The sequence below is a fragment of the Schistocerca nitens genome, chromosome 6 (assembly GCF_023898315.1).
Source record: "Schistocerca nitens isolate TAMUIC-IGC-003100 chromosome 6, iqSchNite1.1, whole genome shotgun sequence".
In the NCBI taxonomy this organism is placed as follows: domain Eukaryota; kingdom Metazoa; phylum Arthropoda; class Insecta; order Orthoptera; family Acrididae; genus Schistocerca; species Schistocerca nitens.
Window position 1 is genome coordinate 663,892,779 of NC_064619.1, and position 144,179 is coordinate 664,036,957.

Below are 144,179 nucleotides of genomic sequence, written 5' to 3' on the forward strand. Positions count from 1 at the left end.
CTTTCACAGTACTCCTGCCGGGAGCTCCTCGAGAATGCCGATGTTTTTCGCCTGTTGACGAGGCATTTGGCTACCTTAAGAGAGTCATAGTTACTCCTGCCAGTTGCACCTCGTTTTACCACAGTCGCATCTACAAGCTTACTCTGGCTAGTTCACCAGAGCCGAGACGCCATTATTTGTTGATCTTAAGACTTTCACAGTACTCCTTCCGGGAGCTCCTCGGGTTTGCCGATGTAATTCGCCTTTTGACGAGTCATTTGTCTACCTTAAGAGAGTCATTGTTACACCTGCTAAATGCTCGCTGTTAACCACAGCCACATTTTCAAGCTTCCTCTGGCCCAGTTCACCTGAAGCGGTACGTCATGATTTGTCGGCCTTGAGACTTTCACAGTACTCCTGCCGGGAGCTCCTCGAGTTTGCCGTTGGAATTCGCCTGTTGACGAGGCATTTGGCTACCTTAAGAGAGTTATAGTTAGTCCTGCCAGTTTCTCCCCGTTTCACAATAGTCACATGTACAAGCTTGCTCTGGCCAGTTCACCAGAAGCGATACGCCATTATTTGTTGATCTTAAGACTTTCACAGTACTCCTTCCGGGAGCTCCTCGGGTTTGCCGATGTAATTCGCCTTTTGACGAGTCATTTGGCTACCTTAAGAGAGTCATAGTTACTCCTGCCAGTTGCACCCCGTTTCACAAAGTCACATCTACAAGCTTACTCTGGCCAGTTCACCAGGAGCGATACGCCATTATTTGTTGACCTTAAGACTTTCACAGTACTCCTTCCGGGAGCTCCTCGAGTTTGCCGTTGGAATTCGCCTGTTGACGAGGCATTTGGCTACCTTAAGAGAGTCATAGTTACTCCTGCCACTTGCTTCTCGTTTTACCACAGTCGCATCTACAAGCTTACTCTGGCCAGTTCACCAGAAGCGATACGCCATTATTTGTTGACCTTAAGACTTTCACAGTACTCCTGCCGGGAGCTCCTCGAGTTTGCCGTTGGAATTCGCCTGTTGACGAGGCATTTGGCTACCTTAAGAGAGTTATAGTTAGTCCTGCCAGTTTCTCCCCGTTTCACAATAGTCACATGTACAAGCTTGCTCTGGCCAGTTAACCAGAAGCGATACACCATTATTTGTTGACCTTAAGACTTTCACAGTACACCTGCCGGGAGCTCCTCGAGAATGCGGATGTTTTTCGCCTGTTGACGAGGCATTTGGCTACCTTAAGAGAGTCATAGTTACTCCTGCCAGTTACACCTCGTTTTACCACAGTCGCATCTACAAGCTTACTCTGGCTAGTTCACCAGAAGCGATACGCCATTATTTGTTGATCTTAAGACTTTCACAGTACTCCTTCCGGGAGCTCCTCGGGTTTGCCGATGTAATTCGCCTTTTGACGAGTCATTTGGCTACCTTAAGAGAGTCATTGTGCACCTGCCAAATGCTCGCTGTTAACCACAGCCACATTTTCAAGCTTCCTCTGGCCCAGTTCACCTGAAGCGGTACGTCATTATTTGTCGGCCTTGAGACTTTCACAGTACTCCTGCCGGGAGCTCCTCGAGTTTGCCGTTGGAATTCGCCTGTTGACGAGGCATTTGGCTACCTTAAGAGAGTTATAGTTAGTCCTGCCAGTTTCTCCCCGTTTCACAATAGTCACATGTACAAGTTTGCTCTGGCCAGTTCACCAGAAGCGATACGCCATTATTTGTTGATCTTAAGACTTTCACAGTACTCCTTCCGGGAGCTCCTCGGGTTTGCCGATGTAATTCGCCTTTTGACGAGTCATTTGGCTACCTTAAGAGAGTCATAGTTACTCCTGCCAGTTGCACCCCGTTTCACACAGTCACATCTACAAGCTTACTCTGGCCAGTTCACCAGGAGCGATACGCCATTATTTGTTGACCTTAAGACTTTCACAGTACTCCTGCCGGGAGCTCCTCGAGTTTGCCGTTGGAATTCGCCTGTTGACGAGGCATTTGGCTACCTTAAGAGAGTTATAGTTAGTCCTGCCAGTTTCTTCCCGTTTCACAATTGTCACATGTACAAGCTTGCTCTGGCCAGTTAACCAGAAGCGATACACCATTATTTGTTGACCTTAAGACTTTCACAGTACTCCTGCCGGGAGCTCCTCGAGAATGCCGATGTTTTTCGCCTGTTGACGAGGCATTTGGCTACCTTAAGAGAGTCATAGTTACTCCTGCCAGTTGCACCTCGTTTTACCACAGTCGCATCTACAAGCTTACTCTGGCTAGTTCACCAGAAGCGATACGCCATTATTTGTTGATCTTAAGACTTTCACAGTACTCCTTCCGGGAGCTCCTCGGGTTTGCCGATGTAATTCGCCTTTTGACGAGTCATTTGGCTACCTTAAGAGAGTCATTGTTACACCTGCCAAATGCTCGCTGTTAACCACAGCCACATTTTCAAGCTTCCTCTGGCCCAGTTCACCTGAAGCGGTACGTCATTATTTGTCGGCCTTGAGACTTTCACAGTACTCCTGCCGGGAGCTCCTCGAGTTTGCCGTTGGAATTCGCCTGTTGACGAGGCATTTGGCTACCTTAAGAGAGTCATAGTTACTCCTGCCACTTGCTTCTCGTTTTACCACAGTCGCATCTACAAGCTTACTCTGGCCAGTTCACCAGGAGCGATACGCCATTATTTGTTGACCTTAAGGCTTTCACAGTACTCCTTCCGGGAGCTCCTCGAGTTTGCCGTTGGAATTCGCCTGTTGACGAGGCATTTGGCTACCTTAAGAGAGTCATAGTTACTCCTGCCACTTGCTCCTCGTTTTACCACAGTCGCATCTACAAGCTTACTCTGGCTAGTTCACCAGAAGCGATACGCCATTATTTGTTGATCTTAAGACTTTCACAGTACTCCTTCCGGGAGCTCCTCGGGTTTGCCGATGTAATTCGCCTTTTGACGAGTCATTTGTCTACCTTAAGAGAGTCATTGTTACACCTGCTAAATGCTCGCTGTTAACCACAGCCATATTTTCAAGCTTCCTCTGGCCCAGTTCACCTGAAGCGGTACGTCATTATTTGTCGGCCTTGAGACTTTCACAGTACTCCTGCCGGGAGCTCCTCGAGTTTGCCGTTGGAATTCGCCTGTTGACGAGGCATTTGGCTACCTTAAGAGAGTTATAGTTAGTCCTGCCAGTTTCTCCCCGTTTCACAATAGTCACATGTACAAGCTTGATCTGGCCAGTTAACCAGAAGCGATACACCATTATTTGTTGACCTTAAGACTTTCACAGTACTCCTGCCGGGAGCTCCTCGAGAGTGCCGATGTTTTTCGCCTGTTGACGAGGCATTTGGCTACCTTAAGAGAGTCATAGTTACTCCTGCCAGTTGCACCTCGTTTTACCACAGTCGCATCTACAAGCTTACTCTGGCTAGTTCACCAGAAGCGATACGCCATTATTTGTTGATCTTAAGACATTCACATTACTCCTTCCGGGAGCTCCTCGGGTTTGCCGATGTAATTCGCCTTTTGACGAGTCATTTGGCTACCTTAAGAGAGTCATTGTGCACCTGCCAAATGCTCGCTGTTAACCACAGCCACATTTTCAAGCTTCCTCTGGCCCAGTTCACCTGAAGCGGTACGTCATTATTTGTCGGCCTTGAGACTTTCACAGTACTCCTGCCGGGAGCTCCTCGAGTTTGCCGTTGGAATTCGCCTGTTGACGAGGCATTTGGCTACCTTAAGAGAGTTATAGTTAGTCCTGCCAGTTTCTCCCCGTTTCACAATAGTCACATGTACAAGTTTGCTCTGGCCAGTTCACCAGAAGCGATACGCCATTATTTGTTGATCTTAAGACTTTCACAGTACTCCTTCCGGGAGCTCCTCGGGTTTGCCGATGTAATTCGCCTTTTGACGAGTCATTTGGCTACCTTAAGAGAGTCATAGTTACTCCTGCCAGTTGCACCCCGTTTCACACAGTCACATCTACAAGCTTACTCTGGCCAGTTCACCAGGAGCGATACGCCATTATTTGTTGACCTTAAGACTTTCACAGTACTCCTGCTGGGAGCTCCTCGAGTTTGCCGTTGGAATTCGTCTGTTGACGAGGCATTTGGCTACCTTAAGAGAGTTATAGTTAGTCCTGCCAGTTTCTCCCCGTTTCACAATAGTCACATGTACAAGCTTGCTCTGGCCAGTTAACCAGAAGCGATACACCATTATTTGTTGACCTTAAGACTTTCACAGTACTCCTGCCGGGAGCTCCTCGAGAATGCCGATGTTTTTCGCCTGTTGACGAGGCATTTGGCTACCTTAAGAGAGTCATAGTTACTCCTGCCAGTTGCACCTCGTTTTACCACAGTCGCATCTACAAGCTTACTCTGGCTAGTTCACCAGAAGCGATACGCCATTATTTGTTGATCTTAAGACTTTCACAGTACTCCTTCCGGGAGCTCCTCGGGTTTGCCGATGTAATTCGCCTTTTGACGAGTCATTTGGCTACCTTAAGAGAGTCATTGTTACACCTGCCAAATGCTCGCTGTTAACCACAGCCACATTTTCAAGCTTCCTCTGGCCCAGTTCACCTGAAGCGGTACGTCATTATTTGTCGGCCTTGAGACTTTCACAGTACTCCTGCCGGGAGCTCCTCGAGTTTGCCGTTGGAATTCGCCTGTTGACGAGGCATTTGGCTACCTTAAGAGAGTCATAGTTACTCCTGCCACTTGCTTCTCGTTTTACCACAGTCGCATCTACAAGCTTACTCTGGCCAGTTCACCAGGAGCGATACGCCATTATTTGTTGACCTTAAGGCTTTCACAGTACTCCTTCCGGGAGCTCCTCGAGTTTGCCGTTGGAATTCGCCTGTTGACGAGGCATTTGGCTACCTTAAGAGAGTCATAGTTACTCCTGCCACTTGCTCCTCGTTTTACCACAGTCGCATCTACAAGCTTACTCTGGCTAGTTCACCAGAAGCGATACGCCATTATTTGTTGATCTTAAGACTTTCACAGTACTCCTTCCGGGAGCTCCTCGGGTTTGCCGATGTAATTCGCCTTTTGACGAGTCATTTGGCTACCTTAAGAGAGTCATAGTTACTCCTGCCAGTTGCACCCCGTTTCACACAGTCACATCTACAAGCTTACTCTGGCCAGTACACCAGGAGCGATAAGCCATTATTTGTTGACCTTAAGACTTTCACAGTACTCCTGCCGGGAGCTCCTCGAGTTTGCCGTTGGAATTCGCCTGTTGACGAGGCATTTGGCTACCTTAAGAGAGTTATAGTTAGTCCTGCCAGTTTCTCCCCGTTTCACAATAGTCACATGTACAAGCTTCCTCTGGCCAGTTAACCAGAAGCGATACACCATTATTTGTTGACCTTAAGACTTTCACAGTACTCCTGCCGGGAGCTCCTCGAGAATGCCGATGTTTTTCGCCTGTTGACGAGGCATTTGGCTACCTTAAGAGAGTCATAGTTACTCCTGCCAGTTGCACCTCGTTTTACCACAGTCGCATCTACAAGCTTACTCTGGCTAGTTCACCAGAAGCGATACGCCATTATTTGTTGATCTTAAGACTTTCACAGTACTCCTTCCGGGAGCTCCTCGGGTTTGCCGATGTAATTCGCCTTTTGACGAGTCATTTGGCTACCTTAAGAGAGTCATTGTGCACCTGCCAAATGCTCGCTGTTAACCACAGCCACATTTTCAAGCTTCCTCTGGCCCAGTTCACCTGAAGCGGTACGTCACTATTTGTCGGCCTTGAGACTTTCACAGTACTCCTGCCGGGAGCTCCTCGAGTTTGCCGTTGGAATTCGCCTGTTGACGAGGCATTTGGCTACCTTAAGAGAGTTATAGTTAGTCCTGCCAGTTTCTCCCCGTTTCACAATAGTCACATGTACAAGCTTGCTCTGGCCAGTTCACCAGAAGCGATACGCCATTATTTGTTGATCTTAAGACTTTCACAGTACTCCTTCCGGGAGCTCCTCGGGTTTGCCGATGTAATTCGCCTTTTGACGAGTCATTTGGCTTCCTTAAGAGAGTCATAGTTACTCCTGCCAGTTGCACCCCGTTTCACACAGTCACATCTACAAGCTTACTCTGGCCAGTTCACCAGGAGCGATACGCCATTATTTGTTGACCTTAAGACTTTCACAGTACACCTTCCGGGAGCTCCTCGAGTTTGCCGTTGGAATTCGCCTGTTGACGAGGCATTTGGCTACCTTAAGAGAGTCATAGTTACTCCTGCCACTTGCTTCTCATTTTACCACAGTCGCATCTACAAGCTTACTCTGGCCAGTTCACCAGAAGCGATACGCCATTATTTGTTGACCTTAAGACTTTCACAGTACTCCTGCCGGGAGCTCCTCGAGTTTGCCGTTGGAATTCGCCTGTTGACGAGGCATTTGGCTACCTTAAGAGAGTTATAGTTAGTCCTGCCAGTTTCTCCCCGTTTCACAATAGTCACATGTACAAGCTTGCTCTGGCCAGTTAACCAGAAGCGATTCACCATTATTTGTTGACCTTAAGACTTTCACAGTACTCCTGCCGGGAGCTCCTCGAGAATGCGGATGTTTTTCGCCTGTTGACGAGGCATTTGGCTACCTTAAGAGAGTCATAGTTACTCCTGCCAGTTGCACCTCGTTTTACCACAGTCGCATCTACAAGCTTACTCTGGGTAGTTCACCAGAAGCGATACGCCATTATTTGTTGATCTTAAGACTTTCACAGTACTCCTTCCGGGAGCTCCTCGGGTTTGCCGATGTAATTCGCCTTTTGACGAGTCATTTGTCTACCTTAAGAGAGTCATTGTTACACCTGCTAAATGCTCGCTGTTAACCACAGCCACATTTTCAAGCTTCCTCTGGCCCAGTTCACCTGAAGCGGTACGTCATTATTTGTCGGCCTTGAGACTTTCACAGTACTCCTGCCGGGAGCTCCTCGAGTTTGCCGTTGGAATTCGCCTGTTGACGAGGCATTTGGCTACCTTAAGAGAGTTATAGTTAGTCCTGCCAGTTTCTCCCCGTTTCACAATAGTCACATGTACAAGCTTGCTCTGGCCAGTTCACCAGAAGCGATACGCCATTATTTGTTGATCTTAAGACTTTCACAGTACTCCTTCCTGGAGCTCCTCGGGTTTGCCGATGTAATTCGCCTTTTGACGAGTCATTTGGCTACCTTAAGTGAGTCATAGTTACTCCTGCCAGTTGCACCCCGTTTCACACAGTCACATCTACAAGCTTACTCTGGCCAGTTCACCAGGAGCGATACGCCATTATTTGTTGACCTTAAGACTTTCGCAGTACTCCTTCCGGGAGCTCCTCGAGTTTGCCGTTGGAATTCGCCTGTTGACGAGGCATTTGGCTACCTTAAGAGAGTCATAGTTACTCCTGCCACTTGCTTCTCGTTTTACCACAGTCGCATCTACAAGCTTACTCTGGCCAGTTCACCAGAAGCGATACGCCATTATTTGTTGACCTTAAGACTTTCACAGTACTCCTGCCGGGAGCTCCTCGAGTTTGCCGTTGGAATTCGCCTGTTGACGAGGCATTTGGCTACCTTAAGAGAGTTATAGTTAGTCCTGCCAGTTTCTCCCCGTTTCACAATAGTCACATGTACAAGCTTGCTCTGGCCAGTTAACCAGAAGCGATACACCATTATTTGTTGACCTTAAGACTTTCACAGTACTCCTGCCGGGAGCTCCTCGAGAATGCGGATGTTTTTCGCCTGTTGACGAGGCATTTGGCTACCTTAAGAGAGTCATAGTTACTCCTGCCAGTTGCACCTCGTTTTACCACAGTCGCATCTACAAGCTTACTCTGGCTAGTTCACCAGAAGCGATACGCCATTATTTGTTGATCTTAAGACTTTCACAGTACTCCTTCCGGGAGCTCCTCGGGTTTGCCGATGTAATTCGCCTTTTGACGAGTCATTTGTCTACCTTAAGAGAGTCATTGTTACACCTGCTAAATGCTCGCTGTTAACCACAGCCACATTTTCAAGCTTCCTCTGGCCCAGTTCACCTGAAGCGGTACGTCATTATTTGTCGGCCTTGAGACTTTCACAGTACTCCTGCCGGGAGCTCCTCGAGTTTGCCGTTGGAATTCGCCTGTTGACGAGGCATTTGGCTACCTTAAGAGAGTTATAGTTAGTCCTGCCAGTTTCTCCCCGTTTCACAATAGTCACATGTACAAGCTTGCTCTGGCCAGTTCACCAGAAGCGATACGCCATTATTTGTTGATCTTAAGACTTTCACAGTACTCCTTCCGGGAGCTCCTCTGGTTTGCCGATGTAATTCGCCTTTTGACGAGTCATTTGGCTACCTTAAGAGAGTCATAGTTACTCCTGCCAGTTGCACCCCGTTTCACAAAGTCACATCTACAAGCTTACTCTGGCCAGTTCACCAGGAGCGATACGCCATTATTTGTTGACCTTAAGACTTTCACAGTACTCCTTCCGGGAGCTCCTCGAGTTTGCCGTTGGAATTCGCCTGTTGACGAGGCATTTGGCTACCTTAAGAGAGTCATAGTTACTCCTGCCACTTGCTTCTCGTTTTACCACAGTCGCATCTACAAGCTTACTCTGGCCAGTTCACCAGAAGCGATACGCCATTATTTGTTGACCTTAAGACTTTCACAGTACTCCTGCCGGGAGCTCCTCGAGTTTGCCGTTGGAATTCGCTTGTTGACGAGGCATTTGGCTACCTTAAGAGAGTTATAGTTAGTCCTGCCAGTTTCTCCCCGTTTCACAATAGTCACATGTACAAGCTTGCTCTGGCCAGTTAACCAGAAGCGATACACCATTATTTGTTGACCTTAAGACTTTCACAGTACTCCTGCCGGGAGCTCCTCGAGAATGCGGATGTTTTTCGCCTGTTGACGAGGCATTTGGCTACCTTAAGAGAGTCATAGTTACTCCTGCCAGTTGCACCTCGTTTTACCACAGTCGCATCTACAAGCTTACTCTGGCTAGTTCACCAGAAGCGATACGCCATTATTTGTTGATCTTAAGACTTTCACAGTACTCCTTCCGGGAGCTCCTCGGGTTTGCCGATGTAATTCGCCTTTTGACGAGTCATTTGGCTACCTTAAGAGAGTCATTGTGCACCTGCCAAATGCTCGCTGTTAACCACAGCCACATTTTCAAGCTTCCTCTGGCCCAGTTCACCTGAAGCAGTACGTCATTATTTGTCGGCCTTGAGACTTTCACAGTACTCCTGCCGGGAGCTCCTCGAGTTTGCCGTTGGAATTCGCCTGTTGACGAGGCATTTGGCTACCTTAAGAGAGTTATAGTTAGTCCTGCCAGTTTCTCCCCTTTTCACAATAGTCACATGTACAAGTTTGCTCTGGCCAGTTCACCAGAAGCGATACGCCATTATTTGTTGATCTTAAGACTTTCACAGTACTCCTTCCGGGAGCTCCTCGGGTTTGCCGATGTAATTCGCCTTTTGACGAGTCATTTGGCTACCTTAAGAGAGTCATAGTTACTCCTGCCAGTTGCACCCCGTTTCACACAGTCACATCTACAAGCTTACTCTGGCCAGTTCACCAGGAGCGATACGCCATTATTTGTTGACCTTAAGACTTTCACAGTACTCCTGCCGGGAGCTCCTCGAGTTTGCCGTTGGAATTCGCCTGTTGACGAGGCATTTGGCTACCTTAAGAGAGTTATAGTTAGTCCTGCCAGTTTCTCCCCGTTTCACAATAGTCACATGTACAAGCCTGCTCTGGCCAGTTAACCAGAAGCGATACACCATTATTTGTTGACCTTAAGACTTTCACAGTACTCCTGCCGGGAGCTCCTCGAGAATGCCGATGTTTTTCGCCTGTTGACGAGGCATTTGGCTACCTTAAGAGAGTCATAGTTACTCCTGCCAGTTGCACCTCGTTTTACCACAGTCGCATCTACAAGCTTACTCTGGCTAGTTCACCAGAAGCGATACGCCATTATTTGTTGATCTTAAGACTTTCACAGTACTCCTTCCGGGAGCTCCTCGGGTTTGCCGATGTAATTCGCCTTTTGACGAGTCATTTGGCTACCTTAAGAGAGTCATTGTTACACCTGCCAAATGCTCGCTGTTAACCACAGCCACATTTTCAAGCTTCCTCAGGCCCAGTTCACCTGAAGCGGTACGTCATTATTTGTCGGCCTTGAGACTTTCACAGTACTCCTGCCGGGAGCTCCTCGAGTTTGCCGTTGGAATTCGCCTGTTGACGAGGCATTTGGCTACCTTAAGAGAGTCATAGTTACTCCTGCCACTTGCTTCTCGTTTTACCACAGTCGCATCTACAAGCTTACTCTGGCCAGTTCAGCAGAAGCGATACGCCATTATTTGTTGACCTTAAGACTTTCACAGTACTCCTGCCGGGAGCTCCTCGAGTTTGCCGTTGTAATTCGCCTGTTGACGAGGCATTTGGCTACCTTAAGAGAGTTATAGTTACTCCTGCCAGTTGCACCTCGTTTTACCACAGTCGCATCTACAAGCTTACTCTGGCTAGTTCACCAGAAGCGATACGCCATTATTTGTTGATCTTAAGACTTTCACAGTACTCCTTCCGGGAGCTCCTCGGGTTTGCCGATGTAATTCGCCTTTTGACGAGTCATTTGGCTACCTTAAGAGAGTCATTGTTACACCTGCTAAATGCTTGCTGTTAACCACAGCCACATTTTCAAGCTTCCTCTGGCCCAGTTCACCTGAAGCGGTACGTCATTATTTGTCGGCCTTGAGACTTTCACAGTACTCCTGCCGGGAGCTCCTCGAGTTTGCCGTTGGAATTCGCCTGTTGACGAGGCATTTGGCTACCTTAAGAGAGTTATAGTTAGTCCTGCCTGTTTCTCCCCGTTTCACAATAGTCACATGTACAAGCTTGCTCTGGCCAGTTCACCAGAAGCGATACGCCATTATTTGTTGATCTTAAGACTTTCACAGTACTCCTTCCGGGAGCTCCTCGGGTTTGCCGATGTAATTCGCCTTTTGACGAGTCATTTGGCTATTTCAGCCGTCTTTATTCACGTCTTAGGTGAACATACAAACAGAAAAGATACCCACAGAGTGGGTTTACAAATGACATAAACAAACACAAACATTAGACATACAGGAAGAGACGTGAATATAGATGGTGTTGTGCCTGAGGATAGACGCCAGGCAGCAGCGTAGAAACATAAAATTGGGCCATCACCCGACACCAGTCCGGTGCATCGTGCCTCGTACGGCAGTCATGGTGTCAAACCGCCGCGCCGCCATCACAGTCCCGATGAGTGCTCTTGTAGACATCGTCGCGAGGTCGTAGTTCTTAAACCCAAGCTGCCGCAGGTCCTGTGCAGATGCAGGTGACCACACCCCCCTCCATGAGATGGTAGCTGAAGAGGTGTTGATGTTTTTGGCTGCTGGGACCTGGTTCCTAACTGCCTGGTGGACGGCTTCCCTATCGTAGACCGCGACCTTCTGCTGGTGACACTCATCGACGTCAAGGTTGACGCCAACAACCTGGGCATCGATGATATGGGCTGCATCGCCACGAACTGCCACGATGTCCGGCTTCTTCAGCCCCTCGGATGTCCTGAGGTGGGGCTCCAGATGAATGTCGAAGCCCCTGCGACGAAGTCCCTGCGCGATATACGACGCCAGGGCGTTGTGTCGCTTCACACGTGCGTTATGGCTTCTGAAGCAATGCTGGACAACGTGATTCGCAGTTTCCTTAGCGATGCAGCCAGCCCGGCAGTTAGTGTCACCAGCACGACCTCGCTGCAACCGTGCCCGGGTTGGAAGGGCATTGATCCTAGTTCGGATGCAGGAGATGAAGTCGCGGCCTGTGATAGCTAGTCGTGGGTTATCGACCCAGCTATGCTGCCCTGGTGTTCGGGCACACTTCTTAAGGGCGGCGCCGTCCACCGACAGATGCAGCCGTTCAGCCCACATCCGGCCCATTTGGTTTGTAGTTCGTATTACCATGTTGTTACCCCGTAGGTGCTGCTCAAGCCTCCCAATCTCACGCCCCAGAACGTCATCTGCTGCCCCGTCAGACAGGACACCCAGTGCCCGCATCTTCGCGAGCCGGTTCCGCCGCAGGAGAGGCCCAAGCCAGCGGGCTGATGGCACTCCCAGTCCCCCAGATGAAACAGGGGCATGGAAGTAGCCAACAGGGACGTCCGCTGGCAGGCACAGCCAAGATCTAATCGCTGTGCGGATGGTGGTGTCCATTGCTGACAGGGCTCCTAGGCGGGTCCTCGAAAGGGCCAAGCCATGGTGGATTCCTGGCAGAATGACCGTTCTGAGGGCATGAAGACGCTGTTGTGGTTTGAGTGGTGCCTTGGACAGGACGCTCAACTGTCGCTCGACCTCCCGCCTCGGATGGAAGAGGCTGCATCCACTCGTGGAGAACTCCAGACCAAGATACCGGAAAGTGCTCTCGATCGCCAGGGCTGGGAGGATGGTGTACCCAGCCCTGAAGGTCGCGGTGTCATCGACCTTGATCTTCTTCTCGCGGCCAGACGCAGCGAGGGCGAAAGTGAAGCACTTTCCGGGATTAAGTTGGAGACCGAGGTCCCCAAGGGCAGATGTTGCTGCATCGATAAGGTCCTGGAGCCCTCCTGGAGTTTCAGCGAACAGCAGGAGGTCATCAGCAAAAGCCGCAGCGTTGAGGCGTCGTCCCATCACGTTGGCACCAATGTATTCTGGGAGGCGAGCAAGCACGAGGTCCAAGGAAAGGTTAAAAAGGATGGGAGAGAGTGGATCACCCTGCCTAACACCTCTTGAAGGCCGCACTGGGCCCAGCGACTTCCCAGGACCAGAGATCATCGTCACCCCATCCTCGTAGCATCCCAGGATGTATCCAATGAACTCGTCATAGTTACTCCTGCCAGTTGCACCCCGTTTCACAAAGTCACATCTACAAGCTTACTCTGGCCAGTTCACCAGGAGCGATACGCCATTATTTGTTGACCTTAAGACTTTCACAGTACTCCTTCCGGGAGCTCCTCGAGTTTGCCGTTGGAATTCGCCTGTTGACGAGGCATTTGGCTACCTTAAGAGAGTCATAGCTACTCCTGCCACTTGCTTCTCGTTTTACCACAGTCGCATCTACAAGCTTACTCTGGCCAGTTCACCAGAAGCGATACGCCATTATTTGTTGACCTTAAGACTTTCACAGTACTCCTGCCGGGAGCTCCTCGAGTTTGCCGTTGGAATTCGTCTGTTGACGAGGCTTTTGGCTACCTTAAGAGAGTTAGTCCTGCCAGTTTCTCCCCGTTTCACAATAGTCACATGTACAAGCTTGCTCTGGCCAGTTAACCAGAAGCGATACACCATTATTTGTTGACCTTAAGACTTTCACAGTACTCCTGCCGGGAGCTCCTCGAGAATGCCGATGTTTTTCGCCTGTTGACGAGGCATTTGGCTACCTTAAGAGAGTCATAGTTACTCCTGCCAGTTGCACCTCGTTTTACCACAGTCGCTTCTACAAGCTTACTCTGGGTAGTTCACCAGAAGCGATACGCCATTATTTGTAGATCTTAAGACTTTCACAGTACTCCTTCCGGGAGCTCCTCGGGTTTGCCGATGTAATTCGCCTTTTGACGAGTCATTTGGCTACCTTAAGAGAGTCATTGTGCACCTGCCAAATGCTCGCTGTTAACCACAGCCACATTTTCAAGCTTCCTCTGGCCCAGTTCACCTGAAGCAGTACGTCATTATTTGTCGGCCTTGAGACTTTCACAGTACTCCTGCCGGGAGCTCCTCGAGTTTGCCGTTGGAATTCGCCTGTTGACGAGGCATTTGGCTACCTTAAGAGAGTTATAGTTAGTCCTGCCAGTTTCTCCCCGTTTCACAATAGTCACATGTACAAGTTTGCTCTGGCCAGTTCACCAGAAGCGATACGCCATTATATGTTGATCTTAAGACTTTCACAGTAATCCTTCCGGGAGCTCCTCGGGTTTGCCGATGTAATTCGCCTTTTGACGAGTCATTTGGCTACCTTAAGAGAGTCATAGTTACTCCTGCCAGTTGCACCCCGTTTCACACAGTCACATCTACAAGCTTACTCTGGCCAGTTCACCAGGAGCGATACGCCATTATTTGTTGACCTTAAGACTTTCACAGTACTCCTGCCGGGAGCTCCTCGAGTTTGCCGTTGGAATTCGCCTGTTGACGAGGCATTTGGCTACCTTAAGAGAGTTATAGTTAGTCCTGCCAGTTTCTCCCCGTTTCACAATAGTCACATGTACAAGCTTGCTCTGGCCAGTTAACCAGAAGCGATACACCATTATTTGTTGACCTTAAGACTTTCACAGTACTCCTGCCGGGAGCTCCTCGAGTTTGCCGTTGGAATTCGCCTGTTGACGAGGCATTTGGCTACCTTAAGAGAGTCATAGTTACTCCTGCCAGTTGCACCTCGTTTTACCACAGTCGCATCTACAAGCTTACTCTGGCTAGTTCACCAGAAGCGATACGCCATTATTTGTTGATCTTAAGACTTTCACAGTACTCCTTCCGGGAGCTCCTCGGGTTTGCCGATGTAATTCGCCTTTTGACGAGTCATTTGGCTACCTTAAGAGAGTCATTGTTACACCTGCCAAATGCTCGCTGTTAACCACAGCCACATTTTCAAGCTTCCTCTGGCCCAGTTCACCTGAAGCGGTACGTCATTATTTGTCGGCCTTGAGACTTTCACAGTACTCCTGCCGGGAGCTCCTCGAGTTTGCCGTTGGAATCCGCCTGTTGACGAGGCATTTGGCTACCTTAAGAGAGTCATAGTTACTCCTGCCACTTGCTTCTCGTTTTACCACAGTCGCATCTACAAGCTTACTCTGGCCAGTTCACCAGAAGCGATACGCCATTATTTGTTGACCTTAAGACTTTCACAGTACTCCTGCCGGGAGCTCCTCGAGTTTGCCGTTGGAATTCGCCTGTTGACGAGGCATTTGGCTACCTTAAGAGAGTTATAGTTAGTCCTGCCAGTTTCTCCCCGTTTCACAATAGTCACATGTACAAGCTTGCTCTGGCCAGTTAACCAGAAGCGATACACCATTATTTGTTGACCTTAAGACTTTCACAGTACTCCTGCCGGGAGCTCCTCGAGAATGCGGATGTTTTTCGCCTGTTGACGAGGCATTTGGCTACCTTAAGAGAGTCATAGTTACTCCTGCCAGTTGCACCTCGTTTTACCACAGTCGCATCTACAAGCTTACTCTGGCTAGTTCACCAGAAGCGATACGCCATTATTTGTTGATCTTAAGACTTTCACAGTACTCCTTCCGGGAGCTCCTCGGGTTTGCCGATGTAATTCGCCTTTTGACGAGTCATTTGTCTAACTTAAGAGAGTCATTGTTACACCTGCTAAATGCTCGCTGTTAACCACAGCCACATTTTCAAGCTTCCTCTGGCCCAGTTCACCTGAAGCGGTACGTCATTATTTGTCGGCCTTGAGACTTTCACAGTACTCCTGCCGGGAGCTCCTCGAGTTTGCCGTTGGAATTCGCCTGTTGACGAGGCATTTGGCTACCTTAAGAGAGTTATAGTTAGTCCTGCCAGTTTCTCCCCGTTTCACGATAGTCACATGTACAAGCTTGCTCTGGCCAGTTCACCAGAAGCGATACGCCATTATTTGTTGATCTTAAGACTTTCACAGTACTCCTTCCGGGAGCTCATCGGGTTTGCCGATGTAATTCGCCTTTTGACGAGTCATTTGGCTACCTTAAGAGAGTCATAGTTACTCCTGCCAGTTGCACCCCGTTTCACAAAGTCACATCTACAAGCTTACTCTGGCCAGTTCACCAGGAGCGATACGCCATTATTTGTTGACCTTAAGACCTTCACAGTACTCCTTCCGGGAGCTCCTCGAGTTTGCCGTTGGAATTCGCCTGTTGACGAGGCATTTGGCTACCTTAAGAGAGTTATAGTTAGTCCTGCCAGTTTCTCCCCGTTTCACAATAGTCACATGTACAAGCTTGCTCTGGCCAGTTAACCAGAAGCGATACACCATTATTTGTTGACCTTAAGACTTTCACAGTACTCCTGCCGGGAGCTCCTCGAGAATGCCGATGTTTTTCGCCTGTTGACGAGGCATTTGGCTACCTTAAGAGAGTCATAGTTACTCCTGCCAGTTGCACCTCGTTTTACCACAGTCGCATCTACAAGCTTACTCTGGCTAGTTCACCAGAAGCGATACGCCATTATTTGTTGATCTTAAGACTTTCACAGTATTCCTTCCGGGAGCTCCTCGGGTTTGCCGATGTAATTCGCCTTTTGACGAGTCATTTGGCTACCTTAAGAGAGTCATTGTTCCACCTGCCAAATGCTCGCTGTTAACCACAGCCACATTTTCAAGCTTCCTCTGGCCCAGTTCACCTGAAGCGGTACGTCATTATTTGTCGGCCTTGAGACTTTCACAGTACTCCTGCCGGGAGCTCCTCGAGTTTGCCGTTGGAATTCGCCTGTTGACGAGGCATTTGGCTACCTTAAGAGAGTCATAGTTACTCCTGCCACTTGCTTCTCGTTTTACCACAGTCGCATCTACAAGCTTACTCTGGCCAGTTCACCAGAAGCGATACGCCATTATTTGTTGACCTTAAGACTTTCACAGTACTCCTGCCGGGAGCTCCTCGAGTTTGCCGTTGGAATTCGCCTGTTGACGAGGCATTTGGCTACCTTAAGAGAGTTATAGTTAGTCCTGCCAGTTTCTCCCCGTTTCACAATAGTCACATGTACAAGCTTGCTCTGGCCAGTTAACCAGAAGCGATACACCATTATTTGTTGACCTTAAGACTTTCACAGTACTCCTGCCGGGAGCTCCTCGAGAATGCCGATGTTTTTCGCCTGTTGACGAGGCATTTGGCTACCTTAAGAGAGTCATAGTTACTCCTGCCAGTTGCACCTCGTTTTACCACAGTCGCATCTACAAGCTTACTCTGGGTAGTTCACCAGAAGCGATACGCCATTATTTGTAGATCTTAAGACTTTCACAGTACTCCTTCCGGGAGCTCCTCGGGTTTGCCGATGTAATTCGCCTTTTGACGAGTCATTTGGCTACCTTAAGAGAGTCATTGTGCACCTGCCAAATGCTCGCTGTTAACCACAGCCACATTTTCAAGCTTCCTCTGGCCCAGTTCACCTGAAGCAGTACGTCATTATTTGTCGGCCTTGAGACTTTCACAGTACTCCTGCCGGGAGCTCCTCGAGTTTGCCGTTGGAATTCGCCTGTTGACGAGGCATTTGGCTACCTTAAGAGAGTTATAGTTAGTCCTGCCAGTTTCTCCCCGTTTCACAATAGTCACATGTACAAGTTTGCTCTGGCCAGTTCACCAGAAGCGATACGCCATTATATGTTGATCTTAAGACTTTCACAGTAATCCTTCCGGGAGCTCCTCGGGTTTGCCGATGTAATTCGCCTTTTGACGAGTCATTTGGCTACCTTAAGAGAGTCATAGTTACTCCTGCCAGTTGCACCCCGTTTCACACAGTCACATCTACAAGCTTACTCTGGCCAGTTCACCAGGAGCGATACGCCATTATTTGTTGACCTTAAGACTTTCACAGTACTCCTGCCGGGAGCTCCTCGAGTTTGCCGTTGGAATTCGCCTGTTGACGAGGCATTTGGCTACCTTAAGAGAGTTATAGTTAGTCCTGCCAGTTTCTCCCCGTTTCACAATAGTCACATGTACAAGCTTGCTCTGGCCAGTTAACCAGAAGCGATACACCATTATTTGTTGACCTTAAGACTTTCACAGTACTCCTGCCGGGAGCTCCTCGAGAATGCCGATGTTTTTCGCCTGTTGACGAGGCATTTGGCTACCTTAAGAGAGTCATAGTTACTCCTGCCAGTTGCACCTCGTTTTACCACAGTCGTATCTACAAGCTTACTCTGGCTAGTTCACCAGAAGCGATACGCCATTATTTGTTGATCTTAAGACTTTCACAGTACTCCTTCCGGGAGCTCCTCGGGTTTGCCGATGTAATTCGCCTTTTGACGAGTCATTTGGCTACCTTAAGAGAGTCATTGTTACACCTGCCAAATGCTCGCTGTTAACCACAGCCACATTTTCAAGCTTCCTCTGGCCCAGTTCACCTGAAGCGGTACGTCATTATTTGTCGGCCTTGAGACTTTCACAGTACTCCTGCCGGGAGCTCCTCGAGTTTGCCGTTGGAATTCGCCTGTTGACGAGGCATTTGGCTACCTTAAGAGAGTCATAGTTACTCCTGCCACTTGCTTCTCGTTTTACCACAGTCGCATCTACAAGCTTACTCTGGCCAGTTCACCAGAAGCGATACGCCATTATTTGTTGACCTTAAGACTTTCACAGTACTCCTGCCGGGAGCTCCTCGAGTTTGCCGTTGGAATTCGCCTGTTGACGAGGCATTTGGCTACCTTAAGAGAGTTATAGTTAGTCCTGCCAGTTTCTCCCCGTTTCACAATAGTCACATGTACAAGCTTGCTCTGGCCAGTTAACCAGAAGCGATACACCATTATTTGTTGACCTTAAGACTTTCACAGTACTCCTGCCGGGAGCTCCTCGAGAATGCGGATGTTTTTCGCCTGTTGACGAGGCATTTGGCTACCTTAAGAGAGTCATAGTTACTCCTGCCAGTTGCACCTCGTTTTACCACAGTCGCATCTACAAGCTTACTCTGGCTAGTTCACCAGAAGCGATACGCCATTATTTGTTGATCTTAAGACTTTCACAGTACTCCTTCCGGGAGCTCCTCGGGTTTGCTGATGTAATTCGCCTTTTGACGAGTCATTTGTCTAACTTAAGAGAGTCATTGTTACACCTGCTAAATGCTCGCTGTTAACCACAGCCACATTTTCAAGCTTCCTCTGGCCCAGTTCACCTGAAGCGGTACGTCATTATTTGTCGGCCTTGAGACTTTCACAGTACTCCTGCCGGGAGCTCCTCGAGTTTGCCGTTGGAATTCGCCTGTTGACGAGGCATTTGGCTACCTTAAGAGAGTTATAGTTAGTCCTGCCAGTTTCTCCCCGTTTCACGATAGTCACATGTACAAGCTTGCTCTGGCCAGTTCACCAGAAGCGATACGCCATTATTTGTTGATCTTAAGACTTTCACAGTACTCCTTCCGGGAGCTCATCGGGTTTGCCGATGTAATTCGCCTTTTGACGAGTCATTTGGCTACCTTAAGAGAGTCATAGTTACTCCTGCCAGTTGCACCCCGTTTCACAAAGTCACATCTACAAGCTTACTCTGGCCAGTTCACCAGGAGCGATACGCCATTATTTGTTGACCTTAAGACTTTCACAGTACTCCTTCCGGGAGCTCCTCGAGTTTGCCGTTGGAATTCGCCTGTTGACGAGGCATTTGGCTACCTTAAGAGAGTTATAGTTAGTCCTGCCAGTTTCTCCCCGTTTCACAATAGTCACATGTACAAGTTTGCTCTGGCCAGTTCACCAGAAGCGATACGCCATTATATGTTGATCTTAAGACTTTCACAGTAATCCTTCCGGGAGCTCCTCGGGTTTGCCGATGTAATTCGCCTTTTGACGAGTCATTTGGCTACCTTAAGAGAGTCATAGTTACTCCTGCCAGTTGCACCCCGTTTCACACAGTCACATCTACAAGCTTACTCTGGCCAGTTCACCAGGAGCGATACGCCATTATTTGTTGACCTTAAGACTTTCACAGTACTCCTGCCGGGAGCTCCTCGAGTTTGCCGTTGGAATTCGCCTGTTGACGAGGCATTTGGCTACCTTAAGAGAGTTATAGTTAGTCCTGCCAGTTTCTCCCCGTTTCACAATAGTCACATGTACAAGCTTGCTCTGGCCAGTTAACCAGAAGCGATACACCATTATTTGTTGACCTTAAGACTTTCACAGTACTCCTGCCGGGAGCTCCTCGAGAATGCCGATGCTTTTCGCCTGTTGACGAGGCATTTGGCTACCTTAAGAGAGTCATAGTTACTCCTGCCAGTTGCACCTCGTTTTACCACAGTCGCATCTACAAGCTTACTCTGGCTAGTTCACCAGAAGCGATACGCCATTATTTGTTGATCTTAAGACTTTCACAGTACTCCTTCCGGGAGCTCCTCGGGTTTGCCGATGTAATTCGCCTTTTGACGAGTCATTTGGCTACCTTAAGAGAGTCATTGTTACACCTGCCAAATGCTCGCTGTTAACCACAGCCACATTTTCAAGCTTCCTCTGGCCCAGTTCACCTGAAGCGGTACGTCATTATTTGTCGGCCTTGAGACTTTCACAGTACTCCTGCCGGGAGCTCCTCGAGTTTGCCGTTGGAATTCGCCTGTTGACGAGGCATTTGGCTACCTTAAGAGAGTCATAGTTACTCCTGCCACTTGCTTCTCGTTTTACCACAGTCGCATCTACAAGCTTACTCTGGCTAGTTCACCAGAAGCGATACGCCATTATTTGTTGACCTTAAGACTTTCACAGTACTCCTGCCGGGAGCTCCTCGAGTTTGCCGTTGGAATTCGCCTGTTGACGAGGCATTTGGCTACCTTAAGAGAGTTATAGTTAGTCCTGCCAGTTTCTCCCCGTTTCACAATAGTCACATGTACAAGCTTGCTCTGGCCAGTTAACCAGAAGCGATACACCATTATTTGTTGACCTTAAGACTTTCACAGTACTCCTGCCGGGAGCTCCTCGAGAATGCGGATGTTTTTCGCCTGTTGACGAGGCATTTGGCTACCTTAAGAGAGTCATAGTTACTCCTGCCAGTTGCACCTCGTTTTACCACAGTCGCATCTACAAGCTTACTCTGGCTAGTTCACCAGAAGCGATACGCCATTATTTGTTGATCTTAAGACTTTCACAGTACTCCTTCCGGGAGCTCCTCGGGTTTGCCGATGTAATTCGCCTTTTGACGAGTCATTTGTCTAACTTAAGAGAGTCATTGTTACACCTGCTAAATGCTCGCTGTTAACCACAGCCACATTTTCAAGCTTCCTCTGGCCCAGTTCACCTGAAGCGGTACGTCATTATTTGTCGGCCTTGAGACTTTCACAGTACTCCTGCCGGGAGCTCCTCGAGTTTGCCGTTGGAATTCGCCTGTTGACGAGGCATTTGGCTACCTTAAGAGAGTTATAGTTAGTCCTGCCAGTTTCTCCCCGTTTCACGATAGTCACATGTACAAGCTTGCTCTGGCCAGTTCACCAGAAGCGATACGCCATTATTTGTTGATCTTAAGACTTTCACAGTACTCCTTCCGGGAGCTCATCGGGTTTGCCGATGTAATTCGCCTTTTGACGAGTCATTTGGCTACCTTAAGAGAGTCATAGTTACTCCTGCCAGTTGCACCCCGTTTCACAAAGTCACATCTACAAGCTTACTCTGGCCAGTTCACCAGGAGCGATACGCCATTATTTGTTGACCTTAAGACTTTCACAGTACTCCTTCCGGGAGCTCCTCGAGTTTGCCGTTGGAATTCGCCTGTTGACGAGGCATTTGGCTACCTTAAGAGAGTTACAGTTAGTCCTGCCAGTTTCTCCCCGTTTCACAATAGTCACATGTACAAGCTTGCTCTGGCCAGTTAACCAGAAGCGATACACCATTATTTGTTGACCTTAAGACTTTCACAGTACTCCTGCCGGGAGCTCCTCGAGAATGCCGATGTTTTTCACCTGTTGACGAGGCATTTGGCTACCTTAAGAGAGTCATAGTTACTCCTGCCAGTTGCACCTCGTTTTACCACAGTCGCATCTACAAGCTTACTCTGGCTAGTTCACCAGAAGCGATACGCCATTATTTGTTGATCTTAAGACTTTCACAGTACTCCTTCCGGGAGCTCCTCGGGTTTGCCGATGTAATTCGCCTTTTGACGAGTCATTTGGCTACCTTAAGAGAGTCATTGTTACACCTGCCAAATGCTCGCTGTTAACCACAGCCACATTTTCAAGCTTCCTCTGGCCCAGTTCACCTGAAGCGGTACGTCATTATTTGTCGGCCTTGAGACTTTCACAGTACTCCTGCCGGGAGCTCCTCGAGTTTGCCGTTGGAATTCGCCTGTTGACGAGGCATTTGGCTACCTTAAGAGAGTCATAGTTACTCCTGCCAGTTGCACCTCGTTTTACCACAGTCGCATCTACAAGCTTACTCTGGGTAGTTCACCAGAAGCGATACGCCATTATTTGTTGATCTTAAGACTTTCACAGTACTCCTTCCGGGAGCTCCTCGGGTTTGCCGATGTAATTCGCCTTTTGACGAGTCATTTGGCTACCTTAAGAGAGTCATAGTTACTCCTGCCAGTTGCACCCCGTTTCACACAGTCACATCTACAAGCTTACTCTGGCCAGTTCACCAGGAGCGATACGCCATTATTTGTTGACCTTAAGACTTTCACAGTACTCCTTCCGGGAGCTCCTCGAGTTTGCCGTTGGAATTCGCCCGTTGACGAGGCATTTGGCTACCTTAAGAGAGTCATAGTTACTCCTGCCACTTGCTTCTCGTTTTACCACAGTCGCATCTACAAGCTTACTCTGGCCAGTTCACCAGAAGCGATACGCCATTATTTGTTGACCTTAAGACTTTCACAGTACTCCTGCCGGGAGCTCCTCGAGTTTGCCGTTGGAATTCGCCTGTTGACGAGGCATTTGGCTACATTAAGAGAGTTATAGTTAGTCCTGCCAGTTTCTCCCCGTTTCACAATAGTCACATGTACAAGCTTGCTCTGGCCAGTTAACCAGAAGCAATTCACCATTATTTGTTGACCTTAAGACTTTCACAGTACTCCTGCCGGGAGCTCCTCGAGAATGCCGATGTTTTTCGCCTGTTGACGAGGCATTTGGCTACCTTAAGAGAGTCATAGTTACTCCTGCCAGTTGCACCTCGTTTTACCACAGTCGCATCTACAAGCTTACTCTGGGTAGTTCACCAGAAGCGATACGCCATTATTTGTTGATCTTAAGACTTTCACAGTACTCCTTCCGGGAGCTCCTCGGGTTTGCCGATGTAATTCGCCTTTTGACGAGTCATTTGTCTACCTTAAGAGAGTCATTGTTACACCTGCTAAATGCTCGCTGTTAACCACAGCCACATTTTCAAGCTTCCTCCGGCCCAGTTCACCTGTAGCGGTACGTCATTATTTGTCGGCCTTGAGACTTTCACAGTACTCCTGCCGGGAGCTCCTCGAGTTTGCCGTTGGAATTCGCCTGTTGACGAGGCATTTGACTACCTTAAGAGAGTTATAGTTAGTTCTGCCAGTTTCTCCCCGTTTCACAATAGTCACATGTACAAGCTTGCTCTGGCCAGTTCACCAGAAGCGATACGCCATTATTTGTTGATCTTAAGACTTTCACAGTACTCCTTCCGGGAGCTCCTCGGGTTTGCCGATGTAATTCGCCTTTTGACGAGTCATTTGGCTACCTTAAGAGAGTCATTGTTACTCCTGCCGGTTGCACCCCGTTTCACAAAATCACATCTACAAGCTTACTCTGGCCAGTTCACCAGGAGCGATACGCCATTATTTGTTGACCTTAAGACTTTCACAGTACTCCTTCCGGGAGCTCCTCGAGTTTGCCGTTGGAATTCGCCTGTTGACGAGGCATTTGGCTACCTTAAGAGAGTCATAGTTACTCCTGCCACTTGCTTCTCGTTTTACCACAGTCGCATCTACAAGCTTACTCTGGCCAGTTCACCAGAAGCGATACGCCATTATTTGTTGACCTTAAGACTTTCACAGTACTCCTGCCGGGAGCTCCTCGAGTTTGCCGTTGGAATTCGCCTGTTGACGAGGCATTTGGCTACCTTAAGAGAGTTATAGTTAGTCCTGCCAGTTTCTCCCCGTTTCACAATAGTCACATGTACAAGCTTGCTCTGGCCAGTTAACCAGAAGCGATACACCATTATTTGTTGACCTTAAGACTTTCACAGTACTCCTGCCGGGAGCTCCTCGAGAATGCGGATGTTTTTCGCCTGTTGACGAGGCATTTGGCTACCTTAAGAGAGTCATAGTTACTCCTGCCAGTTGCACCTCGTTTTACCACAGTCGCATCTACAAGCTTACTCTGGCTAGTTCACCAGAAGCGATACGCCATTATTTGTTGATCTTAAGACTTTCACAGTACTCCTTCCGGGAGCTCCTCGGGTTTGCCGATGTAATTCGCCTTTTGACGAGTCATTTGTCTAACTTAAGAGAGTCATTGTTACACCTGCTAAATGCTCGCTGTTAACCACAGCCACATTTTCAAGCTTCCTCTGGCCCAGTTCACCTGAAGCGGTACGTCATTATTTGTCGGCCTTGAGACTTTCACAGTACTCCTGCCGGGAGCTCCTCGAGTTTGCCGTTGGAATTCGCCTGTTGACGAGGCATTTGGCTACCTTAAGAGAGTTATAGTTAGTCCTGCCAGTTTCTCCCCGTTTCACGATAGTCACATGTACAAGCTTGCTCTGGCCAGTTCACCAGAAGCGATACGCCATTATTTGTTGATCTTAGGACTTTCACAGTACTCCTTCCGGGAGCTCATCGGGTTTGCCGATGTAATTCGCCTTTTGACGAGTCATTTGGCTACCTTAAGAGAGTCATAGTTACTCCTGCCAGTTGCACCCCGTTTCACAAAGTCACATCTACAAGCTTACTCTGGCCAGTTCACCAGGAGCGATACGCCATTATTTGTTGACCTTAAGACTTTCACAGTACTCCTTCCGGGAGCTCCTCGAGTTTGCCGTTGGAATTCGCCTGTTGACGAGGCATTTGGCTACCTTAAGAGAGTTATAGTTAGTCCTGCCAGTTTCTCCCCGTTTCACAATAGTCACATGTACAAGCTTGCTCTGGCCAGTTAACCAGAAGCGATACACCATTATTTGTTGACCTTAAGACTTTCACAGTACTCCTGCCGGGAGCTCCTCGAGAATGCCGATGTTTTTCGCCTGTTGACGAGGCATTTGGCTACCTTAAGAGAGTCATAGTTACTCCTGCCAGTTGCACCTCGTTTTACCACAGTCGCATCTACAAGCTTACTCTGGCTAGTTCACCAGAAGCGATACGCCATTATTTGTTGATCTTAAGACTTTCACAGTACTCCTTCCGGGAGCTCCTTGGGTTTGCCGATGTAATTCGCCTTTTGACGAGTCATTTGGCTACCTTAAGAGAGTCATTGTTACACCTGCCAAATGCTCGCTGTTAACCACAGCCACATTTTCAAGCTTCCTCTGGCCCAGTTCACCTGAAGCGGTACGTCATTATTTGTCGGCCTTGAGACTTTCACAGTACTCCTGCCGGGAGCTCCTCGAGTTTGCCGTTGGAATTCGCCTGTTGACGAGGCATTTGGCTACCTTAAGAGAGTCATAGTTACTCCTGCCAGTTGCACCTCGTTTTACCACAGTCGCATCTACAAGCTTACTCTGGGTAGTTCACCAGAAGCGATACGCCATTATTTGTTGATCTTAAGACTTTCACAGTACTCCTTCCGGGAGCTCCTCGGGTTTGCCGATGTAATTCGCCTTTTGACGAGTCATTTGGCTACCTTAAGAGAGTCATAGTTACTCCTGCCAGTTGCACCCCGTTTCACACAGTCACATCTACAAGCTTACTCTGGCCAGTTCACCAGGAGCGATACGCCATTATTTGTTGACCTTAAGACTTTCACAGTACTCCTTCCGGGAGCTCCTCGAGTTTGCCGTTGGAATTCGCCCGTTGACGAGGCATTTGGCTACCTTAAGAGAGTCATAGTTACTCCTGCCACTTGCTTCTCGTTTTACCACAGTCGCATCTACAAGCTTACTCTGGCCAGTTCACCAGAAGCGATACGCCATTATTTGTTGACCTTAAGACTTTCACAGTACTCCTGCCGGGAGCTCCTCGAGTTTGCCGTTGGAATTCGCCTGTTGACGAGGCATTTGGCTACATTAAGAGAGTTATAGTTAGTCCTGCCAGTTTCTCCCCGTTTCACAATAGTCACATGTACAAGCTTGCTCTGGCCAGTTAACCAGAAGCAATTCACCATTATTTGTTGACCTTAAGACTTTCACAGTACTCCTGCCGGGAGCTCCTCGAGAATGCCGATGTTTTTCGCCTGTTGACGAGGCATTTGGCTACCTTAAGAGAGTCATAGTTACTCCTGCCAGTTGCACCTCGTTTTACCACAGTCGCATCTACAAGCTTACTCTGGGTAGTTCACCAGAAGCGATACGCCATTATTTGTTGATCTTAAGACTTTCACAGTACTCCTTCCGGGAGCTCCTCGGGTTTGCCGATGTAATTCGCCTTTTGACGAGTCATTTGTCTACCTTAAGAGAGTCATTGTTACACCTGCTAAATGCTCGCTGTTAACCACAGCCACATTTTCAAGCTTCCTCCGGCCCAGTTCACCTGTAGCGGTACGTCATTATTTGTCGGCCTTGAGACTTTCACAGTACTCCTGCCGGGAGCTCCTCGAGTTTGCCGTTGGAATTCGCCTGTTGACGAGGCATTTGACTACCTTAAGAGAGTTATAGTTAGTTCTGCCAGTTTCTCCCCGTTTCACAATAGTCACATGTACAAGCTTGCTCTGGCCAGTTCACCAGAAGCGATACGCCATTATTTGTTGATCTTAAGACTTTCACAGTACTCCTTCCGGGAGCTCCTCGGGTTTGCCGATGTAATTCGCCTTTTGACGAGTCATTTGGCTACCTTAAGAGAGTCATTGTTACTCCTGCCGGTTGCACCCCGTTTCACAAAATCACATCTACAAGCTTACTCTGGCCAGTTCACCAGGAGCGATACGCCATTATTTGTTGACCTTAAGACTTTCACAGTACTCCTTCCGGGAGCTCCTCGAGTTTGCCGTTGGAATTCGCCTGTTGACGAGGCATTTGGCTACCTTAAGAGAGTCATAGTTACTCCTGCCACTTGCTTCTCGTTTTACCACAGTCGCATCTACAAGCTTACTCTGGCCAGTTCACCAGAAGCGATACGCCATTATTTGTTGACCTTAAGACTTTCACAGTACTCCTGCCGGGAGCTCCTCGAGTTTGCCGTTGGAATTCGCCTGTTGACGAGGCATTTGGCTACCTTAAGAGAGTTATAGTTAGTCCTGCCAGTTTCTCCCCGTTTCACAATAGTCACATGTACAAGCTTGCTCTGGCCAGTTAACCAGAAGCGATACACCATTATTTGTTGACCTTAAGACTTTCACAGTACTCCTGCCGGGAGCTCCTCGAGAATGCGGATGTTTTTCGCCTGTTGACGAGGCATTTGGCTACCTTAAGAGAGTCATAGTTACTCCTGCCAGTTGCACCTCGTTTTACCACAGTCGCATCTACAAGCTTACTCTGGCTAGTTCACCAGAAGCGATACGCCATTATTTGTTGATCTTAAGACTTTCACAGTACTCCTTCCGGGAGCTCCTCGGGTTTGCCGATGTAATTCGCCTTTTGACGAGTCATTTGGCTACCTTAAGAGAGTCATTGTGCACCTGCCAAATGCTCGCTGTTAACCACAGCCACATTTTCAAGCTTCCTCTGGCCCAGTTCACCTGAAGCGGTACGTCATTATTTGTCGGCCTTGAGACTTTCACAGTACTCCTGCCGGGAGCTCCTCGAGTTTGCCGTTGGAATTCGCCTGTTGACGAGGCATTTGGCTACCTTAAGAGAGTTATAGTTAGTCCTGCCAGTTTCTCCCCGTTTCACAATAGTCACATGTACAAGTTTGCTCTGGCCAGTTCACCAGAAGCGATACGCCATTATTTGTTGATCTTAAGACTTTCACAGTACTCCTTCCGGGAGCTCCTCGGGTTTGCCGATGTAATTCGCCTTTTGACGAGTCATTTGGCTACCTTAAGAGAGTCATAGTTACTCCTGCCAGTTGCACCCCGTTTCACACAGTCACATCTACAAGCTTACTCTGGCCAGTTCACCAGGAGCGATACGCCATTATTTGTTGACCTTAAGACTTTCACAGTACTCCTGCCGGGAGCTCCTCGAGTTTGCCGTTGGAATTCGCCTGTTGACGAGGCATTTGGCTACCTTAAGAGAGTTATAGTTAGTCCTGCCAGTTTCTCCTCGTTTCACAATAGTCACATGTACAAGGTTGCTCTGGCCAGTTAACCAGAAGCGATACACCATTATTTGTTGACCTTAAGACTTTCACAGTACTCCTGCCGGGAGATCCTCGAGAATGCCGATGTTTTTCGCCTGTTGACGAGGCATTTGGCTACCTTAAGAGAGTCATAGTTACTCCTGCCAGTTGCACCTTGTTTTACCACAGTCGCATCTACAAGCTTACTCTGGCTAGTTCACCAGAAGCGATACGCCATTATTTGTTGATCTTAAGACTTTCACTGTACTCCTTCCGGGAGCTCCTCGGGTTTGCCGATGTAATTCGCCTTTTGACGAGTCATTTGGCTACCTTAAGAGAGTCATTGTTACACCTGCCAAATGCTCGCTGTTAACCACAGCCACATTTTCAAGCTTCCTCTGGCCCAGTTCACCTGAAGCGGTACGTCATTATTTGTCGGCCTTGAGACTTTCACAGTACTCCTGCCGGGAGCTCCTCGAGTTTGCCGTTGGAATTCGCCTGTTGACGAGGCATTTGGCTACCTTAAGAGAGTCATAGTTACTCCTGCCACTTGCTTCTCGTTTTACCACAGTCGCATCTACAAGCTTACTCTGGCCAGTTCACCAGGAGCGATACGCCATTATTTGTTGACCTTAAGGCTTTCACAGTACTCCTTCCGGGAGCTCCTCGAGTTTGCCGTTGGAATTCGCCTGTTGACGAGGCATTTGGCTACCTTAAGAGAGTCATAGTTACTCCTGCCACTTGCTCCTCGTTTTACCACAGTCGCATCTACAAGCTTACTCTGGCTAGTTCACCAGAAGCGATACGCCATTATTTGTTGATCTTAAGACTTTCACAGTACTCCTTCCGGGAGCTCCTCGGGTTTGCCGATGTAATTCGCCTTTTGACGAGTCATTTGTCTACCTTAAGAGAGTCATTGTTACACCTGCTAAATGCTCGCTGTTAACCACAGCCATATTTTCAAGCTTCCTCTGGCCCAGTTCACCTGAAGCGGTACGTCATTATTTGTCGGCCTTGAGACTTTCACAGTACTCCTGCCGGGAGCTCCTCGAGTTTGCCGTTGGAATTCGCCTGTTGACGAGGCATTTGGCTACCTTAAGAGAGTTATAGTTACTCCTGCCAGTTGCACCCCGTTTCACACAGTCACATCTACAAGCTTACTCTGGCCAGTTCACCAGGAGCGATACGCCATTATTTGTTGACCTTAAGACTTTCACAGTACTCCTGCCGGGAGCTCCTCGAGTTTGCCGTTGGAATTCGCCTGTTGACGAGGCATTTGGCTACCTTAAGAGAGTTATAGTTAGTCCTGCCAGTTTCTCCCCGTTTCACAATAGTCACATGAACAAGTTTGCTCTGGCCAGTTCACCAGGAGCGATACGCCATTATTTGTTGAACTTAAGACTTTCACAGTACTCCTTCCGGGAGCTCCTCGAGTTTGCCGTTGGAATTCGCCTGTTGACGAGGCATTTGGCTACCTTAAGAGAGTCATAGTTACTCCTGCCACTTGCTTCTCGTTTTACCACAGTCGCATCTACAAGCTTACTCTGGCCAGTTCACCAGAAGCGATACGCCATTATTTGTTGACCTTAAGACTTTCACAGTACTCCTGCCGGGAGCTCCTCGAGTTTGCCGTTGGAATTCGCCTGTTGACGAGGCATTTGGCTACCTTAAGAGAGTTATAGTTAGTCCTGCCAGTTTCTCCCCGTTTCACAATAGTCACATGTACAAGCTTGCTCTGGCCAGTTAACCAGAAGCGATACACCATTATTTGTTGACCTTAAGACTTTCACAGTACTCCTGCCGGGAGCTCCTCGAGATTGCGGATGTTTTTCGCCTGTTGACGAGGCATTTGGCTACCTTAAGAGAGTCATAGTTACTCCTGCCAGTTGCACCTCGTTTTACCACAGTCGCATCTACAAGCTTACTCTGGCTAGTTCACCAGAAGCGATACGCCATTATTTGTTGATCTTAAGACTTTCACAGTACTCCTTCCGGGAGCTCCTCGGGTTTGCCGATGTAATTCGCCTTTTGACGAGTCATTTGGCTACCTTAAGAGAGTCATTGTGCACCTGCCAAATGCTCGCTGTTAACCACAGCCACATTTTCAAGCTTCCTCTGGCCCAGTTCACCTGAAGCAGTACGTCATTATTTGTCGGCCTTGAGACTTTCACAGTACTCCTGCCGGGAGCTCCTCGAGTTTGCCGTTGGAATTCGCCTGTTGACGAGGCATTTGGCTACCTTAAGAGAGTTATAGTTAGTCCTGCCAGTTTCTCCCCGTTTCACAATAGTCACATGTACAAGTTTGCTCTGGCCAGTTCACCAGAAGCGATACGCCATTATTTGTTGATCTTAAGACTTTCACAGTACTCCTTCCGGGAGCTCCTCGGGTTTGCCGATGTAATTCGCCTTTTGACGAGTCATTTGGCTACCTTAAGAGAGTCATAGTTACTCCTGCCAGTTGCACCCCGTTTCACACAGTCACATCTACAAGCTTACTCTGGCCAGTTCACCAGGAGCGATACGCCATTATTTGTTGACCTTAAGACTTTCACAGTACTCCTGCCGGGAGCTCCTCGAGTTTGCCGTTGGAATTCGCCTGTTGACGAGGCATTTGGCTACCTTAAGAGAGTTATAGTTAGTCCTGCCAGTTTCTCCCCGTTTCACAATAGTCACATGTACAAGCTTGCTCTGGCCAGTTAACCAGAAGCGATACACCATTATTTGTTGACCTTAAGACTTTCACAGTACTCCTGCCGGGAGCTCCTCGAGAATGCGGATGTTTTTCGCCTGTTGACGAGGCATTTGGCTACCTTAAGAGAGTCATAGTTACTCCTGCCAGTTGCACCTCGTTTTACCACAGTCGCATCTACAAGCTTACTCTGGGTAGTTCACCAGAAGCGATACGCCATTATTTGTTGATCTTAAGACTTTCACAGTACTCCTTCCGGGAGCTCCTCGGGTTTGCCGATGTAATTCGCCTTTTGACGAGTCATTTGGCTACCTTAAGAGAGTCATTGTTACACCTGCCAAATGCTCGCTGTTAACCACAGCCACATTTTCAAGCTTCCTCTGGCCCAGTTCACCTGAAGCGGTACGTCATTATTTGTCGGCCTTGAGACTTTCACAGTACTCCTGCCGGGAGCTCCTCGAGTTTGCCGTTGGAATTCGCCTGTTGACGAGGCATTTGGCTACCTTAAGAGAGTCATAGTTACTCCTGCCACTTGCTTCTCGTTTTACCACAGTCGCATCTACAAGCTTACTCTGGCCAGTTCACCAGAAGCGATACGCCATTATTTGTTGACCTTAAGACTTTCACAGTACTCCTGCCGGGAGCTCCTCGAGTTTGCCGTTGTAATTCGCCTGTTGACGAGGCATTTGGCTACCTTAAGAGAGTTATAGTTAGTCCTGCCAGTTTCTCCCCGTTTCACAATAGTCACATGTACAAGCTTGCTCTGGCCAGTTAACCAGAAGCGATACACCATTATTTGTTGACCTTAAGACTTTCACAGTACTCCTGCCGGGAGCTCCTTGAGAATGCGGATGTTTTTCGCCTGTTGACGAGGCATTTGGCTACCTTAAGAGAGTCATAGTTACTCCTGCCAGTTGCACCTCGTTTTACCACAGTCGCATCTACAAGCTTACTCTGGCTAGTTCACCAGAAGCGATACGCCATTATTTGTTGATCTTAAGACTTTCACAGTACTCCTTCCGGGAGCTCCTCGGGTTTGCCGATGTAATTCGCCTTTTGACGAGTCATTTGGCTACCTTAAGAGAGTCATTGTTACACCTGCTAAATGCTTGCTGTTAACCACAGCCACATTTTCAAGCTTCCTCTGGCCCAGTTCACCTGAAGCGGTACGTCGTTATTTGTCGGCCTTGAGACTTTCACAGTACTCCTGCCGGGAGCTCCTCGAGTTTGCCGTTGGAATTCGCCTGTTGACGAGGCATTTGGCTACCTTAAGAGAGTTATAGTTAGTCCTGCCAGTTTCTCCCCGTTTCACAATAGTCACATGTACAAGCTTGCTCTGGCTAGTTCACCAGAAGCGATACGCCATTATTTGTTGATCTTAAGACTTTCACAGTACTCCTTCCGGGAGCTCCTCGGGTTTGCCGATGTAATTCGCCTTTTGACGAGTCATTTGGCTATTTCAGCCGTCTTTATTCACGTCTTAGGTGAACATACAAACAGAAAAGATACCCACAGATTGGGTTTACAAATGACATAAACAAACACAAACATTAGACATACAGGAAGAGACGTGAATATAGATGGTGTTGTGCCTGAGGATAGACGCCAGGCAGCAGCGTAGAAACATAAAATTGGGCCATCACCCGACACCAGTCCGGTGCATCGTGCCTCGTACGGCAGTCATGGTGTCAAACCGCCGCGCCGCCATCACAGTCCCGATGAGTGCTCTTGTAGACATCGTCGCGAGGTCGTAGTTCTTAAACCCAAGCTGCCGCAGGTCCTGTGCAGATGCAGGTGACCACACCCCCCTCCATGAGATGGTAGCTGAAGAGGTGTTGATGTTTTTGGCTGCTGGGACCTGGTTCCTAACTGCCTGGTGGACGGCTTCCCTATCGTAGACCGCGACCTTCTGCTGGTGACACTCATCGACGTCAAGGTTGACGCCAACAACCTGGGCATCGATGATATGGGCTGCATCGCCACGAACTGCCACGATGTCCGGCTTCTTCAGCCCCTCGGATGTCCTGAGGTGGGGCTCCAGATGAACGTCGAAGCCCCTGCGACGAAGTCCCTGCGCGATATAGGACGCCAGGGCGTTGTGTCGCTTCACACGTGCGTTATGGCTTCTGAAGCAATGCTGGACAACGTGATTCGCAGTTTCCTTAGCGATGCAGCCAGCCCGGCAGTTAGTGTCACCAGCACGACCTCGCTGCAACCGTGCCCGGGTTGGAAGGGCATTGATCCTAGTTCGGATGCAGGAGATGAAGTCGCGGCCTGTGATAGCTAGTCGTGGGTTATCGACCCAGCTATGCTGCCCTGGTGTTCGGGCACACTTCTTAAGGGCGGCGCCGTCCACCGACAGATGCAGCCGTTCAGCCCACATCCGGCCCATTTGGTTTGTAGTTCGTATTACCATGTTGTTACCCCGTAGGTGCTGCTCAAGCCTCCCAATCTCACGCCCCAGAACGTCATCTGCTGCCCCGTCAGACAGGACACCCAGTGCCCGCATCTTCGCGAGCCGGTTCCGCCGCAGGAGAGGCCCAAGCCAGCGGGCTGATGGCACTCCCAGTCCCCCAGATGAAACAGGGGCATGGAAGTAGCCAACAGGGACGTCCGCTGGCAGGCACAGCCAAGATCTAATCGCTGTGCGGATGGTGGTGTCCATTGCTGACAGGGCTCCTAGGCGGGTCCTCGAAAGGGCCAAGCCATGGTGGATTCCTGGCAGAATGACCGTTCTGAGGGCATGAAGACGCTGTTGTGGTTTGAGTGGTGCCTTGGACAGGACGCTCAACTGTCGCTCGACCTCCCGCCTCGGATGGAAGAGGCTGCATCCACTCGTGGAGAACTCCAGACCAAGATACCGGAAAGTGCTCTCGATCGCCAGGGCTGGGAGGATGGTGTACCCAGCCCTGAAGGTCGCGGTGTCATCGACCTTGATCTTCTTCTCGCGGCCAGACGCAGCGAGGGCGAAAGTGAAGCACTTTCCGGGATTAAGTTGGAGACCGAGGTCCCCAAGGGCAGATGTTGCTGCATCGATAAGGTCCTGGAGCCCTCCTGGAGTTTCAGCGAACAGCAGGAGGTCATCAGCAAAAGCCGCAGCGTTGAGGCGTCGTCCCATCACGTTGGCACCAATGTATTCTGGGAGGCGAGCAAGCACGAGGTCCAAGGAAAGGTTAAAAAGGATGGGAGAGAGTGGATCACCCTGCCTAACACCTCTTGAAGGCCGCACTGGGCCCAGCGACTTCCCAGGACCAGAGATCATCGTCACCCCATCCTCGTAGCATCCCAGGATGTATCCAATGAACTCGTCATAGTTACTCCTGCCAGTTGCACCCCGTTTCACAAAGTCACATCTACAAGCTTACTCTGGCCAGTTCACCAGGAGCGATACGCCATTATTTGTTGACCTTAAGACTTTCACAGTACTCCTTCCGGGAGCTCCTCGAGTTTGCCGTTGGAATTCGCCTGTTGACGAGGCATTTGGCTACCTTAAGAGAGTCATAGTTACTCCTGCCACTTGCTTCTCGTTTTACCACAGTCGCATCTACAAGCTTACTCTGGCCAGTTCACCAGAAGCGATACGCCATTATTTGTTGACCTTAAGACTTTCACAGTACTCCTGCCGGGAGCTCCTCGAGTTTGCCGTTGGAATTCGCCTGTTGACGAGGCATTTGGCTACCTTAAGAGAGTTATAGTTAGTCCTGCCAGTTTCTCCCCGTTTCACAATAGTCACATGTACAAGCTTGCTCTGGCCAGTTAACCAGAAGCGATACACCATTATTTGTTGACCTTAAGACTTTCACAGTACTCCTGCCGGGAGCTCCTCGAGAATGCCGATGTTTTTCGCCTGTTGACGAGGCATTTGGCTACCTTAAGAGAGTCATAGTTACTCCTGCCAGTTGCACCTCGTTTTACCACAGTCGCATCTACAAGCTTACTCTGGCTGGTTCACCAGAAGCGATACGCCATTATTTGTAGATCTTAAGACTTTCACAGTACTCCTTCCGGGAGCTCCTCGGGTTTGCCGATGTAATTCGCCTTTTGACGAGTCATTTGGCAACCTTAAGAGAGTCATTGTGCACCTGCCAAATGCTCGCTGTTAACCACAGCCACATTTTCAAGCTTCCTCTGGCCCAGTTCACCTGAAGCAGTACGTCATTATTTGTCGGCCTTGAGACTTTCACAGTACTCCTGCCGGGAGCTCCTCGAGTTTGCCGTTGGAATTCGCCTGTTGACGAGGCATTTGGCTACCTTAAGAGAGTTATAGTTAGTCCTGCCAGTTTCTCCCCGTTTCACAATAGTCACATGTACAAGTTTGCTCTGGCCAGTTCACCAGAAGCGATACGCCATTATATGTTGATCTTAAGACTTTCACAGTACTCCTTCCGGGAGCTCCTCGGGTTTGCCGATGTAATTCGCCTTTTGACGAGTCATTTGGCTACCTTAAGAGAGTCATAGTTACTCCTGCCAGTTGCACCCCGTTTCACACAGTCACATCTACAAGCTTACTCTGGCCAGTTCACCAGGAGCGATACGCCATTATTTGTTGACCTTAAGACTTTCACAGTACTCCTGCCGGGAGCTCCTCGAGTTTGCCGTTGGAATTCGCCTGTTGACGAGGCATTTGGCTACCTTAAGAGAGTTATAGTTACTCCTGCCAGTTTCTCCCCGTTTCACAATAGTCACATGTACAAGCTTGCTCTGGCCAGTTAACCAGAAGCGATACACCATTATTTGTTGACCTTAAGACTTTCACAGTACTCCTGCCGGGAGCTCCTCGAGAATGCCGATGTTTTTCGCCTGTTGACGAGGCATTTGGCTACCTTAAGAGAGTCATAGTTACTCCTGCCAGTTGCACCTCGTTTTACCACAGTCGCATCTACAAGCTTACTCTGGCTAGTTCACCAGAAGCGATACGCCATTATTTGTTGATCTTAAAACTTTCACAGTACTCCTTCCGGGAGCTCCTCGGGTTTGCCGATGTAATTCGCCTTTTGACGAGTCATTTGGCTACCTTAAGAGAGTCATTGTTACACCTGCCAAATGCTCGCTGTTAACCACAGCCACATTTTCAAGCTTCCTCTGGCCCAGTTCACCTGAAGCGGTACGTCATTATTTGTCGGCCTTGAGACTTTCACAGTACTCCTGCCGGGAGCTCCCCGAGTTTGCCGTTGGAATTCGCCTGTTGACGAGGCATTTGGCTACCTTAAGAGAGTCATAGTTACTCCTGCCAGTTGCACCTCGTTTTACCACAGTCGCATCTACAAGCTTACTCTGGGTAGTTCACCAGAAGCGATACGCCATTATTTGTTGATCTTAAGACTTTCACAGTACTCCTTCCGGGAGCTCCTCGGGTTTGCCGATGTAATTCGCCTTTTGACGAGTCATTTGTCTACCTTAAGAGAGTCATTGTTACACCTGCTAAATGCTCGCTGTTAACCACAGCCACATTTTCAAGCTTCCTCTGGCCCAGTTCACCTGTAGCGGTACGTCATTATTTGTCGGCCTTGAGACTTTCACAGTACTCCTGCCGGGAGCTCCTCGAGTTTGCCGTTGGAATTCGCCTGTTGACGAGGCATTTGATTACCTTAAGAGAGTTATAGTTAGTTCTGCCAGTTTCTCCCCGTTTCACAATAGTCACATGTACAAGCTTGCTCTGGCCAGTTCACCAGAAGCGATACGCCATTATTTGTTGATCTTAAGACTTTCACAGTACTCCTTCCGGGAGCTCCTCGGGTTTGCCGATGTAATTCGCCTTTTGACGAGTCATTTGGCTACCTTAAGAGAGTCATAGTTACTCCTGCCGGTTGCACCCCGTTTCACAAAATCACATCTACAAGCTTACTCTGGCCAGTTCACCAGGAGCGATACGCCATTATTTGTTGACCTTAAGACTTTCACAGTACTCCTTCCGGGAGCTCCTCGAGTTTGCCGTTGGAATTCGCCTGTTGACGAGGCATTTGGCTACCTTAAGAGAGTCATAGTTACTCCTGCCACTTGCTTCTCGTTTTACCACAGTCGCATCTACAAGCTTACTCTGGCCAGTTCACCAGAAGCGATACGCCATTATTTGTTGACCTTAAGACTTTCACAGTACTCCTGCCGGGAGCTCCTCGAGTTTGCCGTTGGAATTCGCCTGTTGACGAGGCATTTGGCTACCTTAAGAGAGTTATAGTTAGTCCTGCCAGTTTCTCCCCGTTTCACAATAGTCACATGTACAAGCTTGCTCTGGCCAGTTAACCAGAAGCGATACGCCATTATTTGTTGACCTTAAGACTTTCACAGTACTCCTGCCGGGAGCTCCTCGAGAATGCGGATGTTTTTCGCCTGTTGACGAGGCATTTGGCTACCTTAAGAGAGTCATAGTTACTCCTGCCAGTTGCACCTCGTTTTACCACAGTCGCATCTACAAGCTTACTCTGGCTAGTTCACCAGAAGCGATACGCCATTATTTGTTGATCTTAAGACTTTCACAGTACTCCTTCCGGGAGCTCCTCGGGTTTGCCGATGTAATTCGCCTTTTGACGAGTCATTTGGCTACCTTAAGAGAGTCATTGTGCACCTGCCAAATGCTCGCTGTTAACCACAGCCACATTTTCAAGCTTCCTCTGGCCCAGTTCACCTGAAGCGGTACGTCATTATTTGTCGGCCTTGAGACTTTCACAGTACTCCTGCCGGGAGCTCCTCGAGTTTGCCGTTGAAATTCGCCTGTTGACGAGGCATTTGGCTACATTAAGAGAGTTATAGTTAGTCCTGCCAGTTTCTCCCCGTTTCACAATAGTCACATGTACAAGTTTGCTCTGGCCAGTTCACCAGAAGCGATACGCCATTATTTGTTGATCTTAAGACTTTCACAGTACTCCTTCCGGGAGCTCCTCGGGTTTGCCGATGTAATTCGCCTTTTGACGAGTCATTTGGCTACCTTAAGAGAGTCATAGTTACTCCTGCCAGTTGCACCCCGTTTCACACAGTCACATCTACAAGCTTACTCTGGCCAGTTCACCAGGAGCGATACGCCATTATTTGTTGACCTTAAGACTTTCACAGTACTCCTGCCGGGAGCTCCTCGAGTTTGCCGTTGGAATTCGCCTGTTGACGAGGCATTTGGCTACCTTAAGAGAGTTATAGTTAGTGCTGCCAGTTTCTCCTCGTTTCACAATAGTCACATGTACAAGCTTGCTCTGGCCAGTTAACCAGAAGCGATACACCATTATTTGTTGACCTTAAGACTTTCACAGTACTCCTGCCGGGAGATCCTCGAGAATGCCGATGTTTTTCGCCTGTTGACGAGGCATTTGGCTACCTTAAGAGAGTCATAGTTACTCCTGCCAGTTGCACCTTGTTTTACCACAGTCGCATCTACAAGCTTACTCTGGCTAGTTCACCAGAAGCGATACGCCATTATTTGTTGATCTTAAGACTTTCACAGTACTCCTTCCGGGAGCTCCTCGGGTTTGCCGATGTAATTCGCCTTTTGACGAGTCATTTGGCTACCTTAAGAGAGTCATTGTTACACCTGCCAAATGCTCGCTGTTAACCACAGCCACATTTTCAAGCTTCCTCTGGCCCAGTTCACCTGAAGCGGTACGTCATTATTTGTCGGCCTTGAGACTTTCACAGTACTCCTGCCGGGAGCTCCTCGAGTTTGCCGTTGGAATTCGCCTGTTGACGAGGCATTTGGCTACCTTAAGAGAGTCATAGTTACTCCTGCCACTTGCTTCTCGTTTTACCACAGTCGCATCTACAAGCTTACTCTGGCCAGTTCACCAGGAGCGATACGCCATTATTTGTTGACCTTAAGGCTTTCACAGTACTCCTTCCGGGAGCTCCTCGAGTTTGCCGTTGGAATTCGCCCGTTGACGAGGCATTTGGCTACCTTAAGAGAGTCATAGTTACTCCTGCCACTTGCTCCTCGTTTTACCACAGTCGCATCTACAAGCTTACTCTGGCTAGTTCACCAGAAGCGATACGCCATTATTTGTTGATCTTAAGACTTTCACAGTACTCCTTCCGGGAGCTCCTCGGGTTTGCCGATGTAATTCGCCTTTTGACGTGTCATTTGTCTACCTTAAGAGAGTCATTGTTACACCTGCTAAATGCTCGCTGTTAACCACAGCCATATTTTCAAGCTTCCTCTGGCCCAGTTCACCTGAAGCGGTACGTCATTATTTGTCGGCCTTGAGACTTTCACAGTACTCCTGCCGGGAGCTCCTCGAGTTTTCCGTTGGAATTCGCCTGTTGACGAGGCATTTGGCTACCTTAAGAGAGTTATAGTTAGTCCTGCCAGTTTCTCCCCGTTTCACAATAGTCACATGTACAAGCTTGCTCTGGCCAGTTAACCAGAAGCGATACACCATTATTTGTTGACCTTAAGACTTTCACAGTACTCCTGCCGGGAGCTCCTCGAGAATGCCGATGTTTTTCGCCTGTTGACGAGGCATTTGGCTACCTTAAGAGAGTCATAGTTACTCCTGCCAGTTGCACCTCGTTTTACCACAGTCGCATCTACAAGCTTACTCTGGCTAGTTCACCAGAAGCGATACGCCATTATTTGTTGATCTTAAGACATTCACATTACTCCTTCCGGGAGCTCCTCGGGTTTGCCGATGTAATTCGCCTTTTGACGAGTCATTTGGCTACCTTAAGAGAGTCATTGTGCACCTGCCAAATGCTCGCTGTTAACCACAGCCACATTTTCAAGCTTCCTCTGGCCCAGTTCACCTGAAGCGGTACGTCATTATTTGTCGGCCTTGAGACTTTCACAGTACTCCTGCCGGGAGCTCCTCGAGTTTGCCGTTGGAATTCGCCTGTTGACGAGGCATTTGGCTACCTTAAGAGAGTTATAGTTAGTCCTGCCAGTTTCTCCCCGTTTCACAATAGTCACATGAACAAGTTTGCTCTGGCCAGTTCACCAGAAGCGATACGCCATTATTTGTTGATCTTAAGACTTTCACAGTACTCCTTCCGGGAGCTCCTCGGGTTTGCCGATGTAATTCGCCTTTTGACGAGTCATTTGGCTACCTTAAGAGAGTCATAGTTACTCCTGCCAGTTGCACCCCGTTCCACACAGTCACATCTACAAGCTTACTCTGGCCAGTTCACCAGGAGCGATACGCCATTATTTGTTGACCTTAAGACTTTCACAGTAACCCTGCCGGGAGCTCCTCGAGTTTGCCGTTGGAATTCGCCTGTTGACGAGGTATTCGGCTACCTTAAGAGAGTTATAGTTAGTCCTGCCAGTTTCTCCCCGTTTCACAATAGTCACATGTAAAAGCTTGCTCTGGCCAGTTAACCAGAAGCGATACACCATTATTTGTTGACCTTAAGAGTTTCACAGTACTCCTGCCGGGAGCTCCTCGAGAATGCCGATGTTTTTCGCCTGTTGACGAGGCATTTGGCTACCTTAAGAGAGTCATAGTTACTCCTGCCAGTTGCACCTCGTTTTACCACAGTCGCATCTACTAGCTTACTCTGGCTAGTTCACCAGAAGCGATACGCCATTATTTGTTGATCTTAAGACTTTCACAGTACTCCTTCCGGGAGCTCCTCGGGTTTGCCGATGTAATTCGCCTTTTGACGAGTCATTTGGCTACCTTAAGAGAGTCATTGTTACACCTGCCAAATGCTCGCTGTTAACCACAGCCACATTTTCAAGCTTCCTCTGGCCCAGTTCACCTGAAGCGGTACGTCACTATTTGTCGGCCTTGAGACTTTCACAGTACTCCTGCCGGGAGCTCCTCGAGTTTGCCGTTGGAATTCGCCTGTTGACGAGGCATTTGGCTACCTTAAGAGAGTCATAGTTACTCCTGCCACTTGCTTCTCGTTTTACCACAGTCGCATCTACAAGCTTACTCTGGCCAGTTCACCAGAAGCGATACGCCATTATTTGTTGACCTTAAGGCTTTCACAGTACTCCTTCCGGGAGCTCCTCGAGTTTGCCGTTGGAATTCGCCTGTTGACGAGGCATTTGGCTACCTTAAGAGAGTCATAGTTACTCCTGCCACTTGCTTCTCGTTTTACCACAGTCGCATCTACAAGCTTACTCTGGCCAGTTCACCAGAAGAGATACGCCATTATTTGTTGACCTTAAGTCTTTCACAGTACTCCTGCCGGGAGCTCCTCGAGTTATCCGATGGAATTCGCCTGTTGACGAAGCATTTGGCTACCTTAAGAGAGTTATAGTTAGTCCTGCCAGTTTCTCCCCGTTTCACAATAGTCACATGTACAAGTTTGCTCTGGCCAGTTCACCAGAAGCGATACGCCATTATTTGTTGATCTTAAGACTTTCACAGTACTCCTTCCGGGAGCTCCTCGGGTTTGCCGATGTAATTCGCCTTTTGATGAGTCATTTGGCTACCTTAAGAGAGTCATAGTTACTCCTGCCAGTTGCACCCCGTTTCACACAGTCACATCTACAAGCTTACTCTGGCCAGTTCACCAGGAGCGATACGCCATTATTTGTTGACCTTAAGACTTTCACAGTACTCCTGCCGGGAGCTCCTCGAGTTTGCCGTTGGAATTCGACTGTTGACGAGGCATTTGGCTACCTTAAGAGAGTTATAGTTACTCCTGCCAGTTTCTCCCCGTTTCACAATAGTCACATGTACAAGCTTGCTCTGGCCAGTTAACCAGAAGCGATACACCATTATTTGTTGACCTTAAGACTTTCACAGTACTCCTGCCGGGAGCTCCTCGAGAATGCCGATGTTTTTCGCCTGTTGACGAGGCATTTGCCTACCTTAAGAGAGTCATAGTTACTCCTGCCAGTTGCACCTCGTTTTACCACAGTCGCATCTACAAGCTTACTCTGGCTAGTTCACCAGAAGCGATACGCCATTATTTGTTGATCTTAAGACTTTCACAGTACTCCTTCCGGGAGCTCCTCGGGTTTGCCGATGTAATTCGCCTTTTGACGAGTCATTTGGCTACCTTAAGAGAGTCATTGTTACACCTGCCAAATGCTCGCTGTTAACCACAGCCACATTTTCAAGCTTCCTCTGGCCCAGTTCACCTGAAGCGGTACGTCATTATTTGTCGGCCTTGAGACTTTCACAGTACTCCTGCCGGGAGCTCCTCGAGTTTGCCGTTGGAATTCGCCTGTTGACTAGGCATTTGGCTACCTTAAGAGAGTTATAGTTAGTCCTGCCAGTGTCTCCCCGTTTCACAATAGTCACATGTACAAGTTTGCTCTGGCCAGTTCACCAGAAGCGATACGCCATTATTTGTTGATCTTAAGACTTTCACAGTACTCCTTCCGGGAGCTCCTCGGGTTTGCCGATGTAATTCGCCTTTTGACGAGTCATTTGGCTACCTTAAGAGAGTCATAGTTACTCCTGCCAGTTGCACCCCGTTTCACACAGTCACATCTACAAGCTTACTCTGGCCAGTTCACCAGGAGCGATACGCCATTATTTGTTGACCTTAAGACTTTCACAGTACTCCTGCCGGGAGCTCCTCGAGTTTGCCGTTGGAATTCGCCTGTTGACGAGGCATTTGGCTACCTTAAGAGAGTCATAGTTACTCCTGCCACTTGCTTCTCGTTTTACCACAGTCGCATCTACAAGCTTACTCTGGCCAGTTCACCAGGAGCGATACGCCATTATTTGTTGACCTTAAGGCTTTCACAGTACTCCTTCCGGGAGCTCCTCGAGTTTGCCGTTGGAATTCGCCTGTTGACGAGGCATTTGGCTACATTAAGAGAGTTATAGTTAGTCCTGCCAGTTTCTCCCCGTTTCACAATAGTCACATGTACAAGTTTGCTCTGGCCAGTTCACCAGAAGCGATACGCCATTATTTGTTGATCTTAAGACTTTCACAGTACTCCTTCCGGGAGCTCCTCGGGTTTGCCGATGTAATTCGCCTTTTGACGAGTCATTTGGCTACCTTAAGAGAGTCATAGTTACTCCTGCCAGTTGCACCCCGTTTCACACAGTCACATCTACAAGCTTACTCTGGCCAGTTCACCAGGAGCGATACGCCATTATTTGTTGACCTTAAGACTTTCACAGTACTCCTGCCGGGAGCTCCTCGAGTTTGCCGTTGGAATTCGCCTGTTGACGAGGCATTTGGCTACCTTAAGAGAGTTATAGTTAGTCCTGCCAGTTTCTCCTCGTTTCACAATAGTCACATGTACAAGCTTGCTCTGGCCAGTTAACCAGAAGCGATACACCATTATTTGTTGACCTTAAGACTTTCACAGTACTCCTGCCGGGAGATCCTCGAGAATGCCGATGTTTTTCGCCTGTTGACGAGGCATTTGGCTACCTTAAGAGAGTCATAGTTACTCCTGCCAGTTGCACCTTGTTTTACCACAGTCGCATCTACAAGCTTACTCTGGCTAGTTCACCAGAAGCGATACGCCATTATTTGTTGATCTTAAGACTTTCACAGTACTCCTTCCGGGAGCTCCTCGGGTTTGCCGATGTAATTCGCCTTTTGACGAGTCATTTGGCTACCTTAAGAGAGTCATTGTTACACCTGCCAAATGCTCGCTGTTAACCACAGCCACATTTTCAAGCTTCCTCTGGCCCAGTTCACCTGAAGCGGTACGTCATTATTTGTCGGCCTTGAGACTTTCACAGTACTCCTGCCGGGAGCTCCTCGAGTTTGCCGTTGGAATTCGCCTGTTGACGAGGCATTTGGCTACCTTAAGAGAGTCATAGTTACTCCTGCCACTTGCTTCTCGTTTTACCACAGTCGCATCTACAAGCTTACTCTGGCCAGTTCACCAGGAGCGATACGCCATTATTTGTTGACCTTAAGGCTTTCACAGTACTCCTTCCGGGAGCTCCTCGAGTTTGCCGTTGGAATTCGCCCGTTGACGAGGCATTTGGCTACCTTAAGAGAGTCATAGTTACTCCTGCCACTTGCTCCTCGTTTTACCACAGTCGCATCTACAAGCTTACTCTGGCTAGTTCACCAGAAGCGATACGCCATTATTTGTTGATCTTAAGACTTTCACAGTACTCCTTCCGGGAGCTCCTCGGGTTTGCCGATGTAATTCGCCTTTTGACGTGTCATTTGTCTACCTTAAGAGAGTCATTGTTACACCTGCTAAATGCTCGCTGTTAACCACAGCCATATTTTCAAGCTTCCTCTGGCCCAGTTCACCTGAAGCGGTACGTCATTATTTGTCGGCCTTGAGACTTTCACAGTACTCCTGCCGGGAGCTCCTCGAGTTTGCCGTTGGAATTCGCCTGTTGACGAGGCATTTGGCTACCTTAAGAGAGTTATAGTTAGTCCTGCCAGTTTCTCCCCGTTTCACAATAGTCACATGTACAAGCTTGCTCTGGCCAGTTAACCAGAAGCGATACACCATTATTTGTTGACCTTAAGACTTTCACAGTACTCCTGCCGGGAGCTCCTCGAGAATGCCGATGTTTTTCGCCTGTTGACGAGGCATTTGGCTACCTTAAGAGAGTCATAGTTACTCCTGCCAGTTGCACCTCGTTTTACCACAGTCGCATCTACAAGCTTACTCTGGCTAGTTCACCAGAAGCGATACGCCATTATTTGTTGATCTTAAGACATTCACATTACTCCTTCCGGGAGCTCCTCGGGTTTGCCGATGTAATTCGCCTTTTGACGAGTCATTTGGCTACCTTAAGAGAGTCATTGTGCACCTGCCAAATGCTCGCTGTTAACCACAGCCACATTTTCAAGCTTCCTCTGGCCCAGTTCACCTGAAGCGGTACGTCATTATTTGTCGGCCTTGAGACTTTCACAGTACTCCTGCCGGGAGCTCCTCGAGTTTGCCGTTGGAATTCGCCTGTTGACGAGGCATTTGGCTACCTTAAGAGAGTTATAGTTAGTCCTGCCAGTTTCTCCCCGTTTCACAATAGTCACATGAACAAGTTTGCTCTGGCCAGTTCACCAGAAGCGATACGCCATTATTTGTTGATCTTAAGACTTTCACAGTACTCCTTCCGGGAGCTCCTCGGGTTTGCCGATGTAATTCGCCTTTTGACGAGTCATTTGGCTACCTTAAGAGAGTCATAGTTACTCCTGCCAGTTGCACCCCGTTCCACACAGTCACATCTACAAGCTTACTCTGGCCAGTTCACCAGGAGCGATACGCCATTATTTGTTGACCTTAAGACTTTCACAGTAACCCTGCCGGGAGCTCCTCGAGTTTGCCGTTGGAATTCGCCTGTTGACGAGGTATTCGGCTACCTTAAGAGAGTTATAGTTAGTCCTGCCAGTTTCTCCCCGTTTCACAATAGTCACATGTAAAAGCTTGCTCTGGCCAGTTAACCAGAAGCGATACACCATTATTTGTTGACCTTAAGAGTTTCACAGTACTCCTGCCGGGAGCTCCTCGAGAATGCCGATGTTTTTCGCCTGTTGACGAGGCATTTGGCTACCTTAAGAGAGTCATAGTTACTCCTGCCAGTTGCACCTCGTTTTACCACAGTCGCATCTACTAGCTTACTCTGGCTAGTTCACCAGAAGCGATACGCCATTATTTGTTGATCTTAAGACTTTCACAGTACTTCTTCCGGGAGCTCCTCGGGTTTGCCGATGTAATTCGCCTTTTGACGAGTCATTTGGCTACCTTAAGAGAGTCATTGTTACACCTGCCAAATGCTCGCTGTTAACCACAGCCACATTTTCAAGCTTCCTCTGGCCCAGTTCACCTGAAGCGGTACGTCACTATTTGTCGGCCTTGAGACTTTCACAGTACTCCTGCCGGGAGCTCCTCGAGTTTGCCGTTGGAATTCGCCTGTTGACGAGGCATTTGGCTACCTTAAGAGAGTCATAGTTACTCCTGCCACTTGCTTCTCGTTTTACCACAGTCGCATCTACAAGCTTACTCTGGCCAGTTCACCAGAAGCGATACGCCATTATTTGTTGACCTTAAGGCTTTCACAGTACTCCTTCCGGGAGCTCCTCGAGTTTGCCGTTGGAATTCGCCTGTTGACGAGGCATTTGGCTACCTTAAGAGAGTCATAGTTACTCCTGCCACTTGCTTCTCGTTTTACCACAGTCGCATCTACAAGCTTACTCTGGCCAGTTCACCAGAAGAGATACGCCATTATTTGTTGACCTTAAGTCTTTCACAGTACTCCTGCCGGGAGCTCCTCGAGTTATCCGATGGAATTCGCCTGTTGACGAAGCATTTGGCTACCTTAAGAGAGTTATAGTTAGTCCTGCCAGTTTCTCCCCGTTTCACAATAGTCACATGTACAAGTTTGCTCTGGCCAGTTCACCAGAAGCGATACGCCATTATTTGTTGATCTTAAGACTTTCACAGTACTCCTTCCGGGAGCTCCTCGGGTTTGCCGATGTAATTCGCCTTTTGACGAGTCATTTGGCTACCTTAAGAGAGTCATAGTTACTCCTGCCAGTTGCACCCCGTTTCACACAGTCACATCTACAAGCTTACTCTGGCCAGTTCACCAGGAGCGATACGCCATTATTTGTTGACCTTAAGACTTTCACAGTACTCCTGCCGGGAGCTCCTCGAGTTTGCCGTTGGAATTCGACTGTTGACGAGGCATTTGGCTACCTTAAGAGAGTTATAGTTACTCCTGCCAGTTTCTCCCCGTTTCACAATAGTCACATGTACAAGCTTGCTCTGGCCAGTTAACCAGAAGCGATACACCATTATTTGTTGACCTTAAGACTTTCACAGTACTCCTGCCGGGAGCTCCTCGAGAATGCCGATGTTTTTCGCCTGTTGACGAGGCATTTGCCTACCTTAAGAGAGTCATAGTTACTCCTGCCAGTTGCACCTCGTTTTACCACAGTCGCATCTACAAGCTTACTCTGGCTAGTTCACCAGAAGCGATACGCCATTATTTGTTGATCTTAAGACTTTCACAGTACTCCTTCCGGGAGCTCCTCGGGTTTGCCGATGTAATTCGCCTTTTGACGAGTCATTTGGCTACCTTAAGAGAGTCATTGTTACACCTGCCAAATGCTCGCTGTTAACCACAGCCACATTTTCAAGCTTCCTCTGGCCCAGTTCACCTGAAGCGGTACGTCATTATTTGTCGGCCTTGAGACTTTCACAGTACTCCTGCCGGGAGCTCCTCGAGTTTGCCGTTGGAATTCGCCTGTTGACTAGGCTTTTGGCTACCTTAAGAGAGTTATAGTTAGTCCTGCCAGTTTCTCCCCGTTTCACAATAGTCACATGTACAAGTTTGCTCTGGCCAGTTCACCAGAAGCGATACGCCATTATTTGTTGATCTTAAGACTTTCACAGTACTCCTTCCGGGAGCTCCTCGGGTTTGCCGATGTAATTCGCCTTTTGACGAGTCATTTGGCTACCTTAAGAGAGTCATAGTTACTCCTGCCAGTTGCACCCCGTTTCACACAGTCACATCTACAAGCTTACTCTGGCCAGTTCACCAGGAGCGATACGCCATTATTTGTTGACCTTAAGACTTTCACAGTACTCCTGCCGGGAGCTCCTCGAGTTTGCCGTTGGAATTCGCCTGTTGACGAGGCATTTGGCTACCTTAAGAGAGTCATAGTTACTCCTGCCACTTGCTTCTCGTTTTACCACAGTCGCATCTACAAGCTTACTCTGGCCAGTTCACCAGAAGCGATACGCCATTATTTGTTGACCTTAAGGCTTTCACAGTACTCCTTCCGGGAGCTCCTCGAGTTTGCCGTTGGAATACGCCTGTTGACGAGGCATTTGGCTACCTTAAGAGAGTCATAGTTACTCCTGCCACTAGCTTCTCGTTTTACCACAGTCGCATCTACAAGCTTACTCTGGCCAGTTCACCAGAAGCGATACGCCATTATTTGTTGACCTTAAGACTTTCACAGTACTCCTGCCGGGAGCTCCTCGAGTTTGCCGTTGGAATTCGCCTGTTGACGAGGCATTTGGCTACCTTAAGAGAGTTATAGTTAGTCCTGCCAGTTTCTCCCCGTTTCACAATAGTCACATGTACAAGCTTGCTCTGGCCAGTTAACCAGAAGCGATACACCATTATTTGTTGACCTTAAGACTTTCACAGTACTCCTTCCGGGAGCTCCTCGAGAATGCCGATGTTTTTCGCCTTTTGACCAGGCATTTGGCTACCTTAAGAGAGTCATAGTTACTCCTGCCAGTTGCACCTCGTTTTACCACAGTCGCATCTACAAGCCTACTCTGGGTAGTTCACCAGAAGCGATACGCCATTATTTGTTGATCTTAAGACTTTCACAGTACTCCTTCCGGGAGCTCCTCGGGTTTGCCGATGTAATTCGCCTTTTGACGAGTCATTTGGCTACCTTAAGAGAGTCATAGTTACTCCTGCCAGTTGCACCCCGTTTCACACAGTCACATCTACAAGCTTACTCTGGCCAGTTCACCAGGAGCGATACGCCATTATTTGTTGACTTTAAGGCTTTCACGGTACTCCTTCCGGGAGCTCCTCGAGTTTGCCGTTGGAATTAGCCTGTTGACGAGGCATTTGGCTACCTTAAGAGAGTCATAGTTATTCCTGCCACTTGCTCCTCGTTTTACCACAGTCGCATCTACAAGCTTACTCTGGCTAGTTCACCAGAAGCGATACGCCATTATTTGTTGATCTTAAGACTTTCACAGTACTCCTTCCGGGAGCTCCTCGGGTTTGCCGATGTAATTCGCCTTTTGACGAGTCATTTGTCTACCTTAAGAGAGTCATTGTTACACCTGCTAAATGCTCGCTGTTAACCACAGCCACATTTTCAAGCTTCCTCTAGCCCAGTTCACCTGAAGCGGTACGTCATTATTTGTCGGCCTTGAGACTTTCACAGTACTCCTGCCGGGAGCTCCTCGAGTTTGCCGTTGGAATTCGCCTGTTGACTAGGCATTTGGCTACCTTAAGAGAGTTATAGTTAGTCCTGCCAGTTTCTCCCCGTTTCACAATAGTCACATGTACAAGTTTGCTCTGGCCAGTTCACCAGAAGCGATACGCCATTATTTGTTGATCTTAAGACTTTCACAGTACTCCTTCCGGGAGCTCCTCGGGTTTGCCGATGTAATTCGCCTTTTGACGAGTCATTTGGCTACCTTAAGAGAGTCATAGTTACTCCTGCCAGTTGCACCCCGTTTCACACAGTCACATCTACAAGCTTACTCTGGCCAGTTCACCAGGAGCGATACGCCATTATTTGTTGACCTTAAGACTTTCACAGTACTCCTGCCGGGAGCTCCTCGAGTTTGCCGTTGGAATTCGCCTGTTGACGAGGCATTTGGCTACCTTAAGAGAGTTATAGTTAGTCCTGCCAGTTTCTCCCCGTTTCACAATAGTCACATGTACAAGCTTGCTCTGGCCAGTTAACCAGAAGCGATACACCATTATTTGTTGACCTTAAGACTTTCACAGTACTCCTTCCGGGAGCTCCTCGAGAATGCCGATGTTTTTCGCCTTTTGACGAGGCATTTGGCTACCTTAAGAGAGTCATAGTTACTCCTGCCAGTTGCACCTCGTTTTACCACAGTCGCATCTACAAGCTTACTCTGGGTAGTTCACCAGAAGCGATACGCCATTATTTGTTGATCTTAAGACTTTCACAGTACTCCTTCCGGGAGCTCCTCGGGTTTGCCGATGTAATTCGCCTTTTGACGAGTCATTTGGCTACCTTAAGTGAGTCATAGTTACTCCTGCCAGTTGCACCCCGTTTCACACAGTCACATCTACAAGCTTACTCTGGCCAGTTCACCAGGAGCGATACGCCATTATTTGTTGACCTTAAGACTTTCACAGTACTCCTGCCGGGAGCTCCTCGAGTTTGCCGTTGGAATTCGCCTGTTGACGAGGCATTTGGCTACCTTAAGAGAGTTATAGTTAGTCCTGCCAGTTTCTCCCCGTATTACAATAGTCACATGTACAAGTTTGCTCTGGCCAGTTCACCAGAAGCGATACGCCATTATTTGTTGACCTTACGGCTTTCACAGTACTCCTTCCGGGAGCTCCTCGAGTTTGCCGTTGGAATTCGCCTGTTGACGAGGCATTTGGCTACCTTAAGAGAGTCATTGTTACACCTGCCAAATGCTCGCTGTTAACCACAGCCACATTTTCAAGCTTCCTCTGGCCCAGTTCACCTGAAGCGGTACGTCATTATTTGTCGGCCTTGAGACTTTCACAGTATTCCTGCCGGAAGCTCCTCGAGTTTGCCGTTGGAATTCGCCTGTTGACGAGGCATTTGGCTACCTTAAGAGAGTTATAGTTAGTCCTGCCAGTTTCTCCCCGTTTCACAATAGTCACATGTACAAGCTTGCTCTGGCCAGTTAACCAGAAGCGATACACCATTATTTGTTGACCTTAAGACTTTCACAGTACTCCTGCCGGGAGCTCCTCGAGAATGCCGATGTTTTTCGCCTGTTGACGAGGCATTTGGCTACCTTAAGAGAGTCATAGTTACTCCTGTCAGTTGCACCTCGTTTTACCACAGTCGCATCTACAAGCATACTCGGCCTAGTTCACCAGAAGCGATACGCCATTATTTGTTGATCTTAAGACTTTCACAGTACTCCTTCCGGGAGCTCCTCGGGTTTGCCGATGTAATTCGCCTTTTGACGAGTCATTTGGCTACCTTAAGAGAGTCATAGTTACTCCTGCCAGTTGCACCCCGTTTCACACAGTCACATCTACAAGCTTACTCTGGCCAGTTCACCAGGAGCGATACGCCATTATTTGTTGACTTTAAGGCTTTCACAGTACTCCTTCCGGGAGCTCCTCGAGTTTGCCGTTGGAATTAGCCTGTTGACGAGGCATTTGGCTACCTTAAGAGAGTCATAGTTATTCCTGCCACTTGCTCCTCGTTTTACCACAGTCGCATCTACAAGCTTACTCTGGCTAGTTCACCAGAAGCGATACGCCATTATTTGTTGATCTTAAGACTTTCACAGTACTCCTTCCGGGAGCTCCTCGGGTTTGCCGATGTAATTCGCCTTTTGACGAGTCATTTGTCTACCTTAAGAGAGTCATTGTTACACCTGCTAAATGCTCGCTGTTAACCACAGCCACATTTTCAAGCTTCCTCTAGCCCAGTTCACCTGAAGCGGTACGTCATTATTTGTCGGCCTTGAGACTTTCACAGTACTCCTGCCGGGAGCTCCTCGAGTTTGCCGTTGGAATTCGCCTGTTGACGAGGCATTTGGCTACCTTAAGAGAGTTATAGTTAGTCCTGCCAGTTTCTCCCCGTTTTACAATAGTCACATGTACAAGCTTGCTCTGGCCAGTTCACCAGAAGCGATACGCCATTATTTGTTGATCTTAAGACTTTCACAGTACTCCTTCCGGGAGCTCCTCGGGTTTGCCGATGTAATTCGCCTTTTGACGAGTCATTTGGCTACCTTAAGAGAGTCATAGTTACTCCTGCCAGTTGCACCCAGTTTCACACAGTCACATCTACAAGCTTACTCTGGCCAGTTCACCAGGAGCGATACGCCATTATTTGTTGACCTTAAGACTTTCACAGTACTCCTGCCGGGAGCTCCTCGAGTTTGCCGTTGGAATTCGCCTGTTGACGAGGCATTTGGCTACCTTAAGAGAGTTATAGTTAGTCCTGCCAGTTTCTCCCCGTATTACAATAGTCACATGTACAAGCTTGCTCTGGCCAGTTCACCAGAAGCGATACGCCATTATTTGTTGATCTTAAGACTTTCACAGTACTCCTTCCGGGAGCTCCTCGGGTTTGCCGATGTAATTCGCCTTTTGACAAGTCATTTGGCTACCTTAAGAGAGTCATAGTTACTCCTGCCAGTTGCACCCCGTTTCACACAGTCACATCTACAAGCTTACTCTGGCCAGTTCACCAGGAGCGATACGCCATTATTTGTTGACCTCAAGGCTTTCACAGTACTCCTTCCGGGAGCTCCTCGAGTTTGCCGTTGGAATTCGCCTGTTGACGAGGCATTTGGCTACCTTAAGAGAGTCATAGTTACTCCTGCCACTTGCTTCTCGTTTTACCACAGTCGCATCTACAAGCTTACTCTGGCCAGTTCACCAGAAGCGATACGCCATTATTTGTTGACCTTAAGACTTTCACAGTACTCCTGCCGGGAGCTCCTCGAGTTTGCCGTTGGAATTCGCCTGTTGACGAGGCATTTGGCTACCTTAAGAGAGTTATAGTTAGTCCTGCCAGTTTCTCCCCGTTTCACAATAGTCACATGTACAAGCTTACTCTGGCCAGTTCACCAGAAGCGATACACCATTATTTGTTGACCTTAAGACTTTCACAGTACTCCTGCCGGGAGCTCCTCAAGAATGCCGATGTTTTTCGCCTGTTGACGAGGCATTTGGCTACCTTAAGAGAGTCATAGTTACTCCTGCCAGTTGCACCTCGTTTTACCACAGTCGCATCTACAAGCTTACTCTGGCTAGTTCACCAGAAGCGATACGCCATTATTTGTTGATCTTAAGACTTTCACAGTACTCCTTCCGGGAGCTCCTCGGGTTTGCCGATGTAATTCGCCTTTTGACGAGTCATTTGGCTACCTTAAGAGAGTCATAGTTACTCCTGCCACTTGCTCCTCGTTTTACCACAGTCGCATCTACAAGCTTACTCTGGCCAGTTCACCAGAAGCGATACGCCATTATTTGTTGACCTTAAGACTTTCACAGTACTCCTTCCGGGAGCTCCTCGGGTTTGCCGATGTTATTCGCCTTTTGACGAGTCATTTGGCAACCCTAAGAGAGTCATAGTTACTCCTGCCACTTGCTCCCCATTTTACCACAGTCACATCTACAAGCTTACTCTGGCTAGTTCACCAGAAGCGATACGCCATTATTTGTTGACCTTAAGACTTTCACAGTACACCTGCCGGGAGCTCCTCGAGTTTGCCGTTGGAATTCGCCTGTTGACGAGGCATTTGGCTACCTTAAGAGAGTTATAGTTACTCCTGCCAGTTGCACCGCGTTTCACACAGTCACATCTACAAGCTTACTCTGGCCAGTTCACCAGGAGCGATACGCCATTATTTGTTGACCTTAAGGCTTTCACAGTACTCCTTCCGGGAGCTCCTCGAGTTTGCCGTTGGAATTCGCCTGTTGACGAGGCATTTGGCTATCTTAAGAGAGTCATAGTTACTCCTGCCACTTGCTCCTCGTTTTACCACAGTCGCATCTACAAGCTTACTCTGGGTAGTTCACCAGAAGCGATACGCCATTATTTGTTGATCCTAAGACTTTCACAGTACTCCTTCCGGGAGCTCCTCGGGTTTGCCGATGTAATTCGCCTTTTGACGAGTCATTTGGCTATTACAGCCGTCTTTATTCACAAAAATATACATGTGAATAACACAGGTAAATAAACACTCTTAGAAACTAGTGCGCCATACTCCCCGAGAGGAGCTCACAAGGGCGCCGGTTACCGCTGTTGGTGTAACCGCAAAACACTATATTATTCACAAGTACAAGGATTAATTACAAAGATATAAAGACGGAATTGCTCCCGATATTGAAGCCCCGGGAGTCGGGGCAAACTAACCTAAGCATTACCAACTAACTATCCTACGCCCTCCCTGTGCTTCGGCCTGTGCAGCGTCATATTTTCGAACAGGCCGAAGATCCATGATGATCCACAGAGCACCCGCGTGCTGATGGTGCATAACTCCCGCCTGCGGAAGCCGAGTTGTAGGAGCTGGCGGGCTGATGTAGGTGCCCAGGTCCCTCTCCAATTCAGAGTCACTGTTGCAAACTGGATGCTGCTGGCCGCGGGTCGGAGAGCGCCGACGGCACGCCGCACAGACGGGACGTCGTATTTCGCCGCCTTCTGCCGATGACACCAGTCAGTGTCGAGGTGGTCGCCGACAATTTGCGCATCGATGACATGCGCCACGCCGTCCTTCGACGCTACGACGTCAGGCTTGCGGACTCCCTCTGGCGTTCGGAGGTGTGGCTCGACAGACACGTCGAACCCTCGTTGAGCCAGCCCGCGCGCGACGTATTTCACTACCGCGTCGTGACGCCGCACCCGGGCTCGGCTGGTAAGTCCGCAGCCCTGGACGACGTGGTTCGCGGTCTCGACGGCTTTGCACCTTGCGCGACACATCTTCTCCCTGTCTCGGCCACGACTCCTGCGCGCTTTAGATGGTAAGGCGTTAATGCGCGTGCGGATGCACGCCACGTAGCCACGGCCGGACAGGAAGCGACTGGTGTCCTCGACCCAGCTGTGTTGGCCTGATGTCCTGGCTGACGACGAAAGGGCTGCCCCGTCGAAGCTGATATGCAGGCGCGCCGCCCACATCTCGCCAACTTTTGCAGCTGATTGCAGCAAATGGCCCTCCCACGTGAGGTGTCTCTCTAGCGCCGCCACTTCGTGTCGTGCTTCCCCCAGGTCTGCGTCGATGGTGGAGGTCTCGAGCTGCAACAGGGTGAGGAGTCTGCCCCGCCTCAGGGTTGGCCCCGTCCAGCGGGCTGATGGAATCCCAAGGCCACCATGGGCTACTGGAGCGTGAAAGTAGCCCAAGGGGGTATCAGCTGGGAGGCGGAACCATCTCCTCACCGCGGCCCGAACACAGTTGTCCATGGCCTTGAGCGCGCCGATGCGGGTGCGACTCAGGGCTAGGCCATGGTACAGGCCCGGGAGAAGAACCTCACGAAGTGCAAAGAGCCGCTGCTGCGGCTTCAGCGGCGCCCGCGTGATGATCGCCAGCTGCTCCTCTATGTGTTGCCTCGGATGGAAGAGACACCGGCCTGAGGAGGAGAACTGCAGTCCCAGGTAGCGGAAGGTCTCACCCACTCCCAACGCCGGCACGGTGGTGTCGCCTGCAGTGAAGGTGACGCTGGCATCCACCTTCACTTTCTTCTCGCGGCCGGACGCCACGAGTGCGAGGGTGAGACACTTCCGCGGGTTAACCCGCAGCCCAAGTTGGTCGAGGGCTGCCACTGCTGCGTTGATGAGGGACTGCAGGCCCCCCCTCGTGGAGGCGAAGAGCAGGATGTCGTCCGCGAAGGCCGCCGCGTTGGTCTGGCGGCCCAACACCTTGACACCAATGTGAGAGGGCAGCTGTTCTAGAACATAGTCAACAGCGAAATTAAAGAGGAGAGGGGACAAAGGATCTCCTTGCCGAACACCCCTTGCTGGCCGCACGGCCGGGGACTCGTCGCCACCCCCCGCAATTACCGTCGTGCTGTCCGCATAGCAGCCCTCGACGTAGTCAATGAATTCGTTCGGCAGACCATGGGCTTTAAGCACAGGGCGGAGGGCCGCATGGTCCAACGAATCGAACGCTTTAGACACGTCGAGAGACGCCATGAACACAGAACGACAGCGGCGGACGGCGCCGACGAGCACCCGGTCGAGGAGGAAGGTATTTTCCAGCATCCCATCCCTTGGGATGAAAGCCCGCTGACGTTCGTCCACAGCACACATCCGCATTAGGCGAGTCGCCAGAACCTTATGGAAGGTTCTGGCTAACACCGAGCAGACGGTGATGGGCCGAAAGTCAGCGGGGGATGCTGGGGCGGCTGTCTTAGGGAGCAGGGAGGTCCTGGCTCGGAGGAGGGAAGGAGGGAGCTTACGGGTCAGCAGGAAAAGGTTCAAGAGTTTGGTGGTGACCTCCGCCGGAAGGCGGCGCAGCTGCACCGGCGAGAGGCCGTCAGGGCCGGCAACGGAGCCTCTGGGCGGCAGGGCAGCCGCAACCTCTTCTGCAGTGATCGGCCTCCACAGGCGCTCAAAGTCAACAGACTCCGAGCGCGGGAGAAGCCGGTCAGGGATGGAGCCAGCGGTGGAGGGTGGCTCCGTCGTAAAGAGGCTGCGCCAGAAGTCCACCAGCCCAGGGATGTTCGACGGCGGCTGTAGCAGGGTGCCATCCAGGAGGCCTCGCACACAGCGTGCGCGGTTCTTCCTGAAGGCGTCCTGACATCTGGCATACTCCCACCGGCGGCGCTTCCGCTTGGAGAGCGGAGGGCCACCATCAGGCCGCTGCTTAGATGGCGGGCGCGGCTTCCTCTTCGTCCGTACTCCTGCTTCTTCCGAGCCGACAGCTCGGAGGGCCTCGGGCAGCCCAGCCGCAATCACTGCCGACGGCGTACCCGGCCCCAGACACGTAAGGTCGTCCAGGGCCGAGAAACGCGCGGCCGACCGCGGCAGGCCGGCGAGGTGCCTCCATATTGCTTCGTCGACAGCAGATGTTGGTGGCGGGCGCTCAAGCTCCGGCGGAGAGGGTGGCCTCTCTGGCAGCGACTCCGTGGCAGGTGGATGGCGCAGACCCTGCTGCACCTGATGTTCCCGCTTCAGCTTCTCCACGTACTCACGCACCATCGCCCTGTGCGCCGCCGTCCTCCTCCTGCACTTGACGGCATCCAGGGTGCGGTGCGGAAACAGCGGTAGAAGCTCCTGGTTTGCGAAAAGGAATTTGGAGTCACTGGCACAGAGAAGCCTAGCCTCCGCCAGGGCGAGCTCCCGCATCTCTTCTTCCGCCCACCGAGCTCTCTTCCTATCGGTGGTAATCTCCGCATTCGCCGCTTCCGGATGGGCGCGGCGGCGGTGTTGTCCGAGCCCGATCTTGCTGCGGAAAGCACGGCTGCAGATGCTGCAGTGGAACCATGGCTCCACGGTCTCCTCTACTTCAGGGACGGTTGGTAGGGTAGCAGTCGGGACTGTTGGGCCGGGACCTTCAGCGGAAGGCCCGGTACCCGTGTTTTCTTCTCTTGTTGTCCCAACGTTAAGGGTTTTGCGATGGAGGGCTGGTAACCCCCCAAAGCCCCAGGTGCGGACTTCCACTCAGCTTACCAGTCCTATCAAGGACTGGCGTATCGGCGGGCCCACGGGAAGGGGGGAAGCCGCAGGCAAGGAGAGGCTAAGAGGGCTTGGCCCATGTATTGCGCATCACTTGCCCAGTAATTACGACCCCTTAAGAGAGTCATAGTTACTCCTGCCAGTTGCACCCCGTTTCACACAGTCACATCTACAAGCTTACTCTGGCCAGTTCACCAGGAGCGATAAGCCATTATTTGTTGACCTTAAGGCTTTCACAGTACTCCTTCCGGGAGCTCCTCGAGTTTGCCGTAGGAATTCATCTGTTGACGAGGCATTTGGCTACCTTAAGAGAGTCATAGTTACTCCTGCCACTTGCTTCTCGTTTTACCACAGTCGCATCTACAAGCTTACTCTGGCCAGTTCACCAGAAGCGATACGCCATTATTTGTTGACCTTAAGACTTTCACAGTACTCCTGCCGGGAGCTCCTCGAGTTTGCCGTTGGAATTCGCCTGTTGACGAGGCATTTGGCTACCTTAAGAGAGTTATAGTTAGTCCTGCCAGTTTCTCCCCGTTTCACAATAGTCACATGTACAAGCTTGCTCTGGCCAGTTAACCAGAAGCGATACACCATTATTTGTTGACCTTAACACTTTCACAGTACTCCTGCCGGGAGCTCCTCGAGAATGCCGATGTTTTTCGACTGTTGACGAGGCATTAGGCTACCTTAAGAGAGTCATAGTTACTAATGCCAGTTGCACCTCGTTTTACCACAGTCGCATCTACAAGCTTACTCTGGCTAGTTGACCAGAAGCGATACGCCATTATTTGTTGATCTTAAGACTTTCACAGTACTCCTTCCGGGAGCTCCTCGGGTTTGCCGATGTAATTCGCCTTTTGACGAGTCTTTTGGCTACCTTAAGAGAGTCATAGTTACTCCTGCCAGTTGCACCCCGTTTCACACAGTCACATCTACAAGCTTACTCTGGCCCAGTTCACCAGGAGCGATACGCCATTATTTTTTGACCTTAAGGCTTTCACAGTACTCCTTCCGGGAGCTCCTCGAGTTTGCCGTTGGAATTCGCCTGTTGACGAGGCATTTGGCTACCTTAAGAGAGTTATAGTTACTCCTGCCAGTTGCACCCTGTTTCACACAGTCACATCTACAAGCTTACTCTGGCCAGTTCACCAGGAGCGATACGCCATTATTTGTTGACTTTAAGGCTTTTACAGTACTCCTTCCGGGAGCTCCTCGAGTTTGCCGTTGGAATTCGCCTGTTGACGAGGCATTTGGCTACCTTAAGAGAGTCATAGTTACTCCTGCCACTAGCTCCTCGTTTTACCACAGTCGCATCTACAAGCTTACTCTGTCTAGTTCACCAGAAGCGATACGCCATTATTTGTTGATCTTAAGACTTTCACAGTACTCCTTCCGGGAGCTCCTCGGGTTTGCCGTTGGAATTCGCCTGTTGACGAGGCATTTGGCTACCTTAAGAGAGTTATAGTTACACCTGCCAGTTGCACCCCGTTTCACACAGTCACATCTACAAGCTTACTCTGGCCAGTTCACCAGGAGCGATACGCCATTATTTGTTGACCTTAAGGCTTTCACAGTACTCCTTCCGGGAGCTCCTCGATTTTGCCGTTGGAATTCGCCTGATGACGAGGCATTTGGCTACCTTAAGAGAGTCATAGTTACTCCTGCCACTTGCTTCTCGTTTTACCACAGTCGCATCTACAAGCTTACTCTGGCCAGTTCACCAGAAGCGATACGCCATTATTTGTTGACCTTAAGACTTTCACAGTACTCCTGCCGGGAGCTCCTCGAGTTTGCCGTTGGAATTCGCCTGTTGACGAGGCATTTGGCTACCTTAAGAGAGTTATAGTTAGTCCTGCCAGTTTCTCCCCGTTTCACAATAGTCACATGTACAAGCTTGCTCTGGCCAGTTAACCAGAAGCGATACACCATTATTTGTTGTCCTTAAGACTTTCACAGTACTCCTGCCAGGAGCTCCTCGAGAATGCCGATGTTTTTCGCCTGTTGACGAGGCATTTGGCTACCTTAAGAGAGTCATAGTTACTCCTGCCACTTGCTCCTCGTTTTACCACAGTCGCATCTACAAGCTTACTCTGGCCACTTCACCAGAAGCGATACGCCATTATTAGGTTGATTTTAAGACTTTCACAGTACTCTTTCCGGGAGCTCCTCGGGTTTGCCGATGTAATTCGCCTTTTGACGGGTCATTTGGCTACCTTAAGAGAGTCATAGTTACTCCTGCCAGTTGCACCCCGTTTCACAAAGTCACATCTACAAGCTTACTCTGGCCAGTTCACCAGGAGCGATACGCCATTATTTGTTGACCTTCAGACTTTCACAGTACTCCTTCCGGGAGCTCCTCGAGTTTGCCGTTGGAATTCGCCTGTTGACGAGGCATTTGGCTACCTTAAGAGAGTCATAGTTACTCCTGCCACTTGCTTCTCGTTTTACCACAGTCGCATCTACAAGCTTACTCTGGCCAGTTCACCAGAAGCGATACGCCATTATTTGTTGACCTTAAGACTTTCACAGTACTCCTGCCGGGAGCTCCTCGAGTTTGCCGTTGGAATTCGCCTGTTGACGAGGCATTTGGCTACCTTAAGAGAGTTATAGTTAGTCCTGCCATTTTCTCCACGTTTCACAATAGTCACATGTACAAGCTTGCTATGGCCAGTTAACCAGAAGCGATACACCATTATTTGTTGACCTTAAGACTTTCACAGTACTCCTGCCGGGAGCTCCTCGAGAATGCCGATGTTTTTCGCCTGTTGACGAGGCATTTGGCTACCTTAAGAGGGTCATAGTTACTCCTGCCAGTTGCACCTCGTTTTACCACAGTCGCATCTACAAGCTTACTCTGGCTAGTTCACCAGAAGCGATACGCCATTATTTGTTGATCTTAAGACTTTCACAGTACTCCTTCCGGGAGCTCCTCGGATTTGCCGTTGTAATTCGCCTGTTGACGAGGCATTTGGCTACCTTAAGAGAGTCATAGTTACTCCTGCCACTTGCTTCTCGTTTTACCACAGTCGCATCTACAAGCTTACTCTGGCCAGTTCACCAGAAGCGATACGCCATTATTTGTTGACCTTAAGACTTTCACAGTACTCCTGCCGGGAGCTCCTCGAGTTTGCCGTTGGAATTCGCCTGTTGACGAGGCATTTGGCTACCTTAAGAGAGTTATAGTTAGTCCTGCCAGTTTCTCCCCGTTTCACAATAGTCACATGTACAAGCTTGCTCTGGCCAGTTAACCAGAAGCGATACACCATTATTTGTTGACCTTAAGACTTTCACAGTACTCCTGCCGGGAGCTCCTCGAGAATGCCGATGTTTTTCGCCTGTTGACGAGGCATTTGGCTACCTTAAGAGAGTCATAGTTACTCCTGCCAGTTGCACCCCGTTTCACACAGTCACATCTACAAGCTTACTCTGGCCTGTTCACCAGGAGCGATACGCCATTATTTGTTGACCTTAAGACTTTCACAGTACTCCTGCCGGGAGCTCCTCGAGTTTGCCGTTGGAATTCACCTGTTGACGAGGCATTTGGCTACCTTAAGAGAGTTATAGTTAGTCCTGCCAGTTTCTCCCCGTTTCACAATAGTCACATGTACAAGCTTGCTCTGGCCAGTTAACCAGAAGCGATACACCATTATTTGTTGACCTTAAGACTTTCACAGTACTCCTGCCGGGAGCTCCTCGAGAATGCCGATGTTTTTCGCCTGTTGACGAGGCATTTGGCTACCTTAAGAGAGTCATAGTTACTCCTGCCAGTTGCACCTCGTTTTACCACAGTCACATCTACAAGCTTACTCTGGCTAGTTCACCAGAAGCGATACGCCATTATTTGTTGATCTTAAGACTTTCACAGTACTCCTTCCGGGAGCTCCTCGGGTTTGCCGATGTAATTCGCTTTTTGACGAGTCATTTGGCTACCTTAAGAGAGTCATTGTTACACCAGCGAAATGCTCGCTGTTAACCACAGCCACATTTTCAAGCTTCCTCTGGCCCAGTTCACCTGAAGCGGTACGTCATTATTTGTCGGCCTTGAGACTTTCACAGTACTCCTGCCGGGAGCTCCTCGAGTTTGCCGTTGGAATTCGCCTGTTGACGAGGCATTTGGCTATCTTAAGAGAGTCATAGTTACTCCTGCCACTTGCTTCTCGTTTTACCACAGTCGCATCTACAAGCTTACTCTGGCCAGTTCACCAGAAGCGATACGCCATTATTTGTTGACCCTAAGGCTTTCACAGTACTCCTTCCGGGAGCTCCTCGAGTTTGCCGTTGGAATTCGCTTGTTGACGTGGCATTTGGCTACCTTAAGAGAGTCATAGTTACTCCTGCCACTTGCTCCTCGTTTTACCACAGTCGCATTTACAAGCTTACTCTGGCTAGTTCACCAGAAGCGATACGCCATTATTTGTTGATCTTAAGACTTTCACAGTACTCCTTCCGGGAGCTCCTCTGGTTTGCCGATGTAATTCGCCTTTTGACGAGTCATTTGTCTACCTTAAGAGAGTCATTGTTACACCTGCTAAATGCTCGCTGTTAACCACAGCCACATTTTCAAGCTTCCTCTGGCCCAGTTCACCTGAAGCGGTACGTCATTATTTGTCGGCCTTGAGACTTTCACAGTACTCCTGCCGGGAGCTCCTCGAGTTTGCCGTTGGAATTCGCCTGTTGACGAGGCATTTGGCTACCTTAAGAGAGTTATAGTTAGTCCTGCCAGTTTCTCCCCGTTTCACAATAGTCACATGTACAAGCTTGCTCTGGCCAGTTCACCAGAAGCGATACGCCATTATTTGTTGATCTTAAGACTTTCACAGTACTCCTTCCGGGAGCTCCTCGGGTTTGCCGATGTAATTCGCCTTTTGACGAGTCATTTGGCTACCTTAAGAGAGTCATAGTTACTCCTGCCAGTTGCACCCTGTTTCACACAGTCACATCTACAAGCTTACTCTGGCCAGTTCACCAGGAGCGATACGACATTATTTGTTGACCTTAAGACTTTCACAGTACTCCTTCCGGGAGCTCCTCGAGTTTGCCGTTGGAATTCGCCTGTTGACGAGGCATTTGGCTACCTTAAGAGAGTCATAGTTACTCCTGCCACTTGCTTCTCGTTTTACCACAGTCGCATCTACAAGCTTACTCTGGCCAGTTCACCAGAAGCGATACGCCATTATTTGTTGACCTTAAGACTTTCACAGTACTCCTGCCGGGAGCTCCTCGAGTTTGCCGTTGGAATTCGCCTGTTGACGAGGCATTTGGCTACCTTAAGAGAGTTATAGTTAGTCCTGCCAGTTTCTCCCCGTTTCACAATAGTCACATGTACAAGCTTGCTCTGGCCAGTTAACCAGAAGCGATACACCATTATTTGTTGACCTTAAGACTTTCACAGTACTCCTGCCGGGAGCTCCTCGAGAATGCCGATGTTTTTCGCCTGTTGACGAGGCATTTGGCTACCTTAAGAGAGTCATAGTTACTCCTGCCAGTTGCACCCCGTTTCACACAGTCACATCTACAAGCTTACTCTGGCCTGTTCACCAGGAGCGATACGCCATTATTTGTTGACCTTAAGACTTTCACAGTACTCCTGCCGGGAGCTCCTCGAGTTTGCCGTTGGAATTCACCTGTTGACGAGGCATTAGGCTACCTTAAGAGAGTTATAGTTAGTCCTGCCAGTTTCTCCCCGTTTCACAATAGTCACATGTACAAGCTTGCTCTGGCCAGTTAACCAGAAGCGATACACCATTATTTGTTGACCTTAAGACTTTCACAGTACTCCTGCCGGGAGCTCCTTGAGAATGCCGATGTTTTTCGCCTGTTGACGAGGCATTTGGCTACCTTAAGAGAGTCATAGTTACTCCTGCCAGTTGCACCTCGTTTTACCACAGTCGCATCTACAAGCTTACTCTGGCTAGTTCACCAGAAGCGATACGCCATTATTTGTTGATCTTAAGACTTTCACAGTACTCCTTCCGGGAGCTCCTCGGGTTTGCCGATGTAATTCGCCTTTTGACGAGTCATTTGGCTACCTTAAGAGAGTCATTGTTACACCTGCGAAATGCTCGCTGTTAACCACAGCCACATTTTCAAGCTTCCTCTGGCCCAGTTCACCTGAAGCGGTACGTCATTATTTGTCGGCCTTGAGACTTTCACAGTACTCCTGCCGGGAGCTCCTCGAGTTTGCCGTTGGAATTCGCCTGTTGACGAGGCATTTGGCTATCTTAAGAGAGTCATAGTTACTCCTGCCACTTGCTTCTCGTTTTACCACAGTCGCATCTACAAGCTTACTCTGGCCAGTTCACCAGAAGCGATACGCCATTATTTGTTGACCTTAAGGCTTTCACAGTACTCCTTCCGGGAGCTCCTCGAGTTTGCCGTTGGAATTCGCTTGTTGACGAGGCATTTGGCTACCTTAAGAGAGTCATAGTTACTCCTGCCACTTGCTCCTCGTTTTACAACAGTCGCATCTACAAGCTTACTCTGGCTAGTTCACCAGAAGCGATACGCCAATATTTGTTGATCTTAAGACTTTCACAGTACTCCTTCCGGGAGCTCCTCGGGTTTGCCGATGTAATTCGCCTTTTGACGAGTCATTTGTCTACCTTAAGAGAGTCATTGTTACACCTGCTAAATGCTCGCTGTTAACCACAGCCACATTTTCAAGCTTCCTCTGGCCCAGTTCACCTGAAGCGGTACGTCATTATTTGTTGGCCTTGAGACTTTCACAGTACTCCTGCTGGGAGCTCCTCGAGTTTGCCGTTGGAATTCGCCTGTTGACGAGGCATTTGGCTACCTTAAGAGAGTTATAGTTAGTCCTGCCAGTTTCTCCCCGTTTCACAATAGTCACATGTACAAGCATGCTCTGGCCAGTTAACCAGAAGCGATACACCATTATTTGTTGACCTTAAGACTTTCACAGTACTCCTGCCGGGAGCTCCTCGAGAATGCCGATGTTTTTCGCCTGTTGACGAGGCATTTGGCTACCTTAAGAGAGTCATAGTTACTCCTGCCAGTTGCACCCCGTTTCACACAGTCACATCTACAAGCTTACTCTGGCCTGTTCACCAGGAGCGATACGCCATTATTTGTTGACCTTAAGACTTTCACAGTACTCCTGCCGGGAGCTCCTCGAGTTTGCCGTTGGAATTCACCTGTTGACGAGGCATTAGGCTACCTTAAGAGAGTTATAGTTAGTCCTGCCAGTTTCTCCCCGTTTCACAATAGTCACATGTACAAGCTTGCTCTGGCCAGTTAACCAGAAGCGATACACCATTATTTGTTGACCTTAAGACTTTCACAGTACTCCTGCCGGGAGCTCCTCGAGAATGCCGATGTTTTTCGCCTGTTGACGAGGCATTTGGCTACCTTAAGAGAGTCATAGTTACTCCTGCCAGTTGCACCTCGTTTTACCACAGTCGCATCTACAAGCTTACTCTGGCTAGTTCACCAGAAGCGATACGCCATTATTTGTTGATCTTAAGACTTTCACAGTACTCCTTCCGGTAGCTCCTCGGGTTTGCCGATGTAATTCGCCTTTTGACGAGTCATTTGGCTACCTTAAGAGAGTCATTGTTACACCTGCGAAATGCTCGCTGTTAACCACAGCCACATTTTCAAGCTTCCTCTGGCCCAGTTCACCTGAAGCGGTACGTCATTATTTGTCGGCCTTGAGACTTTCACAGTACTCCTGCCGGGAGCTCCTCGAGTTTGCCGTTGGAATTCGCCTGTTGACGAGGCATTTGGCTATCTTAAGAGAGTCATAGTTACTCCTGCCACTTGCTTCTCGTTTTACCACAGTCGCATCTACAAGCTTACTCTGGCCAGTTCACCAGAAGCGATACGCCATTATTTGTTGACCTTAAGGCTTTCACAGTACTCCTTCCGGGAGCTCCTCGAGTTTGCCGTTGGAATTCGCTTGTTGACGAGGCATTTGGCTACCTTAAGAGAGTCATAGTTACTCCTGCCACTTGCTCCTCGTTTTACCACAGTCGCATCTACAAGCTTACTCTGGCTAGTTTACCAGAAGCGATACGCCATTATTTGTTGATCTTAAGACTTTCACAGTACTCCTTCCGGGAGCTCCTCGGGTTTGCCGATGTAATTCGCCTTTTGACGAGTCATTTGTCTACCTTAAGAGAGTCATTGTTACACCTGCTAAATGCTCGCTGTTAACCACAGCCACATTTTCAAGCTTCCTCTGGCCCAGTTCACCTGAAGCGGTACGTCATTATTTGTCGGCCTTGAGACTTTCACAGTACTCCTGCTGGGAGCTCCTCGAGTTTGCCGTTGGAATTCGCCTGTTGACGAGGCATTTGGCTACCTTAAGAGAGTTATAGTTAGTCCTGCCAGTTTCTCCCCGTTTCACAATAGTCACATGTACAAGCATGCTCTGGCCAGTTCACCAGAAGCGATACGCCATTATTTGTTGATCTTAAGACTTTCACAGTACTCCTTCCGGGAGCTCCTCGGGTTTGCCGATGAAATTCGCCTTTTGACGAGTCATTTGGCTACCTTAAGAGAGTCATAGTTACTCCTGCCAGTTGCACCCTGTTTCACACAGTCACATCTACAAGCTTACTCTGGCCAGTTCACCAGGAGCGATACGACATTATTTTTTGACCTTAAGACTTTCACAGTACTCCTTCCGGGAGCTCCTCGAGTTTGCCGTTGGAATTCGCCTGTTGACGAGGCATTTGGCTACCTTAAGAGAGTCATAGTTACTCCTGCCACTTGCTTCTCGTTTTACCACAGTTGCATCTACAAGCTTACTCTGGCCAGTTCACCAGAAGCGATACGCCATTATTTGTTGACCTTAAGACTTTCACAGTACTCCTGCCGGGAGCTCCTCGAGTTTGCCGTTGGAATTCGCCTGTTGACGAGGCATTTGGCTACCTTAAGAGAGTTATAGTTAGTCCTGCCAGTTTCTCCCCGTTTCACAATAGTCACATGTACAAGCTTGCTCTGGCCAGTTAACCAGAAGCGATACACCATTATTTGTTGACCTTAAGACTTTCACAGTACTCCTGCCGGGAGCTCCTCGAGAATGCCGATGTTTTTCGCCTGTTGACGAGGCATTTGGCTACCTTAAGAGAGTCATAGTTACTCCTGCCAGTTGCACCCCGTTTCACACAGTCACATCTACAAGCTTACTCTGGCCTGTTCACCAGGAGCGATACGCCATTATTTGTTGACCTGAAGACTTTCACAGTACTCCTGCCGGGAGCTCCTCGAGTTTGCCGTTGGAATTCACCTGTTGACGAGGCATTTGGCTACCTTAAGAGAGTTATAGTTAGTCCTGCCAGTTTCTCCCCGTTTCACAATAGTCACATGTACAAGCTTGCTCTGGCCAGTTAACCAGAAGCGATACACCATTATTTGTTGACCTTAAGACTTTCACAGTACTCCTGCCGGGAGCTCCTCGAGAATGCCGATGTTTTTCGCCTGTTGACGAGGCATTTGGCTACCTTAAGAGAGTCATAGTTACTGCTGCCAGTTGCACCTCGTTTTACCACAGTCGCATCTACAAGCTTACTCTGGCTAGTTCACCAGAAGCGATACGCCATTAATTGTTGATCTTAAGACTTTCACAGTACTCCTTCCGGGAGCTCCTCGGGTTTGCCGATGTAATTCGCCTTTTGACGAGTCATTTGGCTACCTTAAGAGAGTCATTGTTACACCTGCGAAATGCTCGCTGTTAACCACAGCCACATTTTCAAGCTTCCTCTGGCCCAGTTCACCTGAAGCGGTACGTCATTATTTGTCGGCCTTGAGACTTTCACAGTACTCCTGCCGGGAGCTCCTCGAGTTTGCCGTTGGAATTCGCCTGTTGACGAGGCATTTGGCTATCTTAAGAGAGTCATAGTTACTCCTGCCACTTGCTTCTCGTTTTACCACAGTCGCATCTACAAGCTTACTCTGGCCAGTTCACCAGAAGCGATACGCCATTATTTGTTGCCCTTAAGGCTTTCACAGTACTCCTTCCGGGAGCTCCTCGAGTTTGCCGTTGGAATTCGCTTGTTGACGAGGCAATTGGCTACCTTAAGAGAGTCATAGTTACTCCTGCCACTTGCTCCTCGTTTTACCACAGTCGCATCTACAAGCTTACTCTGGCTAGTTCACCAGAAGCGATACGCCATTATTTGTTGATCTTAAGACTTTCACAGTACTCCTTCCGGGAGCTCCTCGGGTTTGCCGATGTAATTCGCCTTTTGACGAGTCATTTGTCTACCTTAAGAGAGTCATTGTTACACCTGCTAAATGCTCGCTGTTAACCACAGCCACATTTTCAAGCTTCCTCTGGCCCAGTTCACCTGAAGCGGTACGTCATTATTTGTCGGCCTTGAGACTTTCACAGTACTCCTGCCGGGAGCTCCTCGAGTTTGCCGTTGGAATTCGCCTGTTGACGAGGCATTTGGCTACCTTAAGAGAGTTATAGTTAGTCCTGCCAGTTTCTCCCCGTTTCACAATAGTCACATGTACAAGCTTGCTCTGGCCAGTTCACCAGAAGCGATACGCCATTATTTGTTGATCTTAAGACTTTCACAGTACTCCTTCCGGGAGCTCCTCGGGTTTGCCGATGTAATTCGCCTTTTGACGAGTCATTTGGCTACCTTAAGAGAGTCATAGTTACTTCTGCCAGTTGCACCCTGTTTCACACAGTCACATCTACAAGCTTACTCTGGCCAGTTCACCAGGAGCGATACAATATTATTTGTTGACCTTAAGACTTTCACAGTACTCCTTCCGGGAGCTCCTCGAGTTTGCCGTTGGAATTCGCCTGTTGACGAGGCATTTGGCTACCTTAAGAGAGTCATAGTTACTCCTGCCACTTGCTTCTCGTTTTACCACTGTCGCATCTACAAGCTTACTCTGGCCAGTTCACCAGAAGCGATACGCCATTATTTGTTGACCTTAAGACTTTCACAGTACTCCTGCCGGGAGCTCCTCGAGTTTGCCGTTGGAATTCGCCTGTTGACGAGGCATTTGGCTACCTTAAGAGAGTTATAGTTAGTCCTGCCAGTTTCTCCCCGTTTCACAATAGTCACATGTACAAGCTTGCTCTGGCCAGTTAACCAGAAGCGATACACCATTATTTGTTGACCTTAAGACTTTCACAGTACTCCTGCCGGGAGCTCCTCGAGAATGCCGATGTTTTTCGCCTGTTGACGAGGCATTTGGCTACCTTAAGAGAGTCATAGTTACTCCTGCCAGTTGAACCCCGTTTCACACAGTCACATCTACAAGCTTACTCTGGCCTGTTCACCAGGAGCGATACGCCATTATTTGTTGACCTTAAGACTTTCACAGTACTCCTGCCGGGAGCTCCTCGAGTTTGCCGTTGGAATTCACCTGTTGACGAGGCATTTGGCTACCTTAAGAGAGTTATAGTTAGTCCTGCCAGTTTCTCCCCGTTTCACAATAGTCACATGTACAAGCTTGCTCTGGCCAGTTAACCAGAAGCGATACACCATTATTTGTTGACCTTAAGACTTTCACAGTACTCCTGCCGGGAGCTCCTCGAGAATGCCGATGTTTTTCGCATGTTGACGAGGCATTTGGCTACCTTAAGAGAGTCATAGTTACTCCTGCCAGTTGCACCTCGTTTTACCACAGTCGCATCTACAAGCTTACTCTGGCTAGTTCACCAGAAGCGATACGCCATTATTTGTTGATCTTAAGACTTTCACAGTACTCCTTCCGGGAGCTCCTCGGGTTTGCCGATGTAATTCGCCTTTTGACGAGTCATTTGGCTACCTTAAGAGAGTCATTGTTACACCTGCGAAATGCTCGCTGTTAACCACAGCCACATTTTCAAGCTTCCTCTGGCCCAGTTCACCTGAAGCGGTACGTCATTATTTGTCGGCCTTGAGACTTTCACAGTACTCCTGCCGGGAGCTCCTCGAGTTTGCCGTTGGAATTCGCCTGTTGACGAGGCATTTGGCTATCTTAAGAGAGTCATAGTTACTCCTGCCACTTGCTTCTCGTTTTACCACAGTCGCATCTACAAGCTTACTCTGGCCAGTTCACCAGTAGCAATACGCCATTATTTGTTGACCTTAAGGCTTTCACAGTACTCCTTCCGGGAGCTCCTCGAGTTTGCCGTTGGAATTCGCTTGTTGACGAGGCATTTGGCTACCTTAAGAGAGTCATAGTTACTCCTGCCACTTGCTCCTCGTTTTACCACAGTCGCATCTACAAGCTTGCTCTGGCTAGTTCACCAGAAGCGATACGCCATTATTTGTTGATCTTAAGACTTTCACAGTACTCCTTCCGGGAGCTCCTCGGGTTTGCCGATGTAATTCGCCTTTTGACGAGTCATTTGTCTACCTTAAGAGAGTCATTGTTACACCTGCTAAATGCTCGCTGTTAACCACAGCCACATTTTCAAGCTTCCTCTGGCCCAGTTCACCTGAAGCGGTACGTCATTATTTGTCGGCCTTGAGACTTTCACAGTACTCCTGCCGGGAGCTCCTCGAGTTTGCCGTTGGAATTCGCCTGTTGACGAGGCATTTGGCTACCTTAAGAGAGTTATAGTTAGTCCTGCCAGTTTCTCCCCGTTTCACAATAGTCACATGTACAAGCTTGCTCTGGCCAGTTCACAAGAAGCGATACGCCATTATTTGTTGATCTTAAGACTTTCACAGTACTCCTTCCGGGAGCTCCTCGGGTTTGCCGATGTAATTCGCCTTTTGACGAGTCATTTGGCTACCTTAAGAGAGTCATAGTTACTCCTGCCAGTTGCACCCTGTTTCACACAGTCACATCTACAAGCTTACTCTGGCCAGTTCACCAGGAGCGATACAACATTATTTGTTGACCTTAAGACTTTCACAGTACTCCTTCCGGGAGCTCCTCGAGTTTGCCGTTGGAATTCGCCTGTTGACGAGGCATTTGGCTACCTTAAGAGAGTCATAGTTACTCCTGCCACTTGCTTCTCGTTTTACCACAGTCGCATCTACAAGCTTACTCTGGCCAGTTCACCAGAAGCGATACGCCATTATTTGTTGATCTTAAGACATTCACAGCACTCCTTCCGGGAGCTCCTCGGGTTTGCCGATGTAATTCGCCTTTTGACGAGTCATTTGGTTACCTTAAGAGAGTCATTGTGCACCTGCCAAATGCTCGCTGTTAACCACAGCCACATTTTCAAGCTTCCTCTGGCCCAGTTCACCTGAAGCGGTACGTCATTATTTGTCGGCCTTGAGACTTTCACAGTACTCCTGCCGGGAGCTCCTCGAGTTTGCCGTTGGAATTCGCCTGTTGACGAGGCATTTGGCTACCTTAAGAGAGTTATAGTTAGTCCTGCCAGTTTCTCCCCGTTTCACAATAGTCACATGTACAAGTTTGCTCTGGCCAGTTCACCAGAAGCGATACGCCATTATTTGTTGATCTTAAGACTTTCACAGTACTCCTTCCGGGAGCTCCTCGGGTTTGCCGATGTAATTCGCCTTTTGACGAGTCATTTGGCTACCTTAAGAGAGTCATAGTTACTCCTGCCAGTTGCACCCCGTTTCACACAGTCACATCTACAAGCTTACTCTGGCCAGTTCACCAGGAGCGATACGCCATTATTTGTTGACCTTAAGACTTTCACAGTACTCCTGCCGGGAGCTCCTCGAGTTTGCCGTTGGAATTCGCCTGTTGACGAGGCATTTGGCTACCTTAAGAGAGTTATAGTTAGTCCTGCCAGTTTCTCCCCGTTTCACAATAGTCACATGTACAAGCTTGCTCTGGCCAGTTAACCAGAAGCGATACACCATTATTTGTTGACCTTAAGGCTTTCACAGTACTCCTGCCGGGAGCTCCTCGAGAATGCCGATGTGTTTCGCCTGTTGACGAGGCATTTGGCTACCTTAAGAGAGTCATAGTTACTCCTGCCAGTTGCACCTCGTTTTACCACAGTCGCATCTACAAGCTTACTCTGGCTAGTTCACCAGAAGCGATACGCCATTATTTGTTGATCTTAAGACTTTCACAGTACTCCTTCCGGGAGCTCCTCGGGTTTGCCGATGTAATTCGCCTTTTGACGAGTCATTTGGCTACCTTAAGAGAGTCATTGTTACACCTGCCAAATGCTCGCTGTTAACCACAGCCACATTTTCAAGCTTCCTCTGGCCCAGTTCACCTGAAGCGGTACGTCATTATTTGTCGGCCTTGAGACTTTCACAGTACTCCTGCCGGGAGCTCCTCGAGTTTTCCGTTGGAACTCGCCTGTTGACGAGGCATTTGTCTACCTTAAGAGAGTCATAGTTACTCCTGCCAGTTGCACCTCGTTTTACCACAGTCGCATCTACAAGCTTACTCTGGCTAGTTCACCAGAAGCGATACGCCATTATTTGTTGATCTTAAGACTTTCACAGTACTCCTTCCGGGAGCTCCTCGGGTTTGCCGATGTAATTCGCCTTTTGACGAGTCATTTGGCTACCTTAAGAGAGTCATAGTTACTCCTGCCAGTTGCACCCTGTTTCACACAGTCACTTCTACAAGCTTACTCTGGCCAGTTCACCAGGAGCGATACGACATTATTTGTTGACCTTAAGACTTTCACAGTACTCCTGCCGGGAGCTCCTCGAGTTTGCCGTTGGAATTCGCCTGTTGACGAGGCATTTGGCTACCTTAAGAGAGTTATAGTTAGTCCTGCCAGTTTCTCCCCGTTTCACAATAGTCACATGTACAAGCTTGCTCTGGCCAGTTAAACAGGAGCGATACATCATTATTTGTTGACCTTAAGACTTTCACAGTACTCCTGCCGGGAGCTCCTCGAGTTTGCCGTTGGAATTCGCCTGTTGACGAGGCATTTGGCTACCTTAAGAGAGTTATAGTTAGTCCTGCCAGTTTCTCCCCGTTTCACAATAGTCACATGTACAAGCTTGCTCTGGCCAGTTAACCAGAAGCGATACACCATTATTTGTTGACCTTAAGACTTTCACAGTACTCCTGCCGGGAGCTCCTCGAGAATGCCGATGTTTTTCGCCTGTTGACGAGGCATTTGGCTACCTTAAGAGAGTCATAGTTACTCCTGCCAGTTGCACCCCGTTTCACACAGTCACATCTACAAGCTTACTCTGGCCTGTTCACCAGGAGCGATACGCCATTATTTGTTGACCTTAAGACTTTCACAGTACTCCTGCCGGGAGCTCCTCGAGTTTGCCGTTGGAATTCACCTGTTGACGAGGCATTAGGCTACCTTAAGAGAGTTATAGTTAGTCCTGCCAGTTTCTCCCCGTTTCACAATAGTCACATGTACAAGCTTGCTCTGGCCAGTTAACCAGAAGCGATACACCATTATTTGTTGACCTTAAGACTTTCACAGTACTCCTGCCGGGAGCTCCTCGAGAATGCCGATGTTTTTCGCCTGTTGACGAGGCATTTGCCTACCTTAAGAGAGTCATAGTTACTCCTGCCAGTTGCACCTCGTTTTACCACAGTCGCATCTACAAGCTTACTCTGGCTAGTTCACCAGAAGCGATACGCCATTATTTGATGATCTTAAGACTTTCACAGTACTCCTTCCGGGAGCTCCTCGGGTTTGCCGATGTAATTCGCCCTTTGACGAGTCATTTGGCTACCTTAAGAGAGTCATTGTTACACCTGCCAAATGCTCGCTGTTAACCACAGCCACATTTTCAAGCTTCCTCTGGCCCAGTTCACCTGAAGCGGTACGTCATTATTTGTCGGCCTTGAGACTTTCACAGTACTCCTGCCGGGAGCTCCTCGAGTTTTCCGTTGGAACTCGCCTGTTGACGAGGCATTTGTCTACCTTAAGAGAGTCATAGTTACTCCTGCCAGTTGCACCTCGTTTTACCACAGTCGCATCTACAAGCTTACTCTGGCTAGTTCACCAGAAGCGATACGCCATTATTTGTTGATCTTAAGACTTTCACAGTACTCCTTCCGGGAGCTCCTCGGGTTTGCCGATGTAATTCGCCTTTTGACGAGTCATTTGGCTACCTTAAGAGAGTCATAGTTACTCCTGCCAGTTGCACCCTGTTCCACACAGTCACTTCTACAAGCTTACTCTGGCCAGTTCACCAGGAGCGATACGACATTATTTGTTGACCTTAAGACTTTCACAGTACTCCTTCCGGGAGCTCCTCGAGTTTGCCGTTGGAATTCGCCTGTTGACGAGGCATTTGGCTACCTTAAGAGAGTTATAGTTAGTCCTGCCAGTTTCTCCCCGTTTCACAATAGTCACATGTACAAGCTTGCTCTGGCCAGTTAAACAGGAGCGATACATCATTATTTGTTGACCTTAAGACTTTCACAGTACTCCTGCCGGGAGCTCCTCGAGTTTGCCGTTGGAATTCGCCTGTTGACGAGGCATTTGGCTACCTTAAGAGAGTTATAGTTAGTCCTGCCAGTTTCTCCCCGTTTCACAATAGTCACATGTACAAGCTTGCTCTGGCCAGTTAACCAGAAGCGATACACCATTATTTGTTGACCTTAAGACTTTCACAGTACTCCTTCCGGGAGCTCCTCGGGTTTGCCGTTGGAATTCGCCTGTTGACGAGGCATTTGGCTACCTTAAGAGAGTCATAGTTACTCCTGCCAGTTGCACCCCGTTTCACACAGTCACATCTACAAGCTTACTCTGGCCTGTTCACCAGGAGCGATACGCCATTATTTGTTGACCTTAAGACTTTCACAGTACTCCTGCCGGGAGCTCCTCGAGTTTGCCGTTGGAATTCACCTGTTGACGAGGCATTAGGCTACCTTAAGAGAGTTATAGTTAGTCCTGCCAGTTTCTCCCCGTTTCACAATAGTCACATGTACAAGCTTGCTCTGGCCAGTTAACCAGAAGCGATACACCATTATTTGTTGACCTTAAGACTTTCACAGTACTCCTGCCGGGAGCTCCTCGAGAATGCCGATGTTTTTCGCCTGTTGACGAGGCATTTGGCTACCTTAAGAGAGTCATAGTTACTCCTGCCAGTTGCACCTCGTTTTACCACAGTCGCATCTACAAGCTTACTCTGGCTAGTTCACCAGAAGCGATACGCCATTATTTGTTGATCTTAAGACTTTCACAGTACTCCTTCCGGGAGCTCCTCGGGTTTGCCGATGTAATTCGCCTTTTGACGCGTCATTTGTCTACCTTAAGAGAGTCATTGTTACACCTGCTAAATGCTCGCTGTTAACCACAGCCACATTTTCCAGCTTCCTCTGGCCCAGTTCACCTGAAGCGGTACGTCATTATTTGTCGGCCTTGAGACTTTCACAGTACCCTTGCTGGGAGCTCCTCGAGTTTGCCGTTGGAATTCGCCTGTTGACGAGGCATTTGGCTACCTTAAGAGAGTTATAGTTAGTCCTGCCAGTTTCTCCCCGTTTCACAATAGTCACATGTACAAGCATGCTCTGGCCAGTTCACCAGAAGCGATACGCCATTATTTGTTGATCTTAAGACTTTCACAGTACTCCTTCCGGGAGCTCCTCGGGTTTGCCGATGAAATTCGCCTTTTGACGAGTCATTTGGCTACCTTAAGAGAGTCATAGTTACTCCTGCCAGTTGCACCCTGTTTCACACAGTCACATCTACAAGCTTACTCTGGCCAGTTCACCAGGAGCGATACGACATTATTTGTTGACCTTAAGACTTTCACAGTACTCCTTCCGGGAGCTCCTCGAGTTTGCCGTTGGAATTCGCCTGTTGACGAGGCATTTGGCTACCTTAAGAGAGTCATAGTTACTCCTGCCACTTGCTTCTCGTTTTACCACAGTCGCATCTACAAGCCTACTCAGTTCACCAGAAGCGATACGCCATTATTTGTTGACCTTAAGACTTTCACAGTACTCCTGCCGGGAGCTCCTCGAGTTTGCCGTTGGAATTCGCCTGTTGACGAGGCATTTGGCTACCTTAAGAGAGTTATAGTTAGTCCTGCCAGTTTCTCCCCGTTTCACAATAGTCACATGTACAAGCTTGCTCTGGCCAGTTAACCAGAAGCGATACACCATTATTTGTTGACCTTAAGACTTTCACAGTACTCCTGCCGGGAGCTCCTCGAGATTGCCGATGTTTTTCGCCTGTTGACGAGGCATTTGGCTACCTTAAGAGAGTCATAGTTACTCCTGCCAGTTGCACCCCGATTCACACAGTCACATCTACAAGCTTACTCTGGCCTGTTCACCAGGAGCGATACGCCATTATTTGTTGACCTTAAGACTTTCACAGTACTCCTGCCGGGAGCTCCTCGAGTTTGCCGTTGGAATTCACCTGTTGACGAGGCATTTGGCTACCTTAAGAGAGTTATAGTTAGTCCTGCCAGTTTCTCCCCGTTTCACAATAGTCACATGTACAAGCTTGCTCTGGCCAGTTAACCAGAAGCGATACACCATTATTTGTTGACCTTAAGACTTTCACAGTACTCCTGCCGGGAGCTCCTCGAGAATGCCGATGTTTTTCGCCTGTTGACGAGGCATTTGGCTACCTTAAGAGAGTCATAGTTACTGCTGCCAGTTGCACCTCGTTTTACCACAGTCGCATCTACAAGCTTACTCTGGCTAGTTCACCAGAAGCGATACGCCATTATTTGTTGATCTTAAGACTTTCACAGTACTCCTTCCGGGAGCTCCTCGGGTTTGCCGATGTAATTCGCCTTTTGACGAGTCATTTGGCTACCTTAAGAGAGTCATTGTTACACCTGCGAAATGCTCGCTGTTAACCACAGCCACATTTTCAAGCTTCCTCTGGCCCAGTTCACCTGAAGCGGTACGTCATTATTTGTCGGCCTTGAGACTTTCACAGTACTCCTGCCGGGAGCTCCTCGAGTTTGCCGTTGGAATTCGCCTGTTGACGAGGCATTTGGCTATCTTAAGAGAGTCATAGTTACTCCTGCCACTTGCTTCTCGTTTTACCACAGTCGCATCTACAAGCTTACTCTGGCCAGTTCACCAGAAGCGATACGCCATTATTTGTTGACCTTAAGGCTTTCACAGTACTCCTTCCGGGAGCTCCTCGAGTTTGCCGTTGGAATTCGCTTGTTGACGAGGCATTTGGCTACCTTAAGAGAGTCATAGTTACTCCTGCCACTTGCTCCTCGTTTTACCACAGTCGCATCTACAAGCTTACTCTGGCTAGTTCACCAGAAGCGATACGCCATTATTTGTTGACCTTAAGGCTTTCACAGTACTCCTTCCGGGAGCTCCTCGAGTTTGCCGTTGGAATTCGCTTGTTGACGAGGCATTTGGCTACCTTAAGAGAGTCATAGTTACTCCTGCCACTTGCTCCTCGTTTTACCACAGTCGCATCTACAAGCTTACTCTGGCTAGTTCACCAGAAGCGATACGCCATTATTTGTTGATCTTAAGACTTTCACAGTACTCCTTCCGGGAGCTCCTCGGGTTTGCCGATGTAATTCGCCTTTTGACGAGTCATTTGTCTACCTTAAGAGAGTCATTGTTACACCTGCTAAATGCTCGCTGTTAACCACAGCCACATTTTCAAGCTTCCTCTGGCCCAGTTCACCTGAAGCGGTACGTCATTATTTGTCGGCCTTGAGACTTTCACAGTACTCCTGCCGGGAGCTACTCGAGTTTGCCGTTGGAATTCGCCTGTTGACGAGGCATTTGGCTACCTTAAGAGAGTTATAGTTACTCCTGCCAGTTTCTCCCCGTTTCACAATAGTCACATGTACAAGCTTGCTCTGGCCAGTTCACCAGAAGCGATACGCCATTATTTGTTGATCTTAAGACTTTCACAGTACTCCTTCCGGGAGCTCCTCGGGTTTGCCGATGTAATTCGCCTTTTGACGAGTCATTTGGCTACCTTAAGAGAGTCATAGTTACTTCTGCCAGTTGCACCCTGTTTCACACAGTCACATCTACAAGCTTACTCTGGCCAGTTCACCAGGAGCGATACAATATTATTTGTTGACCTTAAGACTTTCACAGTACTCCTTCCGGGAGCTCCTCGAGTTTGCCGTTGGAATTCGCCTGTTGACGAGGCATTTGGCTACCTTAAGAGAGTCATAGTTACTCCTGCCACTTGCTTCTCGTTTTACCACAGTCGCATCTACAAGCTTACTCTGGCCAGTTCACCAGAAGCGATACGCCATTATTTGTTGACCTTAAGACTTTCACAGTACTCCTGCCGGGAGCTCCCCGAGTTTGCCGTTGGAATTCGCCTGTTGACGAGGCATTTGGCTACCTTAAGAGAGTTATAGTTAGTCCTGCCAGTTTCTCCCCGTTTCACAATAGTCACATGTACAAGCTTGCTCTGGCCAGTTAACCAGAAGCGATACACCATTATTTGTTGACCTTAAGACTTTCACAGTACTCCTGCCGGGAGCTCCTCGAGAATGCCGATGTTTTTCGCCTGTTGACGAGGCATTTGGCTACCTTAAGAGAGTCATAGTTACTCCTGCCAGTTGCACCCCGTTTCACACAGTCACATCTACAAGCTTACTCTGGCCTGTTCACCAGGAGCGATACGCCATTATTTGTTGACCTTAAGACTTTGACAGTACTCCTGCCGGGAGCTCCTCGAGTTTGCCGTTGGAATTCACCTGTTGACGAGGCATTTGGCTACCTTAAGAGAGTTATAGTTAGTCCTGCCAGTTTCTCCCCGTTTCACAATAGTCACATGTACAAGCTTGCTCTGGCCAGTTAACCAGAAGCGATACACCATTATTTGTTGACCTTAAGACTTTCACAGTACTCCTGCCGGGAGCTCCTCGAGAATGCCGATGTTTTTCGCCTGTTGACGAGGCATTTGGCTACCTTAAGAGAGTCATAGTTACTCCTGCCAGTTGCACCTCGTTTTACCACAGTCGCATCTACAAGCTTACTCTGGCTAGTTCACCAGAAGCGATACGCCATTATTTGTTGATCTTAAGACTTTCACAGTACTCCTTCCGGGAGCTCCTCGGGTTTGCCGATGTAATTCGCCTTTTGACGAGTCATTTGGCTACCTTAAGAGAGTCATTGTTACACCTGCGAAATGCTCGCTGTTAACCACAGCCACATTTTCAAGCTTCCTCTGGCCCAGTTCACCTGAAGCGTTACGTCATTATTTGTCGGCCTTGAGACTTTCACAGTACTCCTGCCGGGAGCTCCTCGAGTTTGCCGTTGGAATTCGCCTGTTGACGAGGCATTTGGCTATCTTAAGAGAGTCATAGTTACTCCTGCCACTTGCTTCTCGTTTTACCACAGTCGCATCTACAAGCTTACTCTGGCCAGTTCACCAGAAGCGATACGCCATTATTTGTTGACCTTAAGGCTTTCACAGTACTCCTTCCGGGAGCTCCTCGAGTTTGCCGTTGGAATTCGCTTGTTGACGAGGCATTTGGCTACCTTAAGAGAGTCATAGTTACTCCTGCCACTTGCTCCTCGTTTTACCACAGTCGCATCTACAAGCTTGCTCTGGCTAGTTCACCAGAAGCGATACGCCATTATTTGTTGATCTTAAGACTTTCACAGTACTCCTTCCGGGAGCTCCTCGGGTTTGCCGATGTAATTCGCCTTTTGACGAGTCATTTGTCTACCTTAAGAGAGTCATTGTTACACCTGCTAAATGCTCGCTGTTAACCACAGCCACATTTTCAAGCTTCCTCTGGCCCAGTTCACCTGAAGCGGTACGTCATTATTTGTCGGCCTTGAGACTTTCACAGTACTCCTGCCGGGAGCTCCTCGAGTTTGCCGTTGGAATTCGCCTGTTGACGAGGCATTTGGCTACCTTAAGAGAGTTATAGTTAGTCCTGCCAGTTTCTCCCCGTTTCACAATAGTCACATGTACAAGCTTGCTCTGGCCAGTTCACCAGAAGCGATACGCCATTATTTGTTGATCTTAAGACTTTCACAGTACTCCTTCCGGGAGCTCCTCGGGTTTGCCGATGTAATTCGCCTTTTGACGAGTCATTTGGCTACCTTAAGAGAGTCATAGTTACTCCTGCCAGTTGCACCCTGTTTCACACAGTCACATCTACAAGCTTACTCTGGCCAGTTCACCAGGAGCGATACAACATTATTTGTTGACCTTAAGACTTTCACAGTACTCCTTCCGGGAGCTCCTCGAGTTTGCCGTTGGAATTCGCCTGTTGACGAGGCATTTGGCTACCTTAAGAGAGTCATAGTTACTCCTGCCACTTGCTTCTCGTTTTACCACAGTCGCATCTACAAGCTTACTCTGGCCAGTTCACCAGAAGCGATACGCCATTATTTGTTGATCTTAAGACATTCACAGTACTCCTTCCGGGAGCTCCTCGGGTTTGCCGATGTAAATCGCCTTTTGACGAGTCATTTGGCTACCTTAAGAGAGTCATTGTGCACCTGCCAAATGCTCGCTGTTAACCACAGCCACATTTTCAAGCTTCCTCTGGCCCAGTTCACCTGAAGCGGTACGTCATTATTTGTCGGCCTTGAGACTTTCACAGTACTCCTGCCGGGAGCTCCTCGAGTTTGCCGTTGGAATTCGCCTGTTGACGAGGCATTTGGCTACCTTAAGAGAGTTATAGTTAGTCCTGCCAGTTTCTCCCCGTTTCACAATAGTCACATGTACAAGTTTGCTCTGGCCAGTTCACCAGAAGCGATACGCCATTATTTGTTGATCTTAAGACTTTCACAGTACTCCTGCCGGGAGCTCCTCGGGTTTGCCGATGTAATTCGCCTTTTGACGAGTCATTTGGCTACCTTAAGAGAGTCATAGTTACTCCTGCCAGTTGCACCCCGTTTCACACAGTCACATCTACAAGCTTACTCTGGCCAGTTCACCAGGAGCGATACGCCATTATTTGTTGACCTTAAGACTTTCACAGTACTCCTGCCGGGAGCTCCTCGAGTTTGCCGTTGGAATTCGCCTGTTGACGAGGCATTTGGCTACCTTAAGAGAGTTATAGTTAGTCCTGCCAGTTTCTCCCCGTTTCACAATAGTCACATGTACAAGCTTGCTCTGGCCAGTTAACCAGAAGCGATACACCATTATTTGTTGACCTTAAGGCTTTCACAGTACTCCTGCCGGGAGCTCCTCGAGAATGCCGATGTTTTTCGCCTGTTGACGAGGCATTTGGCTACCTTAAGAGAGTCATAGTTACTCCTGCCAGTTGCACCTCGTTTTACCACAGTCGCATCTACAAGCTTACTCTGGCTAGTTCACCAGAAGCGATACGCCATTATTTGTTGATCTTAAGACTTTCACAGTACTCCTTCCGGGAGCTCCTCGGGTTTGCCGATGTAATTCGCCTTTTGACGAGTCATTTGGCTACCTTAAGAGAGTCATTGTTACACCTGCCAAATGCTCGCTGTTAACCACAGCCACATTTTCAAGCTTCCTCTGGCCCAGTTCACCTGAAGCGGTACGTCATTATTTGTCGGCCTTGAGACTTTCACAGTACTCCTGCCGGGAGCTCCTCGAGTTTGCCGTTGGAATTCGCCTGTTGACGAGGCATTTGGCTACCTTAAGAGAGTCATAGTTACTCCTGCCACTTGCTTCTCGTTTTACCACAGTCGCATCTACAAGCTTACTCTGGCCAGTTCACCAGAAGCGATACGCCATTATTTGTTGACCTTAAGGCTTTCACAGTACTCCTTCCGGGAGCTCCTCGAGTTTGCCGTTGGAATTCGCCTGTTGACGAGGCATTTGGCTACCTTAAGAGAGTCATAGTTACTCCTGCCACTTGCTTCTCGTTTTACCACAGTCGCATCTACAAGCTTACTCTGGCCAGTTCACCAGAAGCGATACGCCATTATTTGTTGACCTTAAGACTTTCACAGTACTCCTGCCGGGAGCTCCTCGAGTTTGCCGTTGGAATTCGCCTGTTGACGAGGCATTTGGCTACCTTAAGAGAGTTATAGTTAGTCCTGCCAGTTTCTCCCCGTTTCACAATAGTCACATGTACAAGCTTGCTCTGGCCAGTTAAACAGGAGCGATACATCATTATTTGTTGACCTTAAGACTTTCACAGTACTCCTGCCGGGAGCTCCTCGAGAATGCCGATGTTTTTCGCCTGTTGACGAGGCATTTGGCTACCTTAAGAGAGTCATAGTTACTCCTGCCAGTTGCACCTCGTTTTACCACAGTCGCATCTACAAGCTTACTCTGGCTAGTTCACCAGAAGCGATACGCCATTATTTGTTGATCTTAAGACATTCACAGTACTCCTTCCGGGAGCTCCTCGGGTTTGCCGATGTAATTCGCCTTTTGACGAGTCATTTGGCTACCTTAAGAGAGTCATTGTGCACCTGCCAAATGCTCGCTGTTAACCACAGCCACATTTTCAAGCTTCCTCTGGCCCAGTTCACCTGAAGCGGTACGTCATTATTTGTCGGCCTTGAGACTTTCACAGTACTCCTGCCGGGAGCTCCTCGAGTTTGCCGTTGGAATCCGCCTGTTGACGAGGCATTTGGCTACCTTAAGAGAGTTATAGTTAGTCCTGCCAGTTTCTCCCCGTTTCACAATAGTCACATGTACAAGTTTGCTCTGGCCAGTTCACCAGAAGCGATACGCCATTATTTGTTGATCTTAAGACTTTCACAGTACTCCTTCCGGGAGCTCCTCGGGTTTGCCGATGTAATTCGCCTTTTGACGAGTCATTTGGCTACCTTAAGAGAGTCATAGTTACTCCTGCCAGTTGCACCTCGTTTTACCACAGTCGCATCTACAAGCTTACTCTGGCTAGTTCACCAGAAGCGATACGACATTATTTGTTGATCTTAAGACTTTCACAGTACTCCTTCCGGGAGCTCCTCGGGTTTGCCGATGTAATTCGCCTTTTGACGAGTCTTTTGGCTACCTTAAGAGAGTCATAGTTACTCCTGCCAGTTGCACCCCGTTTCACACAGTCACATCTACAAGCTTACTCTGGCCCAGTTCACCAGGAGCGATACGCCATTATTTGTTGACCTTAAGGCTTTCACAGTACTCCTTACGGGAGCTCCTCGAGTTTGCCGTTGGAATTCGCCTGTTGACGAGGCATTTGGCTACCTTAAGAGAGTCATAGTTACTCCTGCCACTTGCTCCTCGTTTTACCACAGTCGCATCTACAAGCTTACCCTGGCTAGTTCACCAGAAGCGATACGCCATTATTTGTTGATCTTAAGACTTTCACAGTACTCCTTCCGGGAAATCCTCGGGTTTGCCGTTGGAATTCGCCTGTTGACGAGGCATTTGGCTACCTTAAGAGAGTTATAGTTACTCCTGCCAGTTGCACCCTGTTTAACACAGTCACATCTACAAGCTTACACTGGCCAGTTCACCAGGAGCGATACGCCATTATTTGTTGACCTTAAGGCTTTCACAGTACTCCTTCCGGGAGCTCCTCGAGTTTGCCGTTGGAATTCGCCTGTTGACGAGGCATTTGGCTACCTTAAGAGAGTCATAGTTACTCCTGCCACTAGCTCCTCGTTTTACCACAGTCGCATCTACAAGCTTACTCGGCTAGTTCACCAGAAGCGATACGCCATTATTTGTTGATCTTAAGACTTTCACAGTACTCCTTCCGGGAGTTCCTCGGGTTTGCCGTTGGAATTCGCCTGTTGACGAGGCATTTGGCTACCTTAAGAGAGTTATAGTTACACCTGCCAGTTGCACCCCGTTTCACACAGTCACATCTACAAGCTTACTCTGGCCAGTTCACCAGGAGCGATACGCCATTATTTGTTGACCTTAAGGCTTTCACAGTACTCCTTCCGGGAGCTCCTCGATTTTGCCGTTGGAATTCGCCTGTTGACGAGGCATTTGGCTACCTTAAGAGAGTCATAGTTACTCCTGCCACTTGCTCCTCGTTTTACCACAGTCGCATCTACAAGCTTACTCTGGCTAGTTCACCAGAAGCGATACGCCATTATTTGTTGACCTTAAGGCTTTCACAGTACTCCTTCTGGGAGCTCCTCGAGTTTGCCGTTGGAATTCGCCTGTTGACGAGGCATTTGGCTACCTTAAGAGAGTCATGGTTACTCCTGCCACTTGCTTCTCGTTTTACCACAGTCGCATCTACAAGCTTACTCTGGCCAGTTCACCAGAAGCGATACGCCATTATTTGTTGACCTTAAGACTTTCACAGTACTCCTGCCGGGAGCTCCTCGAGTTTGCCGTTGGAATTCGCCTGTTGACGAGGCATTTGGCTACCTTAAGAGAGTTATAGTTAGTCCTGCCAGTTTCTCCCCGTTTCACAATAGTCACATGTACAAGCTTGCTCTGGCCAGTTAACCAGAAGCGATACACCATTATTTGTTGACCTTAAGACTTTCACAGTACTCCTGCCGGGAGCTCCTCGAGAATGCCGATGTTTTTCGCCTGTTGACGAGGCATTTGGCTACCTTAAGAGAGTCATAGTTACTCCTGCCAGTTGCACCTCGTTTTACCACAGTCGCATCTACAAGCTTACTCTGGCTAGTTCACCAGAAGCGATACGCCATTATTTGTTGATCTTAAGACATTCACAGTACTCCTTCGGAGAGCTCCTCGGGTTTGCCGATGTAATTCGCCTTTTGACGAGTCATTTGGCTACCTTAAGAGAGTCATTGTGCACCTGCCAAATGCTCGCTGTTAACCACAGCCACATTTTCAAGCTTCCTCTGGCCCAGTTCACCTGAAGCGGTACGTCATTATTTGTCGGCCTTGAGACTTTCACAGTACTCCTGCCGGGAGTTCCTCGAGTTTGCCGTTGGAATTCGCCTGTTGACAAGGCATTTGGCTACCTTAAGAGAGTTATAGTTAGTCCTGCCAGTTTCTCCCCGTTTCACAATAGTCACATGTACAAGTTTGCTCTGGCCAGTTCACCAGAAGCGATACGCCATTATTTGTTGATATTAAGACTTTCACAGTACTCCTTCCGGGAGCTCCTCGGGTTTGCCGATGTAATTCGCCTTTTGACGAGTCATTTGGCTACCTTAAGAGAGTCATAGTTACTCCTGCCAGTTGCACCCCGTTTCACACAGTCACATCTACAAGCTTACTCTGGCCAGTTCACCAGGAGCGTTACGCCATTATTTGTTGACCTTAAGACTTTCACAGTACTCCTGCCGGGAGCTCCTCGAGTTTGCCGTTGGAATTCGCCTGTTGACGAGGCATTTGGCTACCTTAAGAGAGTTATAGTTAGTCCTGCCAGTTTCTCCCCGTTTCACAATAGTCACATGTACAAGGTTGCTCTGGCCAGTTAACCAGAAGCGATACACCATTATTTGTTGACCTTAAGACTTTCACAGTACTCCTGCCGGGAGCTCCTCGAGAATGCCGATGTTTTTCGCCTGTTGACGAGGCATTTGGCTACCTTAAGAGAGTCATAGTTACTCCTGCCAGTTGCACCTCGTTTTACCACAGTCGCATCTACAAGCTTACTCTGGCTAGTTCACCAGAAGCGATACGCCATTATTTGATGATCTTAAGACTTTCACAGTACTCCTTCCGGGAGCTCCTCGGGTTTGCCGATGTAATTCGCCTTTTGACGAGTCATTTGGCTACCTTAAGAGAGTCATTGTTACACCTGCCAAATGCTCGCTGTTAACCACAGCCACATTTTCAAGCTTCCTCTGGCCCAGTTCACCTGAAGCGGTACGTCATTATTTGTCGGCCTTGAGACTTTCACAGTACTCCTGCCGGGAGCTCCTCGAGTTTGCCGTTGGAACTCGCCTGTTGACGAGGCATTTGGCTACCTTAAGAGAGTCATAGTTACTCCTGCCAGTTGCACCTCGTTTTACCACAGTCGCATCTACAAGCTTACTCTGGCTAGTTCACCAGAAGCGATACGACATTATTTGTTGATCTTAAGACTTTCACAGTACTCCTTCCGGGAGCTCCTCGGGTTTGCCGATGTAATTCGCCTTTTGACGAGTCTTTTGGCTACCTTAAGAGAGTCATAGTTACTCCTGCCAGTTGCACCCCGTTTCACACAGTCACATCTACAAGCTTACTCTGGCCCAGTTCACCAGGAGCGATACGCCATTATTTGTTGACCTTAAGGCTTTCACAGTACTCCTTCCGGGAGCTCCTCGAGTTGCCGTTGGAATTCGCCTGTTGACGAGGCATTTGGCTACCTTAAGAGAGTCATAGTTACTCCTGCCACTTGCTCCTCGTTTTACCACAGTCGCATCTACAAGCTTACTCTGGCTAGTTCACCAGAAGCGATACGCCATTATTTGTTGATCTTAAGACTTTCACAGTACTGCTTCCGGGATATCCTCGGGTTTGCCGTTGGAATTCGCCTGTTGACGAGGCATTTGGCTACCTTAAGAGAGTTATAGTTACTCCTGCCAGTTGCACCCTGTTTCACACAGTCACATCTACAAGCTTACACTGGCCAGTTCACCAGGAGCGATACGCCATTATTTGTTGACCTTAAGGCTTTCACAGTACTCCTTCCGGGAGCTCCTCGAGTTTGCCGTTGGAATTCGCCTGTTGACGAGGCATTTGGCTACCTTAAGAGAGTCATAGTTACTCCTGCCACTAGCTCCTCGTTTTACCACAGTCGCATCTACAAGCCTACTCGGCTAGTTCACCAGAAGCGATACGCCATTATTTGTTGATCTTAAGACTTTCACAGTACTCCTTCCGGGAGCTCCTCGGGTTTGCCGTTGGAATTCGCCTGTTGACGAGGCATTTGGCTACCTTAAGAGAGTTATAGTTACACCTGCCAGTTGCACCCCGTTTCACACAGTCACATCTTCAAGCTTACTCTGGCCAGTTCACCAGGAGCGATACGCCATTATTTGTTGACCTTAAGGCTTTCACAGTACTCCTTCCGGGAGCTCCTCGATTTTGCCGTTGGAATTCGCCTGTTGACGAGGCATTTGGCTACCTTAAGAGAGTCATAGTTACTCCTGCCACTTGCTCCTCGTTTTACCACAGTCGCATCTACAAGCTTACTCTGGCCAGTTCACCAGAAGCGATACGCCATTATTTGTTGACCTTAAGGCTTTCACAGTACTCCTTCCGGGAGCTCCTCGAGTTTGCCGTTGGAAATCGCCTGTTGACGAGGCATTTGGCTACCTTAAGAGAGTCATGGTTACTCCTGCCACTTGCTTCTCGTTTTACCACAGTCGCATCTACAAGCTTACTCTGGCCAGTTCACCAGAAGCGATACGCCATTATTTGTTGACCTTAAGACTTTCACAGTACTCCTGCCGGGAGCTCCTCGAGTTTGCCGTTGGAATTCGCCTGTTGACGAGGCATTTGGCTACCTTAAGAGAGTTATAGTTAGTCCTGCCAGTTTCTCCCCGTTTCACAATAGTCACATGTACAAGTTTGCTCTGGCCAGTTCACCAGAAGCGATACGCCATTATTTGTTGATCTTAAGACTTTCACAGTACTCCTTCCGGGAGCTCCTCGGGTTTGCCGATGTAATTCGCCTTTTGACGAGTCATTTGGCTACCTTAAGAGAGTCATAGTTACTCCTGCCAGTTGCACCCCGTTTCACACAGTCACATCTACAAGCTTACTCTGGCCAGTTCACCAGGAGCGATACGCCATTATTTGTTGACCTTAAGACTTTCACAGTACTCCTGCCGGGAGCTCCTCGAGTTTGCCGTTGGAATTCGCCTGTTGACGAGGCATTTGACTACCTTAAGAGAGTTATAGTTAGTCCTGCCAGTTTCTCCCCGTTTCACAATAGTCACATGTACAAGCTTGCTCTGGCCAGTTAACCAGAAGCGATACACCATTATTTGTTGACCTTAAGGCTTTCACAGTACTCCTGCCGGGAGCTCCTCGAGAATGCCGATGTGTTTCGCCTGTTGACGAGGCATTTGGCTACCTTAAGAGAGTCATAGTTACTCCTGCCAGTTGCACCTCGTTTTACCACAGTCGCATCTACAAGCTTACTCTGGCTAGTTCACCAGAAGCGATACGCCATTATTTGTTGATCTTAAGACTTTCACAGTACTCCTTCCGGGAGCTCCTCGGGTTTGCCGATGTAATTCGCCTTTTGACGAGTCATTTGGCTACCTTAAGAGAGTCATTGTTACACCTGCCAAATGCTCGCTGTTAACCACAGCCACATTTTCAAGCTTCCTCTGGCCCAGTTCACCTGAAGCGGTACGTCATTATTTGTCGGCCTTGAGACTTTCACAGTACTCCTGCCGGGAGCTCCTCGAGTTTTCCGTTGGAACTCGCCTGTTGACGAGGCATTTGTCTACCTTAAGAGAGTCATAGTTACTCCTGCCAGTTGCACCTCGTTTTACCACAGTCGCATCTACAAGCTTACTCTGGCTAGTTCACCAGAAGCGATACGCCATTATTTGTTGATCTTAAGACTTTCACAGTACTCCTTCCGGGAGCTCCTCGGGTTTGCCGATGTAATTCGCCTTTTGACGAGTCATTTGGCTACCTTAAGAGAGTCATAGTTACTCCTGCCAGTTGCACCCTGTTTCACACAGTCACTTCTACAAGCTTACTCTGGCCAGTTCACCAGGAGCGATACGACATTATTTGTTGACCTTAAGACTTTCACAGTACTCCTGCCGGGAGCTCCTCGAGTTTGCCGTTGGAATTCGCCTGTTGACGAGGCATTTGGCTACCTTAAGAGAGTTATAGTTAGTCCTGCCAGTTTCTCCCCGTTTCACAATAGTCACATGTACAAGCTTGCTCTGGCCAGTTAAACAGGAGCGATACATCATTATTTGTTGACCTTAAGACTTTCACAGTACTCCTGCCGGGAGCTCCTCGAGTTTGCCGTTGGAATTCGCCTGTTGACGAGGCATTTGGCTACCTTAAGAGAGTTATAGTTAGTCCTGCCAGTTTCTCCCCGTTTCACACAGTCACTTCTACAAGCTTACTCTGGCCAGTTCACCAGGAGCGATACGACATTATTTGTTGACCTTAAGACTTTCACAGTACTCCTGCCGGGAGCTCCTCGAGTTTGCCGTTGGAATTCGCCTGTTGACGAGGCATTTGGCTACCTTAAGAGAGTTATAGTTAGTCCTGCCAGTTTCTCCCCGTTTCACAATAGTCACATGTACAAGCTTGCTCTGGCCAGTTAAACAGGAGCGATACATCATTATTTGTTGACCTTAAGACTTTCACAGTACTCCTGCCGGGAGCTCCTCGAGTTTGCCGTTGGAATTCGCCTGTTGACGAGGCATTTGGCTACCTTAAGAGAGTTATAGTTAGTCCTGCCAGTTTCTCCCCGTTTCACAATAGTCACATGTACAAGCTTGCTCTGGCCAGTTAACCAGAAGCGATACACCATTATTTGTTGACCTTAAGACTTTCACAGTACTCCTGCCGGGAGCTCCTCGAGAATGCCGATGTTTTTCGCCTGTTGACGAGGCATTTGGCTACCTTAAGAGAGTCATAGTTACTCCTGCCAGTTGCACCCCGTTTCACACAGTCACATCTACAAGCTTACTCTGGCTAGTTCACCAGAAGCGATACGCCATTATTTGATGATCTTAAGACTTTCACAGTACTCCTTCCGGGAGCTCCTCGGGTTTGCCGATGTAATTCGCCTTTTGACGAGTCATTTGGCTACCTTAAGAGAGTCATTGTTACACCTGCCAAATGCTCGCTGTTAACCACAGCCACATTTTCAAGCTTCCTCTGGCCCAGTTCACCTGAAGCGGTACGTCATTATTTGTCGGCCTTGAGACTTTCACAGTACTCCTGCCGGGAGCTCCTCGAGTTTTCCGTTGGAACTCGCCTGTTGACGAGGCATTTGTCTACCTTAAGAGAGTCATAGTTACTCCTGCCAGTTGCACCTCGTTTTACCACAGTCGCATCTACAAGCTTACTCTGGCTAGTTCACCAGAAGCGATACGCCATTATTTGTTGATCTTAAGACTTTCACAGTACTCCTTCCGGGAGCTCCTCGGGTTTGCCGATGTAATTCGCCTTTTGACGAGTCATTTGGCTACCTTAAGAGAGTCATAGTTACTCCTGCCAGTTGCACCCTGTTTCACACAGTCACTTCTACAAGCTTACTCTGGCCAGTTCACCAGGAGCGATACGACATTATTTGTTGACCTTAAGACTTTCACAGTACTCCTTCCGGGAGCTCCTCGAGTTTGCCGTTGGAATTCGCCTGTTGACGAGGCATTTGGCTACCTTAAGAGAGTTATAGTTAGTCCTGCCAGTTTCTCCCCGTTTCACAATAGTCACATGTACAAGCTTGCTCTGGCCAGTTAAACAGGAGCGATACATCATTATTTGTTGACCTTAAGACTTTCACAGTACTCCTGCCGGGAGCTCCTCGAGTTTGCCGTTGGAATTCGCCTGTTGACGAGGCATTTGGCTACCTTAAGAGAGTTATAGTTAGTCCTGCCAGTTTCTCCCCGTTTCACAATAGTCACATGTACAAGCTTGCTCTGGCCAGTTAACCAGAAGCGATACACCATTATTTGTTGACCTTAAGACTTTCACAGTACTCCTTCCGGGAGCTCCTCGGGTTTGCCGTTGGAATTCGCCTGTTGACGAGGCATTTGGCTACCTTAAGAGAGTCATAGTTACTCCTGCCAGTTGCACCCCGTTTCACACAGTCACATCTACAAGCTTACTCTGGCCTGTTCACCAGGAGCGATACGCCATTATTTGTTGACCTTAAGACTTTCACAGTACTCCTGCCGGGAGCTCCTCGAGTTTGCCGTTGGAATTCACCTGTTGACGAGGCATTAGGCTACCTTAAGAGAGTTATAGTTAGTCCTGCCAGTTTCTCCCCGTTTCACAATAGTCACATGTACAAGCTTGCTCTGGCCAGTTAACCAGAAGCGATACACCATTATTTGTTGACCTTAAGACTTTCACAGTACTCCTGCCGGGAGCTCCTCGAGAATGCCGATGTTTTTCGCCTGTTGACGAGGCATTTGGCTACCTTAAGAGAGTCATAGTTACTCCTGCCAGTTGCACCTCGTTTTACCACAGTCGCATCTACAAGCTTACTCTGGCTAGTTCACCAGAAGCGATACGCCATTATTTGTTGATCTTAAGACTTTCACAGTACTCCTTCCGGGAGCTCCTCGGGTTTGCCGATGTAATTCGCCTTTTGACGCGTCATTTGTCTACCTTAAGAGAGTCATTGTTACACCTGCTAAATGCTCGCTGTTAACCACAGCCACATTTTCCAGCTTCCTCTGGCCCAGTTCACCTGAAGCGGTACGTCATTATTTGTCGGCCTTGAGACTTTCACAGTACCCTTGCTGGGAGCTCCTCGAGTTTGCCGTTGGAATTCGCCTGTTGACGAGGCATTTGGCTACCTTAAGAGAGTTATAGTTAGTCCTGCCAGTTTCTCCCCGTTTCACAATAGTCACATGTACAAGCATGCTCTGGCCAGTTCACCAGAAGCGATACGCCATTATTTGTTGATCTTAAGACTTTCACAGTACTCCTTCCGGGAGCTCCTCGGGTTTGCCGATGAAATTCGCCTTTTGACGAGTCATTTGGCTACCTTAAGAGAGTCATAGTTACTCCTGCCAGTTGCACCCTGTTTCACACAGTCACATCTACAAGCTTACTCTGGCCAGTTCACCAGGAGCGATACGACATTATTTGTTGACCTTAAGACTTTCACAGTACTCCTTCCGGGAGCTCCTCGAGTTTGCCGTTGGAATTCGCCTGTTGACGAGGCATTTGGCTACCTTAAGAGAGTCATAGTTACTCCTGCCACTTGCTTCTCGTTTTACCACAGTCGCATCTACAAGCTTACTCAGTTCACCAGAAGCGATACGCCATTATTTGTTGACCTTAAGACTTTCACAGTACTCCTGCCGGGAGCTCCTCGAGTTTGCCGTTGGAATTCGCCTGTTGACGAGGCATTTGGCTACCTTAAGAGAGTTATAGTTAGTCCTGCCAGTTTCTCCCCGTTTCACAATAGTCACATGTACAAGCTTGCTCTGGCCAGTTAACCAGAAGCGATACACCATTATTTGTTGACCTTAAGACTTTCACAGTACTCCTGCCGGGAGCTCCTCGAGAATGCCGATGTTTTTCGCCTGTTGACGAGGCATTTGGCTACCTTAAGAGAGTCATAGTTACTCCTGCCAGTTGCACCCCGATTCACACAGTCACATCTACAAGCTTACTCTGGCCTGTTCACCAGGAGCGATACGCCATTATTTGTTGACCTTAAGACTTTCACAGTACTCCTGCCGGGAGCTCCTCGAGTTTGCCGTTGGAATTCACCTGTTGACGAGGCATTTGGCTACCTTAAGAGAGTTATAGTTAGTCCTGCCAGTTTCTCCCCGTTTCACAATAGTCACATGTACAAGCTTGCTCTGGCCAGTTAACCAGAAGCGATACACCATTATTTGTTGACCTTAAGACTTTCACAGTACTCCTGCCGGGAGCTCCTCGAGAATGCCGATGTTTTTCGCCTGTTGACGAGGCATTTGGCTACCTTAAGAGAGTCATAGTTACTGCTGCCAGTTGCACCTCGTTTTACCACAGTCGCATCTACAAGCTTACTCTGGCTAGTTCACCAGAAGCGATACGCCATTATTTGTTGATCTTAAGACTTTCACAGTACTCCTTCCGGGAGCTCCTCGGGTTTGCCGATGTAATTCGCCTTTTGACGAGTCATTTGGCTACCTTAAGAGAGTCATTGTTACACCTGCGAAATGCTCGCTGTTAACCACAGCCACATTTTCAAGCTTCCTCTGGCCCAGTTCACCTGAAGCGGTACGTCATTATTTGTCGGCCTTGAGACTTTCACAGTACTCCTGCCGGGAGCTCCTCGAGTTTGCCGTTGGAATTCGCCTGTTGACGAGGCATTTGGCTATCTTAAGAGAGTCATAGTTACTCCTGCCACTTGCTTCTCGTTTTACCACAGTCGCATCTACAAGCTTACTCTGGCCAGTTCACCAGAAGCGATACGCCATTATTTGTTGACCTTAAGGCTTTCACAGTACTCCTTCCGGGAGCTCCTCGAGTTTGCCGTTGGAATTCGCTTGTTGACGAGGCATTTGGCTACCTTAAGAGAGTCATAGTTACTCCTGCCACTTGCTCCTCGTTTTACCACAGTCGCATCTACAAGCTTACTCTGGCTAGTTCACCAGAAGCGATACGCCATTATTTGTTGATCTTAAGACTTTCACAGTACTCCTTCCGGGAGCTCCTCGGGTTTGCCGATGTAATTCGCCTTTTGACGAGTCATTTGTCTACCTTAAGAGAGTCATTGTTACACCTGCTAAATGCTCGCTGTTAACCACAGCCACATTTTCAAGCTTCCTCTGGCCCAGTTCACCTGAAGCGGTACGTCATTATTTGTCGGCCTTGAGACTTTCACAGTACTCCTGCCGGGAGCTCCTCGAGTTTGCCGTTGGAATTCGCCTGTTGACGAGGCATTTGGCTACCTTAAGAGAGTTATAGTTACTCCTGCCAGTTTCTCCCCGTTTCACAATAGTCACATGTACAAGCTTGCTCTGGCCAGTTCACCAGAAGCGATACGCCATTATTTGTTGATCTTAAGACTTTCACAGTACTCCTTCCGGGAGCTCCTCGGGTTTGCCGATGTAATTCGCCTTTTGACGAGTCATTTGGCTACCTTAAGAGAGTCATAGTTACTTCTGCCAGTTGCACCCTGTTTCACACAGTCACATCTACAAGCTTACTCTGGCCAGTTCACCAGGAGCGATACAATATTATTTGTTGACCTTAAGACTTTCACAGTACTCCTTCCGGGAGCTCCTCGAGTTTGCCGTTGGAATTCGCCTGTTGACGAGGCATTTGGCTACCTTAAGAGAGTCATAGTTACTCCTGCCACTTGCTTCTCGTTTTACCACAGTCGCATCTACAAGCTTACTCTGGCCAGTTCACCAGAAGCGATACGCCATTATTTGTTGACGTTAAGACTTTCACAGTACTCCTGCCGGGAGCTCCTCGAGTTTGCCGTTGGAATTCGCCTGTTGACGAGGCATTTGGCTACCTTAAGAGAGTTATAGTTAGTCCTGCCAGTTTCTCCCCGTTTCACAATAGTCACATGTACAAGCTTGCTCTGGCCAGTTAACCAGAAGCGATACACCATTATTTGTTGACCTTAAGACTTTCACAGTACTCCTGCCGGGAGCTCCTCGAGAATGCCGATGTTTTTCGCCTGTTGACGAGGCATTTGGCTACCTTAAGAGAGTCATAGTTACTCCTGCCAGTTGCACCCCGTTTCACACAGTCACATCTACAAGCTTACTCTGGCCTGTTCACCAGGAGCGATACGCCATTATTTGTTGACCTTAAGACTTTGACAGTACTCCTGCCGGGAGCTCCTCGAGTTTGCCGTTGGAATTCACCTGTTGACGAGGCATTTGGCTACCTTAAGAGAGTTATAGTTAGTCCTGCCAGTTTCTCCCCGATCACAATAGTCACATGTACAAGCTTGCTCTGGCCAGTTAACCAGAAGCGATACACCATTATTTGTTGACCTTAAGACTTTCACAGTACTCCTGCCGGGAGCTCCTCGAGAATGCCGATGTTTTTCGCCTGTTGACGAGGCATTTGGCTACCTTAAGAGAGTCATAGTTACTCCTGCCAGTTGCACCTCGTTTTACCACAGTCGCATCTACAAGCTTACTCTGGCTAGTTCACCAGAAGCGATACGCCATTATTTGTTGATCTTAAGACTTTCACAGTACTCCTTCCGGGAGCTCCTCGGGTTTGCCGATGTAATTCGCCTTTTGACGAGTCATTTGGCTACCTTAAGAGAGTCATTGTTACACCTGCGAAATGCTCGCTGTTAACCACAGCCACATTTTCAAGCTTCCTCTGGCCCAGTTCACCTGAAGCGTTACGTCATTATTTGTCGGCCTTGAGACTTTCACAGTACTCCTGCCGGGAGCTCCTCGAGTTTGCCGTTGGAATTCGCCTGTTGACGAGGCATTTGGCTATCTTAAGAGAGTCATAGTTACTCCTGCCACTTGCTTCTCGTTTTACCACAGTCGCATCTACAAGCTTACTCTGGCCAGTTCACCAGAAGCGATACGCCATTATTTGTTGACCTTAAGGCTTTCACAGTACTCCTTCCGGGAGCTCCTCGAGTTTGCCGTTGGAATTCGCTTGTTGACGAGGCATTTGGCTACCTTAAGAGAGTAATAGTTACTCCTGCCACTTGCTCCTCGTTTTACCACAGTCGCATCTACAAGCTTGCTCTGGCTAGTTCACCAGAAGCGATACGCCATTATTTGTTGATCTTAAGACTTTCACAGTACTCCTTCCGGGAGCTCCTCGGGTTTGCCGATGTAATTCGCCTTTTGACGAGTCATTTGTCTACCTTAAGAGAGTCATTGTTACACCTGCTAAATGCTCGCTGTTAACCACAGCCACATTTTCAAGCTTCCTCTGGCCCAGTTCACCTGAAGCGGTACGTCATTATTTGTCGGCCTTGAGACTTTCACAGTACTCCTGCCGGGAGCTCCTCGAGTTTGCCGTTGGAATTAGCCTGTTGACGAGGCATTTGGCTACCTTAAGAGAGTTATAGTTAGTCCTGCCAGTTTCTCCCCGTTTCACAATAGTCACATGTACAAGCTTGCTCTGGCCAGTTCACCAGAAGCGATACGCCATTATTTGTTGATCTTAAGACTTTCACAGTGCTCCTTCCGGGAGCTCCTCGGGTTTGCCGATGTAATTCGCCTTTTGACGAGTCATTTGGCTACCTTAAGAGAGTCATAGTTACTCCTGCCAGTTGCACCCTGTTTCACACAGTCACATCTACAAGCTTACTCTGGCCAGTTCACCAGGAGCGATACAACATTATTTGTTGACCTTAAGACTTTCACAGTACTCCTTCCGGGAGCTCCTCGAGTTTGCCGTTGGAATTCGCCTGTTGACGAGGCATTTGGCTACCTTAAGAGAGTCATAGTTACTCCTGCCACTTGCTTCTCGTTTTACCACAGTCGCATCTACAAGCTTACTCTGGCCAGTTCACCAGAAGCGATACGCCATTATTTGTTGATCTTAAGACATTCACAGTACTCCTTCCGGGAGCTCCTCGGGTTTGCCGATGTAAATCGCCTTTTGACGAGTCATTTGGCTACCTTAAGAGAGTCATTGTGCACCTGCCAAATGCTCGCTGTTAACCACAGCCACATTTTCAAGCTTCCTCTGGCCCAGTTCACCTGAAGCGGTACGTCATTATTTGTCGGCCTTGAGACTTTCACAGTACTCCTGCCGGGAGCTCCTCGAGTTTGCCGTTGGAATTCGCCTGTTGACGAGGCATTTGGCTACCTTAAGAGAGTTATAGTTAGTCCTGCCAGTTTCTCCCCGTTTCACAATAGTCACATGTACAAGTTTGCTCTGGCCAGTTCACCAGAAGCGATACGCCATTATTTGTTGATCTTAAGACTTTCACAGTACTCCTGCCGGGAGCTCCTCGGGTTTGCCGATGTAATTCGCCTTTTGACGAGTCATTTGGCTACCTTAAGAGAGTCATAGTTACTCCTGCCAGTTGCACCCCGTTTCACACAGTCACATCTACAAGCTTACTCTGGCCAGTTCACCAGGAGCGATACGCCATTATTTGTTGACCTTAAGACTTTCACAGTACTCCTGCCGGGAGCTCCTCGAGTTTGCCGTTGGAATTCGCCTGTTGACGAGGCATTTGGCTACCTTAAGAGAGTTATAGTTAGTCCTGCCAGTTTCTCCCCGTTTCACAATAGTCACATGTACAAGCTTGCTCTGGCCAGTTAACCAGAAGCGACACACCATTATTTGTTGACCTTAAGGCTTTCACAGTACTCCTGCCGGGAGCTCCTCGAGAATGCCGATGTTTTTCGCCTGTTGACGAGGCATTTGGCTACCTTAAGAGAGTCATAGTTACTCCTGCCAGTTGCACCTCGTTTTACCACAGTCGCATCTACAAGCTTACTCTGGCTAGTTCACCAGAAGCGATACGCCATTATTTGTTGATCTTAAGACTTTCACAGTACTCCTTCCGGGAGCTCCTCGGGTTTGCCGATGTAATTCGCCTTTTGACGAGTCATTTGGCTACCTTAAGAGAGTCATAGTTACTCCTGCCAGTTGCACCCCGTTTCACACAGTCACATCTACAAGCTTACTCTGGCCAGTTCACCAGGAGCGATACGCCATTATTTGTTGACCTTAAGGCTTTCACAGTACTCCTTACGGGAGCTCCTCGAGTTTGCCGTTGGAATTCGCCTGTTGACGAGGCATTTGGCTACCTTAAGAGAGTCATAGTTACTCCTGCCACTTGCTCCTCGTTTTACCACAGTCGCATCTACAAGCTTACCCTGGCTAGTTCACCAGAAGCGATACGCCATTATTTGTTGATCTTAAGACTTTCACAGTACTCCTTCCGGGAAATCCTCGGGTTTGCCGTTGGAATTCGCCTGTTGACGAGGCATTTGGCTACCTTAAGAGAGTTATAGTTACTCCTGCCAGTTGCACCCTGTTTAACACAGTCACATCTACAAGCTTACACTGGCCAGTTCACCAGGAGCGATACGCCATTATTTGTTGACCTTAAGGCTTTCACAGTACTCCTTCCGGGAGCTCCTCGAGTTTGCCGTTGGAATTCGCCTGTTGACGAGGCATTTGGCTACCTTAAGAGAGTCATAGTTACTCCTGCCACTAGCTCCTCGTTTTACCACAGTCGCATCTACAAGCTTACTCGGCTAGTTCACCAGAAGCGATACGCCATTATTTGTTGATCTTAAGACTTTCACAGTACTCCTTCCGGGAGTTCCTCGGGTTTGCCGTTGGAATTCGCCTGTTGACGAGGCATTTGGCTACCTTAAGAGAGTTATAGTTACACCTGCCAGTTGCACCCCGTTTCACACAGTCACATCTACAAGCTTACTCTGGCCAGTTCACCAGGAGCGATACGCCATTATTTGTTGACCTTAAGGCTTTCACAGTACTCCTTCCGGGAGCTCCTCGATTTTGCCGTTGGAATTCGCCTGTTGACGAGGCATTTGGCTACCTTAAGAGAGTCATAGTTACTCCTGCCACTTGCTCCTCGTTTTACCACAGTCGCATCTACAAGCTTACTCTGGCTAGTTCACCAGAAGCGATACGCCATTATTTGTTGACCTTAAGGCTTTCACAGTACTCCTTCTGGGAGCTCCTCGAGTTTGCCGTTGGAATTCGCCTGTTGACGAGGCATTTGGCTACCTTAAGAGAGTCATGGTTACTCCTGCCACTTGCTTCTCGTTTTACCACAGTCGCATCTACAAGCTTACTCTGGCCAGTTCACCAGAAGCGATACGCCATTATTTGTTGACCTTAAGACTTTCACAGTACTCCTGCCGGGAGCTCCTCGAGTTTGCCGTTGGAATTCGCCTGTTGACGAGGCATTTGGCTACCTTAAGAGAGTTATAGTTAGTCCTGCCAGTTTCTCCCCGTTTCACAATAGTCACATGTACAAGCTTGCTCTGGCCAGTTAACCAGAAGCGATACACCATTATTTGTTGACCTTAAGACTTTCACAGTACTCCTGCCGGGAGCTCCTCGAGAATGCCGATGTTTTTCGCCTGTTGACGAGGCATTTGGCTACCTTAAGAGAGTCATAGTTACTCCTGCCAGTTGCACCTCGTTTTACCACAGTCGCATCTACAAGCTTACTCTGGCTAGTTCACCAGAAGCGATACGCCATTATTTGTTGATCTTAAGACATTCACAGTACTCCTTCGGAGAGCTCCTCGGGTTTGCCGATGTAATTCGCCTTTTGACGAGTCATTTGGCTACCTTAAGAGAGTCATTGTGCACCTGCCAAATGCTCGCTGTTAACCACAGCCACATTTTCAAGCTTCCTCTGGCCCAGTTCACCTGAAGCGGTACGTCATTATTTGTCGGCCTTGAGACTTTCACAGTACTCCTGCCGGGAGTTCCTCGAGTTTGCCGTTGGAATTCGCCTGTTGACAAGGCATTTGGCTACCTTAAGAGAGTTATAGTTAGTCCTGCCAGTTTCTCCCCGTTTCACAATAGTCACATGTACAAGTTTGCTCTGGCCAGTTCACCAGAAGCGATACGCCATTATTTGTTGATATTAAGACTTTCACAGTACTCCTTCCGGGAGCTCCTCGGGTTTGCCGATGTAATTCGCCTTTTGACGAGTCATTTGGCTACCTTAAGAGAGTCATAGTTACTCCTGCCAGTTGCACCCCGTTTCACACAGTCACATCTACAAGCTTACTCTGGCCAGTTCACCAGGAGCGTTACGCCATTATTTGTTGACCTTAAGACTTTCACAGTACTCCTGCCGGGAGCTCCTCGAGTTTGCCGTTGGAATTCGCCTGTTGACGAGGCATTTGGCTACCTTAAGAGAGTTATAGTTAGTCCTGCCAGTTTCTCCCCGTTTCACAATAGTCACATGTACAAGGTTGCTCTGGCCAGTTAACCAGAAGCGATACACCATTATTTGTTGACCTTAAGACTTTCACAGTACTCCTGCCGGGAGCTCCTCGAGAATGCCGATGTTTTTCGCCTGTTGACGAGGCATTTGGCTACCTTAAGAGAGTCATAGTTACTCCTGCCAGTTGCACCTCGTTTTACCACAGTCGCATCTACAAGCTTACTCTGGCTAGTTCACCAGAAGCGATACGCCATTATTTGATGATCTTAAGACTTTCACAGTACTCCTTCCGGGAGCTCCTCGGGTTTGCCGATGTAATTCGCCTTTTGACGAGTCATTTGGCTACCTTAAGAGAGTCATTGTTACACCTGCCAAATGCTCGCTGTTAACCACAGCCACATTTTCAAGCTTCCTCTGGCCCAGTTCACCTGAAGCGGTACGTCATTATTTGTCGGCCTTGAGACTTTCACAGTACTCCTGCCGGGAGCTCCTCGAGTTTGCCGTTGGAACTCGCCTGTTGACGAGGCATTTGGCTACCTTAAGAGAGTCATAGTTACTCCTGCCAGTTCCACCTCGTTTTACCACAGTCGCATCTACAAGCTTACTCTGGCTAGTTCACCAGAAGCGATACGACATTATTTGTTGATCTTAAGACTTTCACAGTACTCCTTCCGGGAGCTCCTCGGGTTTGCCGATGTAATTCGCCTTTTGACGAGTCTTTTGGCTACCTTAAGAGAGTCATAGTTACTCCTGCCAGTTGCACCCCGTTTCACACAGTCACATCTACAAGCTTACTCTGGCCCAGTTCACCAGGAGCGATACGCCATTATTTGTTGACCTTAAGGCTTTCACAGTACTCCTTCCGGGAGCTCCTCGAGTTGCCGTTGGAATTCGCCTGTTGACGAGGCATTTGGCTACCTTAAGAGAGTCATAGTTACTCCTGCCACTTGCTCCTCGTTTTACCACAGTCGCATCTACAAGCTTACTCTGGCTAGTTCACCAGAAGCGATACGCCATTATTTGTTGATCTTAAGACTTTCACAGTACTGCTTCCGGGATATCCTCGGGTTTGCCGTTGGAATTCGCCTGTTGACGAGGCATTTGGCTACCTTAAGAGAGTTATAGTTACTCCTGCCAGTTGCACCCTGTTTCACACAGTCACATCTACAAGCTTACACTGGCCAGTTCACCAGGAGCGATACGCCATTATTTGTTGACCTTAAGGCTTTCACAGTACTCCTTCCGGGAGCTCCTCGAGTTTGCCGTTGGAATTCGCCTGTTGACGAGGCATTTGGCTACCTTAAGAGAGTCATAGTTACTCCTGCCACTAGCTCCTCGTTTTACCACAGTCGCATCTACAAGCCTACTCGGCTAGTTCACCAGAAGCGATACGCCATTATTTGTTGATCTTAAGACTTTCACAGTACTCCTTCCGGGAGCTCCTCGGGTTTGCCGTTGGAATTCGCCTGTTGACGAGGCATTTGGCTACCTTAAGAGAGTTATAGTTACACCTGCCAGTTGCACCCCGTTTCACACAGTCACATCTTCAAGCTTACTCTGGCCAGTTCACCAGGAGCGATACGCCATTATTTGTTGACCTTAAGGCTTTCACAGTACTCCTTCCGGGAGCTCCTCGATTTTGCCGTTGGAATTCGCCTGTTGACGAGGCATTTGGCTACCTTAAGAGAGTCATAGTTACTCCTGCCACTTGCTCCTCGTTTTACCACAGTCGCATCTACAAGCTTACTCTGGCCAGTTCACCAGAAGCGATACGCCATTATTTGTTGACCTTAAGGCTTTCACAGTACTCCTTCCGGGAGCTCCTCGAGTTTGCCGTTGGAAATCGCCTGTTGACGAGGCATTTGGCTACCTTAAGAGAGTCATGGTTACTCCTGCCACTTGCTTCTCGTTTTACCACAGTCGCATCTACAAGCTTACTCTGGCCAGTTCACCAGAAGCGATACGCCATTATTTGTTGACCTTAAGACTTTCACAGTACTCCTGCCGGGAGCTCCTCGAGTTTGCCGTTGGAATTCGCCTGTTGACGAGGCATTTGGCTACCTTAAGAGAGTTATAGTTAGTCCTGCCAGTTTCTCCCCGTTTCACAATAGTCACATGTACAAGCTTGCTCTGGCCAGTTAACCAGAAGCGATACACCATTATTTGTTGACCTTAAGACTTTCACAGTAGTCCTGCCGGGAGCTCCTCGAGAATGCCGATGTTTCTCGCCTGTTGACGAGGCATTTGGCTACCTTAAGAGAGTCATAGTTACTCCTGCCAGTTGCACCTCGTTTTACCACAGTCGCATCTACAAGCTTACTCTGGCTAGTTCACCATAAGCGATACGCCATTATTTGTTGATCTTAAGACATTCACAGTACTCCTTCCGGGAGCTCCTCGGGTTTGCCGATGTAATTCGCCTTTTGACGAGTCATTTGGCTACCTTAAGAGAGTCATTGTGCACCTGCCAAATGCTCGCTGTTAACCACAGCCACATTTTCAAGCTTCCTCTGGCCCAGTTCACCTGAAGCGGTACGTCATTATTTGTCGGCCTTGAGACTTTCACAGTACTCCTGCCGGGAGCTCCTCGAGTTTGCCGTTGGAATTCGCCTGTTGACGAGGCATTTGGCTACCTTAAGAGAGTTATAGTTAGTCCTGCCAGTTTCTCCCCGTTTCACAATAGTCACATGTACAAGCTTGCTCTGGCCAGTTAACCAGAAGCGATACACCATTATTTGTTGACCTTAAGAGTTTCACAGTACTCCTGCCGGGAGCTCCTCGGGTTTGCCGATGTAATTCGCCTTTTGACGAGTCATTTGGCAACCTTAAGAGAGTCATAGTTACTCCTGCCAGTTGCACCCCGTTTCACACAGTCACATCTACAAGCTTACTCTGGCCAGTTCACCAGGAGCGATACGCCATTATTTGTTGACCTTAAGACTTTCACAGTACTCCTGCCGGGAGCTCCTCGAGTTTGCCGTTGGAATTCGCCTGTTGACGAGGCATTTGGCTACCTTAAGAGAGTTATAGTTAGTCCTGCCAGTTTCTCCCCGTTTCACAATAGTCACATGTACAAGCTTGCTCTGGCCAGTTAACCAGAAGCGATACACCATTATTTGTTGACCTTAAGAGTTTCACAGTACTCCTGCTGGGAGCTCCTCGAGAATGCCGATGTTTTTCGCCTGTTGACGAGGCATTTGGCTACCTTAAGAGAGTCATAGTTACTCCTGCCAGTTGCACCTCGTTTTACCACAGTCGCATCTACAAGCTTACTCTGGCTAGTTCACCAGAAGCGATACGCCATTATTTGTTGATCTTAAGACTTTCACAGTACTCCTTCCGGGAGCTCCTCGGGTTTGCCGATGTAATTCGCCTTTTGACGAGTCATTTGGCTACCTTAAGAGAGTCATTGTTACACCTGCCAAATGCTCGCTGTTAACCACAGCCACATTTTCAAGCTTCCTCTGGCCCAGTTCACCTGAAGCGGTACGTCATTATTTGACGGCCTTGAGACTTTCACAGTACTCCTGCCGGGAGCTCCTCGAGTTTGCCGTTGGAATTCGCCTGTTGACGAGGCATTTGGCTACCTTAAGAGAGTCATAGTTACTCCTGCCAGTTGCACCTCGTTTTACCACAGTCGCATCTACAAGCTTACTCTGGCTAGTTCACCAGAAGCGATACGACATTATTTGTTGATCTTAAGACATTCACAGTACTCCTTCCGGGAGCTCCTCGGGTTTGCCGATGTAATTCGCCTTTTGACGAGTCATTTGGCTACCTTAAGAGAGTCATTGTGCACCTGCCAAATGCTCGCTGTTAACCACAGCCACATTTTCAAGCTTCCTCTGGCCCAGTTCACCTGAAGCGGTACGTCATTATTTGTCGGCCTTGAGACTTTCACAGTACTCCTGCCGGGAGCTCCTCGAGTTTGCCGTTGGAATCCGCCTGTTGACGAGGCATTTGGCTACCTTAAGAGAGTTATAGTTAGTCCTGCCAGTTTCTCCCCGTTTCACAATAGTCACATGTACAAGTTTGCTCTGGCCAGTTCACCAGAAGCGATACGCCATTATTTGTTGATCTTAAGACTTTCACAGTACTCCTTCCGGGAGCTCCTCGGGTTTGCCGATGTAATTCGCCTTTTGACGAGTCATTTGGCTACCTTAAGAGAGTCATAGTTACTCCTGCCAGTTGCACCTCGTTTTACCACAGTCGCATCTACAAGCTTACTCTGGCTAGTTCACCAGAAGCGATACGACATTATTTGTTGATCTTAAGAATTTCACAGTACTCCTTCCGGGAGCTCCTCGGGTTTGCCGATGTAATTCGCCTTTTGACGAGTCTTTTGGCTACCTTAAGAGAGTCATAGTTACTCCTGCCAGTTGCACCCCGTTTCACACAGTCACATCTACAAGCTTACTCTGGCCCAGTTCACCAGGAGCGATACGCCATTATTTGTTGACCTTAAGGCTTTCACAGTACTCCTTACGGGAGCTCCTCGAGTTTGCCGTTGGAATTCGCCTGTTGACGAGGCATTTGGCTACCTTAAGAGAGTCATAGTTACTCCTGCCACTTGCTCCTCGTTTTACCACAGTCGCATCTACAAGCTTACCCTGGCTAGTTCACCAGAAGCGATACGCCATTATTTGTTGATCTTAAGACTTTCACAGTACTCCTTCCGGGAAATCCTCGGGTTTGCCGTTGGAATTCGCCTGTTGACGAGGCATTTGGCTACCTTAAGAGAGTTATAGTTACTCCTGCCAGTTGCACCCTGTTTAACACAGTCACATCTACAAGCTTACACTGGCCAGTTCACCAGGAGCGATACGCCATTATTTGTTGACCTTAAGGCTTTCACAGTACTCCTTCCGGGAGCTCCTCGAGTTTGCCGTTGGAATTCGCCTGTTGACGAGGCATTTGGCTACCTTAAGAGAGTCATAGTTACTCCTGCCACTAGCTCCTCGTTTTACCACAGTCGCATCTACAAGCTTACTCGGCTAGTTCACCAGAAGCGATACGCCATTATTTGTTGATCTTAAGACTTTCACAGTACTCCTTCCGGGAGTTCCTCGGGTTTGCCGTTGGAATTCGCCTGTTGACGAGGCATTTGGCTACCTTAAGAGAGTTATAGTTACACCTGCCAGTTGCACCCCGTTTCACACAGTCACATCTACAAGCTTACTCTGGCCAGTTCACCAGGAGCGATACGCCATTATTTGTTGATCTTAAGACATTCACAGTACTCCTTCCGAGAGCTCCTCGGGTTTGCCGATGTAATTCGCCTTTTGACGAGTCATTTGGCTACCTTAAGAGAGTCATTGTGCACCTGCCAAATGCTCGCTGTTAACCACAGCCACATTTTCAAGCTTCCTCTGGCCCAGTTCACCTGAAGCGGTACGTCATTATTTGTCGGCCTTGAGACTTTCACAGTACTCCTGCCGGGAGCTCCTCGAGTTTGCCGTTGGAATTCGCCTGTTGACAAGGCATTTGGCTACCTTAAGAGAGTTATAGTTAGTCCTGCCAGTTTCTCCCCGTTTCACAATAGTCACATGTACAAGTTTGCTCTGGCCAGTTCACCAGAAGCGATACGCCATTATTTGTTGATATTAAGACTTTCACAGTACTCCTTCCGGGAGCTCCTCGGGTTTGCCGATGTAATTCGCCTTTTGACGAGTCATTTGGCTACCTTAAGAGAGTCATAGTTACTCCTGCCAGTTGCACCCCGTTTCACACAGTCACATCTACAAGCTTACTCTGGCCAGTTCACCAGGAGCGTTACGCCATTATTTGTTGACCTTAAGACTTTCACAGTACTCCTGCCGGGAGCTCCTCGAGTTTGCCGTTGGAATTCGCCTGTTGACGAGGCATTTGGCTACCTTAAGAGAGTTATAGTTAGTCCTGCCAGTTTCTCCCCGTTTCACAATAGTCACATGTACAAGGTTGCTCTGGCCAGTTAACCAGAAGCGATACACCATTATTTGTTGACCTTAAGACTTTCACAGTACTCCTGCCGGGAGCTCCTCGAGAATGCCGATGTTTTTCGCCTGTTGACGAGGCATTTGGCTACCTTAAGAGAGTCATAGTTACTCCTGCCAGTTGCACCTCGTTTTACCACAGTCGCATCTACAAGCTTACTCTGGCTAGTTCACCAGAAGCGATACGCCATTATTTGATGATCTTAAGACTTTCACAGTACTCCTTCCGGGAGCTCCTCGGGTTTGCCGATGTAATTCGCCTTTTGACGAGTCATTTGGCTACCTTAAGAGAGTCATTGTTACACCTGCCAAATGCTCGCTGTTAACCACAGCCACATTTTCAAGCTTCCTCTGGCCCAGTTCACCTGAAGCGGTACGTCATTATTTGTCGGCCTTGAGACTTTCACAGTACTCCTGCCGGGAGCTCCTCGAGTTTGCCTTTGGAACTCGCCTGTTGACGAGGCATTTGGCTACCTTAAGAGAGTCATAGTTACTCCTGCCAGTTGCACCTCGTTTTACCACAGTCGCTTCTACAAGCTTACTCTGGCTAGTTCACCAGAAGCGATACGACATTATTTGTTGATCTTAAGACTTTCACAGTACTCCTTCCGGGAGCTCCTCGGGTTTGCCGATGTAATTCGCCTTTTGACGAGTCTTTTGGCTACCTTAAGAGAGTCATAGTTACTCCTGCCAGTTGCACCCCGTTTCACACAGTCACATCTACAAGCTTACTCTGGCCCAGTTCACCAGGAGCGATACGCCATTATTTGTTGACCTTAAGGCTTTCACAGTACTCCTTCCGGGAGCTCCTCGAGTTGCCGTTGGAATTCGCCTGTTGACGAGGCATTTGGCTACCTTAAGAGAGTCATAGTTACTCCTGCCACTTGCTCCTCGTTTTACCACAGTCGCATCTACAAGCTTACTCTGGCTAGTTCACCAGAAGCGATACGCCATTATTTGTTGATCTTAAGACTTTCACAGTACTGCTTCCGGGATATCCTCGGGTTTGCCGTTGGAATTCGCCTGTTGACGAGGCATTTGGCTACCTTAAGAGAGTTATAGTTACACCTGCCAGTTGCACCCCGTTTCACACAGTCACATCTACAAGCTTACGCTGGCCAGTTCACCAGAAGCGATACGCCATTATTTGTTGACCTTAAGGCTTTCACAGTACTCCTTCCGGGAGCTCCTCGAGTTTGCCGTTGGAAATCGCCTGTTGACGAGGCATTTGGCTACCTTAAGAGAGTCATGGTTACTCCTGCCACTTGCTTCTCGTTTTACCACAGTCGCATCTACAAGCTTACTCTGGCCAGTTCACCAGAAGCGATACGCCATTATTTGTTGACCTTAAGACTTTCACAGTACTCCTGCCGGGAGCTCCTCGAGTTTGCCGTTGGAATTCGCCTGTTGACGAGGCATTTGGCTACCTTAAGAGAGTTATAGTTAGTCCTGCCAGTTTCTCCCCGTTTCACAATAGTCACATGTACAAGCTTGCTCTGGCCAGTTAACCAGAAGCGATACACCATTATTTGTTGACCTTAAGACTTTCACAGTAGTCCTGCCGGGAGCTCCTCGAGAATGCCGATGTTTCTCGCCTGTTGACGAGGCATTTGGCGACCTTAAGAGAGTCATAGTTACTCCTGCCAGTTGCACCTCGTTTTACCACAGTCGCATCTACAAGCTTACTCTGGCTAGTTCACCATAAGCGATACGCCATTATTTGTTGATCTTAAGACATTCACAGTACTCCTTCCGGGAGCTCCTCGGGTTTGCCGATGTAATTCGCCTTTTGACGAGTCATTTGGCTACCTTAAGAGAGTCATTGTGCACCTGCCAAATGCTCGCTGTTAACCACAGCCACATTTTCAAGCTTCCTCTGGCCCAGTTCACCTGAAGCGGTACGTCATTATTTGTCGGCCTTGAGACTTTCACAGTACTCCTGCCGGGAGCTCCTCGAGTTTGCCGTTGGAATTCGCCTGTTGACGAGGCATTTGGCTACCTTAAGAGAGTTATAGTTAGTCCTGCCAGTTTCTCCCCGTTTCACAATAGTCACATGTACAAGCTTGCTCTGGCCAGTTAACCAGAAGCGATACACCATTATTTGTTGACCTTAAGAGTTTCACAGTACTCCTGCCGGGAGCTCCTCGGGTTTGCCGATGTAATTCGCCTTTTGACGAGTCATTTGGCAACCTTAAGAGAGTCATAGTTACTCCTGCCAGTTGCACCCCGTTTCACACAGTCACATCTACAAGCTTACTCTGGCCAGTTCACCAGGAGCGATACGCCATTATTTGTTGACCTTAAGACTTTCACAGTACTCCTGCCGGGAGCTCCTCGAGTTTGCCGTTGGAATTCGCCTGTTGACGAGGCATTTGGCTACCTTAAGAGAGTTACAGTTAGTCCTGCCAGTTTCTCCCCGTTTCACAATAGTCACATGTACAAGCTTGCTCTGGCCAGTTAACCAGAAGCGATACACCATTATTTGTTGACCTTAAGAGTTTCACAGTACTCCTGCCGGGAGCTCCTCGAGAATGCCGATGTTTTTCGCCTGTTGACGAGGCATTTGGCTACCTTAAGAGAGTCATAGTTACTCCTGCCAGTTGCACCTCGTTTTACCACAGTCGCATCTACAAGCTTACTCTGGCTAGTTCACCAGAAGCGATACGCCATTATTTGTTGATCTTAAGACTTTCACAGTACTCCTTCCGGGAGCTCCTCGGGTTTGCCGATGTAATTCGCCTTTTGACGAGTCATTTGGCTACCTTAAGAGAGTCATTGTTACACCTGCCAAATGCTCGCTGTTAACCACAGCCACATTTTCAAGCTTCCTCTGGCCCAGTTCACCTGAAGCGGTATGTCATTATTTGTCGGCCTTGAGACTTTCACAGTACTCCTGCCGGGAGCTCCTCGAGTTTGCCGTTGGAATTCGCCTGTTGACGAGGCATTTGGCTACCTTAAGAGAGTCATAGTTACTCCTGCCAGTTGCACCTCGTTTTACCACAGTCACATCTACAAGCTTACTCTGGCTAGTTCACCAGAAGCGATACGACATTATTTGTTGATCTTAAGACATTCACAGTACTCCTTCCGGGAGCTCCTCGGGTTTGCCGATGTAATTCGCCTTTTGACGAGTCTTTTGGCTACCTTAAGAGAGTCATAGTTACTCCTGCCAATTGCACCCCGTTTCACACAGTCACATCTACAAGCTTACTCTGGCCCAGTTCACCAGGAGCGATACGCCATTATTTGTTGACCTTAAGGCTTTCACAGTACTCCTTCCGGGAGCTCCTCGATTTTGCCGTTGGAATTCGCCTGTTGACGAGGCATTTGGCTACCTTAAGAGAGTCATAGTTAATCCTGCCACTTGCTTCTCGTTTTACCACAGTCGCATCTACAAGCTTACTCTGGCCAGTTCACCAGAAGCGATACGCCATTATTTGTTGACCTTAAGACTTTCACAGTACTCCTGCCGGGAGCTCCTCGGGTTTGCCGTTGGAATTCGCCTGTTGACGAGGCATTTGGCTACCTTAAGAGAGTTGTAGTTACACCTGCCAGTTGCACCCCGTTTCACACAGTCACATCTACAAGCTTACTCTGGCCAGTTCACCAGGAGCGATACGCCATTATTTGTTGACCTTAAGGCTTTCACAGTACTCCTTCCGGGAGCTCCTCGATTTTGCCGTTGGAATTCGCCTGTTGACGAGGCATTTGGCTACCTTAAGAGAGTCATAGTTACTCCTGCCACTTGCTCCTCGTTTTACCACAGTCGCATCTACAAGCTTACTCTGGCTAGTTCACCAGAAGCGATACGCCATTATTTGTTGACCTTAAGGCTTTCACAGTACTCCTTCCGGGAGCTCCTCGAGTTTGCCGTTGGAATTCGCCTGTTGACGAGGCATTTGGCTACCTTAAGAGAGTCATGGTTACTCCTGCCACTTGCTTCTCGTTTTACCACAGTCGCATCTACAAGCTTACTCTGGCCAGTTCACCAGAAGCGATACGCCATTATTTGTTGACCTTAAGACTTTCACAGTACTCCTGCCGGGAGCTCCTCGAGTTTGCCGTTGGAATTCGCCTGTTGACGAGGCATTTGGCTACCTTAAGAGAGTTATAGTTAGTCCTGCCAGTTTCTCCCCGTTTCACAATAGTCACATGTACAAGCTTGCTCTGGCCAGTTAACCAGAAGCGATACACCATTATTTGTTGACCTTAAGACTTTCACAGTACTCCTGCCGGGAGCTCCTCGAGAATGCCGATGTTTTTCGCCTGTTGACGAGGCATTTGGCTAACTTAAGAGAGTCATAGTTACTCCTGCCAGTTGCACCTCGTTTTACCACAGTCGCATCTACAAGCTTACTCTGGCTAGTTCACCAGAAGCGATACGCCATTATTTGTTGATCTTAAGACATTCACAGTACTCCTTCCGGGAGCTCCTCGGGTTTGCCGATGTAATTCGCCTTTTGACGAGTCATTTGGCTACCTTAAGAGAGTCATTGTGCACCTGCCAAATGCTCGCTGTTAACCACAGCCACATTTTCAAGCTTCCTCTGGCCCAGTTCACCTGAAGCGGTACGTCATTATTTGTCGGCCTTGAGACTTTCACAGTACTCCTGCCGGGAGCTCCTCGAGTTTGCCGTTGGAATTCGCCTGTTGACGAGGCATTTGGCTACCTTAAGAGAGTTATAGTTAGTCCTGCCAGTTTCTCCCCGTTTCACAATAGTCACATGTACAAGTTTGCTCTGGCCAGTTCACCAGAAGCGATACGCCATTATTTGTTGATCTTAAGACTTTCACAGTACTCCTTCCGGGAGCTCCTCGGGTTTGCCGATGTAATTCGCCTTTTGACGAGTCATTTGGCTACCTTAAGAGAGTCATTGTGCACCTGCCAAATGCTCGCTGTTAACCACAGCCACATTTTCAAGCTTCCTCTGGCCCAGTTCACCTGAAGCGGTACGTCATTATTTGTCGGCCTTGAGACTTTCACAGTACTCCTGCCGGGAGCTCCTCGAGTTTGCCGTTGGAATTCGCCTGTTGACGAGGCATTTGGCTACCTTAAGAGAGTCATAGTTACTCCTGCCAGTTGCACCTCGTTTTACCACAGTCGCATCTACAAGCTTACTCTGGCTAGTTCACCAGAAGCGATACGACATTATTTGTTGATCTTAAGACCTTCACAGTACTCCTTCCGGGAGCTCCTCGGGTTTGCCGATGTAATTCGCCTTTTGACGAGTCTTTTGGCTACCTTAAGAGAGTCCTAGTTACTCCTGCCAGTTGCTTCCCGTTTCACACAGTCACATCTACAAGCTTACTCTGGCCAGTTCACCAGAAGCGATACGCCATTATTTGTTGACCTTAAGGCTTTCACAGTACTCCTTCCGGGAGCTCCTCGGGTTTGCCGATGTAATTCGCCTTTTGACGAGTCATTTGTCTACCTTAAGAGAGTCATTGTTACACCTGCTAAATGCTCGCTGTTAACCACAGCCACATTTTCAAGCTTCCTCTGGCCCAGTTCACCTGAAGCGGTACGTCATTATTTGTCGGCCTTGAGACTTTCACAGTACTCCTGCCGGGAGCTCCTCGAGTTTCCCGTTGGAATTCGCCTGTTGACGAGGCATTTGGCTACCTTAAGAGAGTTATAGTTAGTCCTGCCAGTTTCTCCCCGTTTCACAATAGTCACATGTACAAGCTTGCTCTGGCCAGTTCACCAGAAGCGATACGCCATTATTTGTTGATCTTAAGACTTTCACAGTACTCTTTCCGGGAGCTCCACGGGTTTGCCGATGTAATTCGCCTTTTGACGAGTCATTTGGCTACCTTAAGAGAGTCATAGATACTCCTGCCAGTTGCACCCCGTTTCACAAAGTCACATCTACAAGCTTACTCTGGCCAGTTCACCAGGAGCGATACGCCATTATTTGTTGACCTTAAGACTTTCACAGTACTCCTTCCGGGAGCTCCTCGAGTTTGCCGTTGGAATTCGCCTGTTGACGAGGCATTTGGCTACCTTAAGAGAGTCATAGTTACTCCTGCCACTTGCTTCTCGTTTTACCACAGTCGCATCTACAAGCTTACTCTGGCCAGTTCACCAGAAGCGATACGCCATTATTTGTTGACCTTAAGACTTTCACAGTACTCCTGCCGGGAGCTCCTCGAGTTTGCCGTTGGAATTCGCCTGTTGACGAGGCATTTGGCTACCATAAGAGAGTTATAGTTAGTCCTGCCAGTTTCTCCCCGTTTCACAATAGTCACATGTACAAGCTTGCTCTGGCCAGTTAACCAGAAGCGATACACCATTATTTGTTGACCTTAAGACTTTCACAGTACTCCTGCCGGGAGCTCCTCGAGAATGCCGATGTTTTTCGCCTGTTGACGAGGCATTTGGCTACCTTAAGAGAGTCATAGTTACTCCTGCCAGTTGCACCTCGTTTTACCACAGTCGCATCTACAAGCTTACTCTGGCTAGTTCACCAGAAGCGATACGCCATTATTTGTTGATCTTAAGACTTTCACAGTACTCCTTCCGGGAGCTCCTCGGATTTGCCGATGTAATTCGCCTTTTGACGAGTCATTTGGCTACCTTAAGAGAGTCATTGTGCACCTGCCAAATGCTCGCTGTTAACCACAGCCACATTTTCAAGCTTCCTCTGGCCCAGTTCACCTGAAGCGGTACGTCATTATTTGTCGGCCTTGAGACTTTCACATTACTCCTGCCGGGAGCTCCTCGAGTTTGCCGTTGGAATTCGCCTGTTGACGAGGCATTTGGCTACCTTAAGAGAGTTATAGTTAGTCCTGCCAGTTTCTCCCCGTTTCACAATAGTCACATGTACAAGTTTGCTCTGGACAGTTCACCAGAAGCGATACGCCATTATTTGTTGATCTTAAGACTTTCACAGTACTCCTTCCGGGAGCTCCTCGGGTTTGCCGATGTAATTCGCCTTTTGACGAGTCATTTGGCTACCTTAAGAGAGTCATAGTTACTCCTGCCAGTTGCACCCCGTTTCACACAGTCACATCTACAAGCTTACTCTGGCCCAGTTCACCAGGAGCGATACGCCATTATTTGTTGACCTTAAGGCTTTCACAGTACTCCTTCCGGGAGCTCCTCGAGTTTGCCGTTGGAATTCTCCTGTTGACGAGGCATTTGGCTACCTTAAGAGAGTCATAGTTACTCCTGCCACTTGCTCCTCGTTTTACCTCAGTCGCATCTACAAGCTTACTCTGGCTAGTTCACCAGAAGCGATACGCCATTATTTGTTGATCTTAAGACTTTCACAGTACTCCTTCCGGGAAATCCTCGGGTTTGCCGTTGGAATTCGCCTGTTGACGAGGCATTTGGCTACCTTAGGAGAGTTATAGTTACACCTGCCAGTTGCACCCCGTTTCACACAGTCCCATCTACAAGCTTACTCTGGCCAGTTCACCAGGAGCGATACGCCATTATTTGTTGACCTTAAGGCTTTCACAGTACTCCTTCCGGGAGCTCCTCGATTTTGCCGTTGGAATTCGCCTGTTGACGAGGCATTTGGCTACCTTAAGAGAGTCATAGTTACTCCTGCCACTTGCTTCTCGTTTTACCACAGTCGCATCTACAAGCTTACTCTGGCCAGTTCACCAGAAGCGATACGCCATTATTTGTTGACGTTAAGACTTTCACAGTACTCCTGCCGGGAGCTCCTCGAGTTTGCCGTTGGAATTCGCCTGTTGACGAGGCATTTGGCTACCTTAAGAGAGATATAGTTGGTCCTGCCAGTTTCTCCCCGTTTCACAATAGTCACATGTACAAGCTTGCTCTGGCCAGTTAACCAGAAGCGATACACCATTATTTGTTGACCTTAAGACTTTCACAGTACTCCTGCCGGGAGCTCCTCGAGAATGCCGATGTTTTTCGCCTGTTGACGAGGCATTTGGCTACCTTAAGAGAGTCATAGTTACTCCTGCCAGTTGAACCTCGTTTTACCACAGTCGCATCTACAAGCTTACTCTGGCTAGTTCACCAGAAGCGATACGCCATTATTTGTTGATCTTAAGACTTTCACAGTACTCCTTCCGGGAGCTCCTCGAGTTTGCCGTTGGAATTCGCCTGTTGACGAGGCATTTGGCTACCTTAAGAGAGTCATAGTTACTCCTGCCACTTGCTCCTCGTTTTACCACAGTCGCATCTACAAGCTTACTCTGGCTAGTTCACCAGAAGCGATACGCCATTATTTGTTGATCTTAAGACTTTCACAGTACTCCTTCCGGGAGCTCCTCGGGTTTGCCGATGTAATTCGCCTTTTGACGAGTCATTTGTCTACCTTAAGAGAGTCATTGTTACACCTGCTAAATGCTCGCTGTTAACCACAGCCACATTTTCAAGCTTCCTCTGGCCCAGTTCACCTGAAGCGGTACGTCATTATTTGTCGGCCTTGAGACTTTCACAGTACTCCTGCCGGGAGCTCCTCGAGTTTCCCGTTGGAATTCGCCTGTTGACGAAGCATTTGGCTACCTTAAGAGAGTTATAGTTAGTCCTGCCAGTTTCTCCCCGTTTCACAATAGTCACATGTACAAGCTTGCTCTGGCCAGTTCACCAGAAGCGATACGCCATTATTTGTTGATCTTAAGACTTTCACAGTACTCTTTCCGGGAGCTCCTCGGGTTTGCCGATGTAATTCGCCTTTTGACGAGTCATTTGGCTACCTTAAGAGAGTCATAGATACTCCTGCCAGTTGCACCCCGTTTCACAAAGTCACATCTACAAGCTTACTCTGGCCAGTTCACCAGGAGCGATACGCCATTATTTGTTGACCTTAAGACTTTCACAGTACTCCTTCCGGGAGCTCCTCGAGTTTGCCGTTGGAATTCGCCTGTTGACGAGGCATTTGGCTACCTTAAGAGAGTCATAGTTACTCCTGCCACTTGCTTCTCGTTTTACCACAATCGCATCTACAAGCTTACTCTGGCCAGTTCACCAGAAGCGATACGCCATTATTTGTTGACCTTAAGACTTTCACAGTACTCCTGCCGGGAGCTCCTCGAGTTTGCCGTTGGAATTCGCCTGTTGACGAGGCATTTGGCTACCATAAGAGAGTTATAGTTAGTCCTGCCAGTTTCTCCCCGTTTCACAATAGTCACATGTACAAGCTTGCTCTGGCCAGTTAACCAGAAGCGATACACCATTATTTGTTGACCTTAAGACTTTCACAGTACTCCTGCCGGGAGCTCCTCGAGAATGCCGATGTTTTTCGCCTGTTGACGAGGCATTTGGCTACCTTAAGAGAGTCATAGTTACTCCTGCCAGTTGCACCTCGTTTTACCACAGTCGCATCTACAAGCTTACTCTGGCTAGTTCACCAGAAGCGATACGCCATTATTTGTTGATCTTAAGACTTTCACAGTACTCCTTCCGGGAGCTCCTCGGATTTGCCGATGTAATTCGCCTTTTGACGAGTCATTTGGCTACCTTAAGAGAGTCATTGTGCACCTGCCAAATGCTCGCTGTTAACCACAGCCACATTTTCAAGCTTCCTCTGGCCCAGTTCACCTGAAGCGGTACGTCATTATTTGTTGGCCTTGAGACTTTCACATTACTCCTGCCGGGAGCTCCTCGAGTTTGCCGTTGGAATTCGCCTGTTGACGAGGCATTTGGCTACCTTAAGAGAGTTATAGTTAGTCCTGCCAGTTTCTCCCCGTTTCACAATAGTCACATGTACAAGTTTGCTCTGGACAGTTCACCAGAAGCGTTACGCTATTATTTGTTGATCTTAAGACTTTCACAGTACTCCTTCCGGGAGCTCCTCGGGTTTGCCGATGTAATTCGCCTTTTGACGAGTCATTTGGCTACCTTAAGAGAGTCATAGTTACTCCTGCCAGTTGCACCCCGTTTCACACAGTCACATCTACAAGCTTACTCTGGCCTGTTCACCAGGAGCGATACGCCATTATTTGTTGACCTTAAGACTTTCACAGTACTCCTGCCGGGAGCTCCTCGAGTTTGCCGTTGGAATTCGCCTGTTGACGAGGCATTTGGCTACCTTAAGAGAGTTATAGTTAGTCCTGCCAGTTTCTCCCCGTTTCACAATAGTCACATGTACAAGCTTGCTCTGGCCAGTTCACCAGAAGCGATACGCCATTATTTGTTGATCTTAAGACTTTCACAGTACTCCTTCCGGGAGCTCCTCGGGTTTGCCGATGTAATTCGCCTTTTGACGAGTCATTTGGCTACCTTAAGAGAGTCATTGTGCACCTGCCAAATGCTCGCTGTTAACCACAGCCACATTTTCAAGCTTCCTCTGGCCCAGTTCACCTGAAGCGGTACGTCATTATTTGTCGGCCTTGAGACTTTCGCAGTACTCCTGCCTGGAGCTCCTCGAGTTTGCCGTTGGAATTCGCCTGTTGACGAGGCATTTGGCTACCTTAAGAGAGTTATAGTTAGTCCTGCCAGTTTCTCCCCATTTCACAATAGTCACATGTACAAGTTTGCTCTGGCCAGTTCACCAGAAGCGATACGCCATTATTTGTTGATCTTAAGACTTTCACAGTACTCCTTCCGGGAGCTCCTCGGGTTTGCCGATGTAATTCGCCTTTTGACGAGTCATTTGGCTACCTTAAGAGAGTCATAGTTACTCCTGCCAGTTGCACCCCGTTTCACACAGTCACATCTACAAGCTTACTCTGGCCAGTTCACCAGGAGCGATACGCCATTATTTGTTGACCTTAAGACTTTCACAGTACTCCTGCCGGGAGCTCCTCGAGTTTGCCGTTGGAATTCGCCTGTTGACGAGGCATTTGGCTGCCTTAAGAGAGTTATCGTTAGTCCTGGCAGTTTCTCCCCGTTTCACAATAGTCACATGTACAAGCTTGCTCTGGCCAGTTAACCAGAAGCGATACACCATTATTTGTTGACCTTGAGACTTTCACAGTACTCCTGCCGGGAGCTCCTCGAGAATGCCGATGTTTTTCGCCTGTTGACGAGGCATTTGGCTACCTTAAGAGAGTCATAGTTACTCCTGCCAGTTGCACCTCGTTTTACCACAGTCGCATCTACAAGCTTACTCTGGCTAGTTCACCAGAAGCGATACGCCATTATTTGTTGATCTTAAGACTTTCACAGTACTCCTTCCGGGAGCTCCTCGGGTTTGCCGATGTAATTCGCCTTTTGACGAGTCATTTGGCTACCTTAAGAGAGTCATTGTTACACCTGCCAAATGCTCGCTGTTAACCACAGCCACATTTTCAAGCTTCCTCTGGCCCAGTTCACCTGAAGCGGTACGTCATTATTTGTCGGCCTTGAGACTTTCACAGTACTCCTGCCGGGAGCTCCTCGAGTTTGCCGTTGGAATTCGCCTGTTGACGAGGCATTTGGCTCCCTTAAGAGAGTCATAGTTACTCCTGCCACTTGCTTCTCGTTTTACCACAGTCGCATCTACAAGCTTACTCTGGCCAGATCACCAGAAGCGATACGCCATTATTTGTTGACCTTAAGGCTTTCACAGTACTCCTTCCGGGAGCTCCTCGAGTTTGCCGTTGGAATTCGCCTGTTGACGAGGCATTTGGCTACCTTAAGAGAGCCATAGTTACTCCTGCCACTTGCTTCTCGTTTTACCACAGTCGCATCTACAAGCTTACTCTGGCCAGATCTCCAGAAGCGATACGCCATTATTTGTTGACCTTAAGACTTTCACAGTACTCCTGCCGGGAGCTCCTCGAGTTTGCCGTTGGAATTCGCCTGTTGACGAGGCATTTGGCTACCTTAAGAGAGTTATAGTTAGTCCTGCCAGTTTCTCCCCGTTTCACAATAGTCACATGTACAAGCTTGCTGTGGCCAGTTAACCAGAAGCGATACACCATTATTTGTTGACCTTAAGACTTTCACAGTACTCCTGCCGGGAGCTCCTCGAGAATGCCGATGTTTTTCGCCTGTTGACGAGGCACTTGGCTACCTTAAGAGAGTCATAGTTATTCCTGCCAGTTGCACCTCGTTTTACCACAGTCGCATCTACAAGCTTACTCTGGCTAGTTCACCAGAAGCGATACGCCATTATTTGTTGATCTTAAGACATTCACAGTACTCCTTCCGGGAGCTCCTCGGGTTTGCCGATGTAATTCGCCTTTTGACGAGTCATTTGGCTACCTTAAGAGAGTCATTGTGCACCTGCCAAATGCTCGCTGTTAACCACAGCCACATTTTCAAGCTTCCTCTGGCCCAGTTCACCTGAAGCGGTACGTCATTATTTGTCGGCCTTGAGACTTTCACAGTACTCCTGCCGGGAGCTCCTCGAGTTTGCCGTTGGAATTCGCCTGTTGACGAGGCATTTGGCTACCTTAAGAGAGTTATAGTTAGTCCTGCCAGTTTCTCCCCGTTTCACAATAGTCACATGTACAAGTTTGCTCTGGCCAGTTCACCACAAGCGATACGCCATTATTTGTTGATGTTAAGACTTTCACAGTACTCCTTCCGGGAGCTCCTCGGGTTTGCCGATGTAATTCGCCTTTTGACGAGTCATTTGGCTACCTTAAGAGAGTCATAGTTACTCCTGCCAGTTGCACCCCGTTTCACACAGTCACATCTACAAGCTTACTCTGGCGAGTTCACCAGGAGCGATACGCCATTATTTGTTGACCTTAAGACTTTCACAGTACTCCTGCCGGGAGCTCCTCGAGTTTGCCGTTGGAATTCGCCTGTTGACGAGGCATTTGGCTACCTTAAGAGAGTTATAGTTAGTCCTGCCAGTTTCTCCCCGTTTCACAATAGTCACATGTACAAGCTTGCTCTGGCCAGTTAACCAGAAGCGATACACCATTATTTGTTGACCTTAAGACTTTCACAGTACTCCTGCCGGGAGCTCCTCGAGAATGCCGATGTTTTTCGCCTGTTGACGAGGCATTTGGCTACCTTAAGAGAGTCATTGTTACTCCTGCCAGTTGCACCTCGTTTTACCACAGTCGCATCTACAAGCTTACTCTGGCTAGTTCACCAGAAGCGATACGCCATTATTTGTTGATCTTAAGACTTTCACAGTACTCCTTCCGGGAGCTCCTCGGGTTTGCCGATGTAATTCGCCTTTTGACGAGTCATTTGGCTACCTTAAGAGAGTCATTGTTACACCTGCCAAATGCTCGCTGTTAACCACAGCCACATTTTCAAGCTTCCTCTGGCCCAGTTCACCTGAAGCGGTACGCCATTATTTGTCGGCCTTGAGACTTTCACAGTACTCCTGCCGGGAGCTCCTCGAGTTTGCCGTTGGAATTCGCCTGTTGACGAGGCATTTGGCTACCTTAAGAGAGTCATAGTTACTCCTGCCACTTGCTTCTCGTTTTACCACAGTCGCATCTACAAGCTTACTCTGGCCAGTTCACCAGAAGCGATACGCCATTATTTGTTGACCTTAAGGCTTTCACAGTACTCCTTCCGGGAGCTCCTCGAGTTTGCCGTTGGAATTCGCCTGTTGACGAGGCATTTGGCTACCTTAAGAGAGTCATAGTTACTCCTGCCACTTGCTTCTCGTTTTACCACAGTCGCATCTACAAGCTTACTCTGGCCAGTTCACCAGAAGCGATACGCCATTATTTGTTGACGTTAAGACTTTCACAGTACTCCTGCCGGGAGCTGTTCGAGTTTGCCGTTGGAATTCGCCTGTTGACGAGGCATTTGGCTACCTTAAGAGAGATATAGTTGGTCCTGCCAGTTTCTCCCCGTTTCACAATAGTCACATGTACAAGCTTGCTCTGGCCAGTTAACCAGAAGCGATACACCATTATTTGTTGACCTTAAGACTTTCACAGTACTCCTGCCGGGAGCTCCTCGAGAATGCCGATGTTTTTCGCCTGTTGACGAGGCATTTGGCTACCTTAAGAGAGTCATAGTTACTCCTGCCAGTTGAACCTCGTTTTACCACAGTCGCATCTACAAGCTTACTCTGGCTAGTTCACCAGAAGCGATACGCCATTATTTGTTGATCTTAAGACTTTCACAGTACTCCTTCCGGGAGCTCCTCGAGTTTGCCGTTGGAATTCGCCTGTTGACGAGGCATTTGGCTACCTTAAGAGAGTCATAGTTACTCCTGCCACTTGCTCCTCGTTTTACCACAGTCGCATCTACAAGCTTACTCTGGCTAGTTCACCAGAAGCGATACGCCATTATTTGTTGATCTTAAGACTTTCACAGTACTCCTTCCGGGAGCTCCTCGGGTTTGCCGATGTAATTCGCCTTTTGACGAGTCATTTGTCTACCTTAAGAGAGTCATTGTTACACCTGCTAAATGCTCGCTGTTAACCACAGCCACATTTTCAAGCTTCCTCTGGCCCAGTTCACCTGAAGCGGTACGTCATTATTTGTCGGCCTTGAGACTTTCACAGTACTCCTGCCGGGAGCTCCTCGAGTTTCCCGTTGGAATTCGCCTGTTGACGAGGCATTTGGCTACCTTAAGAGAGTTATAGTTAGTCCTGCCAGTTTCTCCCCGTTTCACAATAGTCACATGTACAAGCTTGCTCTGGCCAGTTCACCAGAAGCGATACGCCATTATTTGTTGATCTTAAGACTTTCACAGTACTCTTTCCGGGAGCTCCTCGGGTTTGCCGATGTAATTCGCCTTTTGACGAGTCATTTGGCTACCTTAAGAGAGTCATAGATACTCCTGCCAGTTGCACCCCGTTTCACAAAGTCACATCTACAAGATTACTCTGGCCAGTTCACCAGGAGCGATACGCCATTATTTGTTGACCTTAAGACTTTCACAGTACTCCTTCCGGGAGCTCCTCGAGTTTGCCGTTGGAATTCGTCTGTTGACGAGGCATTTGGCTACCTTAAGAGAGTCATAGTTACTCCTGCCACTTGCTTCTCGTTTTACCACAGTCGCATCTACAAGCTTACTCTGGCCAGTTCACCAGAAGCGATACGCCATTATTTGTTGACCTTAAGACTTTCACAGTACTCCTGCCGGGAGCTCCTCGAGTTTGCCGTTGGAATTCGCCTGTTGACGAGGCATTTGGCTACCATAAGAGAGTTATAGTTAGTCCTGCCAGTTTCTCCCCGTTTCACAATAGTCACATGTACAAGCTTGCTCTGGCCAGTTAACCAGAAGCGATACACCATTATTTGTTGACCTTAAGACTTTCACAGTACTCCTGCCGGGAGCTCCTCGAGAATGCCGATGTTTTTCGCCTGTTGACGAGGCATTTGGCTACCTTAAGAGAGTCATAGTTACTCCTGCCAGTTGCACCTCGTTTTACCACAGTCGCATCTACAAGCTTACTCTGGCTAGTTCACCAGAAGCGATACGCCATTATTTGTTGATCTTAAGACTTTCACAGTACTCCTTCCGGGAGCTCCTCGGATTTGCCGATGTAATTCGCCTTTTGACGAGTCATTTGGCTACCTTAAGAGAGTCTTTGTGCACCTGCCAAATGCTCGCTGTTAACCACAGCCACATTTTCAAGCTTCCTCTGGCCCAGTTCACCTGAAGCGGTACGTCATTATTTGTCGGCCTTGAGACTTTCACATTACTCCTGCCGGGAGCTCCTCGAGTTTGCCGTTGGAATTCGCCTGTTGACGAGGCATTTGGCTACCTTAAGAGAGTTATAGTTAGTCCTGCCAGTTTCTCCCCGTTTCACAATAGTCACATGTACAAGTTTGCTCTGGACAGTTCACCAGAAGCGATACGCTATTATTTGTTGATCTTAAGACTTTCACAGTACTCCTTCCGGGAGCTCCTCGGGTTTGCCGATGTAATTCGCCTTTTGACGAGTCATTTGGCTACCTTAAGAGAGTCATAGTTACTCCTGCCAGTTGCACCCCGTTTCACACAGTCACATCTACAAGCTTACTCTGGCCTGTTCACCAGGAGCGATACGCCATTATTTGTTGACCTTAAGACTTTCACAGTACTCCTGCCGGGAGCTCCTCGAGTTTGCCGTTGGAATTCGCCTGTTGACGAGGCATTTGGCTACCTTAAGAGAGTTATAGTTAGTCCTGCCAGTTTCTCCCCGTTTCACAATAGTCACATGTACAAGCTTGCTCTGGCCAGTTCACCAGAAGCGATACGCCATTATTTGTTGATCTTAAGACTTTCACAGTACTCCTTCCGGGAGCTCCTCGGGTTTGCCGATGTAATTCGCCTTTTGACGAGTCATTTGGCTACCTTAAGAGAGTCATTGTGCACCTGCCAAATGCTCGCTGTTAACCACAGCCACATTTTCAAGCTTCCTCTGGCCCAGTTCACCTGAAGCGGTACGTCATTATTTGTCGGCCTTGAGACTTTCGCAGTACTCCTGCCTGGAGCTCCTCGAGTTTGCCGTTGGAATTCGCCTGTTGACGAGGCATTTGGCTACCTTAAGAGAGTTATAGTCAGTCCTGCCAGTTTCTCCCCATTTCACAATAGTCACATGTACAAGTTTGCTCTGGCCAGTTCACCAGAAGGGATACGCCATTATTTGTTGATCTTAAGACTTTCACAGTACTCCTTCCGGGAGCTCCTCGGGTTTGCCGATGTAATTCGCCTTTTGACGAGTCATTTGGCTACCTTAAGAGAGTCATAGTTACTCCTGCCAGTTGCACCCCGTTTCACACAGTCACATCTACAAGCTTACTCTGGCCAGTTCACCAGGAGCGATACGCCATTATTTGTTGACCTTAAGACTTTCACAGTACTCCTGCCGGGAGCTCCTCGAGTTTGCCGTTGGAATTCGCCTGTTGACGAGGCATTTGGCTGCCTTAAGAGAGTTATAGTTAGTCCTGGCAGTTTCTCCCCGTTTCACAATAGTCACATGTACAAGCTTGCTCTGGCCAGTTAACCAGAAGCGATACACCATTATTTGTTGACCTTGAGACTTTCACAGTACTCCTGCCGGGAGCTCCTCGAGAATGCCGATGTTTTTCGCCTGTTGACGAGGCATTTGGCTACCTTAAGAGAGTCATAGTTACTCCTGCCAGTTGCACCTCGTTTTACCACAGTCGCATCTACAAGCTTACTCTGGCTAGTTCACCAGAAGCGATACGCCATTATTTGTTGATCTTAAGACTTTCACAGTACTCCTTCCGGGAGCTCCTCGGGTTTGCCGATGTAATTCGCCTTTTGACGAGTCATTTGGCTACCTTAAGAGAGTCATTGTTACACCTGCCAAATGCTCGCTGTTAACCACAGCCACATTTTCAAGCTTCCTCTGGCCCAGTTCACCTGAAGCGGTACGTCATTATTTGTCGGCCTTGAGACTTTCACAGTACTCCTGCCGGGAGCTCCTCGAGTTTGCCGTTGGAATTCGCCTGTTGACGAGGCATTTGGCTACCTTAAGAGAGTCATAGTTACTCCTGCCACTTGCTTCTCGTTTTACCACAGTCGCATCTACAAGCTTACTCTGGCCAAATCACCAGAAGCGATACGCCATTATTTGTTGACCTTAAGGCTTTCACAGTACTCCTTCCGGGAGCTCCTCGAGTTTGCCGTTGGAATTCGCCTGTTGACGAGGCATTTGGCTACCTTAAGAGAGCCATAGTTACTCCTGCCACTTGCTTCTCGTTTTACCACAGTCGCATCTACAAGCTTACTCTGGCCAGTTCACCAGAAGCGATACGCCATTATTTGTTGACCTTAAGACTTTCACAGTACTCCTGCCGGGAGCTCCTCGAGTTTGCCGTTGGAATTCGCCTGTTGACGAGGCATTTGGCTACCTTAAGAGAGTTATAGTTAGTCCTGCCAGTTTCTCCCCGTTTCACAATAGTCACATGTACAAGCTTGCTGTGGCCAGTTAACCAGAAGCGATACACCATTATTTGTTGACCTTAAGACTTTCACAGTACTCCTGCCGGGAGCTCCTCGAGAATGCCGATGTTTTTCGCCTGTTGACGAGGCACTTGGCTACCTTAAGAGAGTCATAGTTATTCCTGCCAGTTGCACCTCGTTTTACCACAGTCGCATCTACAAGCTTACTCTGGCTAGTTCACCAGAAGCGATACGCCATTATTTGTTGATCTTAAGACATTCACAGTACTCCTTCCGGGAGCTCCTCGGGTTTGCCGATGTAATTCGCCTTTTGACGAGTCATTTGGCTACCTTAAGAGAGTCATTGTGCACCTGCCAAATGCTCGCTGTTAACCACAGCCACATTTTCAAGCTTCCTCTGGCCCAGTTCACCTGAAGCGGTACGTCATTATTTGTCGGCCTTGAGACTTTCACAGTACTCCTGCCGGGAGCTCCTCGAGTTTGCCGTTGGAATTCGCCTGTTGACGAGGCATTTGGCTACCTTAAGAGAGTTATAGTTAGTCCTGCCAGTTTCTCCCCGTTTCACAATAGTCACATGTACAAGTTTGCTCTGGCCAGTTCACCACAAGCGATACGCCATTATTTGTTGATGTTAAGACTTTCACAGTACTCCTTCCGGGAGCTCCTCGGGTTTGCCGATGTAATTCGCCTTTTGACGAGTCATTTGGCTACCTTAAGAGAGTCATAGTTACTCCTGCCAGTTGCACCCCGTTTCACACAGTCACATCTACAAGCTTACTCTGGCGAGTTCACCAGGAGCGATACGCCATTATTTGTTGACCTTAAGACTTTCACAGTACTCCTGCCGGGAGCTCCTCGAGTTTGCCGTTGGAATTCGCCTGTTGACGAGGCATTTGGCTACCTTAAGAGAGTTATAGTTAGTCCTGCCAGTTTCTCCCCGTTTCACAATAGTCACATGTACAAGCTTGCTCTGGCCAGTTAACCAGAAGCGATACACCATTATTTGTTGACCTTAAGACTTTCACAGTACTCCTGCCGGGAGCTCCTCGAGAATGCCGATGTTTTTCGCCTGTTGACGAGGCATTTGGCTACCTTAAGAGAGTCATTGTTACTCCTGCCAGTTGCACCTCGTTTTACCACAGTCGCATCTACAAGCTTACTCTGGCTAGTTCACCAGAAGCGATACGCCATTATTTGTTGATCTTAAGACTTTCACAGTACTCCTTCCGGGAGCTCCTCGGGTTTGCCGATGTAATTCGCCTTTTGACGAGTCATTTGGCTACCTTAAGAGAGTCATTGTTACACCTGCCAAATGCTCGCTGTTAACCACAGCCACATTTTCAAGCTTCCTCTGGCCCAGTTCACCTGAAGCGGTACGCCATTATTTGTCGGCCTTGAGACTTTCACAGTACTCCTGCCGGGAGCTCCTCGAGTTTGCCGTTGGAATTCGCCTGTTGACGAGGCATTTGGCTACCTTAAGAGAGTCATAGTTACTCCTGCCACTTGCTTCTCGTTTTACCACAGTCGCATCTACAAGCTTACTCTGGCCAGTTCACCAGAAGCGATACGCCATTATTTGTTGACCTTAAGGCTTTCACAGTACTCCTTCCGGGAGCTCCTCGAGTTTGCCGTTGGAATTCGCCTGTTGACGAGGCATTTGGCTACCTTAAGAGAGTCATAGTTACTCCTGCCACTTGCTTCTCGTTTTACCACAGTCGCATCTACAAGCTTACTCTGGCCAGTTCACCAGAAGCGATACGCCATTATTTGTTGACCTTAAGACTTTCACAGTACTCCTGCCGGGAGCTCCTCGAGTTTGCCGTTGGAATTCGCCTGTTGACGAGGCATTTGGCTACCTTAAGAGAGTTATAGTTAGTCCTGCCAGTTTCTCCCCGTTTCACAATAGTCACATGTACAAGCTTGCTCTGGCCAGTTAACCAGAAGCGATACACCATTATTTGTTGACCTTAAGACTTTCACAGTACTCCTGCCGGGAGCTCCTCGAGAATGCCGATGTTTTTCGCCTGTTGACGAGGCATTTGGCTACCTTAAGAGAGTCATAGTTACTCCTGCCAGTTGCACCTCGTTTTACCACAGTCGCATCTACAAGCTTACTCTGGCTAGTTCACCAGAAGCGATACGCCATTATTTGTTGATCTTAAGACATTCACAGTACTCCTTCCGGGAGCTCCTCGGGTTTGCCGATGTAATTCGCCTTTTGACGAGTCATTTGGCTACCTTAAGAGAGTCATTGTGCACCTGCCAAATGCTCGCTGTTAACCACAGCCACATTTTCAAGCTTCCTCTGGCCCAGTTCACCTGAAGCGGTACGTCATTATTTGTCGGCCTTGAGACTTTCACAGTACTCCTGCCGGGAGCTCCTCGAGTTTGCCGTTGGAATTCGCCTGTTGACGAGGCATTTGGCTACCTTAAGAGAGTTATAGTTAGTCCTGCCAGTTTCTCCCCGTTTCACAATAGTCACATGTACAAGTTTGCTCTGGCCAGTTCACCACAAGCGATACGCCATTATTTGTTGATCTTAAGACTTTCACAGTACTCCTTCCGGGAGCTCCTCGGGTTTGCCGATGTAATTCGCCTTTTGACGTGTCATTTGGCTACCTTAAGAGAGTCATAGTTACTCCTGCCAGTTGCACCCCGTTTCACACAGTCACATCTACAAGCTTACTCTGGCCAGTTCACCAGGAGCGATACGCCATTATTTGTTGACCTTAAGACTTTCACAGTACTCCTGCCGGGAGCTCCTCGAGTTTGCCGTTGGAATTCGCCTGTTGACGAGGCATTTGGCTACCTTAAGAGAGTTATAGTTAGTCCTGCCAGTTTCTCCCCGTTTCACAATAGTCACATGTACAAGCTTGCTCTGGCCAGTTAACCAGAAGCGATACACCATTATTTGTTGACCTTAAGACTTTCACAGTACTCCTGCCGGGAGCTCCTCGAGAATGCCGATGTTTTTCGCCTGTTGACGAGGCATTTGGCTACCTTAAGAGAGTCATAGTTACTCCTGCCAGTTGCACCTCGTTTTACCACAGTCGCATCTACAAGCTTACTCTGGCTAGTTCACCAGAAGCGATACGCCATTATTTGTTGATCTTAAGACTTTCACAGTACTCCTTCCGGGAGCTCCTCGGGTTTGCCGATGTAATTCGCCTTTTGACGAGTCATTTGGCTACCTTAAGAGAGTCATTGTTACACCTGCCAAATGCTCGCTGTTAACCACAGCCACATTTTCAAGCTTCCTCTGGCCCAGTTCACCTGAAGCGGTACGTCATTATTTGTCGGCCTTGAGACTTTCACAGTACTCCTGCCGGGAGCTCCTCGAGTTTGCCGTTGGAATTCGCCTGTTGACGAGGCATTTGGCTACCTTAAGAGAGTCATAGTTACTCCTGCCACTTGCTTCTCGTTTTACCACAGTCGCATCTACAAGCTTACTCTGGCCAGATCACCAGAAGCGATACGCCATTATTTGTTGACCTTAAGGCTTTCACAGTACTCCTTCCGGGAGCTCCTCGAGTTTGCCGTTGGAATTCGCCTGTTGACGAGGCATTTGGCTACCTTAAGAGAGCCATAGTTACTCCTGCCACTTGCTTCTCGTTTTACCACAGTCGCATCTACAAGCTTACTCTGGCCAGTTCACCAGAAGCGATACGCCATTATTTGTTGACCTTAAGACTATCACAGTACTCCTGCCGGGAGCTCCTCGAGTTTGCCGTTGGAATTCGCCTGTTGACGAGGCATTTGGCTACCTTAAGAGAGTTATAGTTAGTCCTGCCAGTTTCTCCCCGTTTCACAATAGTCACATGTACAAGCTTGCTCTGGCCAGTTAACCAGAAGCGATACACCATTATTTGTTGACCTTAAGACTTTCACAGTACTCCTGCCGGGAGCTCCTCGAGAATGCCGATGTTTTTCGCCTGTTGACGAGGCACTTGGCTACCTTAAGAGAGTCATAGTTACTCCTGCCAGTTGCACCTCGTTTTACCACAGTCGCATCTACAAGCTTACTCTGGCTAGTTCACCAGAAGCGATACGCCATTATTTGTTGATCTTAAGACATTCACAGTACTCCTTCCGGGAGCTCCTCGGGTTTGCCGATGAAATTCGCCTTTTGACGAGTCATTTGGCTACCTTAAGAGAGTCATTGTGCACCTGCCAAATGCTCGCTGTTAACCACAGCCACATTTTCAAGCTTCCTCTGGCCCAGTTCACCTGAAGCGGTACGTCATTATTTGTCGGCCTTGAGACTTTCACAGTACTCCTGCCGGGAGCTCCTCGAGTTTGCCGTTGGAATTCGCCTGTTGACGAGGCATTTGGCTACCTTAAGAGAGTTATAGTTAGTCCTGCCAGTTTCTCCCCGTTTCACAATAGTCACATGTACAAGTTTGCTCTGGCCAGTTCACCACAAGCGATACGTCATTATTTGTTGATCTTAAGACTTTCACAGTACTCCTTCCGGGAGCTCCTCGGGTTTGCCGATGTAATTCGCCTTTTGACGAGTCATTTGGCTACCTTAAGAGAGTCATAGTTACTCCTGCCAGTTGCACCCCGTTTCACACAGTCACATCTACAAGCTTACTCTGGCCAGTTCACCAGGAGCGATACGCCATTATTTGTTGACCTTAAGACTTTCACAGTACTCCTGCCGGGAGCTCCTCGAGTTTGCCGTTGGAATTCGCCTGTTGACGAGGCATTTGGCTACCTTAAGAGAGTTATAGTTAGTCCTGCCAGTTTCTCCCCGTTTCACAATAGTCACATGTACAAGCTTGCTCTGGCCAGTTAACCAGAAGCGATACACCATTATTTGTTGACCTTAAGACTTTCACAGTACTCCTGCCGGGAGCTCCTCGAGAATGCCGATGTTTTTCGCCTGTTGACGAGGCATTTGGCTACCTTAAGAGAGTCATAGTTACTCCTGCCAGTTGCACCTCGTTTTACCACAGTCGCATCTACAAGCTTACTCTGGCTAGTTCACCAGAAGCGATACGCCATTATTTGTTGATCTTAAGACTTTCACAGTACTCCTTCCGGGAGCTCCTCGGGTTTGCCGATGTAATTCGCCTTTTGACGAGTCATTTGGCTACCTTAAGAGAGTCATTGTTACACCTGCCAAATGCTCGCTGTTAACCACAGCCACATTTTCAAGCTTCCTCTGGCCCAGTTCACCTGAAGCGGTACGTCATTATTTGTCGGCCTTGAGACTTTCACAGTACTCCTGCCGGGAGCTCCTCGAGTTTGCCGTTGGAATTCGCCTGTTGACGAGGCATTTGGCTACCTTAAGAGAGTCATAGTTACTCCTGCCACTTGCTTCTCGTTTTACCACAGTCGCATCTACAAGCTTACTCTGGCCAGTTCACCAGAAGCGATACGCCGTTATTTGTTGACCTTAAGGCTTTCACAGTACTCCTTCCGGAAGCTCCTCGAGTTTGCCGTTGGAATTCGCCTGTTGACGAGGCATTTGGCTACCTTAAGAGAGTCATAGTTACTCCTGCCACTTGCTTCTCGTTTTACCACAGTCGCATCTACAAGCTTACTCTGGCCAGTTCACCAGAAGCGATACGCCATTATTTGTTGACCTTAAGACTTTCACAGTGCTCCTGCCGGGAGCTCCTCGAGTTTGCCGTTGGAATTCGCCTGTTGACGAGGCATTTGGCTACCTTAAGAGAGTTATAGTTAGTCCTGCCAGTTTCTCCCCGTTTCACAATAGTCACATGTACAAGCTTGCTCTGGCCAGTTAACCAGAAGCGATACACCATTATTTGTTGACCTTAAGGCTTTCACAGTACTCCTTCCGGGAGCTCCTCGATTTTGCCGTTGGAATTCTCCTGTTGACGAGGCATTTGGCTACCTTAAGAGAGTCATAGTTACTCCTGCCACTTGCTTCTCGTTTTACCACAGTCGCATCTACAAGCTTACTCTGGCCAGTTCACCAGAAGCGATACGCCATTATTTGTTGACCTTAAGACTTTCACAGTGCTCCTGCCGGGAGCTCCTCGAGTTTGCCGTTGGAATTCGCCTGTTGACGAGGCATTTGGCTACCTTAAGAGAGTTATAGTTAGTCCTGCCAGTTTCTCCCCGTTTCACAATAGTCACATGTACAAGCTTGCTCTGGCCAGTTAACCAGAAGCGATACACAATTATTTGTTGACCTTAAGACTTTCACAGTACTCCTGCCGGGAGCTCCTCGAGAATGCCGATGTTTTTCGCCTGTTGACGAGGCATTTGGCTACCTTAAGAGAGTCATAGTTACTCCATCCAGTTGCACCTCGTTTTACCACAGTCGCATCTACAAGCTTACTCTGGCTAGTTCACCAGAAGCGATACGCCATTATTTGTTGACCTTAAGGCTTTCACAGTACTCCTTCCGGGAGCTCCTCGAGTTTGCCGTTGGAATTCGCCTGTTGACGAGGCATTTGGCTACCTTAAGAGAGCCATAGTTACTCCTGCCACTTGCTTCTCGTTTTACCACAGTCGCATCTACAAGCTTACTCTGGCCAGTTCACCAGAAGCGATACGCCATTATTTGTTGACCTTAAGACTTTCACAGTACTCCTGCCGGGAGCTCCTCGAGTTTGCCGTTGGAATTCGCCTGTTGACGAGGCATTTGGCTACCTTAAGAGAGTTATAGTTAGTCCTGCCAGTTTCTCCCCGTTTCACAATAGTCACATGTACAAGCTTGCTCTGGCCAGTTAACCAGAAGCGATACACCATTATTTGTTGACCTTAAGACTTACACAGTACTCCTGCCGGGAGCTCCTCGAGAATGCCGATGTTTTTCGCCTGTTGACGAGGCACTTGGCTACCTTAAGAGAGTCATAGTTATTCCTGCCAGTTGCACCTCGTTCTACCACAGTCGCATCTACAAGCTTACTCTGGCTAGTTCACCAGAAGCGATACGCCATTATTTGTTGATCTTAAGACATTCACAGTACTCCTTCCGGGAGCTCCTCGGGTTTGCCGATGTAATTCGCCTTTTGACGAGTCATTTGGCTACCTTAAGAGAGTCATTGTGCACCTGCCAAATGCTCGCTGTTAACCACAGCCACATTTTCAAGCTTCCTCTGGCCCAGTTCACCTGAAGCGGTACGTCATTATTTGTCGGCCTTGAGACTTTCACAGTACTCCTGCCGGGAGCTCCTCGAGTTTGCCGTTGGAATTCGCCTGTTGACGAGGCATTTGGCTACCTTAAGAGAGTTATAGTTAGTCCTGCCAGTTTCTCCCCGTTTCACAATAGTCACATGTACAAGTTTGCTCTGGCCAGTTCACCACAAGCGATACGCCATTATTTGTTGATGTTAAGACTTTCACAGTACTCCTTCCGGGAGCTCCTCGGGTTTGCCGATGTAATTCGCCTTTTGACGAGTCATTTGGCTACCTTAAGAGAGTCATAGTTACTCCTGCCAGTTGCACCCCGTTTCACACAGTCACATCTACAAGCTTACTCTGGCGAGTTCACCAGGAGCGATACGCCATTATTTGTTGACCTTAAGACTTTCACAGTACTCCTGCCGGGAGCTCCTCGAGTTTGCCGTTGGAATTCGCCTGTTGACGAGGCATTTGGCTACCTTAAGAGAGTTATAGTTAGTCCTGCCAGTTTCTCCCCGTTTCACAATAGTCACATGTACAAGCTTGCTCTGGCCAGTTAACCAGAAGCGATACACCATTATTTGTTGACCTTAAGACTTTCACAGTACTCCTGCCGGGAGCTCCTCGAGAATGCCGATGTTTTTCGCCTGTTGACGAGGCATTTGGCTACCTTAAGAGAGTCATAGTTACTCCTGCCAGTTGCACCTCGTTTTACCACAGTCGCATCTACAAGCTTACTCTGGCTAGTTCACCAGAAGCGATACGCCATTATTTGTTGATCTTAAGACTTTCACAGTACTCCTTCCGGGAGCTCCTCGGGTTTGCCGATGTAATTCGCCTTTTGACGAGTCATTTGGCTACCTTAAGAGAGTCATTGTTACACCTGCCAAATGCTCGCTGTTAACCACAGCCACATTTTCAAGCTTCCTCTGGCCCAGTTCACCTGAAGCGGTACGATATTATTTGTCGGCCTTGAGACTTTCACAGTACTCCTGCCGGGAGCTCCTCGAGTTTGCCGTTGGAATTCGCCTGTTGACGAGGCATTTGGCTACCTTAAGAGAGTCATAGTTACTCCTGCCACTTGCTTCTCGTTTTACCACAGTCGCATCTACAAGCTTACTCTGGCCAGTTCACCAGAAGCGATACGCCATTATTTGTTGACCTTAAGGCTTTCACAGTACCCCTTCCGGGAGCTCCTCGAGTTTGCCGTTGGAATTCGCCTGTTGACGAGGCATTTGGCTACCTTAAGAGAGTCATAGTTACTCCTGCCACTTGCTTCTCGTTTTACCACAGTCGCATCTACAAGCTTACTCTGGCCAGTTCACCAGAAGCGATACGCCATTATTTGTTGACCTTAAGACTTTCACAGTACTCCTGCCGGGAGCTCCTCGAGTTTGCCGTTGGAATTCGCCTGTTGACGAGGCATTTGGCTACCTTAAGAGAGTTATAGTTAGTCCTGCCAGTTTCTCCCCGTTTCACAATAGTCACATGTACAAGCTTGCTCTGGCCAGTTAACCAGAAGCGATACACCATTATTTGTTGACCTTAAGACTTTCACAGTACTCCTGCCGGGAGCTCCTCGAGAATGCCGATGTTTTTCGCCTGTTGACGAGGCATTTGGCTACCTTAAGAGAGTCATAGTTACTCCTGCCAGTTGCACCTCGTTTTACCACAGTCGCATCTACAAGCTTACTCTGGCTAGTTCACCAGAAGCGATACGCCATTATTTGTTGATCTTAAGACATTCACAGTACTCCTTCCGGGAGCTCCTCGGGTTTGCCGATGTAATTCGCCTTTTGACGAGTCATTTGGCTACCTTAAGAGAGTCATTGTGCACCTGCCAAATGCTCGCTGTTAACCACAGCCACATTTTCAAGCTTCCTCTGGCCCAGTTCACCTGAAGCGGTACGTCATTATTTGTCGGCCTTGAGACTTTCACAGTACTCCTGCCGGGAGCTCCTCGAGTTTGCCGTTGGAATTCGCCTGTTGACGAGGCATTTGGCTACCTTAAAAGAGTTATAGTTAGTCCTGCCAGTTTCTCCCCGTTTCACAATAGTCACATGTACAAGTTTGCTCTGGCCAGTTCACCACAAGCGATACGCCATTATTTGTTGATCTTAAGACTTTCACAGTACTCCTTCCGGGAGCTCCTCGGGTTTGCCGATGTAATTCGCCTTTTGACGTGTCATTTGGCTACCTTAAGAGAGTCATAGTTTCTCCTGCCAGTTGCACCCCGTTTCACACAGTCACATCTACAAGCTTACTCTGGCCAGTTCACCAGGAGCGATACGCCATTATTTGTTGACCTTAAGACTTTCACAGTACTCCTGCCGGGAGCTCCTCGAGTTTGCCGTTGGAATTCGCCTGTTGACGAGGCATTTGGCTACCTTAAGAGAGTTATAGTTAGTCCTGCCAGTTTCTCCCCGTTTCACAATAGTCACATGTACAAGCTTGCTCTGGCCAGTTAACCAGAAGCGATACACCATTATTTGTTGACCTTAAGACTTTCACAGTACTCCTGCCGGGAGCTCCTCGAGAATGCCGATGTTTTTCGCCTGTTGACGAGGCATTTGGCTACCTTAAGAGAGTCATAGTTACTCCTGCCAGTTGCACCTCGTTTTACCACAGTCGCATCTACAAGCTTACTCTGGCTAGTTCACCAGAAGCGATACGCCATTATTTGTTGATCTTAAGACTTTCACAGTACTCCTTCCGGGAGCTCCTCGGGTTTGCCGATGTAATTCGCCTTTTGACGAGTCATTTGGCTACCTTAAGAGAGTCATTGTTACACCTGCCAAATGCTCGCTGTTAACCACAGCCACATTTTCAAGCTTCCTCTGGCCCAGTTCACCTGAAGCGGTACGTCATTATTTGTCGGCCTTGAGACTTTCACAGTACTCCTGCCGGGAGCTCCTCGAGTTTGCCGTTGGAATTCGCCTGTTGACGAGGCATTTGGCTACCTTAAGAGAGTCATAGTTACTCCTGCCACTTGCTTCTCGTTTTACCACAGTCGCATCTACAAGCTTACTCTGGCCAGATCACCAGAAGCGATACGCCATTATTTGTTGACCTTAAGGCTTTCACAGTACTCCTTCCGGGAGCTCCTCGAGTTTGCCGTTGGAATTCGCCTGTTGACGAGGCATTTGGCTACCTTAAGAGAGCCATAGTTACTCCTGCCACTTGCTTCTCGTTTTACCACAGTCGCATCTACAAGCTTACTCTGGCCAGTTCACCAGAAGCGATACGCCATTATTTGTTGACCTTAAGACTTTCACAGTACTCCTGCCGGGAGCTCCTCGAGTTTGCCGTTGGAATTCGCCTGTTGACGAGGCATTTGGCTACCTTAAGAGAGTTATAGTTAGTCCTGCCAGTTTCTCCCCGTTTCACAATAGTCACATGTACAAGCTTGCTCTGGCCAGTTAACCAGAAGCGATACACCATTATTTGTTGACCTTAAGACTTTCACAGTACTCCTGCCGGGAGCTCCTCGAGAATGCCGATGTTTTTCGCCTGTTGACGAGGCACTTGGCTACCTTAAGAGAGTCATAGTTACTCCTGCCAGTTGCACCTCGTTTTACCACAGTCGCATCTACAAGCTTACTCTGGCTAGTTCACCAGAAGCCATACGCCATTATTTGTTGATCTTAAGACATTCACAGTACTCCTTCCGGGAGCTCCTCGGGTTTGCCGATGAAATTCGCCTTTTGACGAGTCATTTGGCTACCTTAAGAGAGTCATTGTGCACCTGCCAAATGCTCGCTGTTAACCACAGCCACATTTTCAAGCTTCCTCTGGCCCAGTTCACCTGAAGCGGTACGTCATTATTTGTCGGCCTTGAGACTTTCACAGTACTCCTGCCGGGAGCTCCTCGAGTTTGCCGTTGGAATTCGCCTGTTGACGAGGCATTTGGCTACCTTAAGAGAGTTATAGTTAGTCCTGCCAGTTTCTCCCCGTTTCACAATAGTCACATGTACAAGTTTGCTCTGGCCAGTTCACCACAAGCGATACGCCATTATTTGTTGATCTTAAGACTTTCACAGTACTCCTTCCGGGAGCTCCTCGGGTTTGCCGATGTAATTCGCCTTTTGACGAGTCATTTGGCTACCTTAAGAGAGTCATAGTTACTCCTGCCAGTTGCACCCCGTTTCACACAGTCACATCTACAAGCTTACTCTGGCCAGTTCACCAGGAGCGATACGCCATTATTTGTTGACCTTAAGACTTTCACAGTACTCCTGCCGGGAGCTCCTCGAGTTTGCCGTTGGAATTCGCCTGTTGACGAGGCATTTGGCTACCTTAAGAGAGTTATAGTTAGTCCTGCCAGTTTCTCCCCGTTTCACAATAGTCACATGTACAAGCTTGCTCTGGCCAGTTAACCAGAAGCGATACACCATTATTTGTTGACCTTAAGACTTTCACAGTACTCCTGCCGGGAGCTCCTCGAGAATGCCGATGTTTTTCGCCTGTTGACGAGGCATTTGGCTACCTTAAGAGAGTCATAGTTACTCCTGCCAGTTGCACCTCGTTTTACCACAGTCGCATCTACAAGCTTACTCTGGCTAGTTCACCAGAAGCGATACGCCATTATTTGTTGATCTTAAGACTTTCACAGTACTCCTTCCGGGAGCTCCTCGGGTTTGCCGATGTAATTCGCCTTTTGACGAGTCATTTGGCTACCTTAAGAGAGTCATTGTTACACCTGCCAAATGCTCGCTGTTAACCACAGCCACATTTTCAAGCTTCCTCTGGCCCAGTTCACCTGAAGCGGTACGTCATTATTTGTCGGCCTTGAGACTTTCACAGTACTCCTGCCGGGAGCTCCTCGAGTTTGCCGTTGGAATTCGCCTGTTGACGAGGCATTTGGCTACCTTAAGAGAGTCATAGTTACTCCTGCCACTTGCTTCTCGTTTTACCACAGTCGCATCTACAAGCTTACTCTGGCCAGTTCACCAGAAGCGATACGCCGTTATTTGTTGACCTTAAGGCTTTCACAGTACTCCTTCCGGGAGCTCCTCGAGTTTGCCGTTGGAATTCGCCTGTTGACGAGGCATTTGGCTACCTTAAGAGAGTCATAGTTACTCCTGCCACTTGCTTCTCGTTTTACCACAGTCGCATCTACAAGCTTACTCTGGCCAGTTCACCAGAAGCGATACGCCATTATTTGTTGACCTTAAGACTTTCACAGTACTCCTGCCGGGAGCTCCTCGAGTTTGCCGTTGGAATTCGCCTGTTGACGAGGCATTTGGCTACCTTAAGAGAGTTATAGTTAGTCCTGCCAGTTTCTCCCCGTTTCACAATAGTCACATGTACAAGCTTGCTCTGGCCAGTTAACCAGAAGCGATACAGCATTATTTGTTGACCTTAAGACTTTCACAGTACTCCTGCCGGGAGCTCCTCGAGAATGCCGATGTTTTTCGCCTGTTGACGAGGCATTTGGCTACCTTAAGAGAGTCATAGTTACTCCTGCCAGTTGCACCTCGTTTTACCACAGTCGCATCTACAAGCTTACTCTGGCTAGTTCACCAGAAGCGATACGCCATTATTTGTTGATCTTAAGACATTCACAGTACTCCTTCCGGGAGCTCCTCGGGTTTGCCGATGTAATTCGCCTTTTGACGAGTCATTTGGCTACCTTAAGAGAGTCATTGTGCACCTGCCAAATGCTCGCTGTTAACCACAGCCACATTTTCAAGCTTCCTCTGGCCCATTTCACCTGAAGCGGTACGTCATTATTTGTCGGCCTTGAGACTTTCACAGTACTCCTGCCGGGAGCTCCTCGAGTTTGCCGTTGGAATTCGCCTGTTGACGAGGCATTTGGCTACCTTAAGAGAGTTATAGTTAGTCCTGCCAGTTTCTCCCCGTTTCACAATAGTCACATGTACAAGTTTGCTCTGGCCAGTTCACCACAAGCGATACGCCATTATTTGTTGATCTTAAGACTTTCACAGTACTCCTTCCGGGAGCTCCTCGGGTTTGCCGATGTAATTCGCCTTTTGACGAGTCATTTGGCTACCTTAAGAGAGTCATAGTTACTCCTGCCAGTTGCACCCCGTTTCACACAGTCACATCTACAAGCTTACTCTGGCCAGTTCACCAGGAGCGATACGCCATTATTTGTTGACCTTAAGACTTTCACAGTACTCCTGCCGGGAGCTCCTCGAGTTTGCCGTTGGAATTCGCCTGTTGACGAGGCATTTGGCTACCTTAAGAGAGTTATAGTTAGTCCTGCCAGTTTCTCCCCGTTTCACAATAGTCACATGTACAAGCTTGCTCTGGCCAGTTAACCAGAAGCGATACACCATTATTTGTTGACCTTAAGACTTTCACAGTACTCCTGCCGGGAGCTCCTCGAGAATGCCGATGTTTTTCGCCTGTTGACGAGGCATTTGGCTACCTTAAGAGAGTCATAGTTACTCCTGCCAGTTGCACCTCGTTTTACCACAGTCGTATCTACAAGCTTACTCCGGCCAGTTCACCAGAAGCGATACGCCATTATTTGTTGATCTTAAGACTTTCACAGTACTCCTTCCGGGAGCTCCTCGGGTTTGCCGATGTAATTCGCCTTTTGACGAGTCATTTGGCTACCTTAAGAGAGTCATTGTTACACCTGCCAAATGCTCGCTGTTAACCACAGCCACAATTGTAAAGCTTCCTCTGCCCAGTTCACCTGAAGCGGTACGTCATTATTTGTCGGCCTTGAGACTTTCACAGTACTCCTTCCGGGAGCTCCTCGAGTTTGCCGTTGGAATTCGCCTGTTGACGAGGCATTTGGCTACCTTAAGAGAGTCATAGTTACTCCTGCCACTTGCTCCTCGTTTTACCACAGTCGCATCTACAAGCTTACTCTGGCTAGTTCACCAGAAGCGATACGCCATTATTTGTTGATCTTACGACTTTCACAGTACTCCTTCCGGGAAATCCTCGGGTTTGCCGTTGGAATTCGCCTGTTGACGAGGCATTTGGCTACCTTAAGAGAGTTATAGTTACTCCTGCCAGTTGCACCCTGTTTCACACAGTCACATCTACAAGCTTACTCTGGCCAGTTCACCAGGAGCGATACGCCATTATTTGTTGACCTTAAGGCTTTCACAGTACTCCTGCCGGGAGCTCCTCGAGAATGCCGATGTTTTTCGCCTGTTGACGAGGCATTTGGCTACCTTAAGAGAGTCATAGTTACTCCATCCAGTTGCACCTCGTTTTACCATAGTCGCATCTACAAGCTTACTCTGGCTAGTTCACCAGAAGCGATACGCCATTATTTGTTGATCTTAAGACTTTCACAGTACTCCTTCCGGGAGCTCCTCGAGTTTGCCGTTGGAATTCGCCTGTTGACGAGGCATTTGGCTACCTTAAGAAAGTCATAGTTACTCCTGCCACTTGCTCCTCGTTTTACCACAGTCGCATCTACAAGCTTACTCTGGCTAGTTCACCAGAAGCGATACGCCATTATTTGTTGATCTTAAGACTTTCACAGTACTCCTTCCGGGAGCTCCTCGGGTTTGCCGATGTAATTCGCCTTTTGACGAGTCATTTGTCTACCTTAAGAGAGTCATTGTTACACCTGCTAAATGCTCGCTGTTAACCACAGCCACATTTTCAAGCTTCCTCTGGCCCAGTTCACCTGAAGCGGTACGTCATTATTTGTCGGCCTTGAGACTTTCACAGTACTCCTGCCGGGAGCTCCTCGAGTTTGCCGTTGGAATTCGCCTGTTGACGAGGCATTTGGCTACCTTAAGAGAGTTATAGTTAGTCCTGCCAGTTTCTCCCCGTTTCACAATAGTCACATGTACAAGCTTGCTCTGGCCAGTTCACCAGAAGCGATACGCCATTATTTGTTGATCTTAAGACTTTCACAGTACTCTTTCCGGGAGCTCCTCGGGTTTGCCGATGTAATTCGCCTTTTGACGAGTCATTTGGCTACCTTAAGAGAGTCATAGTTACTCCTGCCAGTTGCACCCCGTTTCACAAAGTCACATCTACAAGCTTACTCTGGCCAGTTCACCAGGAGCGATACGCCATTATTTGTTGACCTTAAGACTTTCACAGTACTCCTTCCGGGAGCTCCTCGAGTTTGCCGTTGGAATTCGCCTGTTGACGAGGTATTTGGCTACCTTAAGAGAGTCATAGTTACTCCTGCCACTTGCTCCTCGTTTTACCACAGTCGCATCTACAAGCTTACTCTGGCCAGTTCACCAGAAGCGATACGCCATTATTTGTTGACCTTAAGACTTTCACAGTACTCCTGCCGGGAGCTCCTCGAGTTTGCCGTTGGAATTCGCCTGTTGACGAGGCATTTGGCTACCTTAAGAGAGTTATAGTTAGTCCTGCCAGTTTCTCCCCGTTTCACAATAGTCACATGTACAAGCTTGCTCTGGCCAGTTAACCAGAAGCTATACACCATTATTTGTTGACCTTAAGACTTTCACAGTACTCCTGCCGGGAGCTCCTCGAGAATGCCGATGTTTTAGGCCTGTTGACGAGGCATTTGGCTACCTTAAGAGAGTCATAGTTACTCCTGCCAGTTGCACCTCGTTTTACCACAGTCGCATCTACAAGCTTACTCTGGCTAGTTCACCAGAAGCGATACGCCATTATTTGTTGATCTTAAGACTTTCACAGTACTCCTTCCGGGAGCTCCTCGGGTTTGCCGATGTAATTCGCCTTTTGACGAGTCATTTGGCTACCTTAAGAGAGTCATTGTTACACCTGCGAAATGCTCGCTGTTAACCACAGCCACATTTTCAAGCTTCCTCTGGCCCAGTTCACCTGAAGCGGTACGTCATTATTTGTCGGCCTTGAGACTTTCACAGTACTCCTGCCGGGAGCTCCTCGAGTTTGCCGTTGGAATTCGCCTGTTGACGAGGCATTTGGCTATCTTAAGAGAGTCATAGTTACTCCTGCCACTTGCTTCTCGTTTTACCACAGTCGCATCTACAAGCTTACTCTGGCCAGTTCACCAGAAGCGATACGCCATTATTTGTTGATCTTAAGACATTCACAGTACTCCTTCCGGGAGCTCCTCGGGTTTGCCGATGTAATTCGCCTTTTGACGAGTCATTTGGCTACCTTAAGAGAGTCATTGTGCACCTGCCAAATGCTCGCTGTTAACCACAGCCACAATTTCAAGCTTCCTCTGGCCCAGTTCACCTGAAGCGATACGTCATTATTTGTCGGCCTTGAGACTTTCACAGTACTCCTGCCGGGAGCTCCTCGAGTTTGCCGTTGGAATTCGCCTGTTGACGAGGCATTTGGCTACCTTAAGAGAGTCATAGTTACTCCTGCCACTTGCTTCTCGTTTTACCACAGTCGCATCTACAAAATTACTCTGGCCAGTTCACCAGAAGCGATACGCCATTATTTGTTGACCTTAAGGCTTTCACAGTACTCCTTCCGGGCGCTCCTCGAGTTTGTCGTTGGAATTCGCTTGTTGACGAGGCATTTGGCTACCTTAAGAGAGTTATAGTTAGTCCTGCCAGTTTCTCCCCGTTTCACAATAGTCACATGTACAAGCTTGCTCTGGCCAGTTAACCAGAAGCGATACACCATTATTTGTTGACCTTAAGACTTTCACAGTACTCCTGCCGGGAGCTCCTCGAGAATGCCGATGTTTTTCGCCTGTTGACGAGGCATTTGGCTACCTTAAGATAGTCATAGTTACTCCTGCCAGTTGCACCTCGTTTTACCACAGTCGCATCTACAAGCTTACTCTGGCTAGTTCACCAGAAGCGATACGCCATTATTTGTTGATCTTAAGACATTCACAGTACTCCTTCCGGGAGCTCCTCGGGTTTGCCGATGTAAATCGCCTTTTGACAATTCATTTGGCTACCTTAAGAGAGTCATTGTGCACCTGCCAAATGCTCGCTGTTAACCACAGCCACATTTTCAAGCTTCCTCTGGCCCAGTTCACCTGAAGCGGTACGTCATTATTTGTCGGCCTTGAGACTTTCACAGTACTCCTGCCGGGAGCTCCTCGAGTTTGCCGTTGGAATTCGCCTGTTGACGAGGCATTTGGCTACCTTAAGAGAGTTATAGTTAGTCCTGCCAGTTTCTCCCCGTTTCACAATAGTCACATGTTTAAGTTTGCTCTGGCCAGTTCACCAGGAGCGATACGCCATTATTTGTTGACCTTAAGACTTTCACAGTACTCCTGCCGGGAGCTCCTCGAGTTTGCCGTTGGAATTCGCCTGTTGACGAGGCATTTGGCTACCTTAAGAGAGCCATAGTTACTCCTGCCACTTGCTTCTCGTTTTACCACAGTCGCATCTACGAGCTTACTCTGGCCAGTTCACTAGAAGCGATACGCCATTATTTGTTGACCTTAAGGCTTTCACAGTACTCCTTCCGGGAGCTCCTCGAGTTTGCCGTTGGAATTCGCTTGTTGACGAGGCATTTGGCTACCTTAAGAGAGTTATAGTTAGTCCTGCCAGTTTCTCCCAGTTACACAATAGTCACATGTACAAGCTTGCTCTGGCCAGTTAACCAGAAGCGATTCACCATTATTTGTTGACCTTAAGACTTTCACAGTACTCCTGCCGGGAGCTCCTCGAGAATGCCGATGTTTTTCGCCTGTTGACGAGGCATTTGGCTACCTTAAGAGAGTCATAGTAACTCCTGCCAGTTGCACCTCGTTTTACCACAGTCGCATCTATAAGCTTACTCTGGCTAGTTCACCAGAAGCGATACGCCATTATTTGTTGATCTTAAGACATTCACAGTACTCCTTCCGGGAGCTCCTCGGGTTTGCCGATGTAATTCGCCTTTTGACGAGTCATTTGGCTACCTTAAGAGAGTCATTGTGCACCTGCCAAATGCTCGCTGTTAACCACAGCCACATTTTCAAGCTTCCTCTGGCCCAGTTCACCTGAAGCGGTACGTCATTATTTGTCGGCCTTGAGACTTTCACAGTACTCCTGCCGGGAGCTCCTCGAGTTTGCCGTTGGAATTCGCCTGTTGACGAGGCATTTGGCTACCTTAAGAGAGTTATAGTTAGTCCTGCCAGTTTCTCCACGTTTCACAATAGTCACATGTACAAGTTTGCTCTGGCCAGTTCACCAGAAGCGATACGCCATTATTTGTTGATCTTAAGACTTTCACAGTACTCCTTCCGGGAGCTCCTCGGGTTTGCCGATGTAATTCGCCTTTTGACGAGTCATTTGGCTACCTTAAGAGAGTCATAGTTACTCCTGCCAGTTGCACCCCGTTTCACACAGTCACATCTACAAGCTTACTCTGGCCAGTTCACCAGGAGCGATACGCCATTATTTGTTGACCTTAAGACTTTCACAGTACTCCTGCCGGGAGCTCCTCGAGTTTGCCGTTGGAATTCGCCTGTTGACGAGGCATTTGGCTACCTTAAGAGAGTTATAGTTAGTCCTGCCAGTTTCTCCCCGTTTCACAATAGTCACATGTACAAGCTTGCTCTGGCCAGTTAACCAGAAGCGATACACCATTATTTGTTGACCTTAAGACTTTCACAGTACTCCTGCCGGGAGCTCCTCGAGAATGCCGATGTTTTTCGCCTGTTGACGAGGCATTTGGCTATCTTAAGAGAGTCATAGTTACTCCTACCAGTTGCACCTCGTTTTACCACAGTCGCATCTACAAGCTTACTCTGGCTAGTTCACCAGAAGCGATACGCCATTATTTGATGATCTTAAGACTTTCACAGTACTCCTTCCGGGAGCTCCTCGGGTTTGCCGATGTAATTCGCCTTTTGACGAGTCATTTGGCTACCTTAAGAGAGTCATTGTTACACCTGCCAAATGCTCGCTGTTAACCACAGCCACATTTTCAAGCTTCCTCTGGCCCAGTTCATCTGAAGCGGTACGTCATTATTTGTCGGCCTTGAGACTTTCACAGTACTCCTGCCGGGAGCTCCTCGAGTTTGCCGTTGGAATTCGCCTGTTGAAGAGGCATTTGGCTACCTTAAGAGAGTCATAGTTACTCCTGCCACTTGCTTCTCGTTTTACCACAGTCGCATCTACAAGATTACTCTGGCCAGTTCACCAGAAGCGATACGCCATTATTTGTTGACCTTAAGGCTTTCACAGTACTCCTTCCGGGAGCTCCTCGGGTTTGCCGATGTAATTCGCCTTTTGACGAGTCATTTGGCTACCTTAAGAGAGTCATAGTTACTCCTGCCAGTTGCACCCCGTTTCACACAGTCACATCTACAAGCTTACTCTGGCCAGTTCACCAGGAGCGATACGACATTATTTGTTGACCTTAAGACTTTCACAGTACTCCTTCCGGGAGCTCCTCGAGTTTGCCGTTGGAATTCGCCTGTTGACGAGGCATTTGGCTACCTTAAGAGAGTCATAGTTACTCCTGCCACTTGCTTCTCGTTTTACCACAGTCGCATCTACAAGCTTACTCTGGCCAGTTCACGAGAAGCGATACGCCATTATTTGTTGACCTTAAGACTTTCACAGTACTCCTGCCGGGAGCTCCTCGAGTTTGCCGTTGGAATTCGCCTGTTGACGAGGCATTTGGCTACCTTAAGAGAGTTATAGTTAGTCCTGCCAGTTTCTCCACGTTTCACAATAGTCACATGTACAAGTTTGCTCTGGCCAGTTCACCAGAAGCGATACGCCATTATTTGTTGATCTTAAGACTTTCACAGTACTCCTTCCGGGAGCTCCTCGGGTTTGCCGATGTAATTCGCCTTTTGACGAGTCATTTGGCTACCTTAAGAGAGTCATAGTTACTCCTGCCAGTTGCACCCCGTTTCACACAGTCACATCTACAAGCTTACTCTGGCCAGTTCACCAGGAGCGATACGCCATTATTTGTTGACCTTAAGACTTTCACAGTACTCCTGCCGGGAGCTCCTCGAGTTTGCCGTTGGAATTCGCCTGTTGACGAGGCATTTGGCTACCTTAAGAGAGTTATAGTTAGTCCTGCCAGTTTCTCCCCGTTTCACAATAGTCACATGTACAAGCTTGCTCTGGCCAGTTAACCAGAAGCGATACACCATTATTTGTTGACCTTAAGACTTTCACAGTACTCCTTCCGGGAGCTCCTCGAGTTTGCCTTTGGAATTCGCCTGTTGACGAGGCATTTGGCTACCTTAAGAGAGTCATAGTTACTCCTGCCACTTGCTTCTCGTTTTACCACAGTCGCATCTACAAGCTTACTCTGGCCAGTTCACCAGGAGCGATACGCCATTATTTGTTGACCTTAAGACTTTCACAGTACTCCTGCCGGGAGCTCCTCGAGTTTGCCGTTGGAATTCGCCTGTTGACGAGGCATTTGGCTACCAGGTGCACCAGGTGCACAATGACTCTCTTAAGGTAGCCAAATGACTCGTCAAAAGGCGAATTACATCGGCATCCCGAGGAGCTCCCGGAAGGAGTACTGTGAATGTCTTAAGATCAACAAATAATGGCGTATCGCTTCTGGTGAACTAGCCAGAGTAAGCTTGTAGATGCGACTGTGGTAAAACGAGGTGCAACTGGCAGGAGTAACTATGACTCTCTTAAGGTAGCCAAATGCCTCGTCAACAGGCGAAAAACATCGGCATTCTCGAGGAGCTCCCGGCAGGAGTACTGTGAAAGTCTTAAGGTCAACAAATAATGGTGTATCGCTTCTGGTTAACTGGCCAGAGCAAGCTTGTACATGTGACTATTGTGAAACGGGGAGAAACTGGCAGGACTAACTATAACTCTCTTAAGGTAGCCAAATGCCTCGTCAACAGGCGAATTCCAACGGCAAACTCGAGGAGCTCCCGGCAGGAGTACTGTGAAAGTCTTAAGGTCAACAAATAATGGCGTATCGCTCCTGGTGAACTGGCCAGAGTAAGCTTGTAGATGCGACTGTGGTAAAACGAGAAGCAAGTGGCAGGAGTAACTATGACTCTCTTAAGGTAGCCAAATGCCTCGTCAACAGGCGAATTCCAACGGCAAACTCGAGGAGCTCCCGGAAGGAGTACTGTGAAAGTCTTAAGGTCAACAAATAATGTCGTATCGCTCCTGGTGAACTGGCCAGAGTAAGCTTGTAGATGTGACTGTGTGAAACGGGGTGCAACTGGCAGGAGTAACTATGACTCTCTTAAGGTAGACAAATGACTCGTCAAAAGGCGAATTACATCGGCAAACTCGAGGAGCTCCCGGCAGGAGTACTGTGAAAGTCTCAAGGCCGACAAATAATGACGTACCGCTTCAGGTGAACTGGGCCAGAGGAAGCTTGAAAATGTGGCTGTGGTTAACAGCGAGCATTTGGCAGGTTATAGTTAGTCCTGCCAGTTTCTCCCCGTTTCACAATAGTCACATGTACAAGCTTGCTCTGGCCAGTTAACCAGAAGCGATACACCATTATTTGTTGACCTTAAGACTTTCACAGTACTCCTGCCGGGAGCTCCTCGAGAATGCCGATGTTTTTCGCCTGTTGACGAGGCATTTGGCTACCTTAAGAGAGTCATAGTTACTCCTGCCAGTTGCACCTCGTTTTACCACAGTCGCATCTACAAGCTTACTGTGGCTAGTTCACCAGAAGCGATACGCCATTATTTGTTGATCTTAAGACATTCACAGTACTCCTTCCGGGAGCTCCTCGGGTTTGCCGATGTAATTCGGCTTTTGACGAGTCATTTGGCTACCTTAAGAGAGTCATTGTGCACCTGCCAAATGCTCGCTGTTAACCACAGCCACATTTTCAAGCTTCCTCTGGCCCAGTTCACCTGAAGCGGTACGTCATTACTTGTCGGCCTTGAGACTTTCACAGTACTCCTGCCGGGAGCTCCTCGAGTTTGCCGTTGGAATTCGCCTGTTGACGAGGCATTTGGCTACCTTAAGAGAGTTATAGTTAGTCCTGCCAGTTTCTCCCCGTTTCACAATAGTCACATGTACAAGTTTGCTCTGGCCAGTTCACCAGAAGCGATACGCCATTATTTGTTGATCTTAAGACTTTCACAGTACTCCTTCCGGGAGCTCCTCGGGTTTGCCGATGTAATTCGCCTTTTGACGAGTCATTTGGCTACCTTAAGAGAGTCATAGTTACTCCTGCCAGTTGCTCCCCGTTTCACACAGTCACATCTACAAGCTTACTCTGGCCAGTTCACCAGGAGCGATACGCCATTATTTGTTGACCTTAAGACTTTCACAGTACTCCTGCCGGGAGCTCCTCGAGTTTGCCGTTGGAATTCGCCTGTTGACGAGGCATTTGGCTACCTTAAGAGAGTTATAGTTAGTCCTGCCAGTTTCTCCCCGTTTCACAATAGTCACATGTACAAGCTTGCTCTGGCCAGTTAACCAGAAGCGATACACCATTATTTGTTGACCTTAAGACTTTCACAGTACTCGTGCCGGGAGCTCCTCGAGAATGCCGATGTTTTTCGCCTGTTGACGAGGCATTTGGCTACCTTAAGAGAGTCATAGTTACTCCTGCCAGTTGCACCTCGTTTTACCACAGTCGCATCTACAAGCTTACTCTGGCTAGTTCACCAGAAGCGATACGCCATTATTTGATGATCTTAAGACTTTCACAGTACTCCTTCCGGGAGCTCCTCGGGTTTGCCGATGTAATTCGCCTTTTGACGAGTCATTTGGCTACCTTAAGAGAGTCATTGTTACACCTGCCAAATGCTCGCTGTTAACCACAGCCACATTTTCAAGCTTCCTCTGGCCCAGTTCACCTGAAGCGGTACGTCATTATTTGTCGGCCTTGAGACTTTCACAGTACTCCTGCCGGGAGCTCCTCGAGTTTGCCGTTGGAATTCACTGTTGACGAGGCATTTGGCTACCTTAAGAGAGTCATAGTTACTCCTGCCACTTGCTTCTCGTTTTACCACAGTCGCATCTACAAGCTTACTCTGGCCAGTTCACGAGAAGCGATACGCCATTATTTGTTGACGTTAAGACTTTCACAGTACTCCTGCCGGGAGCTCCTCGAGTTTGCCGTTGGAATTCGCCTGTTGACGAGGCATTTGGCTACCAGGTGCACCAGGTGCACAATGACTCTCTTAAGGTAGCCAAATGACTCGTCAAAAGGCGAATTAC